Here is a 144,179-nt window from a genome sequence, read left to right on the forward strand (position 1 = left end):
GGGCAAATTCTGGCCGCCATACCCTGCCATCTGTATACAGTGACATCATCTGTGCATAGTAATAGATTTATGTCAACGGGCTAAAAATAACACATTTTTAATGAATATTAGTGAAATTCATCCTCATGGCAACGGTCAGAGCTGCAGCATAGACTTGCCATGTTTCCCATCCTAAGGCCCCATTCACATGACCGTGTATTGGTCGGTGTACTAGCCACATTTGTCATGGCTTCTATTGACACATACACGGGCCCATGTATGATCTCTAGAGGAACCAAGCTGTGGACACTCATGGTTGGCACAATTTTAAGGATACCTTTGTGTCCCAGGCCCTTTTGTATGGGCCGTTCTCTGTAGTAAGGGCATTTAGCCATCATTGTGTCTCGCAATAGGCATTTCCTCCGTCATCTCTGTCTACCGCCCAACCAGTGTTCTCCGCTCACTCAATGACCTAACACTTACATCCTCTATTATCAGAACCTCCCACGCTCGTATACAAGACTTCTCCTGAGCTGCACCACTTCTCTGGAATGCTCTACCCCGGACAATCAGATTAACTCCCAATTTCTACAGTTTCAAACGCAAACTAAAGACGCATCTTTTCAGACAGGCCTATCACAATTTCTAACGTAAACCCTTGCGTACTATAATTAGAATTCCCCAAAATCTAACCCTCCTCTGTCCCCGCTCCCACATGATATGATGCCATTTCAGGCTAGCTCTATATGTCCAAGCTCCATCCACATTGTTAAAGGACACGACTGTCGACGGCTCATAAAGTTTTATGTTTGTGTAATGACAGTCACCTCTATTACAACATTGTCTGAATACTGTATAAGCAATGCCGCCCCTGCTACCTCTTGTGTCACCCCCTCTACCTCATAGATTGTAAGCTCTTGCGAGCAGGGCCCTCAGTCCCATTGTGTGAAATGACGTTCTTTGTAATGTATCTTTGTCTGTATTTGAACCCTACAAATTGTACAGCGCTGCGGAATATGTTGGCGCTATATAAATAAAAATTAATTATAAAAGTGGTCTAAGCCCATGTTCACATCTGCATTAGGGATAAATTGGTTGTGCTTGCAGGACCCCATTATAGTAAATGGGGTCCCTCGGGATCCTTTCTCAGTCATTGGATGGATCAGTATTCCATGTAAGTGTAACTCTGACGCCTCTTATCTTATAAATTCTGTGTTGTGCTGTTCCTCTGTTATTCCTCCTAGAAACATAATATTGGCAACTGGGTGTTACCATTTCACTTGTCAAAAGGAGCATGTTCCTACAAAGATTGTACTGTCAGCTTTGATTGGACAGTGCAAGTGTCAAACACAACCCCTACTGGTAACACCCGATTATCAATTTATTCATACATTTCCTGGAGGAATAACAGAGGAACAGGACCATGCAGAGATCTTCGGCCGGGTTCAGACGGGGTTTTTGGTCCGGAATTTGACGCGGAGGCCGCCTCATATTCTGGACCAAAAAACGGCTAGCCGTGCCTGGATTCTGGTGCAGTGTGCGGCATTTCGCTCCAGATTAGGCCTAGTCGGGAGGTGGCACGAGGCGAATGTCCGCCTGGAGAAATGGCAGGTCGCTTCATTTATCCACGAGCGGGAACAAACCACTTATGGGAAAAGGAAATGGCCGGCTCCCATTGATTTCAACGGGAGGCTGGTTTTTTTACGCAGATTCTGCTTTAAAATCCTGACCAAAAAACCCGGTCTGAACCCAGCCTAAAGGAGAAAAAAAAAAAATGCTCAAAAAAAAGAACTGCATTTGCTAAAACAGACATGGTGGATAGGTTCTCTTTCATCTTAATAAGGGTCTGTTCACATATCTGCTAAGCTTTGAGTTTTTAGAAGATTTTTTTAAAATTATCTTTACTGGAAACCATGCTTGACACGTATATCGTTCAGTGTTAAAAAAAAAATAAAATTATAGATCAGTTAAAGTTATGACAGACACTAATGGATGCAAAAAGATACCATTCAAGTCGATGGTGGTGGGGAAAAAATAAATAAAAAAGGAGCAGTCAATTTCCTTAACACACACAAAAGACTAGTTCACACGTAAAAAGCTCCTGGCTTATTTTGGTCCTGAAAAAAAACGCTTCCTAATTAGGAAGCTTTTTTTTTTTTTTTTTTTTTTACACCTTGCCAAGCTTTTTTTGGAGCTTTTTTTTGTAAAAACCACTTCCAAAAAAAGCCAGGCTGTTTTCCCCTCCCATAAAGAGAATGGGCTGGAAAAAAAAACGCACGGTTTTCGCCTCCCATTCACTTCTATTGCTTTCTTCAGGCGGAAAACGCCTGAAGAAAGGTCATGTCGCTTCTTTTTTCTGCTGGCTGAAAAAAAGCTAGCAGGAAAAAAAAAAAAAAAAGCTAGCTGTTCACATAGGGCTCCATTGTAAAGGGGCTGATTTTGGAGCGAAATCCGCTGTCAAAAACCTCCCCTTTGCCCACGTGTGAACTAGCCCTAAGCTTGCCAGATATGTGAACTCAGCACCATATTCTTAAAATTCACAAAAAAACTTTTTTTCAACAAAGAAAAAGCAAAAAAAGAATATTTCAATGACTACATTATTTTCTTTTTATTGAATTAGGCACTTTACATGAAGAATTCTGTACCAGTATATTTACAAAGTATAAAGCTACATGTTTTTTTTGTTTTTTTTTTATAAATTTTATTATTTCTTAAAAAAAGACATTATGTCAAGAGTAATAAAATATACATATTGTTGATTAATAAAAAATATCTACCGTTCTATTTATTAAAATGAAAAAAAAAATCTGTGTATAAAAAAACCCTCAGAAAGAATGTTTCTCCATTATTTTTTTTTAAAAAATGCATATTTTTTTTGGTCATGAAATATTTAAGACTGAGTGGCTTTCTTTAAAAATAAAAAAAAAGTTTTAATATTTAGTACACCTACAGTTGCTCTGTAGCCTATGGCTTATTGGCAGTGCCCAGGATAGTTAGCTGTGAAATTTTTTTTTTTATACATTTTTTTTCTTAAATAAATAATTTTGTGATTGTGACTTGACTCACAGTTCACATAGAAGGTTCGCCTAGGTATCATACGGCGACACTCTTTATTCAGATTTTAATAAAATTGATGGGCATAATACATGGAAAAAAAATAAAAATCTAAAAAAAATTCAAAAAATATATAATTTTTTTTTTTTGAAGAGGAAGAAACCCCCCCCAGCGTCTCATGGTGCAGGCAGTTAGAGTGTAATGTATGAAAAAAAAAAAAAAAAAAATCTAGCATATTTGTAAGGCAGTGAAAAAAAAATAGAAATTATACACAAATCATGATCTAGATATGTGCACATATATATGTATTTATACCACAGTATAAATAAAAGTACAATTTATTTTGTATATTAATATCCTCCGTGCTTGGTTCAACAGATTCCTTTACTGTGTCTCTCACATTTGCAAAAATAGAAAAAAAATAAAAAATAAAAGAGAAGGTTAATTTCTTCTATGTATACCCAGTACACAAAAAATATATATATATTAAAAAATATATATATATAGACATATAGGTGGCCTACAGCCTAGCATTATACAATTTAAGTATTACAATCTTGGTAACACCAAAAGGTCTTCCCCTATTAACCACAGGGCATTGTATGCAGATTTAAAAAAAAAAAAAAAAATTGAAAAAATAAAATTGAAAATTTGAAGCAATTCTTAAAATTTTCACCCACCCCCAATTTTTTTTGTAACTTTATTCTCACATGAGAAATACTACTTGCAAATTAGCAAGATTAAATAAGCCCAATGTAAAATAAATGCCAAGTCGACATAATATGCAGCTTTCACGCCGTGATATTGAGTATGAAATTGTCAAAAATTTGCAAAATTTATATGAAATTTTAAAAATTTTAAAAAGAGCCCAATGCTAAAGTAAAAAGTTGGAGAATAACTCAAGTTATGCATGGCAATTAATCATGCTGTGACAATTTCCAATACGTGGTGTAAAAACCTTAAATTGGCGATTTTACTACACGACCGGTGACAAGATTCTTGCTAAATTCTGTACCGCTTCTTTCAGACACCGTTCTTAAGGAATTTTTAAAAAAAAAAAAAAAAAAAAAAAAATGAACAAGAGGAATTAAAAATAAAAATATTGTATATTAAAAGTCCATCTAAAGTCATAATTAACCCCCAAAAGTGGAGCAGCATAGGGCAGTGACAATAGCTTTTTTTTTTTTCTAAAAAGGCAGGGAACCAACCCCTTTAAAATTGTAACATTTTTTTTTCTTTGCACATAATACATTTTATATCTGCAGACAGAAAATAAAAAAAAAATTGCAGTCTTTTCTCCTTCCGAAACCCCCCCAAAAAGTTATTGTTATGAAAAAGGTCTTTACAAAAAATACAAATATATATAATGGTCCCCTTGGAGAGAAGTTTTTTTTCTTCATGGTCCCGTCATAAAACATTCTTACAGAATCACTTTGAGACTTCATTTTTTTTTTTTTCCTTTTCTTTTTGCTTTGTAGCGCAAGAACGAGCAAACTGGCAGGAGAGCCACCAGCCAAGGGCGGCCTATCGAGAGCGGAGAGGGTCGAAGTGAAGGCAGCTACAAAACAATTTGGAAGTCTTGTGAGGGTCAGGCGAACACCTGCATATTGGTGGCCTGCTCTGGTAGGTGGGACGTCTGGCCTTGTGTACCGCCAACTACCACGGGGCTTGGGGTGGCGTCAGACCACTCAGATACTGAGTGAGGTGATGGGCTGGACCACTGCTCGGGCGACTCCGGAGAGGGTGTCAGATAAGGGTGCTCACTTGGAATGTGCAGGTAGTGTTTAGGGGTTTCTTCTTGAGAAGGTGCGAAGGTCTGCTGAGACGGGGCGGGCACCGTTGGTGGCGTCTGTATGCTGCCTTCATTAGGAACACTTTGCTGCTTAAAGAAGTTTCCTTCATTGGGGGTAAGAGGCTGAGTAGACCGGTCGGCGACATGTGGCATGCTCTGCTGCCTTAGATGAGTCGTGTTTGGGGGCATCTGGCACTGCTCCATAGGAATCTTCACAGGACTTTGCATCGCCATCTGGCTCTGTAACATCAAGACCTGCTGAGCGTGAAGCTGATGCAAGTTGGGGACAGATCCTGCAGGAGCCCCTGCCATTACATTGCGTGCCTGATGTGAAGGATTCACTGGACCTTGCCAAGCAAAGGGCATGTTCCCTGGGTTTATCATGCCAAGGTTTAACCCATTGACAACACAGCTTGGTGCTCTTTGCAGCGGCACTCTTCCTTGCAGAGCCAGCATTGCGTTCCCTTGAGATTCTCCAATCTCATTTAACCGTGCCAGCGACACAGCAAAAGGCCCATCCATGAGCCCATTCACAAGAGGGGTGGAGGGCACCGACATGGAGCTAAGGTGAAATGTGCCAGGGGCCTGCATTGCTGGGGATGTGGGATTGGCACTGTAAGCGCGGGGTGAATCGAGGGAATCTACCGGCGAGAGGGTAACTGAGCTCTCCATCAGTCCTCCACTCCCTGAAGGGCAGTCAAGAGAAAGCTTTTTATTTCGATTTTTTGCTTCCTTGGCCTCTCCCCGATTCAGGCTGGCTCCTCCAGATTTAGCGCCTGAGCGGCGATTCTTTTTTCCTTGTGGGGTTTGCTTGATGTTGCCCATGAAGCCATTAGGAGGGCAGAGGAGTGGTGACATGGTGTGCCCTCCCATTGTTCCCTGTGACCCCCTCACAGTATTGTGCTCCTCCAGGAGCTGAACGATATCGTGGTGTAGTCTCTCCTGTGCTATGTCACGTGGGAGTCGGTCCATGTGGTCTGTAATCTCACGGTTGGCATAGTGGTCAAGAAGAACTTTTGCCGCTTCGTAACTTCCCTCTCTGGCAGCCAGGAATAATGGAGTTTCCTCCTGCAGGGTAAAGCAGTTATTTAGAGATGGGAATACATAATATACTAAGGCCGACTGCTACCATCCAAGATATGGAGGGATATTAAAGTGAAGGCAAAATTAAAAAATAGAAAAAAAAAAATGTCAACATTTTGTTTATACCCTAAGTCAGGGGTGGGCAATTAATTTTCCCATCGGTTCGCAAAAGAAATTGAAATTATTCTAGAGGGCCATGTGCGCCGCAGCAAATTTAGCTCCACCCACTTCTATGTTGACTCCGCCCAATCATCTTTCCATGTGTCCCCACAAAGCATAATCCTCCTACAGTCACCCGTACATTATATGTCCCCACATTATAATGTCCCCTTCCAACTGCCCCACAGTATTAGGTCCCTCTCCTGGTGCCCCAGTTTAAACTGGTGTAAACTAGAGGGGACATTAAACTCGAGCAGTTGGAAGCAACAATTATACCGTAGGGGTAGCTGGAGGGTGACATTAAACTGGGGGCAACTAGAGGCAGACAGGTCCTCCTCCAGCTACCTGCACGGTTTAATGCCCCCTCCAGTTGCTCCCAGTTTAAAGTGCCCCCTTCATCTACCCCCAGTTTCATGTTCCCCCTCCATTTCTCTACCAGTTTCATATCCCCCTTCATCTGCCCCATTTCATGTCCACCCTCCATCTCTCACCCAGTTTCATGTGTCCCCCCCCCCAATATAACATTCCCCCCCGCTCCATATCTGCCTCTAAGTTACTGAGACACAGACACACACACTCCCCACCCTGCATCTCACATACCCCCTCCCTCCCAGTATCTTAAAACACACACCACGTCTCCATCTTCTTGCACTGTCCTGCCGGCACTAACATACGCCTCCCTAGTCAAGCTATGCGGGCCGGACTGAATCAGTCAAGTGGCCGGATATGGCCCAGGTCTGCCCTAAGGGATACCCAGTCAAGTAAATGTGGCTGAGCTTGGGCTTGGCTTTACCACCAGACAATTACATCTACCAATGCACCATGAGCAAGTGCTCCGTCTAGTGAACTTTACGGCGAAAATTTTTTGGAAGACCCCTTTAACCCCATTAGCCATATATGTACTCCTACACACCTTGCTGTCCTGCATGTCTTTATTGGCCCCATTCTTCAGCAGAGCCACGGCAGCTTCAATATTGTTGACAGCCGCTGCCCAGTGTAGAGCGGACTTGCCTGTCGGAAGATACAAGAATAATTGTTTTACACTGAGGAATGAAACTAAAATAGCGACATATCGATGAAAAGCCAATACTAACCAAGTTCATCCACGGCATTGACATCAGCGTGGCAGGCTATCAGCTCTTCCACCATACCCTCCACAGCCAGTCGGGCAGCCAAAATGAGCGCTGTGGAACCATCACCCATACGAGCATCCAGGTCTGTGGAGCGGTTTCTGATCAGGATCTGTATAACATTAGTAAATATTAGAACATTAAAACACTGCCTTGTAATATGCCAGGCTAAACTCAATCAGTCCATTGCATCCAAGATATGGACTTGCCTGGAAGACTCCTTGAGCGTCAGCGGCCACGGCAGCATGCAGTGGTGTGCGACCCGTGTTATCTTGTGCATTAGGATCTGCTCCGGCATCCAACAACCTCTTGGCAGCATCTGCTCGAGCATATCTAGCGGCGAGGTGTAGCGCCGTCTCCCCGGTCCGATCTGTCTGTGCGCCAAGAGATGCCCCTTGGCAGATTAAGTCGGCAATAGCCGAAACCTCTCCTTCCTCTTCCTCCTCCTGTGATTCCGGCTCCAGACCACCCCCCAGGAAGGAAGCCAGCATAAGTGGGGTGAATCCATCTAGAGAAGCGGAAACAGTCAGTCCGTATCCTATCAAGCCCAACTACACAATATATGTAGAACTGTAGTACAAATATTACATGCCCTGTCAGAATTTATGGCCATATCTATTCCTATAGTCCCTCTATGTATTCAGTAAGGATGTGCTCTGGTTACTAGTCAACCATTAACTTACTGCCTGTGTGACCATCATTAAATTAATTTCTCAAAAATTATTAAAATTTTTCCTAGGTGAAGTTCTAAATGAGTAAATTAATTGATCAAATGCATCCTGTCATAGCAAGTGAAAGCCATGTCCTCACCTGGCCCTCTCACATTGACATCCATCCCATCGCTCTCATAGTCACCCTGAGGTGGTGTCAAAGCCGTCGCTGGAGGGAGTCGAATATCTGCAGCTGCCAAGTGGTGCTGGGTCCAAGGACGGGGGTCAACAGGATCCTGACGACATGGTGAAAGCTCTTCAGTCTTAAAAGATAAAACCAGAATGAGGTCAACCTACGTGTTCGCAAGTGAATGTATAGGGTTCAGCATAAGGTCCAAACCTTGAATCTTACCTTGAGTCTCTTGGTCTCGGGACAGTCTGTCTCTGTCCAGTCTTCAGATGGATCTTCCATGAGACGTTCTGCTTTGGCAATGTTCCTAGAAACACGAGCAAGATGAGTATGCCGACAGTAATGACCATGGACATAGTCAACAAGAGGTCATGGTCTATCCTTACTTGAGTCCAAGAGCATCTTGACCAACAGGCTCCCTGCGGTCTCTCTCTTTCTTCAAGATGAATCCTTCAGGAAACCACAGAGTGCTATGGGCTCTCTTTCTGCGAGACACCAAGACACCCAACACGGCCACCACCAACACCAGCAGTCCAGCTATGGCTATTAATGGCAGCAGATTGCCAGTAGTCTTGTCGTCTGTATTTTTATCACCTGAGAAGAGATATGTACGATTTCACGATAAGGTCTATGTGACCACCCTCAACCCAGTAATGTACCTCGAGAAGTCACCTCATGTCTGCCCCCCCCCCCCCCATCCCTTATTACACGACTTACTGATCACAGATTTCAGAGGGTATGGAAAACGTAGCATGTCCACTGCATTAAGTGCCGCCAAGTAGTCAGCCGCGCTCTCGGCATCAGGGAAGCATTCAGACATCTCCTTATCGTCCACTTGTTTCTTACATAAGCGATTATCGATCTCCAGTGTTACCTCAGACCTGAGTAGAAGACATAACAAAAACGACTCTCAAAATGGGTTTGCTGCTTCATTTTCCATGTCATAGCAAGACCACCACACACCAGCCTAGTTCACACAACATCGAACTTACCCTATGATGTCGTGATCCAGCTCTCTCCTCACACGTCGGTCTGGCGCTTGGCTTTTTCGGTAAGGTTTAATCATTTTCTGCCCGTTTTTGTCCAGACGGAATCGTAGACTGGTCCTCAGGATGGCGCTGAGCTTTTGCAGGAATGACTTGCTCTCTTTCTTCAGCTGCTCAGGTGGAAGCAAAACCACTATGATAAGCACGCCATCGGCTAGTTGTTCTCCATCCCGACCACCGGCGCAGTCAAGGCCATCCCATCCACATTCCTCAAAGTTGCATCCTTGATCACACTGGCCGTCTCCATAATGGTCTATGCAGTACTTGGCATAGACTGGGCTAAAAGCAAAAAGAAAATAAAGGTTTTATGTACACCTTCTAAGCATTAAGAGGAGAGTGTAGAAATCTGCACTTTAGTTGGATAGTGTCCCCAATTTCACAATTTTCATCCAACTGTCCACCACACCCAAGCGTTCATGTCCAAGACTTACTTGCAGGTGCGTTCGCCTCCGCCTCGACAGTCAAAGTTGTCATAGAGGCACTCCGCCGTGGCACACTGAAGATCACACTGTGAGTTGTTGAAGCGGGCCCGGCAGTCTGGTCGAGGACAGTTCTTCCATGGGTCTTCTCTTTTGAAGATGCAGTCTCCACCATCGTATTGGCATTCCTTAGAGCTGCATTCCTTATCACAATGGCCGTCACCAATTTTATTACGGCACTGAGGTGGGCTACATACTGGATCCTGGGGTGGGAAAGTCACTATAGGAGCTTTTATATCACACCTGGGTCCTAAGAAGCCAGGTGGACAAATGCAGTTGAAGTGAGGAAACTTGGGAGAATGTACGCATGGGGCATTGTTATGACAAGGAGAAGGGGAACAAGAGGATAGACGTGGTGTCATCATGGTGCTATTGAGAAGACGACAATCAATTCCTGGTGGGCAGACGCAACGAGGGCCCTGCGGTGAAGGGACACATGTATAGCCAGACGGACAGGTAAGGTCTCTGCAGGACTTCACTGTGTGCTCACATGAGGGTCCAGAAAAACCCTATAGAACAAGGGGACATACAAAAGGGAAAAGTCAGTGGACTAAGCTTTAGTTTTGCACAGATAGAGTTTGAAGGGGACACTTCACCACCCCCACCAACTCTTTGCATTCTTCAATACTTGCCACTGCATTGATTTTGGGATGGTTGGAATTTTTTCACTATCCCTCACTGTTCCTGAGTAATAGGTGCTGTTAGTTTCAGAACCCAATATACTAACTAGGTTCTCTACTGTCAAGTGGGTGGTCCTTGGCTGAAGAGGAGAGTCTGGAACCACCCACCTGAGAGAGTTCAATTAGCATATTGGGTGCTTAAACTATCAGCACAAGCTTCTCCAGAATGGTACGGGCTAGAGAAAAAATTCCAACTTAGCCAGAATCAGCGGAACCATGTTGAAAAGAGGAGGTTCACCAATTTCAATGGAAGTCCAGAGATGCATTACTATACAGGTAGAAACCCCCAAATTCCTTATGTTAAAATGGCAGTTCTTGTATTGCGTTCATGAGAAGGATGAGCACATAAAAAAGAAGCGCTTACCGAGGGGCAGCGACAAGTGTACCCAAGAGGGGTATTAACCGTCACACGGCAAACTCCGCCATTGTGACACGGTCGTGATTCGCAAGTGTTCACTACGCTCTGGCATCGTCGACCTGAAAGAAGACATAGGTGTTATTATAGTAGGTATACCAATATGGCTACTTCTAAAAATTATCAGCCCTTGTAAGACTTCCATATTTCATTCTCCTTACCTGTATACCCGTTCTTGCATATACACTGATAGTCATTGGCCATCTGGACACAGTCCCGGGTGTTATGAGCAACACAAGGCCCAGACAAGCACTCATTGATGTCACCCTCACATCGCTCTCCAGTGTAACCGGGAGGACAATTGCAGCGGTAACCACCAACTTTATCCACACATGTCCCGTTGTTCAGGCACTTGTGCTGTCCCGTGGTCGTGAAAGTGGAACAGTCGTCCTCATTGATCTCACAAAGTACTCCTGTAATAGGGCAAGATGGGGAAGACGTTAGGAAAGAAATCATGGGGATATTAATGGGCCACATTGTACTCCACTATCTCTCTCCATCCCGTAACATGTCCCTTATTTCATTGGGAAGTCTCCTAACCAGAGGCTTGGGGTCCGCCTTCTAGTGATAGGTGGGGGTCCCTATACAATTTATCACTCACGCTTACCCCTTTCAATCAGTTAGCCCTGTAGGTCACGGGTTTCTTACCGAGAGTGCCAGGAGGACAAGAGCAGATATAGCGTCCAATCAAGTCAATACAGGACCCTCCATTTTGGCAGGGATGGGACTGGCATTCGTCTATTTCAATCTCACAGTTCTTTCCTTCAAATCCAGCTGGGCACTACGTAGCAAGAGAAGTTTTGGTAAGTCAGTGCCATATAAAAAAAATAAAATAAAAATGTATACATGTATAAGGCATGTGTGTTATCTGCACTCACCTCACATACATATCCACCCAGGTAACTGTGACAGGAGCCGCTATTCTGACAAGGGTCTGGGTCACACTGATTAATGGGGGTCTCACAGTAGCTGCCGGTGTAGCCCCCTCTGCAGTAACACTTGTGAGAGTTGCCAGTAGTTATACAGGTTCCCCCTGAGAGACAGAGCTGATCTACACGGACACCTAAGACAAATGCAGAGAAGGTTACATGGAGGACCTGGATGCATGATGCCATTCTCATCCGGCGGCACTGCTGACATCTCAAGTCTTACCTTTCTTATTGGCTGCCGCTTCACAAGAGACACGGGGCACATCACAGTAGATCCCTACCCATCCCGTAGGGCAGTCACAGTGGATAGAGGGGCCCTTCTGTGTACACCGACCGCCGTTTTTGCAGGGATAGCTCTGGCACAGATCCACCAGACTCTGGATCAGTAAAATAAAATGAATAAAGGGTTAACCTGAGTACTTAATCTATAGGACGCAGTATGACAGTGCTTGGTAGATTATAGCTCCCCCACACCCAAAAATAAAGTGTTCTTAGATCCTCAGTGCTTTGGAGGAGCCTTAGAAAGTTCATTTGTGCTGCAGACCTCTCCTTCTGGATTCAATCGCAAGCCGGTGTCATAGTCCGCCATATTCGCAGATATGGTAAAAATCGATTTACACTGATTTTTTTCCTCCTAATCTATTAGTACACACTGCTTGACTAGATGATGTCCTGGGATCACAGCAGCCTCTGCATTAGGTAAAAGTTGTGATTTAGAGTAAACCTGCCCATTCCCTGTCTGCGTAGAATATTTTACGTTATATAATTAAATCCTTCTTTCTCAGCCTTTGTCTGCACCAGACATGAATTACAGGAGCCCTTTACCTTCTCCCTGCTCAGTGAATACGGTATGTGTCCTGTAAGTGAGAGACGCTACTATACAGCACAGTAAACTCATTTACATCGCATTTCTCCAGCCAATACCAGACAATTGCAGGGAACCATAGAAAATTTAGTAGCCCAGTTTCTAAACCAGGATGCACAATGCTCTGCACACACAGAGCGGACCTCACCTGACATTGTGTTCCCGTGTATCCATTAGGACAGATACAGCGATACGACTCCACCTTATCCACACACGTGGCTCCATTCTGGCAGGGATGGGAGTCGCACTCGTTCACTTCATGCTGGCAATGAGATCCGGTGAAGCCTGATCGGCATTTACAGGTGTAGGTGTTGACGCCGTCTACACAGGTACCGCCATTGAAGCATGAACTGTGGGGAGAAAGAATGGTAATGAGAAACAGATTGGCGCTATTGGCAAAAGGGGGCAAGAAAGATTTAGTCACCGTGAGCGCTAATGAATCATTTTCATCCAAACTATAAACAGATTCAAAAAATAGACCAAGAGAACTAGAAATATTTATATGGACTAAGCTACTTCCATAATTTGTGCGTCATGTTGGATCTAGTTGCTCATCTAACATAGTCTTAAAGGATCTAAATAAGATTTTAAAAATAAATAAATGCAAAGCTTACTTCTCCCCAGGAAACAGCACCACCCTTGCTCATAGGCAGGATCCGGTAATGCATCTCAGATCCATTCAGTGAGTTGCAATACCAAACAATTCCCATGGACAAGAGTAATGCTGTTAATAGACCTCTTAAAGGGATTGCTGCATCTCCAGGTATTGGTTATAATTGTTGCATGCAATACTACACTGCCTCTGGAGTGACCGCAGGGGAAAAATGAGGGGCTGGTGGCAATTTCAGCCCAGCCTGTGAGGAGTTCCTTTGGCTGATCCCATAATGCAGTGATGGTGAACCTTTTAGAGTCTGAGTGCCCAAACTGCAACCCAAAACCCACTAATTTATCAAAGTGCCAACACTGCAACTTAACCTTAATAATGTGCAGATCCACAATTGCACACAATTACAGACCTGCACACAGTATAGTCTATTCCATGGATGGGTGCCCAAAGAGAGGGCCCAGAGTGCCACCTCTGGCACCCATGCCATAGGTTCGCCATCACGGCCATAGTGGCTTCTATATCAAAATCTTTTCTATGACAGAACATCCCCTTTACAGAGGTCCTTCCAACCCCGTCCATGGCTGCATCTGAACTGAAGTGAATAGAGCCAAGCTGGATATTTAAGTGACACCGATAAAGACAACGATGAGAGAAACAATTACCTATCGGTGCAGTCCTGTACATTGGTCTCACAGAACACCCCCGTGTACCCGGGCGCACAACTACACACGTAGCTGTTCACATAGTCCAAGCAGGTAGCTCCGTTACGACAGGGGTTGCTAAGACATTCGTTAATTTCGTTCATGCATCTTGATCCCGTGAATCCAGGCAGACAGGTGCAGGAGAAGGAGTTGATCCCGTCTCTGCAGGAGCCGCCATTAAGGCAAGGATCTAGTAGAAAGATATAGACAAAAAGAGTTTAATGTCTGCAGGGACTCAATGCTGCGGTCTAGTTTTGCAGCAGCACGTAATAGTGACTTACTTGGTGCACAGTCATTGATATCCGTCTCGCAGTCTACTCCGGTGTATCCCGCCCTGCACGCACAGTTATAGGATCCGGGGTGGTTAGTGCACTGGCCGCCATTTTGGCAAGGGTTGCGGCTGCATTCATTCACGTCAATGTCACATGAATCACCTGTAAGAGGAGAGATATTAGGACTCTTTGTTTTACTGTGGAGTGGGGGGAGTTGCTGCCAAGAGAGGTATGATGCACACCAGGGCACTGAAGATGAATAGTTTGATTGTTCGCCAACCTGCACGGTTTGGTCAGTCCATTGGGTGAGGGGAGATCTACCTGACATTTCTTCCATATGGTTGCTGGGAGAATATGAAATTCCACTGAGGTCATCACTATAATAGAAAGTCTGTCTATGGGCCTCATCTCCCCCCCTTCCACAAAAATCAGAAACCAAACGTTAAAGGGGTTCAATGTACCAAGCATCATAAACGGGCCCCATTGACTTCAATAAGAGCAGAGCGGCAGTAGTGGAGTCAGGTCACTATACAATGTATGGACCTATCCATACTTCCCACTTGTGCACTGTATAGTAAAGAGACCTCTGAACAGCTGATCCGTGAAGGGACCAGCTGTCAGCCCCCCACCGATCAGATATTTATGGCCTAACCTAAGGATAGGTCATAAATGAAAAATCCTATTCTTGGTTGAACCACTCAATGGAGCAAGGGTTTAAATATATTTATATATACACACTATCAAACTTGCAACTTAAACAGCATATATCCCCCCTCCATATCCATCTTTCACTTACCATTCCAGCCTGAGGGGCATTTGCAGGTGTAACTCTCGTAATCTGAGGTAGGTGTGCAGATTCCACCATTATGGCAGGGCTCATGGCTGCAGGGGGCGAGCAGGGTTTCGCAGGTATGACCTTTAATGAAAAGATGTGACATGATCACAAAGGCTCCCTATTTGTGAATTTGCAGAAATCCAAACCATATTCTATCATTAGCTGCGACCGATCGTGCCAAACACGCTTGTGCTTAAAGTTGCCCCTACTGCGAAAGGCAAACCTCGAAAAAAACAAAATTAAAAAAATACTGTACATAACCTATCCATAATAACAGGTCCGATCTGGTCAATGAAGGAAGTCCCTGTCATAGCTGGCAGCACATCAATATATAACGTTTTCCCCATTAGTTTCAACAGTGCTGTAATGCTTCATTTCTCCTGCGGGGGCGCTGCTGGACAAATTAACACCTGACGTTCCCATAAATAACTAATCACAGGGGTGCAGGAAGTGGTAGAGCCACCCCTTCTTGTCATCAGTGGGTGTTAGATCTCACTCAATCTGCAATCACAAAATTAACCCCTTAACATCCCACCTACCCCCAGTTGACACCTACCTGTGTATGGCAGAGAGCACAAACAGCTGTATCCTGCAATGCCATCCACACACGTCCCTCCGTTCAGGCATGGTGCGGGGGCACACTCATTAATATTGGTCTCGCACAAGTTACCTAGAAAGTAAGAACGGCCCATTATACAACTAAGCCAATACTATTGTAGAATATTTCACAAGCTGACTGATTTTTAATAAAAATATCTGGTCCGAGAATCCGTATTCCCCATAGTGTAATATTCTTCATGTGTTTTCACCATGTCCAGAAGTCCTAATAATCTGCACGATAGGTAGTTTACAGTATATGCGGCCACATTACCTATAAACCCATCTCTGCAGCGGCAGACGGGTATTCCGCTGTGGTCCACCATGCAGGTTCCACCATTTTGGCAAAAAGTGCCAGAACAGCTGTCGGTGCTCCCTCTGTCACATGCCCTGCCATGCCAGCCTGGATGACACTCACAGGCATACCTGAGATGTAATAGGAAGATCACATATTACAGGGGAAGGTATACTTGGAATACTTGCATTATAAAGCTTTGCGCTTCGATTCCTTCAAGCTTCATACCACATAGAAGTAATTTATGTAAAACACGGGATTCAATGCATGCTCAGAGGTCTATGCTGAACCGAGTGTGCATGTGTATGAGGGCTAGGGGAGAAATGAGCTTAGTGTACATTGTACGTAGCTGGGAAGATGGATAAGCCAAGTGTGCATGTGTAGGGAAGCTTGGGAATGGTGTACCAAGTACGCACGTGTATGCAGGTTTTGGTAAGACAACAGCTACAGTAAAGTCATATCATTACTTACCCATCATTGGATTTGCGACAGGTCCCCATAACGCACCCGGGCACACAGAGCTGAGCGGGGTTGCAAAGAGAGTCACGAGGCCCGCCATCTTCTGGGCAGACACATCGGAAGCCACTATCGACAACCTGGCAGGTACCTCCTGCTTGGCAAGGGTTAGATGCACAGGGGGACACCTTTACATTACAAAGGAGGCCTGGAAGGGAAAATTGGGACATCAGAAATTGGGTCTCAAAAACCTAAAATATTTCTGTATCTATGGAAGAGATCAGAAAAAAAAAATCCCAAAAACCTGAATATAATGTCAATGAACACGTGGGCCAACATAGGCAACAGTATTGGTGCAATGTTGGGTCTACTAAATAGGTCTGCATGTGCTGAATCTGATTTTTCAAAACCACTTGAATGGGACTGAACTGCAATACCAGAAACTGCCACTAACAAAAGTGGCGCTGTCATTTTGATCAGGTCTTCAATGAAACTAGAATATAAGTTATATTAGTTAAAGATGGGTGAAAAACCAATATTCCAGCACAACACAACTTTACCAAGCTCCTAAAAGCCAAATCTGTATACATTTCCCCTCCACTCTTTCCAATATAAAATTGAACAAATTTGCGGATCAGAGTTATAGGAAAGCCGGTCGAGAATTGGGTACAAATTTGACAGATCTATCCTCCGTCCTCTATGTTCTTGTCGTACCCCTCACTATCTCAGCTTCCTAAAATGTTCCCAAATACCATGGCCATCTGCTCTTCATTAGGACCGGCCACTTTGCTGACCATTTATGGTCCCAACCGAAGGCTATGACCATGGGAGGAGAAAAACAAAGAAATCCTCCTCCACGCACCCGAAAATAGATGGAAAAAAAACAAATCAATTTAGTAAAGTCCAGAAAAAACAAATACCAAGACATCTCGGAAGATGTACGCATTGTACGAAAATAACCAACGTGGGTCAGAAGTGCCAGCTGTCTGCGTGTGAACCATCCTGTAAGTCCTCCTAGTCACTCGGGCACCTGGTAACTATTTAAGGAGTCCGCCCATAAAACTGCAGGGGGTCGGCAGACTTTACAGTGCAGATAATGACTGTAATTAGCCATGGGGGGGCGCTCTGTATGAAAACTGGCTCCCAACTGGATCTTACTAACGGAGCTTTTGTACTTTCTACTACAAAAATGACATTTTGGAAACGGCTGTGAGTTATTCTGGGCACCATGCTATTTAGTGTACAACCACAGAGACAGGACACACCAAGACGCAGAAACAATACTAAGGCACTGTTCACATTGTGATATTTGTATAGTCAGACATGCACACTGGGAAGAAGACACATCAAATCCTTAAAGTTCCACAATGTACTCATCTCAGACAAGTATGGTATATCCACAGGATGTACTATAGGGGCAAACGTCACCCGTCTGCAAAACAGGGATCGAGGAGCCCCAATTTCGAGGTCACTGTGAATGGAAGGCATCTGCACATGCACGACTCTCTACATGCCCTTCCTAAGGGCACTCCGGAAACAGAGTGTGCTTACTCAGTTTCCATAACTCACAGAAATTAAAGGAGATGCACATGCGCGTTCACCTCTCCATTTGCAGTGATGATACAACAGTGGTCCCAGACCCCCTTCAAGAGGCAGAACCTCCATCTAAGGCTGGTCTAACACGACCGTATTAAATGTACGTTCCGCAAGTTGCTGATCGGCAACATAGACACCGCAGACGTCCGTGTCCTGCCGCACTCGCCCATAGAGTTCTATGGGCGAGTCCGTGCAGAGATAAGCGGCTGCCAGTTACTGCTTCTCTAGGTGAAAATAGGATTGAGTATGATGACATACAACAGATCTGATGCCAGAAGACAGACCAAGTTATGTTAACACATGGGACTTGCAGTAGATCCTTCTGTAATGGTGGAATCTTACAGCAATCTGAAATCTGTGGCCGGCTCTAAAGTGTGTGTCTATGGCAGATCTCTACAGTAGTCTTCACTATAAGAGGACATTTACAATCCAGACCCCTGTAATCATCCTACAAAGTGAGCCTGGAGAAATCCCTGCTGTATGAACGTGGCTGTAAATGTCTTTGTTGCCATCTGTTTCCAGCTGGACAAAGATGTCCGGGCTCCACCTCTACAAAGGTCTTATTGTATTCCGGAGGCCGTAAAATCACATTAGTCTACGCCGAACATTCCTTACATGTTTCTGCCAGCTCCAAAGTCTATTCCTAGGCATCTACAGGACTGGCCATACTGAGGCCTCCGACTAACACCAACCACAAAAACGCATTTCTGACCTGTAAGGCGGACAGAACTGAAAATCATGCCCAAGATAAAATGGCTGATTTCTTAAGGACTGCAATTAGGTTTCTCATAAGAGATGCAACCCCGCTTTCCCAGGGCAAACAGATGCCACATTAACTAGCTATGTAAACCTTAAAAAGGTTGTACAGGATGGGAACATCATGGTCTTTTTTATTTTTATTATTTTGAACAGCGCTACACTTGTCCACAGGTTGTATGTGGTAACACAACTCGCCTATTCGTGGGTTGTGTCCAGTAAGGAATGAGACCAAGCTCAACTTCTGGATCAAAGCAGGTTTTTTCTGACCTTGTACAACCTCTGTACACCAGGGCCTGGGAAAGCTGGGTGTGCTCTAAAAGCAGGACTCAGTCTCCCACATACATATATATATATATATATATATATATATATATATATATATATATATATATATATATATATATATATATATATATAGATATATATATATAGATATATATATATATATGTAACTACATTTAATATTATATACATACTTTTATGTATTTATTTAGATACCTGGGCATTAACCTCATGACATCTGTCCTAAATCCTAAGAGCAAGATAATTGGCCTTTAGATTAAATATAAATCCACAACAATGTACAAGTCTCCGAATCTGGGTCAAGAAGCTTCTGGAGAAGTCATGTGACCATTAACAATGCTAAATCCAATAGGGCTCATTGTATAACTTAAAGGGGTGGTCCAGTCCACTTGTCATTCCCTTCTTTAGATAGCTGCGGATGATCTATTTTGCATTAAGCTGCCATCGATTGCTTTGAATAGGTTGTGTGTAATGCTTCATTCTGCCTGCGGAGGCGCTGCAGTAAAACCGAACACTTATTGTCAGGTTTCCACACTGATGTGGATACAGATCAGCTTATTGTGCCCCTCCATTGCAATTTCTGGTATTTCCGAATTCACTTAAGTGGCTCTGAACTGGAATACCAGATAAAGCTCATGAACAATCGTGGGGCAGTTTGAGGACTACAGATCCTTTTTTCTGATCTCACAAGACCTGCCACTTTTCCCCAGAACATCAGAATATTTTACCTGTAAATCCTGGCTTGCACACACAGTCATATCTGTTGATGCCATCTTTGCATTCGCCGTATTCGCATGGGTTGCTGGCACAGTCATCGTAATTGTATTCGCAGTTGACACCTACGAAGCCAGACAAAAGACTATTTACAAGGTGAACCTGTCTTAGCCGACTCCCCGCTGACCTGGATATGGCCTTGCCTCATAGTTGCGCCATGTCACGTGAAAAGATGTTATTATAGACTATAAAGCACCGCTCCTGCCAAATAAGATTATAGTGACCAGGTGTTTGAAGAGGTTAAAGTGACAGCACCAAGGTCAGCTCTGATGCAACCTGTGCGGAGCGAAGGATACGGCTGATAGGACAATATTAAACTAAGGGCAAGTAGGGTCATCGTGACGTTCTTAACAATGACAGGAGGCAACCACAAGATATTGGTGACTAGACGGTGTCAGCCAACCCAAGCCCGGGCCACCTAAGCTCTCTTACCTGAGGTTCCTGCCTGACAATAGCACAAGTACTTGTTGACCAGGTCGATGCATTTTCCTCCATGGAGACAAGGGTTACTCTGGCATTCATTAATCTGGTTCTCACAGCGATAGCCGGTGTATCCAGGATCACAAGTGCAGGTGAAGCTAGCGATGCCATCGCGGCACTTTCCATGGTGACACGGGTCAGGAGAGCACTCATTAATGTTACGTTCACAGAGAGGACCTTCAAAGCCTAAAAACAGGAATGAGACTAGTGAAAAATGGGGTCACGGAGGGAGAGGAGCTGGATGCAGGCAAGGGTCGGGTGGGAGGAAGCACATGCCAGTATGGTAGAGCCAAAAGCATTGGATGGCTTTCATGAGCCAAAAAGCAGATGACGACTCGTGAAAGAGTCAAAAACTGAGCAAGGCCACGGGAAAAGCCAGAAGTCAAGCACGGCCACTGGCGAAGCACAAGATGAAGAAGCATGAAACACAGCAAGTCGGGTCCAGCTAGGTCAAAGGGATTGGAGAGGTGAGTAGAGCAGGCAGATGAGAAAAGATGGAAATCTAGAGACAGTTGGAGACTTACCTCCCTGAACATATAAAGAGACATCCAGAGAGCGTGAGAGAGAACAGGATACTGCATCAGAGACAGACCCCAGGAGTAAGGTTACCCTCAGTCAGTTAACCTGGACCGAAGAACTCACCCTCCGCACAACGACATTCGTAACCGTTGGGTCTATCCACACATTTGGCTCCGTTCTTGCAGGGTGTACTGGCGCATTCGTCAATGTCAATCTGACACATGGAGCCCGTAAAACCTAAGAGGACAATAGCGCCATTACTACAACCGCTACAGCAAACCAACACAGATTTTTGTGCCTAATCCTCCCCCCCTGGGATCCTAATAAGTATGCAATGTGAGGTCATCAGCTTTGTCAGCCTAGGGTTCATTGTAGCGCTCTTTTTGGTGCTGTCCCAACTTCTACGGGCCATCTGTTTGTGCTGCAGATAAAACACTTAGGAATGTAGCGTGGTTTATTTGTTCATAAATGGAAGTCCAAAAGGGATGGACGGAAACCAGCAGATCCTGTCCAGTAACATAAAACCATATTGCTTAGTTCTTCCAGTACAAGGAAGAAATTTGCTCCGTAAAAAGATTTTACCAAAAACATATGGACCAGGGTGTTATGACTGTACAGAACAGTGACGGATAGGTCCAACAAGTTTCCAACCTTGTGTCCAGGCGGTTGGCAACTATGGCGGTCTTGTAGGTCTCATCTACTCTCCTCCTCACTACACTCACTGTATGTATAGACAACGTACTTCCATGTCAGAAACAGAGTCAGGGTCAACCTGGAACTTGGATACGGATTTAAGGATGAAGAATAAATGTAGATAACTAGGAAGTGCCGCTCTACCATGTGATAGGATCAGATTAACCCAGGACATGAGGGAACCAATTTTTGATGATGGCGGTCTACAATTTTGTAAACTGAACAAGTGATGTCATATGTCTGATCTAAACACATGACATCACATTTTCTGTTTGCAAAATAGTAGGATTCTGTTATCAGACATGGTTCTCTGGGTTATCTAATATACTATCCCTTGTTAGTCATTAGCATCTGACTAACGGACCTCCAACTGATTACCATGGTGGTCATACCTATTAGATGAACGTCAGGCAACCCACTGATTTTGCCAGGAATGGCCAAACATCTAATACATGTGGGGGCCTCTACTGATAGCAGATGTTGGAGAAACAACGGGTCCTGCATGTGCCTGGCAATGGTTTACGCTCCTCATCGATATCAGATCTGTGGAGTCTGACACCCAGCACCCTCACCAGTCGATGTACAGAGAATGGAGCAGGAAGCAGATAGCACTGTTCTTCATTTTGTGGCTGAACCGAGCCACTGTAGCTTAGCTCCTATGCAAGTGAAAGGTAGTTGATGTAAAATATCCTAGTCTGGCCTCTACACAGAGAACAGCACTACCCACTTTCTGCTTCTTTCTCTGTGTACCACCTACTGAAACCAGCTGATCGGTGGAGGTGCCAGGCGTCAGCCCTATTAGGACAGGTCGGCAATATTTTTAGCAAGATTACATAAGAGTATTGCTTAGAAGAAGGAGGCGAACCTGAACTTTTAGTATTCATATCCAATGTATGTTAATACAGATGTGAATGCAACATGATATGTAAAAAGGAACACTAACAAATAATACTTACCAGCCGGACAACTACAAGTGAATCCATTCACCACGTCTTTACAGACTCCGCCGTTCACACAAGGACTGCTGTCACACTCATTGATGTTGAGTTCACAGAACGTCCCAGTAAATCCTGACAGAGGACAAGATAACAGGATTTACAGATCCAATAAAACGCACAATGTCCTGTCTCTACACGTGGTCAAGAACGCTAGACAATAACCCACCAGCCATGCAGATACAGGTGAACTCTCCTATACGGTCCAAGCAGGTGGCATCGTTCTGGCAAGGGGTGGACAAACACTCATTGACGTCTGTTTCACAGCGAGGACCGGTGTATCCCCGACCACACTGACACTGGAAGGAACCCTGAGTGTTCACGCAGCGCCCAAAATGTTCACAGGGGTTGGCACCTTGAAGAAGGGGGAAGAAACTTCAATGTTAGATGGGTGCAATATACCAGTCTATATATCCCTCACCCCCAACTACATCTGTGATCAACACTCCAATAGCCAAAATTATTCATTACCTATTGAACATTCGTCAACATCTTGGTCACAGGCTCCACCTGTAAAACCAGGGGGGCATGTACAGATGGCACGTCCATTCACTGGGTTAGTGTCACACATGGCATCCTTATGGCAGGGGTTACTTACACACGCGTCCTCCAAATGACATAGGAGACCTGAAACAAAATTGAGACCAACCGTAAATAAAAAAAAAAAAAAGCCATCAAATGGTTAATCAATAAAAGTTACCAACCTAGACTGGACCTATAATGGTCACCAGCATATGAATCACTAACTAAAGTGGACCGGGCTGTACAAGTGTCTCTTACTGAAGAAGAATAACTCCTTTCATTGTAATTCACTGACATAAAATTATTCAGCTGGAGCACCATCATCACTTTTTAGGCATGCACCCCTTACATAGACTGGATCCATACTCGGCACTTACCGGTCTTGCCCATGGGACATTCACAGTAGAAGGAAGCCACTCTATCATGGCAAGTGGCTCCATTGAAACAGACAGCAGTGGCGCAGTCGTCAATGTTCTCGCTGCAGCTTTCTCCCGTCCAGCCATTGACGCAAACGCACGTGTGCCCACCCTGGGTGTTGAAACAGGTTCCTCCATTGTGACAGGCGTTCGGCTGGAGCTGACATTCGTCCACGTCTTCTGTGCAGAACTGACCTGTAATGAGGAAGTCACAAGTCTAAGATATTCAATACTACTGTAATACACGAGGCCTAATCTTTGGGCAGAATCTGGCCGGACCTCCCATTGAGTTCCAGCAACCAGAAGATTTTGCATGGTGGCCATACACTTTAAACTTCGGCCAGCTGAACCCACCGATTTTAGCGGGACTGGCCAAGGTGTATAAACTGCTTAAAGGGATTCTACCATTAAACTACTTTTTTCTTCTAATTACCACGTCGGAATAGCCTTAAGAAAGGCTATTCGTCTCCTACCTTTAGACGTGGTTTCCGCCGCGCCGTTCCGTAGAAGTACCGGTTTTAACCGGTATGCAAATGAGCTCTCCGCAGCAATGAGGGCAGGCCCCAGCGCTGAAACACCGATGAGCGCGTCCCCATTGCTGCCCAGAGCTCTTTCCTGCGCCGCCTCCTTCTTCTGCAGCAACTCCACCTCTTCTGGCTTCTCTTGCAGTTCTATACTGGAGCATAGAGCGGCTACCCCAAAATGGCCGCCGGCCGGCTCCTGTATTGAACTGCAAGAGCGGCTACCCAAAAATGGCTGGCGGCCATTTTTGGGTAGCCGCTCTTGCAGTTCAATACAGGAGCTGGCGGCCATTTTGGGGTGGCCTCTCTATGCTCCTGTATAGAACTACAAGAGCAAGAGAAGCCAGAAGAGGCGGAGTTGCTGCAGAAGAAGGAGGCGGCGCAGGAAAGAGCTCTGGGCAGCAATGGGGATGTGCTCATCGGCCTTTCAGCGCTGGGGCCCGCCCTCATTGCTGCGGAGAGCTCATTTGCATACCGGTTAAAACCGGTATTTCTACGGAACGGCGCGGCGGAGACCACGTCTAAAGGTAGTAGACGAATAGCCTTTCTAAAGACTATGCCGACGTGATAATTAGAAAAAAAAAACAAAAAAAAAAACTAGTTTAATGGTAGAATCCCTTTAAGTGATATTTGGCTACGCTGAATTTCAACACCCCTGATCCGTTGTACTCAATAGAAGTGTCTGACAGTGACGAACTTCTCCGCCCCCCACTGAGAACGCGTGCATCCTCGGCCAACCCAAAGGCATGCATATGGTGGGAGCTGGATGGATGGCTTCTGGCCAAACAAGGTAAGTGCCCTATGGCAGAATTCTCCCCTGTACAGGTGGTCGGGGTGTGAAGATCCTTAATGGACATGGCTAATCCAATAATAGGATTTAGGAGAGGAATGGATGCCTCTTTTTCAGGATAAGGTGTCTACATTTAATTGGAAAGTGGATAAGATGAGAGCCCAGAGAGTCGTCCATTAGCAATTACTACAAAGGAATTTGACCCCGAGGTAGAATCCACAATCGCTATACGTAACCTTTCACCATGTCTGCATGAAGGACAAAGCCAGACTGTAACATCTACATTGATCCAGTTTAAATTCTATACTAATCTGACTGGTTTCTGAATAGAATACTAGACCTGCAGTACAGACTGACACTTCTAGCAGCACTACAGAAAAACTTTTTCTGCCATTTATACAATGAATTCAGCTGTGAAAAGTAGTTTTTGGAGCTAAAATGCAGCTGGTGACGAAATGGGATAGGACAGGCATGTAGCTCCTCACCTGTCCACTCTGGAGGACACTGGCAGTTATAGGTGTTCACGCCGTCCACACACGTGCCACCATTCATACATCTGTGATCGGGGCAGTCATCTACATTAATCTCACAGTTGGCTCCTTCGAAACCTGTAGGACAGAGGACGACAATGGTGAACGTTGGCCAAAGTTCAATGACTACCTTGCTTGGCATACTGGTCTTGAACCACTCTCTTACCTGGCAGACAGACACACTGGTACGTGAGGTCCCCAGTTGGTCTGCACGTGCCTCCATTTAGGCACTGTGAAGGTGAACATGGCACGTAGGGGACTTCACATAACTGTCCCGTAAAGCTGCTTGGGCAGCGGCATTTGAAGGAACCAGCAGTGTTAACACATTGGCCTCCATTTTGACACAAACCAGGTGTCCGACATTCGTCAATATCCACTCTGCAGCTTCGGCCTTGGTATCCTGGGGGGCATGTACAGTTGAATCGCCCATTCCAGTTGGTGCATCGCGCCCCGTTCTCACATGGGTTGGAAGCGCAGGCATCAATAAGAGAGCAATCTTGTCCTGTTTAGGGAAAACACATTTAAGATTAAAAATGGATTAACAGATTGATTCACAGCCAAAAATTCCCCATGTATCCAAAAAGTCTCACCTCTGAAGCCCTTGGGGCAGCTACACTCATACTGTATAGTTCCTCCTTTGATGGAGCTCTGGCAGGCGCCACCATTAACACAAGGAGTTGGCACACATGGATCTTTAAATTGGCAATAATCTCCAATCCAACCAGTCGGACATCTAGAAAGCAAAAATCAGAAATGGGTAAACCTTTTTAACATAGACTTGGTACAGAAAAACAAACACAAAAAAAAGAGTAAACTTTAGCTGATGTCGACTTCCCAAAAACTACAGCAGACATGCACACAGTTTCATGCAGATTGGACACGTCCGAATTGGAACAGCTATTATACTCTGGGGTCTCTGAATCGGAACGGCTATTATATTCTGGGGTCTCTGAATCGCAACGGCTATTATATTCTAGGGTCTCTTTAGACCTCAGAGTATAATAAGCAGAGGCCCAGGGAAGTGCAGTAACGTAAAAAGTGTTACTCACCTCTCCCGGGTTCTGATGCGACTCCCTGCTATGTTCGGCACATCTGTCTCAAGTTAGGGACCAATGAAATTGGGGCTCAGCTGGTTATGCTAGCGTTGAGACGCAAGTGTCAATGCTGACTGACCTATGTAACCCCTAAGACCCCAACCACGGGCCTCAGCAGTCCCCGACATCAGTCAGAAGCACGGAACACAGCAGGGATTTGCACCGGAGCCCAGGAGAGGAGAGTACCCCTATTTTTTATATTACTACACCTCCACTTATTCTTCTTAAGGGGTCTTTTCAACCCCAAAGCAAAATAGTTTCGTTATGGCCTTGTTCGGTCCGAATGAAACCGCTGGGCAAACTTTGTGAGACGAATCACCATGCATCGTAAAATCGAGGTAAAATCCCCAATTGAATCACAATTTTGAATTAGGTCATAATGGCCCAGCCCTAACGTCAATGATTTTATTCTTCAGAACAGTTTACTTCAGGTCACATCTTGCACTTGAGACGTCCACACTTCTAAAAAGCATCTGCCGCAAACAAAACCAACGTGACAAAAATGTGCGAACCCTAGATCAATGACCAAAGGTGCACAGATCACAACCCGGCAAAGGTGAAGAGGTTATTTTCTGTAGGAGTTTCTATGCCCAAAGCAAACAAAGTGAGCAAACAGGGAAATACATGGGAAAAACCGAAAGACAAAAAGAAAAGAAAAACTACAGAAGGAAAATTCATAAAACGCAGAAGTGAAAAATGTGTGAAAAAAGACAGATTTGAGTAAACAGGAAAGAAGGAGACGAAGGGGGGGGGGGGGGGGGATTCGAGAACCAGACATTAAACAGCTGGGATACGTTAGCGCGAGCACTGTAACCCTTTCCAGGCTTGGATGATCCTTTACAGAAGCAGCCCAGGAGGACAATCGTACGGGTGTGTCCATAAAAGAAGATTAAGACGACCTCAATAGTTCCCCATGTAGGAAACTAAGATCACAAAAATGTTACCCGTATTGAAAATGTAACCTGCAACTTTTTACATTGAGGCTGCAACCCAGGGCAAGTCTATGGAGAAGAATTTTAGGTATGACCTTAAGTACGTAACCACAAACACCAATTTAGTGATATTGACAAAAAAATTTTTTTGACAGACAACTTCATTGTCTACAACCATGGGAACACCCATCAGTCTGAAAACAAATCCAACTGTGACCAAAGGGGCAACGATGGTTCTCACCGATGGGTCTGTTGACAAACTGCAACAGCTGTAATCTGTGAGGAAATTTTAAGTGTTCAATCTACCTGCAGTGCCTCCGCAGTTTAAGCTGAACATTACACAGGTGGGGTCCTCCAGAATGAGGCTACTGTGTGGGTCAGTAAAAACAGCACGGATGACACATGGATTGTTATCCATGACCTATACATTGAAAACGAACTAATGAGTACAAACAGGTACTCCATATTTTGTGGCCCGGGCGCACATGGCTAGGTGTATAGGCCCATACTCCGAATAAGAAGACAGACATTCATGGCAACTGTTGACTTTAGGAATGGGACCCCGCCACCACCAATGAAATGCGAAATCCCAAACGGGGTTTATTATAATGGGTTTTCTAAATTAGACATCCCCTTTAAGTTCAGTCAACATAACATCAAAAACGGGCAATAAAAAGTTAACACATAAAAACGACATAATACCAAAAGAATGTGCTGCAGCCCTCTTATAGGAGAAGAGGCTTCTAATTTAAAACTAGAGAAACTGGGTAGAAGAACGCCAAGAAAAACTGCTGCCAAAACCTCAAAAAATGAAGAAAAAAAAAAAAAAATGGACAAAGAGTCCCCAGAATCCCTTGCAAGCCTGGAACTACAGAGATTGGGTTTCTTAGCTCGAGGCCTGGGTTGGCAATGAGTTTAACGGTTGACTGCGAGATCGAAAATACACAGCTAGAGACTGGCAAGGACAGGTGGATATATTAATCCAGATGAAAACCAGATGTTCCAGCTCTGTCCCAATTTCCCACGATCCCCCTGCTTGCCCCCCTTCGTGAGACAGCTGGATTCGAACAGAATTGTACAAGAGGGGGATAAATATTTTAGTTTCTCCCCGCTCTCTGCTCTTCCTCCTTCCAGGAGACTACACACATCCGGTAAAATTTTTTTTTTTTTTTTAATAAATCATAAGTTGTCCCAGCTGCCTTAAGACGCTTAAGTCGGTGCCTAGGGCCAAGCATGGCATCATCAGCGCTAAGTGTGGGCTGCTGAAACATGACCCAACCACGATAGGACTCCAAAAACATCGAAGAAAAGCAAATCTTGCCGAATAAAGCCATGAAGGTATCAGAGCATATCCAGGGCCATGGTTTCGTTTTTTCTATAGGAAGAGGCCCGGGTGGTAATATGGGTCTAAGGTGTCCCAATTAATCTGGCATATAAGATGAGTATATCAGCGCTGGCATGTGTACAGCACTCCGCCCCACGCTCTCATTCTCCCGCACCCCTCAGCTACTAACCAGACCCGTTCGGCAAGTTCTGCCTCACGCTCGTTTCCCACGATAAGCTGTGTTTTTTTTCGGGCCAGTCTCATACGGGTCTTTAAACTGAGAGATTTGTGAGTGAGCGTTTGCAAACATTGACAGTGTTTTAAGATCATAGGGTCTTTGGCGAACTTAGTCGTAGGGACAAAAGAACGTAACGCCTCGACATATAGATAGACATGAATGGGCCCCCGCTCCCACGCTCTTTTCCATGTACTGTGTGGAAAAAACAACAACTGATTAGGGGCAAAAAAAAATAAATAAATCACTTTCAAAAATGTAATAGGTCACACCGTAAACTGAACTCCCAATTTTTAATTTTTTTAAAAAAAACTTTAGGGCCTTAGAAGTTGTACAGCTTCTGTTTTTAGCACAATGTCCGAACTGAAAGGGTTGTATTAAGAAAACATGTCTTCCAGAAACAGCGCCTCCCTTGTCCATAGGCTGTGGATGGTATTACACCTTTAACAAATTGGTGCTAAGCTTCAATAATTGGTCACGGCCTATGGTCAGGAGAGGAAGTTTCTGGTAGTAAGTAGCTGTATTCACAATATCATCCCACTCATTGTGGGGTCCCATGGCATAGCCCATCAATGGCAAAACGTTCTCGGTGAAAAGTTAAAAAAAAAAAAAAAAAATCCAAAATGAAAAAAAAAAAAAAAAAAAAAAAAAAAGGGGGGGGCGTGGGAGATTGTGGCAGAGGCTTACCACCCCTCTCCTTATACATATATTCTTGGTAAATCTGAGTGTGCATGTGATTGGAGTAAGAAGGTAGGAAACCTGTTAAATATATAGCACCTTAAAATCTTGACCCCCGTCATGTTTCGCCCTCCGACTCCTTCACTACGGTTAGTGAATGGAGTCACACAGTGTTCCTTAGTTTGCCACAACTGCAACTTCTAATTACAAAAAAAGACGAGCAATTTTTGACTAAGCCACGATCTCTGCACACTAGGGGCCGCAACGCAACTCCACAGTTACGTCTACATTTGCACGAGGTGCGCATCCAGTGCAGAATCCATTAGTAATCGTTAGGCCAAAAAGCAACGCAAGTCCGACAGACCGACCAGCAATCTTTGGGCATGCAACGGGAGTTGCGTCCAAAGTCGCCATGTAGCCCTAGCCCATGTGCTCCAATTCCATCAATCTGATAACCAAGAAAATCTGGCACAGAACTGCCCCACAATCCAGAATACAGGCAAGCCCCATGTCTGACTGTGATAGAAATCAGGAGAGACAAGACATCCAATAGTCCGACAATTTCAGACTATCAAAACTATAAGACTGTAACACCTCACGGTTCCAGAAAAGGTTAACCTGGAAGCCAAAGGGTGATTCACTGAAGAAAAAAAAAAATATGGCGAAGAACACATGCCAGACATTGCTTAATGCAGCTTGTGTTACAGAGGTGGAGTCCTATTGTCAGGTCAGGGCTGAAACCAGGGCACATTGTGCTAGTTCTCACTATTGTAAAAAAACATGACACCGGCTATTGCGTGTAAGGCCGCGGGGGTCCCGAAGCATGCCCGCCATTTTTAGTATGGGTTCGTGGACACAGAAATGTCTACAGAAGAAAGACTACAGCTCGCTGCAAAACCCCAGGCTGTGGACATACAAATCCAATAGGCCAACAGAACGGGGAAGCCTGGACTATGGAAAGAGTCCACTCCTATGGCTTCCCCAGCTGTATACCCAGCACCTTCATCTACACAGCTTCTTACAGGCTTTGTTCGGTGCACCTGTCAGGCACTCCCTGGTACTTAGCCTTCTTCCCCGCGCACACACCCTGAGAATACAACCTGTTCTACTCCTTCTGCAGAGGTTTGCCCTGCGGTGTGTGAGCGAGATCCATCACTTCTCAACAGGAATACAGAGAACAATCCGCGTCTGTGCCAGCCACAGGGCCAACCGTCCCCTTATGCACCGCATGTAAACATCATACACGAGGATATCCACAATGTGTACACAGTATACCGCCACATCTTATATACACAGTATACCGCACAGACTATAGAATATGTATGCCAACACTCTGCAAACAGTATAACTCATCTATACCTATATCTATATATCATGTCCATGCACCCTATACTATCCTCCTCATGTATAGCTATATATGATGTACATGTATCAGTCACCAGCCTCCTTATAGCGCTATATATATATATATATATATATATATATATATATATATATATATATATATATATACACACACACACACACAGTATACCTCATCCATCCTCCTCACATATAGCTATGCCTCATCTAACCTCATACAACATGTACATACACCGTACTGCTATTCTTCTTACACAGCGTCCACCAACCTGCTCATATATATCTATATAGTACATACACCATAATGCTACCCTCCTTATACCGATATACAGAATACCTCATCCAACCTCCTCATATATGACTGCTATACCATACCACTGCCATCCTTATACATTCATACTTCATCTACAGCTATACCACCACCCTCTTTAAACCGTTATAGAGCTAAAAAAGTGCAGGTAATAAGCGGGGTCCCTTATTTTTGGTGCAAAGTGCTGACCAATAGGGGGTGTAACGTTAGATAGAAGTCTTTAAAGATGTACCCAATGTATCATACAGAGGGAGCCATGTTAATAAATCTGGTACGTCTTTAGATTGTCCAAGCTTATGCTGTATCAATATTAGGATTAGTGACTATCCCATAATATACTGCCATCCTACTCCCACACCACTACCTCCTACTACCCCTCATATACTGCAACACAATGGGGGAGATTTATGAAACTGTCCCAAATAAAAACTGTCCATTGCCCTTCGCAACCAATCACCACGCAGCTTCGATTTTTAGTCAGCAGAATATGGAATGAAAGCTGCGCTGTGATTGGTTGCTACATGCTTACAAACACGTTTCTTCCAGAAATAGCGCCACATTTATCCATGGGTTGCGTCCGGTATTGCAGCTCAAATACATGGATGTGAATATGGGTAAACTGCAATATCATACGCTACCTGTGGACGAGTATGACAGCGTTTTTGGCATCAAGCAACCATTTTTTTTTTTTTTTTTTTTTTTTTTTTTTTAAATCCAAGACAATCCTTTGTCCGTCCCCAAATCGAATTCTGATATAGTTGATCTATCCACAGGATAGGTCAACAATACGCGATCTGTCGGGATCTGGCACCCGGACCATGCACAGATCATATGTTCTAGAACGGGGTAGGGAACCTTCGGCTCTCCAGCTGCTGTGAAACTACAACTCCCAGCATTCTCCATTCACTTCCATGGGAGTTCCAATAACAGCAGAGCCAGTAGGCATGCTGGGAGTTGAAGTTTTGCAACAGCTGGAGAGCCGTACATTCCCTATCCCTGTTCTAGAAGCTGCTAGTAAACAGGCAGCACAGCAGCCCCCTCTTGTGCATAGTGGTGGTTCTGGTGAACTGCAGCACCAGTCCTATTCCTTGTACAGCAGTGATGCTGCAGGCACCGCCTTTCAACTAGTGGCCTCCGGGACCCAGAGTATGAGCTCTGGTTGTCAGACACAGTCAGGTCACATACTGTTGATCTATCCTATTACCTTGCCCATATGAAAATTTGATATGGCGCTGGAAAAATTTTTTGGTGCATTCACAGCAAGCCCTACACAAGGCGTACACCCAGCCAACAGCATAGGGTCTGGTCCAAAGTACCAACTCATTGGGGCGGGGGGGTTGGTCACAAAACAAGAAACAAGGACAGATTTATCTCTATGGTACATAAGATGTCCTACAACTCCAGCCTTAGTCTCACACTTCTACACCACCGTCAATTGGTGGGGTTACTACTTACATGCAGGAGGCTTCTCCATTAGAATACATTGTACATTTGGCTCCATTCGTACATGGTCGGTAGGTATCAATACACTGGAAACCTGTGGAAAACAAAAAAAAAAAAATTATGAGGTGAGTGTCTTTGGCAAAAAAAAAAAAAGTTGTCATACAAGTGTCAAATAAAATAAAAATAAAAAAAAAAAAAAAAGTGTAAAATCACCCAAAAATTTCTATAACTTTTTAAAATATTGGACACTTTATGGCCATAAAGCGAGAGATTACCCCAGGACTTAACACACCCATCTGCCAAACATCGCTGCATATAAATGATGAATTGAGATTGCTCTCCATTGACAATAACTCCCGTCATTGTGACTGAAAATGACTGGGCATGCCTAAAGTTGGTTTTGATGGACAGCCCCTAATGTGGTGATCACCGTGTCTAAATAGGGGGTATTCAGCTGTCAGACAGATTGTTCTCAACCCCCCCACCAAAAAATCCATCATAATAGTTTCAAGTCCAATAAGTATACAGATAACGGCAGTCTATACACCCTGCGAAAAGTGACGGCCTCATATATACACAGAATTGAAGTCTATATACCCAGCGCAACGCAAATGCCCAACGATTCATGAATTTTGCCCAAATCCTTAATATAGTATTATAATAATATTAACATAATAATTGCCAGTATAACCAATGAGTTGGCCATTCACATGGTTGAATGGTGGTCGCAACGAGCCATATGCCATCGGGATTGGCGGACTACCTAATGTGTCTTGACTCTCCATCAAAGGCAGATGCGCATGAAGGAAAGGATCGGATAGGCTGGATTTTAGTAAGGTTTAGAAATAGAAAAATATTCTAGTAATAACGGGTATCAGAAGAGGACGACGTAAGAGCATCCAAAACCTTACTAGGCCGAACATATGGACAAATTTTTGTCCAGAGAAGAAGTGATGTAGGAACAGACCCTGGATAGAGTTATACAAGCATATGGGGTAAGAGACCTTTAGGTCACTCCATCTAATTATTTCTGAATTTCCTAAATTTCTTTGGCCGAGGACGGTGAGACTCTGGTCATAAGTTGGGATAGGAAACGAAGGGGGAGGGGGGGGGGAGGTAGCCCTTATCCAATATAAACCAACTAATCCGACCCCAGTCCTACAGATCAGCAGCCGGTGACATAAAACACACACTGGAAGCTGAAATCCTGACAACCGATATATTTCAAGCGGTAGTCAACACTAATAAAACTGCAGTGAGTCGTGCCGGGACAGGGTTAATGGGACAATACAGTAATAATTTTTTCTCTGTTTTGTTTTCGGGTGGGGAACCGTGGGAATGTTACACCTCCTCGGATTATTTACGGGGATACAAAAATTACGGGTGGGGTTTCGTTTTGTGGTTTGTGTTAACCTGAAATCTTAGACACATACCTACTATTGAGACGGGACAAAGGCTGCGTCAAGCCTATTGTGATCCTATTAGACAGGGGTGGTGTTACTCTTTCCATAGGGTTTTTCTGACATAGGGTTGTGCTTTTAGGACTGGCCTCTAGCACATGCAAGACACAACCTTACTACACGGGACATCCAACACCAGCGCCTACTTAATAGCAAGACAACCCGCCAGTAATACAAAACGTCAACACAATAAAACGGTGCGCCACACGACACGGAGGCAAAGTAAACAACTTTCCCACAAAAATTTTTGTAACATTGGGTGAAGATTCGTTTTATTGTTTTTGATTTTTTTGAGTCATAAAATAGAAAAAAAAATTGTTTCTTAGACTATTACGTCGAGAATACAAACAAACCCAAAAACCGCCACAGTAAAAAAAACGAGGAATGTTGCGAAGTTGTAAAAGTAAGCAAGGAAACAAGATAAAAGGAAAGAAGTATAGGTGTGAACACGTTTCTGGGCACTGATGTGTGACAAGAAGTTGATGGGGTAAATCTAAGGTAAACCCGTATGCGAAGAAGTTTTTAAGCATCCAAGAATGTATACAAAAAATTTAAAGGGGTTATCCCCTTATAAGCATCCCTGTCCGACCATAAACCACTTATTCAATGGGGTACCCATGTAATCCATAGGCGAGTCCTCCAGAGCAAGATGGTCTTTGTAATACAGGAGCGTCGTAAACCAAACACCCGGAGATCACGTTGATCCTTATGCATCACAACTGTGTAGGGCTGGGTTAACCTATGTAGGTTGTGTCCGGCCAGTTGTCTTACACCGAGCCAGAGACAACCAATGCCCCATAGTCTGAAATGGAACCAGTCAACAAACCAGATGCCAAAACAGTTTAGAGAAAGTTTTTAGGATCTATTGCAACCATCCCTGATGGACATATTTATACCTACCCCAACCATCTACTCCAGAGTGATGGACATATTTATACATAGCCCAAGGGGAGCCCATAGTCAGGCTAGGTTCACACCTGTGCCCGGTTTCCACTAGGGTAGACCTTTCCCCATTCTGCTTTAAAAATGCGAGAGGTAAGTCCCACAAGCAGCACTTTTCTCTCCACATTTTTCTGGCCTTTTCGGGCAGAAACTCAGTGGGCCCCATTTTAGTCTATGAGGTCCGTGGGTTTCCGAGGATAATCGCTTTTTTAAGTGGATTAGGTTTCCGTTCGGGAAGTCCACAAGCAGATCCCCAAATCGAAACCCGAAAGCAGGTGTGAAACCAAGAGTAACCAATAAGATCCAGATTAAATTTTTTCTAAATGATTAAAAGGCCCATTAGATTTTTGGAGACACCGCACTTTACTGTCCCTATAGAGACCTGAAAGTCAAGAGACTATACTTCTAAGATTATGCATGATGATGGTATGAGCAGCTGAATGGTCAAAGAACTTTTTCTTTTTAAAAACTTCCCTACTGGTTTAGTTATTGATGGTTTTATGGTGCATCCAAACAATATATGTGGCGGCAAGCCCAAGACTATAGTCCACGTGGTCCCTCATTATTAGAGATTCTTTATAAGACCATATGAGGGAAACTAAACTGGGAAAAAACTCATGGCTGAAATAAAAGCATGTAGAAATGTTTGAAGATGAAGAACAGAAAGAAGGATAAAAATTCTGCAAGCTAGACTGGTGAAGGAGAATACAAAGACTCGAGTGATCATAGAGGCCAAAAGGACTCAGGCGGAGGACGCGAGAGTGCAGGTGGAGCGAAAAGCAAGCAAAGACCGGGTGGGCAATAAAAAAAGAACCAACATCAAGGGAACGTTTGGGGAGACAACACAATGATGAAAGGCTTAAAAGGAATAACTCAACATAAAAGAAAATCATCAACTATAGTGAAGGGCGAAAACTGGGAAAATATTCAAACACGTTATATCTGTACACTATATATATTTATTGAGTTTTTTTGTTTTTGTTTTTAAGAAAAAAAAAAAAATTGGGTTCTGATGGCCCAGAAAAAAAAAAAAAAAAAAAAAAAAAATGAATTGACAATTTTCTTTCTACAAAAAGTTTTGTAGACATGTTAGTCACAAATTTAATTAATTTGGCTTTAATACAAAAATTCAAAACTGCTTCAATTTTTACTTTACAAATTAATTTGGCAAACGATATTCAGAGACCGCTACTCGCTATTGCTAACATTACAGAACTGCAATATTTGGATCAGCACCAAAGTTGCCATCTTGGTTTGGGTTAGGTTTCTAGAAGTTTTCAAGGAACTATATATGGACTCTATAGACCCAAGGAAGGCAGTGCCTTTACCATGAATGCCCATGTTACCCCCAATGTTATCCACCTTAACTTTCTGAGGACATTGTATGTCACCAATTGTTGTCCTCTTGAACCAGATGGATTAGGCCAAACGTCCATGATCGTTCTTTGAGGTTTGTAAGACCAGAACTACACAGAGAAAAAGGTTTACCAAGTTATTCCACACAGATCACGTCTAGATTTACAGAACTAGGGGAAAGAAGTCCCCATATTCTAGGAAGATATGGTGGAACGGGAGGTTTCTCATTCAATACACTAGAAAACTAGTGTGCCACATCCCTACCGAGAATGGAATCCTCTTACTATGGACAGGGTGAGTTCCTAATGGTCTAAAGGTGGCCTCATCCCTTAGGATCTGCTGACCAGCTAGTGTCCATAAGTGTTACTAGATTGTACTCTTCTGGCAAATATGGAAAGGGTGTCTTGGGCATGCTGCATTTTAGAGGGGTCTGGCTTCAGCTAGTCTCCCCCCTACCCCATGAAAAAACGTGCACATTCAGAAAACTCAACTAAGATTTATGAGAGCTGGTAGAAGTAGGTGTCAGCTGAATAAGCACCCAAACGGTCAGACCCCAGGGTCTTTCAGGCCGAACAACTGATGACCTATCTTTAGGATAGACCATCAATCTAAGATCGGATACCCATGACCCCTACCGATCAGCTGTTTGAGGAAACCATAACAATCAGGTGAGCAATGCAGCCTCTTTATACAAAACCAAGCACAACTCTGTCCTTTAACCCCTTCCCGCCGATGGCATTTTTTGATTTTCGCTTTTCGTTTTTGACTCCCCTCCTTCTAAACCCCATAACTTTATTTCTCCGCTCCCAGAGTCATATGAGGTCTTAATTTTTGCGGGACAATTTTTTCTTCATGATGCCACCATTAATTATTCTATATAATGTACTGGGAAGCAGGAAAAAAAATTCAGAATGGGGTGGATTTGAAGAAAAAATGCATTTCTGCGACTTTCTTACGGGCTTTGGTTTTACGGCGTTCACTGTGCAGCCAAAATGACATGTCCCCTATATTCTGTGTTTCAGTACGGTTCCAGGGATACCAAATGTATATGGTTTTATTTACATTTTGATCCCTAAAAAAAAATTCCAAAACGGTGTTAAAAAATTTTTTTTCTAAAAGTCGCCACATTCCGACGGCCGTAACTTTTTTATACATAGGTGTACGGGGATGCATAGGGCGTCTTTTTTTGCGGGGCCGGGTGTACTTTTTAGTTCTACCATTTTCGGGAAATGTTATTGCTTTGATCACTTTTTATTCAAATTTTTATCAGAATTAAAACAATGAAAAAACGGCGGTTTGGCACTTTTGACTATTTTTCCTGCTACGGCGTTTACCAAACAGGAAAAATATTTTTAAAGATTTGTAGAGCGGGCGATTTCGGACGCGGGGATACCTAACATGTATATGTTTCACAGTTTTTAACTACTTTTATATTTGTTCTAGGGAAAGGGGGGTGATTTGAACTTTTAATACTTTTTATATATTTTTATATTTTTTTCACTTTTTTTATTTTTTTTTTGCATTTATTAGACCCCCTAGGGGTGTTGAACCCCAGGGGGTCTGATCACTAATGCAATGCATTACAATGCTAATGCATTGCAATGCATTGCAAAAAAGCATCATCTCTTTTGCAGGCTGTATACACCAGCCTGCAAAAGAGAGAATTTGCAGACCGGCTGGGAGCCTTTAACAAGGCTCCCGGCTGTCACTGCAACATGACGTCGGCCCTGGAGCATGCTCCAGGAGCCGGCGATCCTTGCCAAAATGGCGGCGCCCAAGCGCCGGCGCCTTTGACAGCAGCGCCGGAGGGGTTAATGCCTCCGATCGGTCCGGGGACCGATCGGAGGCATGAGAGCCGGTTGTCTACTGCTTAAAGCAGTAGACACCCGGCGGCTATGACGGCCGCCCGGCTCCCGGGCGGTCGCCATAGTTACAGACCCGACACGCGCCGTACTATTACGGCGCATGTCGGGAAGGGGTTAAACAGCAGCTTGGCATTGCAACTCCGGCCCATTCACTTAAGTGGGAATAGACTGAAAACAGATAATTGTGTTGTCACATGGCCTGTGAAGCGCAACCGGCATTCACGGAGCTCTATTTCTATTTCAACCGGCTGGTTCAAGGCGGTCCTATGTGTCTGATCTTTAAATCAATGACCTCTTATTAGACGCGCTGACGTTGGTGCTTGGGCCCTTTGAGTATTTTGTGTCAGAACTACCCGCCACTGAATGGTTGCATTACCAGCAGATTGTCCATTTTGTTTTTACCTGGTTCGGCTCTCTGAAGGTGTCCCCACCGACTGTCTTTGAAAAACTGTCCTACGGGCACAGTTACTGCAGGCCTTATCTCTGGTATTTATGGTATTCTCTCCTCCTCTGGACGGCAGGGCCCCATATCACATAAATATATGGAGAGGTGGTCTGGGGGATTGAACAGGCAGATCTCCCCGAACCAATGGCAAATTATCTGGTCCCGTGTAGCTAAATCCTCCACCTGTGTTACGTTCCGGGAGACTCAGTACAAGCTACTTATGCACTGGTACCATACCCCAGCCTTGCTCCACTCCCTTAATCCTAATATCTCTTCCCAGTGTTGGCGTTGCCGGGCAGGAGTGGGTACTCTATCATATTTTTTGGGACTGTCCAGGGATCCACCCTGTCTGGCTGGAGGTCAAGTCCCTTACAGACGCTCTATTTATCCAAGGTGCTCCTTTAGACCCCCTCACCCATCTTCTCAATCTCCCCCCTGCTCATCTGGGTAAGCACACCTCTAAATTGCCAAAACTCTCATCCCTCTCCGATGGAAGAGTGCCTCTCCTCCCTCTGGCTCTGATCTTTTAGCCCGAGTTAAGGATGTCTGTAGCATGGAGAACTTGACAGCCACACTTAACCATACTGTTGAGGCGTTTCAGGCTATATGGTCATCTTGGGACGCATACTGTATTTTGAATGGTCTCTGACTCCTTCCCCTTCCCTTCCTCCCCCACCCCCTCATTTCTACTCAGGTTTTTGTGATGTGTATACATTCCCAGTCTATTTGACGGTACGTGCATTGCTTCACGTTCATGTTTTTTTATGTTTTCAACTCTTGTGTTGTGTTGTATTGTATTTTACAAAAATCCTTTCAATAAAAATTACAGCTAAAAAAAATAAATAAAAATCCATTGACCTATTCTAAGGATTGGTCATCAATTAATAAAGTCTAGAAAACTCCTTTAAGTATATGGAGGGGGGACCCCTGAATCCTGGGCATTCAAAATGTCAAAATGGAGTCAGGCCTAGCTGTCTCCCAAGTGAAAGACATCTCGAGTGAATGGCCAGTTTAATCTCCCGCAACATAAAACCCATCAATGACAGAAGCCTCCAATAAATCAAATTAAAAACAATTAAAAAAAAAAAAGTAAAAAAAAGTTAGTAGAAATCTTTCTAGGCGTATCTGTATCGGCCATGTGTCAGACTTGACTAAGCATGAACCTGCAAGTTAAGTCATCCAGCAGGGAGAGATGTGCTTCTATATACCATACCTAACACCCCCACTTGTAGGATACAACCTACCCAAATCCACGTCCTCCCATGACACCAAGGTCTGTCGGATAGCAGATGTCAATTTTTATTTTTATTTTTATTTAAACACATTGTCCCTGGTGGTCAACCATTTTGGGTTGAAACAAGACCTTCTACTGTGAACATGAACCTCCAAAAATATTCACGTGTCCGTTTTTGTAGCCGTTTTACTGCCGTTTCTCTGTTTTTGGTTCAATGTTCCTTTAAGGAAACTAACGTGTGCAATTTTTTTTCTACACTTTTACAAACCCACAATTCTACAGGGATTTCCACCCTCAAGATTCAAAGACTAACCTTCACCGCTTGAACTTCTCGCAGTCTCAATTTTTTTTTTCCCCCGGTCATGGATCACATTACACACCCCTATGTAACATACCCTTAGTTCTTTGGAATAATTGTTTTTTAACTATGAAAGTCATGAAGATGAATGTAAAGATCGAGAGGAACGGTGGAGAGTGAAGGGTGGCGTCTGGAAAGAAAGGGAAGTGAAGCTTGTGTGAAAGTGGAGGAGGGTGATTATGGAACAGAAAAAATAAATAAGAAATTACCAAGAAAAAAGCTGAAGGGAAATTTAAAAAAAAAAAAAAAAAAAAAAAAAAAAAAAAGTGAAACATGTAAAATGAGTCATTTTTGTTATTTTTCTAAAAGTCTAAAATTAGAGGAAATTCCAGCTATTTTACTCACAAATTTGTTTTATTTTTATTTTTTTTTATAAAAATATATAATTTCCCCCAATATAGCTGGCAGCCATTTTAGAGGGTGGTATAATTATGGTCAGAAACTCTGAGATGGCCTCAGGGGGGGGGGAAAAAAAAAAAAAAAAAAAAAAAAAAAAAAGCTGAGTTTAGCAAGTTTCTTTGTCTTCTGCTGCAATAAAGCCAGAGCAGAAGGGAAACCGAAGAAAAAAAAAAAATCTAACGCCCTCAATATGTTTAAGTTCCGTTTCACTTTCTATTGCATATTAATATAAAAAAAAAAAAATAAAAAATTTAAATTTCAAAAAAGTTGGTCAGAGGGAGGGGGGAGGGCTTCCGAACCAAAAACCATAACGAGATGGTAAAAATGAAAGTCCCCTTCGCTTCTCCCGTGCAACAAGAAGCCCTGCGGTTTTAAGCAACTCTGGTTCTGCCTTTCTAATAAGATTTTGTGGGTTTCAGGCCAGCCATGTAAGCCATACAAAAAGTTTCTCTTCTACAGAATTAACCGTGTACGTCGAGGCTTTTCGTCTCCGTGAAGAAAACTCAACTACATCGCCCATGCGTTGGGGTAAGGAGGAAAAAAAAGTCACGTCCTATTCCCGCAGTCTAAGATTCATTACCTCAGAAGATTATACTAGTCTCAGCTATAGGATTTAGCTTTTACGGGGTTTTTTTTTCCCCCCTCTTCAACCTTTGCCGCCTCATCTTGTAGATGCAGCTTGCTGCAAAGCTCCTATTCCATCTTGAAGGTTTTTTTTTTCCCCTCCTCTCTCCCACATTTCTTTCAATAGGGTCTTTTCTTTCCCCCCTATACCCAAGGTCCTCATTAAAATGCCAGAAGGGGAGAAAGGGAAAAAAAAAAAAAGCCATATATAAAAACCATCCACTACTCCATGAGAAATTTGAGTCCCGCTCTCCCCTCCTCCTGCTTTCCCAGACAGGCTTTTATAGGGGAGGGAAACATTCCCATAGAAGACGGACGTGTGTATTGTTCCCTATCAGACTATAGAGGGGGGTTGGAATTAATAAGGGAATACAGCTCGGAATTATTTAACTCCATGTCTGCCAGACATATCCCATCAGGAATTTAAAGGAATGCGTTACTAGCGTGAAGCGAGGGGGGAAACCTAATTTTGGAAGAACTTGATCTTCTCTGCCGTACAAGACCCAAAAAATAAAATAAAAAAAAAATGGCAAAAAAAAAAAAAATATATATAAAATTTCAATGGAGAAAAATATTTGCAAATTTTTAAAGTGTATTTGTGTGGAATAAGTTTATTATAATTGTTGGCTGATGAGAGCGCAGAATTAAAATAAGATTCTTACCGTGGTCGAGTCACATGGACCAAAAGGCCTTATTCACACAACAATGCCATTTTGGATGGATCTATTGCCCAATAGCCGTCAACGTCCTTTTTTGATGGCCTTTTTGCAGCCGTTCTAATGTTTTTACTCGGTCGTTAAAGTGGGTGAATTTCATTGGTCTGTTTTGAGCCAACCCACTGGTCCGTTTTTACCCGACATAACTAGAACGTTGATCTGTTGGACATCCGTTAAAGATAGATATTGATTTCTATTGGGTCACTTTAAAAGGGGCTCTATCACTAGATTTTCCCGCTTTTAGATAAAGATATGCCTGACTAAGGCTATTCAGGTCCTGCTAATCGTTTGTAGACACCCCCCCCCTGTTTTTGTTAATTACCGCGGAAATCAATATGCAAATCAGCTCCACCGTGCATGTTCTGTGCACCCCCTTCCGTCATACGTTTGACGCCCACCGCTGCCTCTAAGCCATCCTTTTCCTGCTTATTCACCGCCTCCAGCGTTGGTGGTTTCTTTTGAAATCACGCGCGTGCGCAGTAGCGCTCCCTTCGGCACACGCTCCAGCGCCATTATCCTGTGGAGAACATTGCAAGCTGGCGCGTGTGAAGTAGTGCATTGGAGCACGCACAGTAGCGCGCCAGAGAGAGCGCAACTGCGCACACGCGTGACTTCAATAGAAACCACCGACGATGGAGGCGGTGAATAAGCAGGAAAAGGAGGGCTTGGAGACAGCAGTGGGCGTCCAGAACGTATGACGCAAGGGAGTGCATGAAACGCCCACTGTGGTACACGTGTCCATTTTTTTTTTTTTTTTTTTTTTTTTTTTTTTTTTTAATATTAACGATATTGCGCCATTTTCCAGCCTCATGGACAATACAGTTCCATGGATGGGCTAACGAAAAAAAAAAAGTTAAATTCATTTTTTTCTGTTAAAAACTGATACAAACCAGATGTTAAAGACTGACAAGTGAATAGCAAACCGATGAGAAACAGGTGACAAGGATGAAACTGTCAGTTTATAACATCCATTCCTCCTGTGTGTAAGTAGACTGCCCCCCATCCACACTGTCCTGACTACAAAAATGAAACTTTTTAGAGCGGTTCTAGCCCAGAATGTCAGCAACTCCATAAGCAATTTCCAATTCTTTCAAAAATACTGCCACATATGTCCACTGGTTGTGTCCGGTACTACAACTCAACTCCATCAACGTGAGCAGTGTTGACCTGAAATACCACACCGGACATGTAGAAAGATTTGAAAGAAAATTCAAAGGATGAAGTGGATGTAGGAACCTCTGCCTGATAAGGACACCACATTGTAGGAGATGAAGGACTAATAGGGGTAATCATGAAGCAAAAGGTCACAAGGGTGCAGGGGTAAGGTGAGGGGCGGCACTAAAAGAAAGGGCCGAGGTGTAATAAGGGTCAGGGGCAGGATGGAATTTATTTATTGTTAATTAACACAACAATGGTGACAAAGTGACCGAAGACTAATGACAAACAGGCCAACAAAAACACAAGGACAAAGTGAGATGGAGAAGATATAGCAGTCCATTTATAGGGGAAAGGAGACAGCTCCTTGGCTATCCATGGAGCTCCATTAACCTAAGAGGGGGCAACCGAGTAGAACCTCTGGCTGGGGTACACTGTACATCAATAGGTCTAAGAATCTCTCATACACTAAAGTCCATGGACTGATCTTTGAGATCGGACACCCCTCCACCCCCCAAAAAAACAAAAAAAAAAAAACAGGACTCATTTCTCGATGAACGACCCATTGAAATCAATGTGAGGGGTTTCATCATTCCCTTTACACTAGAATAATGGCAGAGGGGTAATTGCGCCATAGCAGGCCAACTCGATGGTCCGCATTGGACCATTTCCAAAAACCCCTAAAACAATGATGTACCGTGTACAGAGTAGGTCAGGTCTGCACCGATTATCATACAATGGGTGCTAAGAACAGGAACTCTCAAGCAATATCCAATTCCATTGTTCACTAGCCTATAAAGAGAGGGTTTATTAATTGAGGACCTCTTCCTAGGATAGGGGTTTTGGGTGTCATCTGTATGGAGAGATCATAGCATACCGGCAAAAACTGCAGCCCCTTTACAAAAATCCAAGCACAGCTCCACAGATTGCATAGTGGTTGTGGTTGGTATTGCAGATGAACCAATCCACTTGAATGGGACTGAACTGTAATCAATCCATAACATGATTAAGCTGATGGGTACCATAGGTGCAGAGATTTTCTTCCCAAGGTTTTATCTGTAACATAGCCACGTGTATGAGGTCCTAGAGTGACCGCTCCTTGGGATCTTTTTTTCTTTGTTCCAGTCTCATTGATGAATTTATGTTGTAATAAAACAATACAGGGAGGTGACCGCTTTAATAAGCTTCTACCGGTGACAACTCAACAGCTGACTCACCGCTCTACCAAACTATAAAAGTACCAGCTTTAAAGTACAGAACTATGAAAAACTAGGCTGAACTGTCGCCTACACAAGATGGGAGCCAACACTTCGAGGGATATATCTATATACACGACTGTAGAGTAGCCATTTTTTCCATAGTTTGCAAAATTACCACAAAATCTCATTAATATGGCCAAATGGGATGAAGAAAAGTGTGGAAACGGTCTGGTTTATAGGGACTTGCTGCCGAAAAGACCGACTGTATAGAGAACGCTGTACTTGTCATGTGTTATAGCCATAGCTAACAAAAAACAGGACTATCACCGAACAGCAGCAAGGGGCAAAGCAGAAAGCCATCTCAGTCTGCTGTATTAATCAGATTTTTTTTTAAAGAGGCCAAACATTTATGGCTGAGTTTTCCCCATGAGGCAGGCCCTGGTTTTCAATATTGACCATTGTAAAGTCTAAAGGACGTTCCATACCCAAAATGTGCAGCGCGATACACTTTTTTTTTTTTTTTTTGGGGGGGGGGGGGGGATTTGGAGATTTATTATTCCTTGTACACCCATGTTCAGGTATAGAAGACATGAAAAGTCAAAGTTTTCAGCAAAAAAGTTCAACTTAACACCACCCTTGACGCGTTGGGTAGCAAGGAGCGTGGAATGAGTGGGCCCACCCGAATTATTAGGAAGTGTGAGTTACATTATAAATGATCCACACCCTGCACCGCAGCAGGTGATACGAAGACCACCAATGAAATCCCCCCCCCCCATATGTCCTGCAGGTTTTACACGTAGAAGATGGATGAGATTTGTTCAAGTACGCCACATGTCTGTCTCCGGCCTAAAATATGGCCTTAGAAATCATAGGCCTCATGTACATTATGCTCAATATCTGTGAAATATATATATATTTTTTATTTTTTTTTTAAGTTTTTACATTCCTATACATACTGGATCATCCTACAACATGGCTGCCCAAAAAGGTGTGTAGCTGATGAGTGTTCTTTATAGTGATCCACCCCGAGAATAACAGAGCTGAATCATCGGCAAAAATGATGATGTGCATAATAAAAGGTGTATAAGGTCTCCAAAGAACAAAACCAGAGACAAATAAGATAATAGCAAAATTCAGATTTAGGGGCGACCATTAAAGTCTATATAAACTGCGTATTTTTTCACATTTTTAGTTTGCCTTTACATGACTTTTTCATTGTCCAGATACTGGGGCACCGCTTGATAATCCAGAATTAATTTGGAGTAAACATCTGTAGTTTTCTCCGTTCTCTTCTCCATATGAAAAGTACACGTTTTGCATTCTTGTAGTGTGCATGGACTCGAAGATGGGGGGGGGGAGGCCTGTGTCTCTAATTCAATGCGAATTGTTCTTTTCTGCTCAGCTGTAAAACACCAGTCTGGCATCATCCTCACCCCCGTATCCGCCCTCCATCTCCAGGCTGCCGGCAAGTGGCCCTGACTGCTTAAGAGGACCGTAGCTGCCCTGACCCCAGAGACTAAGAACCTATGCCCAGGGAATGTCAGAGTCATAGTCAATAAGCGGATAATAAACACGATGTCGTGTAATAAATTGCACGTAGTGTTATTACACAATGAGGACAGACTGTAACAGGAAGGCAGCTGTTACTCAATTTTCAAGGGCCGCCCCCCTCTCGGTGACAGCCGCTTGTCATGTACTGATGGGGAGCGATTAGAATTAAATATGATGACTGGATTTCCTGAAACGCCGGCTCAGAGCTATTAAAACTCAATGTCGGCCTATTTCCTCTGCAGGCATCGAGCGGGGTGCTAGGTATGTAGGAAGTGGTGATAAGCAGAATGCAGGCCCCAGGCAACTCGCTCGTCTCCTCTACGAGAAGATTTTACACAAGGCCATAAGTAACCTGATCTATAGTCAAAAATCTTTGATAGGACCACCTAAAATCAATGTGAAAAATGGTCGGCTCCAATGTTCAAATCACCCCAAAAAGGCCAAGACTTGAGGATATCCCATAGACCTCTGAAGAAATGCTGTATAGTCTGTGCAATTCAAGGAAATCCTTACATGACCTGTCGGTGGTAATCGAGGACTGACGTTGAGAAACACTATTTCAGAGACGTAGTAGAAGAGGTGGTCAGTAGAGGACGTAAAAGGAACCGAAACCATAACAGGAAAACCTGGTCTCCATCAAAGTTAGTCTTATCAAAGAGGTGGTCTTTGGGAGGTCCCTTACATTCCACTGCCATATCAAGCAAGTCATTTTGTCCTTTGTCCTCTGCTAAAGCCTAACTAACCAAAGATCTCTCCAAAGGCCACCTCTTTTGGAAGAAGACAACCCCTAATCCATCTTCTGTGATAGATCTTTGAGAGGAATCCCACTTGAGAAGACTTTCAATGCCATTCGTGGTGGTCTTCACACAGTTTTTACAGTAGTAAGAAGTAAAAATTTAAATCGGGACTAGAGTTAGGGGATCTATGCATACCCACACACTGATTTTCAATAGGCAAGGCATTAAAAGGACTTCTAAGAATTTACTAGTGCCCTGTTAAGGGCAACTCTTCTGTCCATGCTTAGGACTGGTAACAGATCAAAGATCCTGAACCTAAGGTTTTCCCAAAACTTTATTGGGCAACAGCAAGCATTCTAATCACAATTAATGGACACCCATTTGTATCTTCTCGGGGATCTACTTGGACCTTGAACACAACATGGTACGGTAATACCAGTGAATAAACTAAATAATGGCAGACTTCAGGGTCCCAAACCCAGACTGATCATGCTGGATATTTTTGCTGGAACGCCGTACAAAAATATCAATGACTGTAATGATCAATGGTCAGTTCTGATCCATCAGCTAACTTGCACAGACTCACTGGCCATGATCTGGTAGCTTGGTTGTTACTGTAGATGGTTGGATAGCCTATATGGACAATACAGTCTATGACTGGATGGTTGCAAGATGGCTATCTATAGTCTAATGTGTATGACAAGCCTAAATCTAACGCTAGGGCTAGAAAGCAAAAAGGATTGTCAACATTCAAAGAAAAAACAAGTTCCAAAAAGACTACTATTCTTTTCTGCTAAGTTGTAGAAAAGTAGGTGACAACCACAGACATTATAACAACTTTCACCAAGGAGGTCACCAAGACGGTAAAGGCTAAACACTCAGTTGGGGAGGACTCAAAGGCGACTTTGAAGTACTGAAATGAAGAAGTATGGAAAGGCCATGATCAACAAGATGGACAATAGATCCTTTAAGAAAGCCGGTACAATTTTTGTGATCTAGATTTAGCAGAGGGGACCAATTCAAAACTTTTGGACCAATGGAAAGACGCTCAACTGTTCTCAAAAACTTCTGAAAAAGCTTGGTCAAGGTGAAAACGTATTTCAGGAGAGAAAGAATTCCACTGGTGACCACCTGGTTTTCTTCATGCCTCAAGTACAAAGACAACCATGAGGTCTACAGTGTCAAGGAACCCAACAAAAAACTTCTCAACTTCCAGAGTCCCAGTGAGTACAACATGGAAGAAGAGAGATTTAGGAGTTAACTGTAGTCACAGCATTTTTTTTAGATTCTAAGTGAAGTTAGCCTTCAAGAACGGCCGAGATATAGATCCAAGAAGGAGTCAGTCAATTAATACGTTTATTCATGCATGTTATTGGTGTTTTCAGAATGACTAGCGGGAAGTAAGATTGAGTTGCCCTAGCCAAGGCCAAGAAGTGTAGCCATGACAACTAATGCTTAACGGAGCGCTCACTAAACAAAATGAAAACGTGGGGCGCCCATGCTACATCAGATGAGCTGGCACCGGGCAACAATATGGATCCCAGCCAAGATGGTCGAATACATTACTATTATGCTCTCAAAAGAAAGGGTGGGGGGTGGGGGAGAGGTTTCACAAAAAACTCATCCTCTGGCACATTCTGATCAATGCCTGAGACGGCAGCCCATAGGGCGCTTTTTTGGGGGCCCCACCATACGCCTACAGAAATTAGTAGCCAGAACGTCAAAACCGATCCTCTCACAAAATAAGCCAGCTGCTCCTTGGCATGAAAGATCTGCTTTACAGAGCATGTGCATATAAAAATGCTGAACATTTCCCCAAAGGGGGGGGGGGGGGTACTCATTATTACTAGTAAATAGGTCCTTAAAGGGATTGTCTCAGAATAGACAATGGCAGCATATCTCTAAGACAACTAAACGCTGACTGGCCAAAGTCCGACTGCTAGAACTCCCATTGATGCCACCAACTTTTATTGGCTTCACCTAGTTCTCTCCAGGCAATTGTAAGGTTGACCATTGACAAGAATCGGCTGACTAAGGAACCTTCAAAGAAATTCAAGCAGATCTGACCAAAGATTTGGCACATAATGTTGCCATTTCTGTTCTGAGGGTTACAATGGTCTAAGGTACAAAAATCAGATATAAAAGGATTATCTAAGGAATAGGCCACCAATGTCTACCCTCCATTTGGTCATTTCTGGTTATGCATCTTTCTGGGGAGGTTGGACAAATATGGCTGCCACTACAACCTCCAAAAAGTGTTGGGACAGTTTTCTGCGAGTCCCATCAAGTCTACCTAGTTAAAGGGGTTTCCAATACCTAGAAAAACTCCTTAAGGATAAGGCCACACCGTGGAAATGCAGTGTTTTTTGTTGCCGATTCTGCTGTGTATTTTTGAGCCAAATTCAAGAATGGCTATAAAAGGAATGGAAAATATTGAGGAATCTCTTTAAAGGGATTCTACCACTAAATATGTATTTTTTGTGCTTTAGACATTGGAATAGGCTATTCGTCTCTTACCTGCCACTAGTAGAGCCGACTGCGCAGGCGTCTGAGCTGACCCAGACGAAAGACTACGAGAGAAGGGGAGGCGTCGCTGGAGAGAGTTCTCTGGCAGCAGTGGGGACACCCCCTATCGCCGTTTGAGCGCTGGGACCCGCCCCCATTGCTGCGAGAGAACTCATTTGCATACCGGTAAAAACGGTATTTCTAAGGAACCGCGGCGCGGAGACCACGTCTAAAGGTAAGAGACGAATAGCCTTTCTAAAGGCTATTCCGATGTCTAAAGCACAAAAAATACATATTTAGTGGTAGAATCCCTTTAAGGTCTCCTTTCTCTTAACTCCACCCATAAGTTAGGCAAAAAAAAACACAGCAAAAAAACGCTGCGTTACTGGGATGTGTGACCTTAGCCTAAGAAGGAACAGATAAAGCAATTTGCAATTTGAAATCCGGGAAATGGCATTAGGCCTTGTGAATTAAAATTCTATTTATAATGGCCGTCATCCAACTTTAATAGAAACCTAAACTCCTTAAATTAAAAAAAGAAAAAAGTTACATAGGTTAAATAATGTCAAACCATTTTCGTCCAACGTCCAAGTCCCTATTAGATATTAAACCTCTTGAGGACACGAAAAAAACCAGCAGCAGTTTTATTAGCTGAGTTAATTTAAGGTAGTTCTGCTTTTTTTTAATATACCTGTTATATATCCATCAGTCAGGAGCCAGCAAAACACATGTATAAAAAGCCAAAATAAAATATTACCCCTTTATTGTATTTACCAACCAAAAGGGGAAGTACCATTGCCCAACCGTGTGTTTTTTTTCCCTTTCCTGTACGATAATTACAATATCCGTACATAGCAAGGTTTTATTTTTAGAGACGCAACCCAAGTGTTATCTAGGTCGGAGAAATAGTCGTCACATTAGGGGTCATCTCTGCTCGGTCTTCGCTCTAATCTTGAGTGATTTCCAAACTTCTGGATTGTACTTTTAGGAATGGTCCTGCTTTTTTTACTATGCAGTATGGACGTAAGGCGATCACTAGTACACACAGTAATACAACCTACAACATGGCACCAACGTGGCCAACAATAAGAACCTCACTAGAAAACCAGAACGTCAATACTGAGGCACAACAACAAGCTCGGAGAAGAATACCAATGTCCTTCAGCAACCCATTAGTATTCTGTGCCAGTCAACAAGAAAGTAGGACAGCATCTGCCAGCTACCAGGCAGGAAACGTGTCGAAGTTTGGCATCGATTTAGACAACAACGCTTGCATGGGACGCTGGTTTCGATTATTCTCATGAAGTGGGTGATCCCATGTACCAACACATCAATTATTGTATGGGGCTGTCCATGAGCTCTAGTGGGGCATTATAGAAGGAGAAGGAGCCAACCATCCACTAGACGCCCTAGAGGATAATCGCAGAGTGCCTGGTTCCGGAGGGCAAGTCGCAAGGAGTATCGCTCAACTTGGGCAAAGTAATACCACATGTCGATAGTATTAGTGAAGGTCCTGCTCAAAACTTTGAGGCCTGGCATCACACAAGTGAATTTCATCAGTGAAATATGGGTCATATGTTGGCCGTATTACCCGGACAATACGTTGTATTTCTCAAAGATAACACCGAGCAGGGACCGGACCTCAGGTCATTCATGACGTTCAGAGTGCCATGTTGTAACCACATTTTCAGTTCGGGAAAGAAGTCCCTTTGGTAAGCGGGAACTCCTAACATCACAGATGACCACAATGCTTGGATTCCAAGATAAAGCTAAAAGGTTCAAACTAGGAAAGTCGGCCAACGTACCGTCCCTATTTCAAAGGCCGAACATGTCCATGTGAACCCAGCCTTAAACTATGGTCAGCACAAAATTACCAAGTTTACCCTATAGGATACCAAGCTGATCATCTTGGCACCAACTACATTTTATTACGATGGTCATAAGGTAGTAACCTGAGATTATTGAAACACAAGGGGGATGGGGATTTGGACCAGATTTTGGCCCCACGTTGCGGAAACGCAGCTTTTTTTGTTGCGTTTTTTTTAAAAAAAAAACAAAGCCAACAATGGCTACAAAAGGAATGGGAAACCTATAGGAAGCTTCTTATATGTCTACATTCTGCTCAATCCACTCTTGACTTTAGCCCAAACAATGCAGCAAAATCTTGAAGAATAAACAAAAACTGCCTTTCCGCAATGAAGGGCCTTAGACAGCATCTGTAAATCTGTTCCAATATAATCTATATAGACACTAATTCAGATTTAACAAGCCGGCCTACTAGTTTATGACTGCTGCAAAAATATTGCATGTCACTCTGACACAATAACAAAAAATACTGCAAGTAACAAAAAAAAAAGAAGAACGTTTTACAACATACATAAAATTCCCTACTGCTGACCTTCCTTTTTCCCCCTCCGTTTCAAAGCTCCTCCCAAAACCAGATCAATATAGCACCACTTTAGACCGGTTCTCACAAACAAAAAGTGAACTTTTACTTCTTATCTTGTATTCTCATTTATGAGACATTTCCCCTGGTTTACACTTCTAAAGCTAAAGAGCTAGAGAGACCATGGTCCAGATTTACCATCGCAGAACGGACGTAAACATGGTGAATCTTTGGAGTCTCTAGTTTGGGCAAAAACTTAAAAATTCTGCCTCAAAGTAAGACAACAGAGTTGACAAATGTAGACTAAAAAGAAGATGTACCAGAGTTATCATTCAGCATCAGTCACTGTGATAAATCTGGTGTAGTATCAGACTCCTTGTCTAACCACTAGTGAATCAGAGCCTACATTTGGTCACTTAATGGGGGCAACTTATGCTCCATTCCTTAACGTAGTAAATATTACCAAGCAGGTGAGCCAAAATTGAGAGTCCACCTCCCGATTTTGGCGTACTATGGGAGGTCCCATGTGCCAGACGTGAAGTGTACATAATAGATATAACTCACCCTAGTTTGTTGGAAAAATTTTTTTGCAAATCTGTCTGGTCAAGGTGTCTAACTTTATCTCTGCTCTGCTTCATCTACTTTTCAGGAGGGAAAATAGGGAAGGTAACAGGTATGCAAGGCACCACTTTTGGGTCAGAAAACAGGTGTGACCAAATTAGTAAATCCCCCCAATGTGTACTAGGTGTTTGGCCTCTTTCGAAATGAAGTCAGGATGTTTTGGGCAGATTCCTCCACCAAAAAATTCCAAATCCAGAATTCTACAAAATGACGTAAAAACGTAAAATCTGCAGAGACAATCAATAAGGATTTACAAAGTCTATTAACCTTTTACGTACTAATACAAATATCAATAATAGAGGCGGTGTAAGCAAAAGAGACGACCTGACAAGCGCCATTAGTCTTCCCTAAAGTCAATAGAAGATCTGCAAACATCCAAGGGTTAGAAGGTTATGGCCGGCCATACGAGTTACTGTATATACTCGAGTATAAGCCGACCTGAATATAAGCCGAGGCCCCTAATTTTACCACAAAAAAAAAAAACTGGGAAAACTTATTGACTCGAGTATAAGCCAAGGGGGGAAATACAGCAGCTACTGGAAAATTTCAAAAATTAAAATGGTCGGAGTTTTTGGGTGCAGTAGTTGCTGGGGAAGGGGAGGGTGTGTTTTGGTTGTCTGTCTGCCCCTTCCCTGAGCTTGAGGACTGTTTCCCCCCCCCCCCCCCCACTTGGAATTCAGCCTGGCTGACTATAGGGGATCTGCCGTGCTCCTATTAACCCCTTCCTGACGGAAGAGGAGCACTGCAGATCCCCTATATTCCCACCAATAACCATATCTGGCAGCGGCTTACTCCCCTCTAAGGATACATGCACAGAATCCCAGTGTCAATCTCTAGGGTAAGAGTAGACATTCCATAGAGGAGGTGCAGCTCTGGAGAAGTTTTTGAAGTTATATTAGGAAAAGGTCACTTCTGGAATGTAGACTAGATACAGAAGCTTATCTGGCTTCGAGTTCAGATGTAAGGGAGCAGCAGAATAATAAGAGGATCTGAAGGCAATTGAGGGAGTGTGTCTGAAATAAGGCTAAAGTTCGAGTTCCTCAAATAGTAAACAAAACAAAAAAAAACAAAACAAAAAAAAACTTTATAGCAAATAACCTATCGCCCAGGCAATGTGATAAGACAATGGAACAATTTTTTGCAGGAAAAGAAAAAAATTGTTCCAATCATTAAATGGAAATGACTCATTTTTTAATATGCAAAGTACAAAAGATTATTTTTAACTGAGATCTTTTTATGAAGTGATAACAGGTAAAGGTCACCATAACCATCATGGCAAAGTCAGCTCAACCCACTAATCTATCATACGTGAATGGGGGGCTTCAGATCCCCCCCCCCAACCCAACAGATGATATCGTCGGAAAAGAATGTAGCATGTTAAATTTCAACACCAATTTAGAACACATGCACACTTTGCTGGGCCGAGCATGCATGTGTAGGCAGCGGAGTAGGGGCAAGAGTAACAACTGTTGGCTAGCAGCAACTGAATATGTATGGACACCTTCATTTCAAGATAGTCAACCTGTGGTACATGTACCCAAAGGCCACGTCTAAAGAGGGTGCTCACACAACTCTATTGTTGTAAATTTAGTGGCCGCATTGTGTAAATTCAAATTATTGGGGTTCTTTGGTGTTTTTTGCCTATTCTGTTCATTCCCAGTATTAAACAGATTTCATGCTAAAATATTGATACCCCATAATAATAGAGGCACTATTGAGGCACCATGAAAAAGTCAACCACGGAACAAGTGTTGGGGTTTCCTTCTACTGCTTCCACCCTGGTTAATATTCTAGATCCATTGATTGTAGGGATGTCGGACCAGTGGCGTAACTAGGAATGGCGGGACCCCGTAGCGAACTTTTGACATGCCCCCCGACCGACACTGAAGACCTCGACCGACGCCCTCCTACACACTCTATTATACCCCATAGTGGCCCCTGAACACAGTATTATCCCCCATAGTGGCCCCTGCACACAGTATTATGCCCCACTGTGGACACCCATAAACTATTATACTCTGTGGTCTTTTCACACCCCAGTGTATAATAATCTGAGACCCAGGGGTAGAAAAACATTAAAAAAAAACCAAAAAAAACCTGTTACTCACCTATCTCCCGGCTCCTACGCTGTCGGCCTCCGAAGTAGTCCATCTTCAATGACGTCAGATGACCTGGGACGCAGGCCGGGGTCATGAGAAGTCAGATGACTAGGCCGAAGCCTGGCCGGATCGTGGAGAGGTAAGTAAGTATTTATGTTTCTTACCTCTCCCGGGCCACTGATCATTATACTTGGGGGTCTGAAGAGACCCCCCACCAACTATAATGATAGTAGTAGTAGCGGCAGTCACCGGGCCCCTAATGTCCTGGGCCCTGTGGCAGCTGCCTCTGCTGCTACGGCGGTAGTTACGCCACTGTGTCGAACTCCACTATATAAATAGTTTTTGGGTACGTGATTGTTTGGTAACATATACATGAATTATGTAAACTATTATATGCATGTAAATGAACAGGTTACCCAACCCAGTATTTACTATCTATATATAGTAGGGAGTCTGGATTGTCCTGCATGTAAGAACTTTTTCTGGATACATTTTTGGCTCTTCACCTGAGATTTTATTATTTTTGAAAGATACGGGGTGTTCAGTACTGGATATGTATATGGTATATCCATAGGGTAGTCATTGGTTCAGGTGCATAAAATAAGGCTAGGGGCAGCAGAGATCACGAGATACCAAAAGGGAACCCGTCAGGTCGATTTGGGACACTAAACCACCCACAGTTTAGTGTCCCAAATAGCCCTATTGTAAAGCTGTTCATGGCCCTACATATGGAAGGGGGAAGGGGTTTCGGTAAGACCCTTTACATTTACACAGAAGGGGGTCAAACCAATTAGGTCACCCAAACTCAACCATTATGGCAAGACTTTCTGACCCTTTAATGTGTATGATATACACTGTATATCATACAGGATATTATATCATACAGGTTGTATATCATACAGGTTGTATATTATACAGGATATAAACCTATAGCGGATGGTATAATCAGAGAAAGAATTGATCAATCATACCAAAAGTTCAACATGCCTGATCCTTTATGTCAAAGATAAGCTGCCATGTCTGGCATTGGCATATCTCTCTTTTCCCATTGATATGAGAGGAACGTTGGAAGGAATAGTTACTTGAAGATGGTCAAAGGGTTGAACTTAACCCCTTGAAGCTGAGGGTAGACATTGGCTTCAAAAGTAATGGGAAATCTAAAGGAAGTGCCTAGATTTGTTCTACTAAATCCACCCCTGGTTTTGGCTCAAAAACCACAGGTTATCTGCAACACATGGCCCCAGCCTAAGAGTGTTCCTAAAATGCCATAACGGGAGTCCTCGGTTGGCCAACTCTAGCCAAGTTCTACAAGACTCGGTAGTGGACAGGAGTTTCCATAGAGGAAATGCCTAATTTTTGACAATCATTGAGGACTCAAAATTAAAGATTGCTGCTCGGAACAAAGAAATTCTGCTTTGGGAACGGCTCCTCTTTGCCGCGTGACAAGATGTGACACTCCTCGGATGGGGGGGGGGAATATAGGAAAATATAGGAATGGAAGCTTACTAGATTTTCAGGTTGAATCTAAGGGTCGAGTCATTGGGTCCTCGAATGAAAAGTCTGAAGGCCACTTTACCAAGTGAACAAATCCCAAGTATAACGCTGGCCATACACTAACACTGGTTTGCCAACAGCCATTACTTCAGACACTTTATACACGTGCACACTCCGTTCAGCGTGTGATTGTCTTCTGAATGGGTAAGGGGTAGGTTCACATCTGCGTTGGATTCTCCATTGGAGAACTTTGCTCTCCACCACTTTCAGTTTCCAAATGACGGACACCCGATGGGCCCCATTACAGTCAATGAGGTTGGCAAGGCTCTGTGTGTACCCGCTGTTTTAGAGGTCGGCCACTCCAACGTTACGGGTCACCAGAGGAAGTAAACACTGGTGGCAGCTTATGGTGAAACCATTGGTCATACAGAAATCTAACTGCCCGACAACTATTTTTGGAGGAAGACGCAAATCCACAAACACACTAGAAGGTAGGTTGCTCCCGTGTTAATGTAATGCCCATGACCAGCTTGAGGCACAACTATCCTCTCTTTTGGAAATTCACCGGAACATAAAAAATTGCTGATGATATTTGCCACCGCCATACAATGCACCGTCAATTCAGTCAACCATGATGGCAGAACCACAGGGTATGTGGGCACCTGCAGACCAGACTTTCCACAAAGTAGAAGAACAAGCAAAGATCAAACATGCTTTTTTCCAAGATTACAAATGACCATTTCAGCCTTGTCTGCCTATGCAAACCCATGGGTGATAAGTTTAATGTATGCGGTCATTTAAGCAAACAGACAAACACAAGATAAGAAACTCTGGGAAAAGAAAAAGCAGCAGCGAACAGAGTCACACCGAGGATCTGCTCCGTGATTTATCAGTCCTTTAAGAAACTTATTAGGAAAATCACTAATGGCTGCACAAACAGCGACAGGAAGTGCCACGGGAGCAACACGCAGAGAAGAACAGACCAAAGCTAAAACCGTCGTAGGAATCAATGGTCTAATTGTTTCATCCTGGTTAATTTAGAATTAGAAATAGAGTTAGCCGCGTAGGAAATGACGGAACGGCATAATTTTGCATTACACACTTCGAAAGGGAGAAATGGTCTCGTGCAGAAGGACAAGGGGGCGATTGATACAACCTACGTAAACATGAAACATTGGAGTCACCCATCCAAGAACCGATCAGGCAGAAGGTTGTCCAATTTCATAAAAGGTGCGGGTTAAGGATTGTTCTGGCCTAAGACGATGAGCGAAATCTTGGAAATTTTACTGTTGATGACTTGGTCCTTTCCTCAAAGACAAGGTGGGATTAGGTCAATATGAGGTGGGAACATGAGGATGAGGAGATGGTTCTTCAACTAAGAAACATCTAAAGGTGACCACACAGCTGTGGGCCAAAGACTTATTTTTGGCCCAAAAGTGCCCCCATGTACGCTCAGGTCAATGGAACACGTCTTGACAAGGGGGAAGAAGAAGTAGGCCGCATCTAGACACTTCTAATATCAGCTGGTCCATTGGAAACAGAGGACAAGAGACACCTAATCAACACAACAACTACCAAACGAACATTGGTCGAACAGGTCCTACAATTGGCCAAACAGGTCCTACACGTTACATTGTTGGCCAGTCTTGTCAAAAATTGATGGATTCAGGCAGAGGCACAAGTTGATCTGCTTGGGCCCCAACGCAAAATCTGTAATGTGGCCCCTACTTCTCTTGTGCCATTTGGAATAAAGGTATATTTTATGTGGCAAGGGAACCATTGGGGCCCACTCTAGATCTAGGGCCTGGTAGCTACTTCTACGACTATACCCTCCATTGCTATGACCCTGGGTTCAGGCGAAGCAAGTCTACTTTTTCAATGGTATGGCCATTTTGAAGAAGTCACCAGACTAGGTCCATGGACCACATCTTCAAATATTCCTCCAGGATCCCAAATACAAACCCATCTAACTCTCAATGAAAATTGTTGTCTAAGAGATGACGACGACCAAAAGAAATCAGGAAAGAGAATCAAGAAGGGAAGGAAAAATGTCACGTAATGGGACGAGACAAAAAGAAGTCCGAGAAGGACGTGAAAGGAAAACAGAAGCGTAGTGTAGGTGGATTTCGCAAAATAGGCACACATACGAGAAGGGCGAAAGAGTTCACGAATAAAACAGAGTGGGCACGGCCAGATCAGAATGGTGGAGGGGGTTGGAGGGGTTCAGGGAAAGCGAGAAGAGACCAAGAGGGTACGGAATAATGAGGAGCCCAAAGAACAGACAAGAAAGGGACGGAGTCAGAATAAGGAGGGAGGAGAGAAAGGGAAAGTGTGAGAGGAGAGAGAATAGACAAGAGGAGGCCAGCAAGGGTGAGACAAGAGGGGGAGCTACGGGGTGCATACTGATAGATGCAGACAGTGGCGGAGGAAGGGGGGTAATGAAGATAAGAAGGGAGTCTCAGTGGGAGTGGGCAACTTTAAAAGGCCAAAGGGCAAGACGACAGAGGCGGCCATAGGCAACTAAATAGTTAAAGGCAGCAGCAAAGTAACCTGACGGAATGGGGGAGGGAGATGGAAAGGGCAACAAGGAGAAGTAGACAGATTGATGTGAAGGAGTTAAGGCCCGGTGACAATACAAAGTGGTTGTGGATAAGGGTGGAAGAGTGATCTGCTCAAGACACAGCGGGGGTTTTGGAGCGGCCATAGACCCTCGAATGTGTCCGATAACCGGATCATTCCCAAACTATGGTGGAAACCTTAGAAAGTTCTGAACAAAGTCTAAAAAAAAAAAAAAGTTTGGAACCAAGATTTTCTTTTTCCGCGATCTGATTTTTTTTCTTGATTTGGCAAATGGTGGAGGAGACAATTACGACCGGCTTAAGACAAAGTTGGCACAGGAGATAAGAACTGCGGCTGTGGAGAGCAGCTGGGTAGCGGGGAAAGTGGGGGTACGGTGATAAAAATGCCAAGGGAGGGTGGTGGAGGGGAACCAAAGAGGAAAACTCGGCAAAGAAAAATGGGGTCAGAAAGGAGGCAGAGACACACAAGATAGACAGGCAGGCAGACAAGTACCGAGCAGCTGAGAGAGAACAAATAGGTGAGAGATGTGGACAAGAGAGGGGGAGAAGAGAGCGGCAGGAGGTAGCAGACAGATTTGTGGGGGCAGTTTGGGAAGCGTCTACCCCCCTCCCCCTTCTCCCTTATCCCAATTGTTATCACACAAGAAAAGTCCCTTCTCTCCCTGACTACGCTCTGCCCTCCTCCCCCTCTCCTTCCCTCTGCCCTGAGGGAGAAAGAGAGGAGGGAGAGAGGACGAGAGGGGGATGGGTGGGAAAATTTGGAAAATGGGATTGAAGAGGGAAAGAAAAAAAAAAAAGTCAGTACGGACTGGAGGAGCAGCCTCATGTATAGAGCACAAAGGATCACACACATCCAGCTGCATCCAACCCCAGAGAAAAACCCAAAATCAAAAATACACTGAAGACAGGAACGGAGGGATCCCCTGACCCCCCAATACCCGCACCAGTCCCGAATACTCAACAGAATGTAAACTCTTTAGTGGACGGTAGGGATTGATCCTAGAGCTGCTCCATTGTCTAAGTAGGGATTCTCAACTATAGCCCGAGACGGTCCGATGTAGCAGAGCCCAGTGACTCACGCCAATAGCCTTGGTTGTGTCTACACAGTACTGCAAGTAAACAAAGCCGCTTCAGCTCTGCTACATCCGGACATCAACTCCGCTTGACAGGATCGACCAAAATTCCTCCACAGCCCCATCTGTGAGGTGTTAGATGTGGCCATTGACCCAAAATTATGAGCGTGAACCGTTCTCGGGACAATTGCAGAGCAAAGGATGGATTCTTGTGTCGCCAAAGATGCCATGCCAGAGTCAACCGTTACATGGCAGGTCTATGGCCACTCTTTTTGGGTACCCTACATACAAGTTATGGTCCCCTGAATGGGGGTAAAGGGTCCTATATTCTGCAAAATAAATGGTGTCAAAGTCTCAACATTCAGATTATGTATCAAAAATAAAAAAGATACATATATATTGTATTATACACACACATACACTTTAGAGATAGATCTCTATCGCACGGGATTATACAAATAAACCACCACACTAGTAGTTACCCCGACTCCCCAAACGTTGCCCAACTACAACTCCCAGCATGCCCTGACAGCCAAACGCTGGGAGTTGTAGTTTCGCAACAGCTGGATAGCCAAAGGTTATTGACGGTTCTCCCTGCGCCAAAACAAATACCAAGATTAACACCTCGAAACTTAAACAAGAGACCCCCAACCCTACGTCTAATCCCCCCCATAACACAGCAGAGATGATAATAGAGGTTTGATCAGACGCAGGCAGCGGACCCTCTGACACATGGGATATACACAGCCCTCCTATATACAGCACTTAATGACTTCCTGCCCATAGGCTCCTGCACAATCTCTGCGCCCTGTCATGTGTGGGAAACTTAAAACCTTGGATACACCGGGGAAGGTCCCCCGCATCGCAACGTAGGGGGGCGCACTGCAAGGAGAGAGGGACATTGTGCAAAATCTGGATACATGCAATAACACATACATACATATATATATATATATATATATATATATATATATATATATATATATACACATTTAAAAAAAAAAATAGAATTTTTGTGCAGCTGTTCGCCACCATGACAGAATTCATAACAAATTTGGAAAAAATATAAATATTAAAAAAAAAATATAAATATTGCAAAGCAGCAATACATATTCATACAGATGAATGACAGACTACCCACTGTACCGTATGCACACAGTACAATATACGGAGCAGCAGGCATACCAACACATAACGCTGCTGACTACGTGGATACGGACACACTCCCCCCTCCCCTTCACCAGTGGCCAGCCCGGGCACCATACTCACCATAGACGCCTCCGTCTCGGCTCAGCAGTACAGCAGTGACCCACATGAATCCGTATATCCCCGGCCGCCCCATGCTGCTATCCTCCCCGGGGGAGCCCTCCACACCCGGAGCTCTGCTTTCGTCCGGTGACTGAGCCACACTAACGTGTGGGAGTGCAAGAAGCGAACGAGCGGAGACTAAACCACGCCCTGTTAAGATTCAAAACCAATCAGAGAACACTAGGAGAAGCCATTGACCCAATCGTGGGATAGACCACGCCTTTAACAGCAGAGGAGGCCCCGCCCTCTTTGTTTATAACCCTTCTATCATTTTACGCATACATTCCCAGTAACTACAATCCGGGAGGGGCGGAGTTACAAATCACGGCTTAGTCACGCCCCCTAGACTAGTCTGTCCAATGGGAGCGTAGGGTCTACTCCGGAATGTAGAGGCGGGGATAGCGTCTCCTAGCAACATAGGAGGAGGGAGCTGAGATTCCAGCACAGCACCACGTGGGGTGGCTAGCCTTGCTATGGATCGGTCCGGGCTCCATTGTCCGTGATGTTACCGGCCTGTGCTCGGTCTCTAAGGCTTTCCCGCCATAGCTGCTGGCAGCTGCGGATCCGTTACAGTGTACTGTAGTAGCTGCATATGGTTCTAAGGTGCCCAGCACTGGGTTATTATCACTGGTATCAGTGGGTTAAATATTAACCCATTGATCCTCTGATCATTGCTGTCATCCCTCCCTGACCTGGATTTACCATTATAACTAAAGGACAAGCTGGAGAGAAGTTTATTATTATCACTATAGCTTAACCCCTTCACCACCAGACCATTTTTAATCATAATAATTGCGGTTTTCTTCCAGAAATAGCGCCACACCTGTCCCCAGGTAGTGTCCGGTATTGCAGTTAAAATATTAAACTCTGCCGCAATACCAGGCACGAGCTGTAGACAGGTGTGGCGCTGTGACTTCCAGGTCACCGTGTACAAGCCCCTGGATCGGGCACATTTTATGCTCTTTCATAGACGGTGAAAAATGTTATTTTATTATTGAGTCAATCATATTAAATGGGTGTCTGGTACTATTTGGGCAGCTTAGGATATATGCCCGTGAACTGCAATACCAAGTGCAGCCACTATGCAAAAACCAAACATAATGCACCCACATAGATATGTTGGATTGCTGCAAAACGTGTTGTGAAGTTACGTCTCGGGCAAATATGTAAATGTTTACAGATGTGGTCTGGTTAGATACAAAGTCTTGCGTAAAAAAGTGCCCTATAAAAAGGCTCTCAGAGGCTGCTTTTGGGTAGTGTACCTCTTGGTGACTGTAGACTGATAGATATGCCAGTTGAAAGACTTTAGGAGGGGGGACATTACTGGAATGAGAGAAGCTGGATGGTTGCTTCAATAAATTGTCCGCCATCTAGCTGTTAGGAGGTATTTGGAGCAGTGGTTACATGAGGGCGCACACAGTGAGCAGGCTCTGATGGCCCAGGCAGACCAATATTAGAGAAGATGGTTTGATCCACCAACACAAGTACAAGGGTCTCCCATAGTTTCCTTGTCCATCATCCAGACACGGGTGTCACCATCATTACAAACCTTTGTGTCTTATTGGACCTTTTCCAGGCACCTAGCAGAAAGAAATGTGGTGTCCTGGTGAGCATTAGGTGTCTTGCTATTGACAATGTTAACTTCATTTGCAGTGTTGTCGTGAACAAGAAACTTGGACTACCATAGACTGGAACTGTATCGTCTTTAATGACAAATCCAAGCTATGTTTGGCATATGATGGTCAGATTTGCGTATGGAGCCCTCATGGAGAGACCTTCAACCCTGCCTTTGCTGTGGAGCGACACACTGCCCCCTGATGGTGTGATGATCTGGGGAGACGTTGTATATGACAGTCAACCAACCCTAGTATGGATACAAGGGACACTAACATTCAGTGATGTGTACAGGACATCCTGTGACCACGTGTCGCCTCTCATGTCAGGGCTTCCAACTAGCACTTTTCAGTAGGATAATGCTCACCCACACACAGCCAAGGGTTTCCAGGAATATCTCCACCAGATAACATTTCCTTGGCCTACACGGCCACCAGATTTGTCACCAATTGACTATTTATGGGACCAGTATGGATATCAGCTTCAGCAACCTACGAGGATGCACTGCAGGATCTACAGGCCCAGCTGCAAAATCTGCGGGCAAATGTGCAGCAGGATACCATACAGAACCTGTATACCTCCATGTCCCACCATATCTCATCTTGTATCTAGGCTAAAGGCTCAGTGGGGTTCTAGGAGCCTCCCTTCAACTGTACATTTTTTCCCAATAATCTGCTCTTTTCGCTCTAATATTGTAATGTCTTACATATATCATCATTACAGTCTCACAGTTTTATTCCACTCCAGCAACTCCTTAGTGCAGGATATTTTTTGTCAGAGATACACTAACAAATCTACTAGTTTATCTCCACCTACATTTCAGAGATGGGCACATTATCCTGTATGGAGGTGCAAATCCTCTACCTTTTAATAGGAACAAGGGCCCCTGTCTATTATGATTTCTCTCTCTCTCTCTCTCTGAAGGTGCAATTTAATAATGGTGATATTATTCTCCAGTTTGCAATATTCTATAGGGAGACCTTGAACTATCCTCTCCTCTTCAGTTTATGGCGTCTTCTCCCTCCTCCGCACATCCTGCACTATTCTACCTGCCTATTTCCTACTTGACTTGTTCTACAGTCTCATGGCTCAATGCTTTTCCTATCCAATGTCATTGCACCTTCTATTCTCCTCCTCCATATACACTCTCCTATTAACAATACTCCAGTACAGTCATGGCCAAAAGTTTTGAGAATGACACAAATCTTCTATTGTCACATGATCTGCTGCCCTCTGGTTTATGTGTGTTTGTCAGATGTTTTTATCACATACAGAAATAGAATTGCAATCATATTATGAGTAACAAAAGCTTATATTGACAGTTAGAATGAGTTAATGCAGCAAGTCAATATTTGCAGTGTTGACCCTTCTTCTTCAGGACCTCTGTAATTCTCCCTGGCATGCTCTCAATCAACTTCTGGACCAAATCCTGACTGATAGCAGTCCATTCTTGCACAATCAATGCTTGCATTTTGTCAGAATTTGTAGGTTTTTGTTTGTCCACCCGTCTCTTGATGATTGACCACAAGTTCTCAATGGGATTAAGATCTGGGGAGTTTCCAGGCCATGGACCCAAAATCTCTCTGTTTTGTTCCCTGAGCCATTTAGTTATCACCTTTGCTTTATGGCAAGGTGCTCCATCATGCTGGGAAAGGCATTGTTGATCGCCAAACTGCTCTTGGACGGTTGGGAGAAGTTGATCTTGGAGGACATTCTGGTACCATTCTTTATTCATGGCTGTGTTTTTAGGCAAGACTGTGAGAGAGCCGATTCCCTTGGCTGAGAAGCAACCCCACACATGAATGGTTTCAGGATGCTTTACAGTTGGCATGAGACAAGACTGGTGGTAGCGCTCATCTCGTCTTCTCCAAATAAGCTTTTTTCCAGATGTCCCAAACAATCGAAAAGGGGATTCATCAGAGAAAATGACTTTACCCCAGTCCTCAGCAGTCCACTCCCTGTACCTTTTGCAGAATATCAGTCTGTCCCTGATGTTTTTTCTGGAGAGAAGTGCCTTCTTTGCTGCCCTCGAGACCAGGCCTTGCTCCAAGAGTCTCCGCCTCACAGTGCGTGCAGATGCACTCACACCTGCCTGCTGCCATTCCTGAGCAAGCTCTGCACTGCTGGTAGCCCGATCCCGCTGCTGAAACACTTTTAAGAGACGGTCCTGGCGCTTGCTGGTCTTTCTTGGGCGCCCTGGACCCTTTTTGCCAACAATGGAACCTCTCTCCTTGAAGTTCTTGATGATGCGATAGATTGTTGACTGAGGTGCAATCTTTCTAGCTGCGATACTCTTCCCTGTTAGGCCATTTTTGTGCAGTGCAATAATGACTGCACGTGTTTCTTTAGAGATAATCATGGTGAACAGAAGAGAAACAATGATGCCAAGCACCAGCCTCCTTTTAAAGTGTCCAGTGCCCTGTCCTCATCAACACCCACACCTGTGTTAATGGAGCAATCACTGAAACGATGTTAGCTGGTCCTTTTAAGGCAGGGCTGCAATGATGTTGAAATAAAGTTCATTTTCTAGGCAAAAATTGACTTTGCAAGTAATTGCTGTTAAGCTGATCACTCTTTATAACATTCTGGAGTATATGCAAATTGCCATTAGAAAAACTGAAGCAGTAGACTTTGTAAAAATTAATAGTATAATAGTACTTGTACTAGTACAATAGTATAATTGTATCATTCTCAAAACTTTTGGCCATGACTGTACAGTAGTTTTTAACCAGGGTTCGATCGAACCCTAGGCCCTATGCACGGTTCATTTTGTGTACCAGTAAAAAAAACATATACCTATGTCTTGAATTTGGAAATAAATCATATTTGATTTATCACTAAAGAAGGGTTTGCTGAATGTGCATATGAAACTGGTGGATTCGGTACCTCAAACAAGGTTAAGAAGCACTGCTCCAGTGTCACTGCACCTCCTATTCTCCTCCTCCTCCTCCTCCTCCTCCTCCATATACACTATCCTATTATCAATACTCCAGTGTCACTGCACCTTCTATTCTCCTCCTCCTCCATATACAATCTCCTATTATCAATACTTATTCTTCTCTGTACATTCATATCAATTCCACAGTTTCTTTGCACCACCTGCCATCTCCCTAGGTCTCCATACACACTGCACTGTTCCCTTCCCTCCAGAGTCACTGCACCTTCTCTTCTACTTACATTCATGATATACATTGGCTCAGATTTACTATTGTGGGCACAATTAGGCATCGCTGTAAATCTGGCACATCTAGTTTGAGCTAAAATTATTTCTGACTTGCTAGACATGTGGGTGTGGCTTTTGTGGCTTTTCAGAAAAGTGCAACAAAATTGTGTAATAAAATTCTGTCTCAAAGTAAGCCTTCTAAAAGGTGGTGTCAACTGAGACTAGACAGTGTAAGCATACAGCAGATTTATGGTCCAGTCCAGCATCAGTCACTGTGATAAATCGGGTGCATTTCCTTACTAAGTTATACTGTCTAACTATTAGTAAATCTGGGCCATTGTCTATTAGCACTGCTTGAAATCTCCAAGATCATGCTGTCCAGTGTCACTGCATCAGCCGTCATCTTCCTCCTTCATTCTCCAGTGTCATGTCCTCTTAGGCCTCATGCACACAACCAAGTGTGCAGCTCAGGGCTCTTCTGATGGGGGGGTCCGATGCTCTGTTCTGATGATTATAAAGCAGGTCCTATCCTTTGTGACACTGGAATAGAACCCCGCACTGAGCTAAATGGGGTGCGAGGCATTCTGGTACCCCCTCGTCCTGCACACTTAGTTGTGTCCTAACCTAAGTCCTTTTCTTCCTTATTGCTGTCCATACTCCAGTGTCACTGCACCACCTGTCAACTTCCTCCTTCTCCATACGAGCCCCCTTCCTTTTTTTGTCAGCAGCATCGCAACACTTCTTATTTCATCTTGCAGTGCAGTGTTATACATTCACTGGTGTCACTGCACTGCATAAATTTCATGGTTGCACTGCACTTCTTCGTTACAGTGCCTATTGTCCGGTGTCACTGCTGCTCCAGTCCGCTCCCTCTCCAGAATATATTGCTATCCATTCTCCATTGTCACTGCACTACTTCATCATCTTCCCTTCTCTTGTGTTACTGTATTCCCTCTCAATACAAACTGCCCTATTCACGTATGTTCACATGCGTCAGAATCTGTTGCAGAAATTACAGTTTACAATTACACAGCCATTGTGTTGAGTATTGCGGATCAGCATATTAACTTGAATGGAACTGAGTTGTGATCAGACCAATGAATGTGTCATCATATGGCCAGTGAAGTGAAAGTAGCGCTCAGGCCATGCAGTGCTTCAAACAGCTGATCCGTGGGGTCCTGGGACCCCCATAGATCTTTAGTGTATAACCTATGCCTATGATAGGTTATCAAGTAAAAATAATTCCTAAATCCTCATATATCAGGACCACCCTTCACCTCTGCTGCCTATTCAACACCTATTTCCTTCTAGGAAGGTGGACGGTGCACAAAAACGTTATTTGCCTAAAAATGTACAACTTTTTCGTGATTTGTACGCCAGAAAAGGGAAACACAAGGCATGATAAGTATGGTGTTAATATATAACATCACTAGCTTCTGCCTGCAACTTCGTCTGCGGGTTGTTGTTGGCAATGAGCCGCTTATATTTAGCGAAATGCGGTTGGCGATGATCCGCCTGCGTCCGCTTCTCGGCTCTGCTACATCTGTGCATATGCTTAGCAGTCACATCTGTATGTACATCCTGTACAGCTGTATGTACATCCCTATGGAGAGCAGAGCAAGCTATGCTACCGCGCTGCCTCAGCTCTGTTACATCTGGCAATTTGGATCAGAGGGGTTGTCTTGTGTGAGTGTCCTAGCAGCCTCTGTGTTAGACGTGGCAGAACGGCTGTTGCTGAACTTTAACACAGTTCGCCCTTCCCCCCAACAAAGCCCGAACAGTGCATGGCCTCGTGTTACGCACACAAACTGCTACCGCGCTGTCTCAGCTCTGCTACATGTGGCAATTTGGATTACAGGGGTTGTCTTGTGTGAGAGTGTCTGAGCAGCTTCTGTGTTACATACGGCTGAACGGATGTTGCTGAAATGTGCCACAGTTCTCCACCCTCCCCCATCAGAGACAGAACAACACATTCCCTGTCGTACTCACTGAAACTCTACACCCGATATACTCCTCTTGTCCAGACACAGCCTGCATATTCTGTAGTCTCCTGATCTTCCATGGGACTCCATTTTCTTCAGCTTTCACACTGTCCAGCTTCATCCAATATAGCTCCACCCACAAATTAGCATGTAGCTCCACCCACCACCTAGCCTGATCCTATCAGAGAACAGCTCAAGGACCTGTGATGACATCATCTCAGGTCCTTTAGTGTTGTGTGAACCTAAATTCCTTCACTGTGATCGTGTAGTTATGTCATTTACTGGGATAAAAAGTAGACTTTGTTTTAATCAGGGTTCCTATCTATGCATGTGGCTAATTTCAGGCAAATCCATTCAGCTGTTTTTGAGTGATTGAGGAACAAACATCCAAATACACAAACTTTCACATTTACCATTCTCAGTATCATGTATGTTTTTTTTGTCACATTTTTATTTATTTTTTGTTTTTGACAATTTTCACTGACTTGGGTGGCAACGCAATTTTTTTTTTCCCCTATCAGTATGTCTTTTTAGAATGGGAGGAAATCCACGCAAACAAGGGGAGAACATACAAACTCCTTACAGATGCTGTTCCTGGTGGGATTTGAACCCCAGACTCCAGTGCTGCAAAGCTACAGTGCTAACCACTGAGCCACCGTGCTGCCCACAAAATTTTGAAAAGGGTGAAAGTCAAGAAAATTCCATCTCTAGGATCAAAAAAATAACGTTTGGTGAGCAAAAGAGTCTAAAAATGACCCTGACCACACAGGATGGGGCCGGAGGTCTGTGACAGGTTTGGGACTGAGCGACTCCACATTGACACATAGTTGTCCAAAATAATCAGCAGATGATCAGGAATGACCATACCGGTAGGACAGGTGAGGACGGCAAGTCTGGACACCAATCCAGTCCTAGGACGTATAACGCAGGTATGTGGTCATGGATGCTTTTGGCTTTGGAATTTTTTTACATTTCTGCATATGGTATATAAGGCATATGACCAAACCTTACCGTATTCAACCCAGACCACCCCACAGTCCGCATCCCAGCTCCCATTCACTTGAGCAGAGCTGTTTCTGGCTGTATACAAAGTCTTGCAGTTAATTCCCCTCTCTCCATTTAGAACACATGCATGCTCAGAAGAGTGTGCAGGTATATGGGGAGGTTGGAAGGAATTACTGTCAGTCATATGATCACTATACAATGTGTGTGGCCGGCTCTACACAGTGTACATGAGCGTCATGTCTCACGTTATTGTTATTTTTTCCTCCGTTCATCACTTTTTTCCAAGACTTTCTTAATGTTTACCAGAAGTCCTCAGACAATCTTCATCTCCCATGCCTGCACATTGCTCTACAGTCTCCCATGGAGTCCTGAGTGCTGACTAAAGAGGGTTTCTCAATCCGGAGTATGTGTACTCAGCCACACGAGTTATTTTCGTCAAATTCAACAGATTCTTCACACCGCTGTTCTCATTCCTGAGCGTCCTTGTGATAAAAACAACAAAGGGAAGAAGATCCGAGAGACAGACATAGAACAAGTTGTAGATAATGGAGACTTTGACCTAGCAAGGACTTCTGGGAGATTTCAGCTGTGTAACCTGCAGAATCATGAATGGCGGACTGGAGGATAACACAGGCTGTAACCAAGGATCAACACAAGGAAAGTAACACAATGCATTGACAAAGATACTCAAAGTGTTACATAAAATAGACATCCCCTTTAAGCCCAGGCCTAGTACGACGACTACGCATATATACAATACATGAAGGTTCCTACCATCGGCACTATAATTTGAGCTTTGATGTTCTTCTTATAGGATGAAGATATTAATTTGAAAGGATTGTATACTATAAAAAAGATCATTCCAAAACAGCACCACCCTTGTCAATGGCCGTGTCTGGTATTGCAGCTCAGCCTCATTCCTTTAAATAGGCCTCAATTACAAATCCAGCGAAGCCTAAGGATACAAGTGGCGATTTTTCCAATAGTAAGCAGCCATATTTTTCTAATCTTGTACTATTAGAAAGTTATAGTGTTTTTGTGATGGAAAAATCCCTTGTAGCGGTAGCCTGGAGATAAAAATACTAGTGCCATGGCTTCCCGCTCACATGACCCAATTCCTCGTAAGGTTTTCCGTCAGTATGCCAGTGCCTTATTGCTCTCTGCCCGGTTCACACACTCCGCTCACATTAGCAGACTCGGTTCCCAGACATCTGATGTTCATGTTCCCAAAACAGAATTTTCCATTCCCAAAACATACTCCAAGTGCCTTGCTATGGTTTCCTGCGAGTTGTGCAAGCCGTTCCCACTACAGTTCTGATATATACATAAAAGTATTTGCCCCCTCCTCATTGTCCTTTAGTATTACATACCTATTACTCTGAACACTTTCTTTCTTATGTTATTGGATATCTAAAGGTTACACAACTTTCCAATATACAATCAATATATTAGTTTTCATATTTAAGATCTCTGCTGATGTCACAGTACAGGGATAATACACACAGTGATGTCACAGTACAGAGATAATACACACAGTGATGTCACAGTACAGGGATAATACACACAGTGATGTCACAGTACAGGGATAATACACACAGTGATGTCACAGTACAGAGATAATACACACAGTGATGTCACAATACAGGGATAATACACACAGTGATGTCACAGTACAGAGATAATACACACAGTGATGTCACAGTACAGGGATAATACACACAGTGATGTCACAGTACAGGGGTAATACACAGTGATGTCAAAGTACAGGGATAATACACACAGTGATGTCACAGTACAGGGATAAAACACACAGTGATGTCACAGTACAGGGATAATACACACAGTGATATCACAGTACAGGGATAATACACACAGTGATGTCACAGTACAGAGATAATACACACAGTGATGTCACAGTACAGAGATAATACACACAGTGATGTCACAGTACAGAGATAATACACACAGTGATGTCACAGTATAGGGATAATACACACAGTGATGTCACAGTACAGGGATAATACACACAGTGATGTCACAGTACAGGGATAATACACACAGTGATGTCACAGTACAGGGATAATACACACAGTGATGTCACAGTACAGGGATAATACACACAGTGATGTCACAGTACAGAGATAATACACACAGTGATGTCACAGTACAGGGATAATACACACAGTGATGTCACAGTACAGGGATAATCTACACAGTGATGTCACATTACAGGGATAATACACACAGTGATGTCACAGTACAGGGATAATATACACAGTGATGTCACAGTACAGAGATAATACACACAGTGATGTCACAGTACAGGGATAATACACACAGTGATGTCACAGTACAGGGATAATACACACAGTGATGTCACAGTACAGAGATAATACACACAGTGATGTCACAGTACAGGGATAATACACACAGTGATGTCACAGTACAGAGATAATACACACAGTGATGTCACAGTACAGGGATAATACACACAGTGATGTCACAGTACAGGGATAATACACACAGTGATGTCACAGTACAGGGGTAATACACAGTGATGTCAAAGTACAGGGATAATACACACAGTGATGTCACAGTACAGGGATAAAACACACAGTGATGTCACAGTACAGGGATAATACACACAGTGATATCACAGTACAGGGATAATACACACAGTGATGTCACAGTACAGAGATAATACACACAGTGATGTCACAGTACAGAGATAATACACACAGTGATGTCACAGTACAGAGATAATATACACAGTGATGTCACAGTACAGAGATAATACACACAGTGATGTCACAGTATAGGGATAATACACACAGTGATGTCACAGTACAGAGATAATACACACAGTGATGTCACAGTATAGGGATAATACACACAGTGATGTCACAGTACAGGGATAATACACACAGTGATGTCACAGTACAGGGATAATACACACAGTGATGTCACAGTACAGGGATAATACACACAGTGATGTCACAGTACAGGGATAATACACACAGTGATGTCACAGTACAGAGATAATACACACAGTGATGTCACAGTACAGGGATAATACACACAGTGATGTCACAGTACAGGGATAATCTACACAGTGATGTCACAGTACAGGGATAATACACACAGTGATGTCACAGTACAGGGATAATATACACAGTGATGTCACAGTACAGAGATAATACACACAGTGATGTCACAGTACAGGGATAATACACACAGTGATGTCACAGTACAGGGATAATACACACAGTGATGTCACAGTACAGGATAATACACACAGTGATGTCACAGTACAGGGATAGTACACACAGTGATGTCACAGTACAGGGATAATACACACAGTGATGTCACAGTACAGGGATAATACATACAGTGATGTCACAATATAGAGATAATAAACACAGTGATGTCACAGTAAAGACATACCTCCCAACTTTCAAAGGGCAGAAAGAAGGACAGTACATGTGGCGCGCCACGCACACCGTGGCAAATTTAGCTTCACCCACTTCTATGTTGACTCTGCCCACTCTGATCCATTTTTCTATGTGCCCCCACACAGTTTAATGCTCCTACAGTCACCCATTATATGCCCCCACATCATAATGTTCATCTCCAATTACCCCACAGTATGAAGTCCCTCTCCTGATGCCCCAGTTTAAACTGGGGAAACTAGAGGGGGACATTAAACTGTGGGAGTAGTGGATGGGGATATTAAACTGTGGGCTACTGGAGAAGGACATTAAACTAGAGGCAACTAGAAGGGGACATTAAACTATGGGGGTAACTCGAGGGTGACATTAAACTGGGGGCAACTAGAGGCAGACATGTCCCCCTCCAGCTACCCCCACTGATTAATGTCCCCCTCCAGTTGCCCCCAGTTTAATGTCCCCTTCCAAATTGCCCCCAGTTTAATGTCAAGCTCTATCTGCCCCCCCTTCATCTGTCCCTAGTTTAATGCCCCCTCCATCTGCTCTCAGTTTAATGTCCCCCTCATCTTCCCCCAGTTTAATGCTCCTTCCATCTGCCTCAAGTTTAATGTCCCCCTTCACCTGCCCCCAGTTTAATATTCCTTCCATCTGCCCCCAGTTTAATGTCCCCTTTTCATCTGCCCTCAGTTTATTGTTCTCCCTCCATTTGCCCCCACAGTTTAACATAATAAAACACTAATACTTACCTCTCCTCCTTTCCTGCTCTCTCTGAGGTCTGCTTCTCTGGACTGTTGAGTGACATCATCACATTGCGTCTACAGCTCTCAGGGCCAGTGAAAACAGGAGCACAGTGATGAAGCAGAGGCTGTCCGCGGACGGCTCCTGCTTCAGCGCTGTATTCAACTCATCTGAGTCCTCTCTGGACGCAAATGAGTTGAATCCGGAACATACCTCCTGCCAACTGGGACCGTGGGACAGGACCCACAATCCGGGGCTGTCCTGCCGAATCTGGAACGGTTGGGAGGTATGGTAAAGAAATAATGCACACAATGAGGTCACAATACACAAATAATGGTGCCACAATGCACATAGTGATGTACAAAAATAATGCCTTCTGCAATGTCACGGTACAAGGATAATATATACAGCAATGTCACAGTACAGAGATAATAAACAAAGTGATGTCACAGTACAGGAATACAAATCTAGGGTGGGACATTAAAATGGGGGCAGATGAAGGATGAATATTAAATTACAGGCAGATGAAGGGGGGCATTAAACTGGGGCAGATGGAGGAGGACATTAAACTGGGGCAGAAGGTGGGGGACATTAAACTGGGGCAGATGGAGGAGGACACTAAACTGGGGGCAGATGGAGGAGGACATGTCTGTCTCTAGTTGCCCTTAGTTTAATGTCACCCGCTAGCTACCCCCATGGTTTAATGTCCCCCTCTAGTTGCCTCCAGTTTAAACTATGATACCAGGAGAGGGACTTCATACTGCGTAGAAATTGGAAAGTAACATTATAATGTGGGGTCGTATACTGTTAGGGTGACTGTAGGAGCATTATACTGTATGGGGGCACATAGAAAAAGGGATGAGAATGGGCGGGGTCAACATAGAAGTGGGTAGAGCTAAATTTGCAGCGGCCCGCATACTGTTCCTCTTTCTATCCTTTGAAAGTTGAGAGTTATGCATATAAAGATAGGCTATTAAAAATACGTAAATAAATCCTGGCCAATCCCTTTAATAATTGTGCCCCGAAGTGTATAAGTAAGTTGTAGGAATGTTATGGATCCCGTATAATCTTTTGAGGTTTTTCATGCCTAAGGCCTTATACTACCATTCAGTTTTTTTACATGTTAAACATCTGCAACAGCAGACCAGTCCAAACAGATTGTTGTCGGAGTGCAGCCATTAAAAACTGACCCAATGGGGAAGATTTATGACACCCGGCGTTCTGTACACTGGTCCTTATATCTCCCGCTCCTTTAATAAATCTCCTCATTGACTTGAGTCTAAGTGGCCGTCGAAACAGACAAATATGGGACATGTCACGGAATAGACGCCGTTTTCATGGTTCATAAAACTATACAGTCGTGTGAATACGCCCATAGACTTTCATGGTTTTAAAAATGGCTGTTCAAAAAACGGATGTCAATTGGCCATTTTTCACTGTCGTGTGAATAGGGCCTTATGATTTACTGCCTATTTACTAAGGAGTCGGCTGAATATATTCCAGTCACTGCTTAGCAACAGGGGGCACGGCCAAGACATGACTATGATGGATCTTCACGTTCTTCCGCGGATCCATTGTTGTCACTCACACCGAATAAAAGGGATGTTGATACGTATTCATACACACCACCGTCAGCCACGGTAATGGCTGCCAAGAAGGGGAGGACGATGGGGGGTCATGGATTCCTGGGTGAGTAGGCATAAACATTCACATCTGTACCAGGTGTCTGTCCGGTGTGGGTCCAACACAAATTGCCAACCTACGCTTTTAGTTAAAAGAAGAGACCGTGACAAGACCCCATTATAGTCAATGGGTCCCTCAGGCTCCATTTGGGTCCACCATTGTCGGGATACGTTTTCTCTATTTTTCGGTTCTCTGGTCCTCTGATGCAATAGAAAATAAAGCACAGATGTGAAAGTAGTTTCGGGGTCATTTTGGAGGCTTGCACATGGACACATTTTTTAGTTTTTTTGTACATGCGGTTTTGGGTAATTTCATACAGGGTTTTTTGGTCTGGAAGCAAAAACTGGGTAGCCGCGACTGAAAGCTGGTGCATTGCACCGCGCACTCTGCCCTGGATTAGGCCCAATGAATGGGCCCAGTCCGGAGGAGAAAGGCTGAATCGTGAGGCGAAACGGCCTGAAGAATGAGCATCTCGCCTCTTTTTCCGGGAGCCCGAACAAATTGGCTCCTGGAAAAAAAGACCTGAGCGGCTCCCATTGATTTCAATGGGAGCCATCTTTTTGCTCAAGATTTTGAGGTGGATACAGCCTCAAAATCCTGACCAAAATACTCCATGTGAACTTACCCTTTGAGGGCTATAAAAAATTTTCATTTAGGTTGTTTAAAAAATTTTTGGATTTTTTTTTTTTAGTTGACACATCGGACCTCATTTTTATTTTTGCATGTTTTTCTTTCTATATATAAACAGGAAACTTAACAAAAAAGAAGGGAAATTGGTCTCTTTTTCACATTTTTTTTTATAGCAAAAAATGCCATTAAAAATCTTTTTAAAATAGTTTTCCCTCTCCATTAGGGCTCATTCACACGTGAACAAAGGGGTGGATTTCACTTCAAAATCCGCCCCTTTACAATGGTGGTCTATGCAGACCGCGGGGCTTCTTTTTTCCGCTAGCGGCGGACTGCTGCTAGCGGAGAAAAGAAGCGACATGTCCTATCTTCAGGCGGAAACCGCGGCGCGCTGGACCGCGGCTTCCGCCTAGCGGCAGCACCCTCCTATGTCTGCTCATTCATTTGAGCCGGCTACGGAGGGGAAAGCCGCGTCTCTCTCTGTGTCAAAACCCGCGCGGGACTCCCAACGTGTGAACTAACCCTTACAGTAATTTTTATGTAGTGTTGTGTCCCTGGGGGTGGCACTAGGACCTCTGAAGTGGGTTTGATTTTAAGGTTTTTTTTGCCTTTTTATTTTTGTATATTTTTTCCCCTGATAAGGTCATAATAGACTTTAGGGGGATTTTAACAGTCCTTTTTTTGGGCTGATTACTCCTGTAACGGGCTGAAACATATAACTCCAGTTACAGGAGGAATGCGGCTTCCTAACCTGAACTGCGTTGCTGGTACAGACAGCACTTAGGGCTACTTCACACGGAACGAAATGGCGCTGATTTTGATGCACAATCCGCCTCCTCACAATAGAGTCCTATGTAATCTGCTAGCGCTCTTTTTTCCGCTTGCGTTTTTTTCAAGGCCCATACACTGTGCTGGAGGAAAAAAAACAAAACTAAAAACGCCTCCAAAAAACGCTTCAAAAAACGCCTCATGTCAAAAAACGCTTCAAAAAACCATATCCTAATTCCTGAAGCGGATTTTTTCCTGACCAAATTCCTCGACACCTAACTATGTGTGAACTAGCTCTTACAGTTCCCGGGCACCTAGCGGTCATGTGACTGCTTTCTTAGGCTAGGTTGACATCTGCAATCGGTGACCGTTCTCTCTGCATTTTTTTGGCGGAAGCTCAGCGGATCCCATTACAGTCTATGGGGGTTCGTGTGTTTCCGCAGGTTACTGAATCTTAAGCGGATTTGGTTACCGTTTTTCAAGGCCCCAAGAGGCCCCAAAAAACAGAAACCCCAACACAGGTTTGAACCTAGCGTCAGAGAGTTGCCGCATCATGGAGACTCCCATAGCTGTGTAAAGAGTGCTCATTGAGCACTGTGTACGTAGACATTGGGAAGGCAGGGACGGTAATTCTGCAGCTGCATGTTATTGTATGGACATATGGGTATTCCCTTGCAGGGTTAAAGGGATTCTACCATTAAGATAAAATTTCTTGTCTGTGACACGTAGGAATAGCCTTAAGAAAGGCTATTCTTCTCCTACCTTTAGATGTCTTCTCTGCGCCGCCGTTTGGAAGAAATCCACAGTACACAGTAAGTAAGTGGCCATTTTCTTGTGGCCTGGGGCATGCGCAGTCGGCTCTGCCCGAGGCCTAGAAGTTTGAACCCAGCGCCAGAAGAAGACGCGTGAAGAGGCCGTTCCTGAAGAAGATGGAGGCAGCACTGGAGAGTTCTCTCGCAGCATTGGGGACGCCCCCAGTGCTGCGGGATAACTCATTTGCATACCGATGAAAACCAGAATTTCTAGGCTATTGCTATGTGTGACCGACAAAAAAATTTGATTTTAATGGTAAAATCCCTTTAAGAGTGTACCGGCCGGATGTATATAGACTATGGACATGTCCCATAGCCTATATTATGGTGATGCACATTTTCACATGGCTGCATATTTTCACTCTATGTGAATGAGACTATTCATTCGACCAATATTTTGATGGTCCATTGTTATGACCCGTTTTCACGTGCTGTCAAAATATAGGTCATGTCCTATTTGTACCTATTTTCACGGATCCCTCAATACACTCAGATATATGAGGGGGTCTGTGAAAATGGGCGATCCTCTGGTGCAAAACGTCTATTATTCACAGTTGTTGTGTGAATGTAACCTTTGTTAGAAATTTCTGCAACAAAATCTGCCGTGTGTGAACCTACCCTTACTGGAACAGATTTTACAGTGACCATTCTTTGATTGTCCAATAATTTAGAATATTCATCTGGTTGCCATCAGATCTAGATTGATGGAATTTTATTGTATTCTTCGTCTTCCTTGTTAATCTTGCATTGTAAACCCATGGGGCATCTGGAGGGCGCACATATTTTATTACACAGCCCTGTGTATAGAACTACATCTGTGATAGTATCTCCCAGCTCGGTACAGGTGCAGGTTCTCCGGCTCTGTGTAATTTACCTTGTCACACCTTTATTACAGGTTCCTGGTCTTTGGAGAACTTCCAGGATGTTTGAGGTTACTTGTATGTAAAGACATTGACAAGGAAATTAATACCGGGGTGTACATTGCATTGTTTACTCTCCTGGAAGCCAGCATGAAGATCTAAGTGTTAAGGTGGCAAAGCATGGCACGAGGCTGACGTCTGTACTGAGGGTTGTATGGAGACCGGTCCCATAGTATTAATATTACTGGAATACAATTTCTGCCTAAAATCTGAAATATCCTTAATCATTTGTAGTAAAGCAGTAATATGGCTTCTGATACAGGATGGCACTCATCTTTCCTATGCTCCTGAATGACAAACCTGACTAGGCTTGTAGTAATACAAGAAAATATAGATGTGCACAAGCAGGAGCTATAATAGTAGCGGCACTGGTTGTCACCTAGCTTTCCCAGGAACTGATAAATTGTCCAGGTTCAGGTTTGAGAAGGGTTCCGGTCCGTAAACTGAAACGTTGCATCTGGGAATAAATCAGTGACTTTTTTGCCACTATTGGAGTGCTGCCGGCTTCTGCTTTGTTGTATATACAGTCATGGCCAAAAGTTTTGAGAATGATACAAATATTAATTTTTACAAAGTCTACTGCTTCAGTTTTTCTAATGGTAATTTGCATATACTCCAGAATGTTATAAAGAGTGATCAGCTTAACAGCAATTACTTGCAAAGTCAATATTTGCCTAGAAAATGAACTTTATCCCCCAAAACACATTTCAACATCATTGCAGCCCTGCCTTAAAAGGACCAGCTAACATCGTTTCAGTGATTGCTCCATTAACACAGGTGTGGGTGTTGATGAGGACAGGGCTGGAGATCAATCTGTCATGATTAAGTAAGAATGACACCACTGGACACTTTAAAAGGAGGCTGGTGCTTGGCATCATTGTTTCTCTTCTGTTAACCATGGTTATCTCTAAAGAAACACGTGTAGTCATCATTGCACTGCACAAAAATGGCCTAACAGGGAAGAGTATCGCAGCTAGAAAGATTGCATCTCAGTCAACAATCTATCGCATCATCAAGAACTTCAAGGAGAGAGGTTCCATTGTTGGCAAAAAGGGTCCAGGGCGCCCAAGAAAGACCAGCAAGCGCCAGGACCGTCTCTTAAAAGTGTTTCAGCAGCGGGATCGGGCTACCAGCAGTGCAGAGCTTGCTCAGGAATGGCAGCAGGCAGGTGTGAGTGCATCTGCACGCACTGTGAGGCGGAGACTCTTGGAGCAAGGCCTGGTCTCAAGGAGGACAGCAAAGAAGGCACTTCTCTCCAGAAAAAACATCAGGGACAGACTGATATTCTGCAAAAGGTACAGGGAGTGGACTGCTGAGGACTGGGGTAAAGTCATTTTCTCTGATGAATCCCCTTTTCGATTGTTTGGGACATCTGGAAAACAGCTTATTCGGAGAAGACGAGGTGAGCGCTACCACCAGTCTTGTCTCATGCCAACTGTAAAGCATCCTGAAACCATTCATGTGTGGGGTTGCTTCTCAGCCAAGGGAATCAGCTCTCTCACAGTCTTGCCTAAAAACACAGCCATGAATAAAGAATGGTACCAGAATGTCCTCCAAGATCAACTTCTCCCAACCGTCCAAGAGCAGTTTGGCCATCAACAATGCCTTTTCCAGCATGATGGAGCACCTTGCCATAAAGCAAAGGTGATAACTAAATGGCTCAGGGAACAAAACATAGAGATTTTGGGTCCATGGCCTGGAAACTCCCCAGATCTTAATCCCATTGAGAACTTGTGGTCAATCGTCAAGAGACGGGTGGACAAACAAAAACCTACAAATTCTGACAAAATGCAAGCATTGATTGTGCAAGAATGGACGGCTATCAGTCAGGATTTGGTCCAGAAGCTGATTGAGAGCATGCCAGGGAGAATTGCAGAGGTCCTGAAGAAGAAGGGTCAACACTGCAAATATTGACTTGCTGCATTAACTCATTCTAACTGTCAATATAAGCTTTTGTTACTCATAATATGATTGCAATTATATTTCTGTATGTGATAAAAACATCTGACAAACACACAGAAAAACCAGAGGGCAGCAGATCATGTGACAATAGAAGATTTGTGTCATTCTCAAAACTTTTGGCCATGACTGTACATTGGGACATGGCCACATCCCTGCTGGACCTGCAACCACACGGTATTACTGTGTTGCTTTGAAGATATATTTTTCTAGATAGATGATAGATCAACAAAAAGATAGACATGAGATAGACAGATCAACAAGAGGATAGACAGATAGATAGATCGATGATAGGAGATAGATAGATAGATGATAGATAGATAGATAGATAGATAGATAGATAGATAGATAGATAGATAGATAGATAGATAGATAGATAGAGCAGATAGATAGATAGATAGATAGATAGATAGATAGATAGATAGATAGATAGATATGTGATAGATAGATAGATAGATAGATAGATAGATAGGAAACCTGAAAGTAGAGACCCCAGGCACAGATGTGAACGAGCCCTTATACTTACAATGTGGAATCCATGTTTGATCTCGTACTTACTTTTTTCACGTTTCACTCTGAGGAGAATCCAGCGATGTTAATATCCTGTATTAGGGGGTGACTACAATACCTGTCTGTTTAGGTAAAGGAACAGCAAACACCCTACAGTAGGAAACTAGAGGCGAAGTCTGGCTGAGACTGGATCCAGGCCCGAGGCCTATCACATGAGACATCAATCTTTGTTTCTCTCATTTTCCTGAAGAGATTGGAAGTGCGCCAGATCATTACTCACCTCCGATACAGATTTTTTCACCTTGAAAACGCCATTCCATACAAATAACACATTCCAAAAAGTCTAAAAATACATGAACATTCAATCCCAAGTCATTTGTCAGTATCCTGGATAACCCCATACAGCTCCTGTATTAGAAAAGTTAGATGTACCCGCCAATTTGGCAGGACCGGCCAACTACCTAAGAGCTTATTCATGGTCACACATACCTCCCAACTTTTGAAGAACCGAAAGAGGGAAAAAATGTGTGCGCCGCGGCAAATTTAGCCCCACCCACTTTTGTGTTGACTCCGCCCGTTCTCATTAATTTTTCATGTGCCCGCACACAGTATAATCCTCCTACAGTCACCCGTAAATTATATGTCCCCCCTCTATCTCTCCCCCAGTTTCATATACACCCTTCATCTGCCCCCCAGTTTCATGTCCCTCCATCTCTGCCCCCAGTTTCATGTCCCCTTCATCTCTGTCCCAGATTCATGTCCCCCCATCTCTGCCCAGATTCATGTCCCTCCATCTCTGTCCCCAGATTCATGTCCCCATATCTCTGCCCCCAGATTCATGTCCCCCATCTCTTCCCCCAGATTCATGTCCCCCCATCTCTGCCCAGATTCATGTCCCTCCATCTCTGTCCCCAGATTCATGTCCCTCCATCTCTGTCCCCAGATTCATGTCCCCATATCTCTGCCCCCAGATTCATGTCCCCATATCTCTGCCCCCAGATTCATGTCCCCCATCTCTGCCCAGATTCATGTCCCTCCATCTCTGTCCCCAGATTCATGTCCCCATATCTCTGCCCCCAGATTCATGTCCCCCCATCTCTGCCCCAGATTCATGTCCCCTCCATCTCTGCCCCAGATTCATGTCCCCTCCATCTCTGCCCTCAGATTCATGTCCCCCCCAATCTCTGGCACCAGATTCATGTCCCTCCATCTCTGCCCACAGATTCATGTCCCTCCATCTCTGCCCCCAGTGTCATGCCGTCTTCATCTGCCCCCAGTTTCACGTTCCACCTCAGTGTACACATTAAACTTACCTTCTCGCTCCCCCGCTGCTCTCTCCGTGCCTCTCTCTCTCACACACAGTTGTAGGCGCGATGTGACATCATCACATCGCGTCTACACAGCCACTAGCCGGTGTGCAGCGGCGAAGCAAGGAGCTGAGCTGTGACAGCTCCTTGCTTTAGCCGCGTATGTGTTCAACTCAGATCTGCGTCCTTCGGACGCAGATCTGAGTTGAAATCAGGACGTACCTCCCTCCAACCGGGACCGCGGGACACGTCACCGAAATCGTGAATGTCCCGTGGAAATCGGGCCGGTTGGGAGGTATGGGTCATGTGCTAGCCTTCCTATTAAAGGGGTTGACCAAGATAAACCGTTTTTGGCAAGGAGGTTGGGGGAGGTTAAAAAAAAACCAAAAACATATTTATATTGTCTGTTGATCTCAGGGTCTTGTTCCGGTGTAAGAACCGCTGAGAGTGCATGTGTATGTTAGGATTGAAAGGAATAGCTGTCAGCTGAATCAGAGTCTAAGTGACAGCCAGACTATAGAGACAAGAAGTGTTATCATGGGGACATAATAGTAGACATAGAATTTTATAGGCCGTAACACAGGAATATGATAAGAGAATTGAACTCTTGACTCTTAGATGTTTTGGGAGCACTAAAATCTCCTCGGGGACATTATTGTACTTGTGTATTTTGTAAGAACTTACAGGAACAAAATAAGCATTTCTATCCCATGTGCTACGTGATACTTGCATAAAGCGCAGTGTAAACCTCGCCCTACAATCCAGGCAATGCACAGTGTTTTTTCCTATAATTTATGTCATCCAATTACTTTTGTTTTTGGTCGCTCAGCTTTATGGTCCTGTCATTAGCGGGGAATAGGGATAATGAAGGTCCCATTGTGTTTAAGCTGAGAGGTTTAGATTTACATTTTGGTCTTGTTGCTCCCCACCCCCCTGTCCCCTTTGTCCTGTTTTCGACATTCAAATTGAGTCCAGCCACTTGTGAATGAGGGGTGGTCTTCTCGGGGCCTAATAAAGACTTCTATGGCTTTGCAGTTGCCAACTGATGGTGATTTCCAGCGACAGCGCGAGGTTTTGAAGATTTGCCTATTGACAGTTTTACTCCTGACAAGGTCGCCATTGTTGCATTGACAAGGTCCACACTGGTGTCTTAACGGGGTCGCAGGATGCTTTTCTCACTATCTCTGTTGGTTTTAATGCTACGCAGTCAATGAGTTTTCCCACCATAAAGCCATCAATGTCTGATCACTGTGACGCCCCACTGATGCCTGAGGGGGGATTTGTACACGGCAGAGGCTTTTTTTTTATTCTGAAAGAGCGCCACCCTGACTCACAGCTGCATTGGGTATTGCAACACAAGTTCATTGAATATTGCTCATTTAAGGTTAAAGATCCTGGGCTCCAATGTAAAATATGAAATGGGGCCCCGCTTACTATGTGCTATCTATAATACTGGTGTCTTCTTGTGTGTTACTGAGTCCTTTGGGTCCCCTCAAACTCCAGGGCACGGTGATGATTTCTACCTATGCACCCCCTATAGCTATGCCCTTGATAGTAGCACATGTAGATAAGTGCCTATATGTCTGCCTCCATACTGTTTTCATGTGTTAAGCCTTAAAGGGGTTGTCCAGAAATTACCAATTCTGCTAGGAGGCTGGGGAAGGTGAAAAATAATAATAATAATAATAGAAAATACTCACCTTTCCCGGCACTCCAATTTACTCCATTGCTGTCTGGTCAAGCGACACTTAGAGGCTAGTTCCGGTGGAAGTCCTTGCCAAACATGTGCCCTGAAACCAACCATTGGCCTCAGCAGTCACAGGAAAGGACAAGAGACGTCACCAGTGACGTATGTGAGTGACATTTCATATCCTTTCCCGTGACTGCTGAGTAAGGTTGAGCCGATCTTGAGATTTCAAGATCGATTTTAAAATCCGATTTCCGATCATTTTCCAGCCGATCTCGATCGTGAAATTTGCTCGATCGCCGATCGGAATCCGATCTTTTCCGATCCCGATCCTCAACCCTAGTCAATGCTTTTCTATGGGAAAAGTCACTTTTAGGGTTGAGCCGATCTTCAGATAACCTCCGATCTCGATCCCACTGGAAAAGATCGGGTCGGAATTCCGATCTCGATCGTGAAATTTACTCGATCGCTGATCGGAATCTGATCTTTTTCGATCCCGATCGCTCAACCCTACTGCTGAGGTCAGTGATTGGTCTCATCAGCCGTGCGGTGTGGGCCCTGGACCCCCAGGCCCTGGACCAGACAGCAATGGAGGACACTGTTTTTTTGGTTTGTTTGTTGTTTTTTTTTACCTTTCCCGCCTCCTGGCAAAGATCGATAATTCCTGGACAACTCCTTTAAGGTTTTACGCAGAGGGGAACCGTATGGAGGCATAAACATAGGCACTCATCTACATGTACTACCCTATGGTGCTCCATACAAACTGTGCCACGTACAGTGGCGTATCAGACCGCAGTGCAAAATTTGACCACTGTGTGCGATTTATAATACTGGTATCTTAGACTCCATGCGAACAACCCTAGCTTTTATCCACAATTGCGGCCCAACAATTGCAGATTAAAATAGGGACTATTTCATTTCTCTGGGCCGTGGTAAATCCAGTGGTGCTGGTGGCCCTTCTCCCTTGCATACCTACACCACAACCCTATTTTGGGAAATTGGCAAGGGCCATGCAGATTTTAGATTTTAGTTTTTTGAGCAAAACCACTGACTTTTTATGAAACTTGGGGTACAAGGCATAATAAATCTGGGCGTAAATTAAAACATCACTTGGGGCCGGGGAAGGGGTTAAATAATTAAAGAAATAATACTCGCCTATCCCTAGTCCTCGATTTGGGCATCACATTTTCTATTTTTTATCACATCTAATTTATGGTATTTTTGGTAAATCTTTCTAATCTCACCCCAATTATTAGATTTTTTTTCTTCATCTGTCCCTAGCTTAATACCCCCACTCCTCTCTGCTGCTACCCATCTTTTTCGCTCTTGTGTACACTTTCCATCACTTCTTGTTATTTAGGCCACACTTTTCAGCATAGGCTGTCATTAGAGGAGAGGGGAAGCAGGAGGGGTCGGAGCGCAGCAACCAAACCTCTACAGCAGCTGCCAGCCATGTCTGGGCCAGTGGAAAAAGCACTCATGTGAAAAGTTATTTCATCTGCTCTTGTCCCATAGAGCAAAACAAACAAACAAGTGAAGTGTCTGCTGAATAACGGCAAGACCACTACATGTAGTATATAGTCACCGACTACGACTGGCTGGATCTCATAACTCCCAACTCCTAGGTGGATACACTTTTTATACTAAATATCTATTACCAGTGGCGTAACTAGGAACGGCGGGGCACCATGGCGAACTTTTGACATGGCCCAGCCAGACCGACGCCTACCGAAGACCCCGACCGAATTCCCCCCCCCCACACACACATTCATACACTCTCTATTATGCCCCATAGTGGCCCCTGCACAAACTATTATGCCCCATAGTGGCCCCTACACACAGTATTATGCCCCATAGTGGCCCCTGTACACAGTATTATGCCCCCTAGTGGCCCCTGCACACAGTATTATGCCCCATAGTGGCACCTGCACACACTATTATGCCCCATAGTGGCCCCTGTACACAGTATTATGTCCCATAGTGACCCCTGTACACAGTATTATGCCCCATAGTGGCCCCTGTACACAGTATTATGCCCCATAGTGGCACCTGCACACAGTATTATGCCCCATAGTGGCACCTGCACACACTATTATGCCCCATTGTGGCCCCTGCACACAGTATTATGCCCCATAGTGGCCCCTGCACACAGTATTGTGCCCCATAGTGGCCCCTGCACACAATATGATGCCCCATAGTGGCCCCTGCACACAGTATTATGCCCCATAGTGGCCCCTACACACAGTATTATGCCCCATAGTGGCCCCTACACACAGTATTATGCCCCATAGTGGCCCCTGTACACAGTATTATGCCCCATAGTGGCCCCTACACACAGTATTATGCCCCATAGTGGCCCCTGTACACAGTATTATGTCCCATAGTGGCCCTTGTACACAGTATTATGCCCCATAGTGGCACCTGCACACAGTATTATGCCCCATAGTGGCCCCTGTACACAGTATTATGCCCCATAGTGGCCCCTACACACAGTATTATGCCCCATAGTGGCCCCTGTACACAGTATTATGACCCATAGTGGCCCCTGTACACAGTATTATGTCCCATAGTGGCCCCTGTACACAGTATTATGCCCCATAGTGGCCCCTGCACACAGTATTATGCCCCATAGTGTCCCCTGTACACAGTATTATGCCCCATAGTGGCCCCTACACACAGTATTATGCCCCATAGTGGCCCCTGTACACAGTATTATGACCCATAGTGGCCCCTGTACACAGTATTATGCCCCATAGTGGCCCCTGCACACAGTATTATGCCCCATAGTGGCCCCTGCACACAGTATTATGCCCCATAGTGGCCCCTGTACACAGTATTATGTCCCACTGTGGACACCCATAAACAATTATTATACTCTGGGGTCTTTTCAGAGTGCAGAGTATAATAATCGGAGACCGAAGGGGGGATACCAACATAAAAAACACTGTTACTCACCTATCCCTGGCTCCTCTGCAGTCCTCGGTGGTGTCGGCCATCAATGATGTCACATGACCCAGGACGTCACATGACCCGGGACGCAGGCGCGGGTCATGTGACTTCAGGGACAGAAGTAGGCCCAAACCTGCCCAGAGAGGTAAGTAACACTGTTTTTTATGTTACATTACAGAGTACAGCAATCGGCCAATCAACGCTGGTTCTGCCGGAGGAGGCGGAGTCTACGATTGGTCCACAGCAGTCTCCATTCTGGTCCGATCTTAGACTCCGCCTCCTCACAGACGAGCCTCCGGCAGAACCAGCGTTGATTGGCCGAATGCTGTACTCTGTATGACATTTGGCCAATCAACGCTGGTCAATTCATTCCCTATGGAAAAAAGTCAGCTCCCGCATATCACAAGCTGACAGGGATCCCGATATAATACAGTGACTTGAGCATGTTAGATGCCCCCAGACATGCTTCCCCTGCTGTCCTAGTTGCATTCCAGGGTGTTGGCATCATTTCCTGGGGTGTCATAGTGGACTTGGGACTCTCCTGAGTCGAAGAGTGGGATCCCCTGAAACGAGCATTTTTTCTCCATAGACTATAAAGGGGTTCGATATTCGTTCAAATATTGAGGGGCTATTCGAAACGAATATCGAATATTTTACTGTTCGCTCATCTCTAGTAATGATCTATGTATATAGTATATTAGTATTGTATTATGGTCATGTCCAGTGGTCGGCCATGTTGGGAGGTGTAGTGATCTATGTATATAGTATATTAGTATTGTATTATGGTCATGTCCAGTGGTCGGCCATGTTGGGAGGTGTAGTGGTCTATGTATATAGTATAATAGTATTATATTATGGTCATGTCCAGTGGTCGGCCATGTTGGGAGGTGCAGTGATCTATGTATATAGTATAATAGTATTGTATTATGGCCATGTCCAGTGGTCGGCCATGTTGGGAGGTGTAGTGATCTATGTATATAGCATAATAGTATTGTATTATGGCCGTGTCCAGTGGTCAGACATGTTGGGAGGTGTAGGGATCTATGTATATAGCATAATAGTATTGTATTATGGCCATGTCCAGTGGTCGGCCATGTTGGGAGGTGTAGTGATCTATGTATATAGTATAATAGTATTGTATTATGGTCATGTCCAGTGGTCGGCCATGTTGGGAGGTGTAGTGATCTATGTATATAGTATAATAGTATTGTATTATGGCCATGTCTAGTGGTCGGCCATGTTGGGAGGTGTAGTGATCTATGTATATAGTATAATAGTATTGTATTATGGTCATGTCCAGTGATCGGCCATGTTGGGAGGTGTAGTGGTCTATGTATATAGTATAATAGTATTGTATTATGGTCATGTCCAGTGGTCGGCCATGTTGGGAGGTGCAGTGATCTATGTATATAGTATAATAGTATTGTATTATGGCCATGTCCAGTGGTCGGCCATGTTGGGAGGTGTAGTGATCTATGTATATAGTATAATAGTATTGTATTATGGTCATGTCCAGTGGTCGGCCATGTTGGGAGGTGTAGTGATCTATGTATATAGTATAATAGTATTGTATTATGGCCGTGTCCAGTGGTCAGACATGTTGGGAGGTGTAGGGATCTATGTATATAGCATAATAGTATTGTATGATGGTCATGTCCAGTGGTCGGCCATGTTGGGAGGTGTAGTGATCTATGTATATAGTATAATAGTATTGTATTATGTCATGTCCAGTGGTCAGCCATGTTGGGAGGTGTAGTGATCTATGTATATAGTATAATAGTATTGTATGATGGTCATGTCCAGTGGTCGGCCATGTTGGGAGGTGTAGTGATCTATGTATATAGTATAATAGTATTGTATTATGGCCATGTCTAGTGGTCAGACATGTTGGGAGGTGTAGGGATCTATGTATATAGTATAATAGTATTGTATTATGGTCATGTCCAGTGATCGGCCATGTTGGGAGGTGTAGTGATCTATGTATATAGTATAATAGTATTGTATTATGGTCATGTCCAGTGGTCGGCCATGTTGTGAGGTGTAGTGATCTATGTATATAGTATAATAGTATTGTATTATGATCTTGTCCAGTGGTTGGCCATGTTGGGAGGTGTAGTGATCTATGTATATAGTATAATAGTATTGTATTATGGTCATGTCCAGTGGTCGGCCATGTTGTGAGGTGTAGTGATCTATGTATATAGTATAATAGTATTGTATTATGGCCGTGTCCAGTGGTCAGACATGTTGGGAGGTGTAGGGATCTATGTATATAGCATAATAGTATTGTATGATGGTCGTGTCCAGTGGTCGGCCATGTTGGGAGGTGTAGTGATCTATGTATATAGTATAATAGTATTGTATTATGGCCATGTCCAGTGGTCGGCCATGTTGGGAGGTGTAGTGATCTATGTATATAGTATAATAGTATTGTATTATGGCCATGTCTAGTGGTCGGCCATGTTGGGAGGTGTAGTGATCTATGTATATAGTATAATAGTATTGTATTATGGCCATGTCTAGTGGTCGGCCATGTTGGGAGGTGTAGTGATCTATGTATATAGTATAATAGTATTGTATTATGGTCATGTCCAGTGATCGGCCATGTTGGGAGGTGTAGTGATCTATGTATATATAGTATAATAGTATTGTATTATGGTCATGTCCAGTGGTCGGCCATGTTGTGAGGTGTAGTGATCTATGTATATAGTATAATAGTATTGTATTATGGTCTTGTCCAGTGGTTGGCCACGTTGGGAGGTGTAGTGATCTATGTATATAGTATAATAGTATTGTATTATGGTCATGTCCAGTGGTCGGCCATGTTGTGAGGTGTAGTGATCTATGTATATAGTATAATAGTATTGTATTATGGTCTTGTCCAGTGGTTGGCCATGTTGGGAGGTGTAGTGATCTATGTATATAGTATAATAGTATTGTATTATGGTCATGTCCAGTGGTCGGCCATGTTGTGAGGTGTAGTGATCTATGTATATAGTATAATAGTATTGTATTATGGTCTTGTCCAGTGGTTGGCCATGTTGGGAGGTGTAGTGATCTATGTATATAGTGTAATAGTATTGTATTATAGTATAATAGTATTGTATTATGGCCATGTCCAGTGGTCGGCCATGTTGGGAGGTGTAGTGATCTATGTATATAGTATAATAGTATTGTATTATGGTCTTGTCCAGTGGTTGGCCATGTTGGGAGGTGTAGTGATCTATGTATATAGTGTAATAGTATTGTATTATGGCCATGTCCAGTGGTCGGCCATGTTGGGAGGTGTAGTGATCTATGTATATAGTATAATAGTATTGTATTATGGTCTTGTCCAGTGGTTGGCCATGTTGGGAGGTGTAGTGATCTATGTATATAGTGTAATAGTATTGTATTATGGCCATGTCCAGTGGTCGGCCATGTTGGGAGGTGTAGTGATCTATGTATCCTATTAATATTATAAATGTGAAAGTTTGTGAGTTTGTAGGTTTGTGGGTTTGTGTGTTTGGATGTTTGCATGTTCGAATGTTTGTTCCTCAATCACGGAAAAACCGCTCCACTGATTTGGCTCAAATTTTCCAAAAACATAGTTAATACACCCCATTAAATAATAGGCTACTTTTCGTCACAATAGCGCACATACGTTTTTCCCAGGACCCCCACAAACCCCAAACTCACACCACCATCTCTGCAATCTCACACACTTTGGACCATAGCAAGCCACAAAATTCATATTACCCTCTACAGCCTTGCCCCTAACCCCACACAATCACATATACATATACGTTACCACTTTGCCCCTCACCTTAACGATACTCCAGGAGGTTCTCTTTAACGCTCCGGATCAGCCATGTTTGCCGACCCCCACCGCTCTGACAATCCGCGACACCGTCCACCCATGTCAATACCCCTAGGCGGTCTAATAAATGCAAAAAAAAAGTTTTAAAAAAAGTAAAAAAAATATAAAAAAAAAAAAAAAAAAAAGGATTAAAAATTCAACTCTCCCCCCTTTCCCTAGAACACATATAAAAGTAGTTAAAAACTGTGAAACACATACATGTTAGGTATCCCCGCGTCCGAAATCGCCCGCTCTACAAAGCTATACAAATATTTTTCCTGTTAGGTAAACGCCGTAGCGGGAAAAATGGTCAAAAGTGCCAAACCGCCATTTTTTCACTGTTTTGATTCTGATAAAAATTTGAATAAAAAGTGATCAAAGCAATAACATTTCCCGAAAATGGTAGAACTACAAAGTACACATGGTCCCGCAAAAAAAGACGCCCTATACATCCCCGTATGGCGTCTTTTCAAAAATTAATTTTTTAACACAGTTTTGGATTTTTTTTAAGGGGTCAAAATGTAAATAAAACCATATAAATTTGGTATCCCCGGAATCGTAACGAAACACAGAATACAGGGGACATTTCATTTTGGTTGCACAGTGAACTCCGTAAAACCACAGCCCGTAAGAAAGTCGCAGAAATGCGTTTTTTCGTCAAATCCACCCCATTCTGAATTTTTTCCCTGCTTCCCAGTACATTATATAGAATAAATAATGGCGGCATCAGGAAGAAAAATTTGTCCCGCAAAAATTACGACCTCATAGGGCTCTGGGAGCGGAGAAATAAAAAAGTTATGGGGTTTAGAAGGAGGGGAGTCAAAAACGAAAATCAAAAAATGCCATCGGCGGGAAAGGGTTAACTTCAAATACTTCTGTCTCAAAGTTACTATGTAAAGTTTCTCACAACACCGTATATATAGCAGCTCAAATACAAAGTAACTTCAACACAAAAGTCTCACGTATTCTCTGAATTACAGCAACAACAAGATACAAAGTTACATTTCATATCCCATACCTTATACACAGTACGAAAACCTTACCCGCACCTGTATATACCCACTGCTACAATCACCGCAGACGAAGTCGCGGGTACCAGCTAGTATAGTATAATAGTATTGTATTATGGACATGTCCAGTGGTCGGCCATGTTGGGAGGTGTAGTGATCTATGTATATAGTATAATAGTATTGTATTATGGTCAACAGGAAATTATAGAGTTTCTGAAATGTACTTACTGGTTTATCTTCTATAGACAGACTGATGAGTATAGTCTGAGAAGATTCTTTAGGCCTAGGGCAGTAAATTCCAAAAGAAAACCGTACAATTTTTTAGAATTGAGCAGTATGGACACACAGTTTTTGGTGTAGATCGGTACAATCTGACCAGCTTCCCTCCAGCTGTTTCCAAAATGGACAACCCCCAGCCGGCTGCGATGGCACTGATATAGATCAATACAGCTGTCGGCAGAACACACTCCAACAATATCATTCATAACTCTAAAAAATGGCCTTGTCAGTAATGCTCCCTGCCCCTCGGCACTGTCTCTGTACGGGATGAAGTGCATTGTGGGTACATGTGACCCCACTTTATAGACACGCTTAGGGGCACAAAGTCGGAGGCTGTTTCAGATTGTTCTATGGCCTCTAGAAGTTTCCATGTACTGCTCACAAGTCTGTGTCACCTGCATGGAAGAGAAATAGTCAGCAGAGCTGTGAAAAGACGAGATTCTGAGGGAGGGCCTGGGGGTACAAAACAGAGAGGTCAGGGAGCAAAAACGAAATCCGCCATCAGAAGAAAATCCTGATAATGTAAGAGAACAGGTGAGGGTCTGTACTATGGACTGACTAATATGGACTCACACCATTTTTATGGAAATTACAAAAGTAAAATTGATTCTTATGATCAGTGAAGACTGCCGGCAAGGAACACCCATCCCGAGGACAGACCAGTCCTATTGTCAAAGAACACAGAAGAAATGGCCACCACTACATGGCTCCAGGACTAGGGATCTATCGGTGTCAGAACTGCAGAATTTCAGACTTTTATGACATTATTTCGGATAGATGTATGTAATAAAAGGGAGAACCTCATGTATCATTTACCTGAAACAGAGACCGCTGCCAAGGACCTAGAACATGGGTGCCCAGATGTGTCCCTGTACAGGTCATATTTGGAGGGAACATAGGGTTAAATCTGTGTTGCAGGGTTTGAATTCTCAGGACCTGTGGAGTTGGACTTAAAATGATGGTATATTCTAACAATATACATTATAAGGCTGAGGCCACACATTGCTGAAAAGCTCAGGGGTCTATTCACTTGTCCATTTATTTAATAAGATAAGATAATGCTTTAATAGTCCCACAGTGGGGAAATTTCAGTACATTACAGCAGCATAGTAATACAGATACAGGATAATACACAGTAATATATTACAGACGTAGACACTCATATGCTGAGAAGAGAAGATGTACTAGGAGTCCATAGCAGCTAAGGAACAGAAGAAGAAAGAAGGAAGACTTCAGGGTCATTTAGTTCTTTGTGCGGAGTGATCTTCGCTTGGTCTGATGTAGATTATACAGCCTGGTCACGGTTGGAAGGAAGCACCTGTGATAGCTCCTTCTCACACTTGGGGTGAAGCAGACGGTCACTTACAGTGCTGCCAAGTGCCATCAAGGTCCCATACATGGGGTGGGATTTGTTCTCCCGCATGGAGGTCACCACAGACAGTATCCTTCTGTCACCCACCACCTCTACTGGGTCCAAGGGGCTCCCCAGGACAGAGCTGGCCCTCCTGATCAGCCTGTCAAGTCTATTTCTATTTAATGGGCAGTTTGTCACAGCTGACAAGCTCTATCTTTTACAATTTGACAGACATTAAACTAGACATATGAACAGACCCATAGATATTCATGGGTCACGTGAACAAGGCTTGAAACGGATCCACACATCATGGTTGTGTAAATCCAGCGCTAGTTGAACACTTTTTTCCCAAGATATTACTTTCTATGCTACATTCTTTCTGGAGTCAGATTGTGACAATTTTTTTTAGATTTTATTAGCAAAAATTTGATGTACAGGCAGCTGACTACGACAACTATCTAACCCATTTCTAAAAAGTAGAGGGACTGGTGTGAAAATACAAAACGTCACCCATTTTTGCACAAGCAACTTCATCACCACAAGGTATCGTTACTTTATTTACTGGAACCAAAAAGGTTGTAAAGAGAACACCTACCGAAGCGTATGGCTTGCTTTTAGGCTTAGTGGACAGAGTAAAAATTGCCACTTTTGGTGACACATTCCCTTTAAAGTTTACCTTTTTGGTGAGAAAATAATATTCAATGTATTGATTCTATAGGATACAAATAACGAATCACTTCATGGCTTTGATGACCTCCAGTTGCAATGTTTATGCTCCCAAATATAAAAAAAAATCCCGCTACCCTGGCCTCCTAATAAACTTCTTAAGATAAGGATTTACCACCATCCTATCCTTGGGTAATGAAGCTATAGTAATCACAGTCTTCTTCTGGTTCTGATAAGAACATCCATCTTGCGGTTTTCTCGGGCGTCTGTATGTTCTCCCCCGTCCTTACTAATATTTAGATATTTGAGTAATTTGCGTTGGCTCGGCCTAGAAGAGGAGTTAGTAGTCCGCTGCCAGTTATGTTGCCAGGCAGCATTGAATGTAAACCAGTATATTGTTGTGCCGTCTGAAAGACATCGCTGTTCCCCGTGGCCTGAGACGTCAGTCACTAGTAGGCTCTGGGCAAAGATCAAGTTAGTGGGCCCCAATTCTTTTAGGAAAACAAGAGGGTTAACATGCAGTGGTCAAGCTTTCCCCAGAGAACAGAAGACAAAAATATCTAGCAGACGTATTTACTGGTTCACATGTTCCAGGGATTATGTCCCGTAAACATAAGGTCTTCTAAAAGTCACTTCTGTCGCTACGAAATATTGGTATGGCCACATGACAGCTTCTCCTGACCTACAGTACCGTCTTCTATATCACAGGACACAGAAGACCTCACAGAAGCCCGAAATACGTAGTTTGTCCGGATGCATCTCCTCTTAGGTTCTCCTGGTGGTTCCTACACATCCATGAACAGTAGATGACTACTTGGTTAGATGATGCACAGATTGATTTTAGGGTTTTTTCTGCCATTCGTTGTCATCTGGAGAAACTTGAGGATTACAAATGAAGAGGCGAGGCCATGGGGAATCTTTGGTATAATGTACGATAATACACCACCATGGCAACACATGAATGTGGAACTTGACGTGACAGTGTGATATTTACAGGTAAACAGGGTTATACAATGGACAAACATCTGTAGGGCCTGGAAGTGATCTCATGATGGGTTATCTACAGACACCAATGAACTACGCTGTGAATAGTGCAGGAACCTCCTGGCACCAGCAGAAGATCCAAGCGATATAACAATGACTACTACTATTATTGTATTATAATCAATTGTCCCGATGGGATTTTCTTCTTGATTTCATGTATTAACGTTGGTTTGTTCTTATGTTCTGATTCTGCTCCTGAATTTGGGGTGTTCCTTATACCCAAGTGTTGCCATGTGTCCTTCCTATGATCCAGTTCATATGTGTTGGTCACGATAACATAGATGAAAATTTTTCAGGGCAACACAGTGGCTCAGTGGTTAGCACTGCAGCCTTGCAGCGCTGGAGTCCTGGGTTTGAATCCCGCCAGGAACAACATCTATAAGGTGTTTGTATGTTCTCCCTGTGTTTGCGTGGATTTCCTCCCATTCTACAAAGACGTACTGATAGGAAAGAAAAAAAATTTACAATGTGGTCCTTATATGGGGCTCACAATCTACAAAAAAAGAAATATAAAATGTCCTGTTTTCCAAAGCATACTTGCCAACTTTCCAGGAGACTCTCAAAATATGAGGTGTCCTACAAGACCTAATATAAGCTTTAGGAGAATACTTCTGCATCCCACATGCGCTCCGTCATCCATCATATACGTGTCCATCTCAAAAAGTGGAATAATCAACACAATTTTTTTATGTCCATGCCACAAAGAGGGGTGTGGCACAACAAAAAAGGGATGAAGTTGTTATGACACGGTCTCTGCGGTCTCAGCCTGTTAGGTTCAGGCGTAGAGTGTCTGAACGGCATTCACTGCATGAAACATCTGATGCACTGCAGGGAAATGTTCACACTGGGCATGCTGTTTCTGCAGTAGCACTCAAGCATGGATCACGTGATGAGTTACCTTGTGGATCAGTGCTTGGTGTGTCTTGGCCTCAGAAGGGGTTAAAGGGGTATTCCCATGACGCTTGTTCACTAACCTGCAGGCTGTTGTGCTCTCTTCACTTCCTGCTTTTCTCGGCACATTGGTGGGCGGGGTTTCACTTGCACGGGATTGGTTGTAAATGAATTACCACAGTGTGAAACTGATGTAGCAGAGCTAGATTTGAGTCAGTTTGCATTACATACAGAGGTAATGGACTCCCTATCTCAGCCCTTATCAGCCAAATTCAATTAAACTGACTGATAAGAGCTCAGAAATCCCGGAGCACTCACTTCCCCCTCCGCTATCTGAGAAGCTCCGCTACTTATGAGACACAAACAGCTCAGAGCTTCTCCCAGACCCTCCCTCCCCCCTGAGAGCAGGCAGCTACATCACTTGACAAATGAGCAGATAATCCCAAGGGCCATAGAAACGGAGTGTAAACAATGAAGTGAATAAATTAAGATAGCGGCCAAACAAAGCAGTTTTGATAAAGCAATGTATTTAGGAAAAGTCTTAAAGCCACATAAACTAGCAGTATAGATAGGATCCTTGTGATGGGACAACCCCTTTAAGTCCTTTGCAGTGCTGAGGGATTACAGGTTGTGAGCGGTCCTGCTCTTTCCTATTTATATCCGCTGTCTGATGCCGGTCTTAAACGTCAGTTCCTGTGATACCTGAAATTGTCTGTTTGCCTGAAAACTGCTATTCATCTGCGTCTGAGTCCTGGCCCATTCAGCTTCCTTAGCTACCTGTTCACACTATCCTGATATTTTGTTAAGTATTGAGCTCCCTTATCCAAACATAGTTGTTCTGGGTGCAATGAACCCTTGTCTTATTTTCTGTTGTTGCTGACTTGTTGTAGGGTTTTTGGTGTGTGATACTAGTTCTATTTTTCCTATCCCCTTGCATAGTGTCAGTATTTCTGTGTTTCACGTTTATTTTCTCCTCTATACCAGGGGTCCTCAAACTGCGGCCCGCCAAGCACTTCTGTCTGGTCCCACCGGCAGGTGTGCATTTATAATGAAGCTCCTGGGGAGCTCGGGCCAGGCCATGGAGCGCACTTCACTTTACCTATTGGAGGTCACCGCTCCCGATGTCTGTGCAACCTGCTCTGCCTCCGGCCCACTGTTTGAAAAGTTTGAGGACCCCTGCTCTATACATTTGTGTTCCTCATATTCACCATTAGTCCAGTCGGACACGTGGGCGAGGCTTTTCTGTATCTGCCTCTCCTTCATAAATGTGAAATTAGTCAGGGGTTTCTGTATCACTTGTAGGCTAGTTATTTCTCCGGCTGTGTCTGCGCCCACTCAGGTTATCTAGTCGGGCCCACGGCTACTTCTAGTGTGCAAGGCAGGGATAGGAGAATCACACACTAGCTATTCCAAACTGCTCATTACTCTTGTATATATATTTTTTGTTCTTTTATGTTTTTTATTTAACTTGACTGAGAAGTTATCAGTCAGGGGCCAGTCCATGGCCAGAGATCCCCAGACCATAACAGAAGTCTTATCAAAAGGGAGCATGTCATTCAAAGTTGACTTGAAGTATACTAACTTTGGAAAATTCGTACTTGCACTTTTTTCATAGGTGATTTAGGGGATATAGATATCATCCATGGGAGTCAAGACAGGCTTTGTGGCTAATATCTGGTGGTCTTGGGTGATGAAGGGGGTCATATTGATATCTGTTTTCTGTCTGGGTAGCATGGCGGCTCACTAGCTAGCAGTACTGGGGTCCTCACTTCAAATCCAACCAAGGACATCTAGATGGACTTTGTAAGTTCTCCCATGTTCATGTAGGTTTGTTCCAATTTCCTCCCATACTCCAAAAATAGATCGATAATCTTGGTTCCATCTCATTACTACCATGCTGAGTTATGGTATACACTTTAAGAGTAGCTATAGGTACACTTTAACCATTGACTCTCTGAAAATCTTCCATAAGTTTTCCCATAATAAACCAGATAAGAGTCTGATCATCGGGGGTCTGACTGGTGCCCAACCAAACATGAGAGCAGGAGTCCCAGGTCCTGTGTCCGTCTGTCGAGCATGCACACTGCATATATCCTAGGGATAGCAGATAAGTTTTGAGTATGGAAAGGCCCCTTTAAGCAGAACACAAAGTATACAGAAATATAATATCACAATTCTATCAGCAAATGATGAAATGGATTTTTGTTTTCCATCCCCTCGATAGAGCAGCCTTCATAATTTCCAGTTATGGCCAAGTCCTATAGATCCGAGGTGACGGCTCTCACTAGAGTCCTTGAGTCATCTACTAGCAAAGCCAACAAACAAGATCTGACTCATCTGAGTCATCGTCTGATATCCTGGTTGGCACATGGTTTACATCACATTACTTGTATCTGAGAAATATCTCACATTGACTCCTTTGTATCTCAAGAAACCTGTAAAATGATCCAATGATGAAGGTGAATTCCAGGACACCATAGACAAATCAGAGCCCAAAACCCATTGAGAGGTCCCATTGACATGGAGCTCAAGCCCTAATATCACCCTTGCAAAATCAGCTGCTTGCTAAGGGTGCTTGGAACAGGACCTAGGCTGATCAGCTGAGTGATCCATGGGTCGTGTTCTGAAAGGGGTTGTCTCCAATGACACCGACTCACAAGTGGAAAACACCATTTGAGTCAGGTGACTCTAACCTATCTTCAGGGTTTGATTCAGACTCTCTTTAAGAATAGAGAGAAATGGTGATGCCTGTCCAATATTCTGGATTTTTCAGACCAAAACACACAGTGGAATGGAAGATACATCCAAGGTTACATCACAGAAAATACGGAAGTAAACATTTTAGATTATCTCTGGTGGTCTAAAGGGTTGGTGCTACCAACCAGAGGTGTATGTACATTGTTTGTCATTTATACTAGAGGGCGCTGTTGATAGTTTGTAATTTCAGATATTAGGCTCCATGAGCCGGAATGTGGCCTTGTCTTAGTTTTTTATGACTCACACACTGACCCATTATTTTCTATGGCCCCATAGACACACCGTGTATGTGTCCGTGTATGGGGCTCGGGCTCACTGAAGGATATCAATGAGTCTGTGGAGAACACGGATGGCACAATGTTATCATCCAAGTGCAGTCTGTGACATTTTCCATGACTGTACACCTTTGTGTGCATTTAACCTTACGATTCACACCTGCACATGGGTGTCCGTTTTTTGTGTCTGCTTTTCCCAGCACTACTTCCTTTTCCATGCCCTTGCAACCTGAGGACTATCCGAGTACCATCACCTCTGAAGACTCCCAATAAGAGGTATAACCTGAAGCTCCCGGGCCCCAATGCAGGATCTGTGATGGGGCCCTTACTTAAATTGTGCCATTTAGAATAGCTGTATATTATATGTTTTAGAACAACTTTTAGGGTCCATAGCCTGGTACCTCTGCACCCTTTATACCTACGCACCCGCCATCGGACTCCCAAGAGATACCCTGGTCTACATCACTACAGATTCCTGCCATCCAACCATGGGTGCCCTCTGATGTAGAACCTACAGCACCCAGAGGGACCCCAAGTTGGCACCAGATTTGCTGCGAGTTAGTGAGTAGCCCTTGCTGGAGCTTGTTGTACTATTATTAAAAAGTTAGGAACTGTTGCTAAAAGATCTTGCAATGTCTAAAAGATTAAAGAGCACCTATGGTTCCTGAAAGAGTGCCAAGATGGGTGGTAACTGGGCCCAACACTTGCACTGTTTGCATTGCATTGCTGCAGCCATTATTTGCTTTCTAGTGTGTGCACCAGGCTCTATGACAGTGAGGGGCCCTTTAGTCAATCCAGGTTGTGCGGAACAGTCCCACATTTTAGTTGCTGTTCCAGGCAACAAGTGCCACCGATCAAGTCTGCTGTAGGGAGGTGCAAGGGGTGCTGAGCCGCAAACATCACTAGTTCTGGAACTCGGTAGTTAGGTGACTATATATATATATATATATATATATATATATATATATATATATTTCTACATGTATGTACTAGTAACTGGGGCGCGGGGCTGCCTTTCACCTCCTCCATCAATTCAAGTTCTGAGCATCTGTTAATAGGCGCCGCTCCACTGATGCTAGTACAGTTGGAATTTTCTCTCTAGCCCCCACCATTCCTGAGCAACAAGCACTGGTAGTTTTGGTGCCTGATGTACTATTTAAATGGGTTGTGCAGGAATTACACTGCTTGAGCAGAAGACTGGGTCAGGTGACATAAAAAAAAAACACACACTCACCTGTCTGGTCCATCGCGCCATGGGGCTTGTTCCAGCGGAAATCCTCGCTGCACATGACCAGTGAGACCAGTTAGTGGCTTCACGGAAAAGAACTTCAATGGTTCCTTTCTTGTGACAACTAAGGCTAATTGATTGTCCTCCGCGGTCACATGCAGGAAGGACTTCTACCAGAACTAGCCCTGACACGTGGTTCACTGGACAGCAGTGGGGTACAACAGAGTATCAGGGACAGGTGAGTATGTTGTTCTGGTTTGTTTTTGTTTTTTTTGTTTTACCTGACCCAGCCTCCTGCTCAATTAAATTAATTCATGGTCAACCCCTTTAAGCTCTGTAAAGTCAAGTGGGCGGTGTCAGACAGGGGGTGTGATTCAGAGCTCCAATCAGAGGCAGCCAGTGTCAGAGCTCAGAATCACACCCCTTGTCTACTCCTGCCTAACACCGCCCACCTGACAGTACAGAGACAACATAGCATATCAGGCATGCTGTATCTATCAGCCCCAGTTACAGGAGATATCATCATAGTAAAAATAATGGAGGGGGGAAAGTTTGCACTGGACCCACTGATGTATTATAGCGGCCCTGTTGTGATAGCTCTCACCTCCATTATAGTTACGTGTGTGACCGCTATCATCTGTGAGTCATTGTTATATGTTTGATGAAGACGGTTTCTTAAGTATTTGTTCCTATACTGTTGTACTAGCCAGGACTGGCATGTAGCCTGTTCCTACAACTAAGGGTTCAATCCTACAGGGCTGTACCTGTGTACTGCTATGTGAATTGCTGCACCATTTCTCTGTTTGCATTATCCTTACTCAGTTAACCATTGTTTACCCTTCCCCAAATAAACCTGTTAAGTAGCTTTATCCTTACGCTGGGTTCACACTAGCGCCCGGACTCTGTTTTTAGGTTTCCGTCTTCTGCATGCAGAAGACGGAAACCTGTCAGATCGGGTTCGAATGGGTTCGAAAGCGTCCTGCAGCTTTCCGTCTCCTGCTCAGTTTTGTGCAGGAAACGGAAACCTGCAGAATGGAGACCGGTTAGTGGTCTAGGGTAATAAAAGAGTGACCCCTCATTTGGAGACCTTTGATAATGGTGATACTAGATATCTTTCCTTGTGGTCTAGAGTGAGAGATTACCAAAGAAGGGACTGCTTATTTAGCCTGGACCATCACGGAAGCAAATACACATATCCAATACAAGGAAACAACCATGGGAGCAGGAATGAACCCTTTAAATGTAGTGGAAATATGTGATTCTTTAGTGGTCTGGGGTAATGCCCCATTTTTTGCTGGTGATGGGTCCTGTCTCCAACAAGAAGCTGGATGCATTGTACTCATGTTATTTAGTCTCTCCTTTTGCCCTGAATCAATCACACAAAGAGAACTGTGCAGCTATAGACAGCTCCACAGTTCTCCCTATGATGGGCAGAGTAAATCATGCCAAATCATTAAGGAGAGTCTGAGGCCTCCGCACCCCTTGGTCTCTTGACTGTAAGGCACAAACACTTATACTTTTTTTTGGTAAAGTGTGTGTCTTTTAGTCCAAAACATACAGTTCTGACCAATACAACAGAATTTTAGTTCAGTACAACTGTTTATTAGTGGTGAAATCAGCTGAATAATTTGTGCATCCATGTCTAACCTAATGCATAACTTGTTAATCTCCATCCAACAATGGAATAAAGCTGCCCATAGACATCAGATGAACAGTGAACAGCACACGGATGGTGAACAATTAGCCAAGTGAATTGCACTCCACTGAACATATCAGATGGTATCATCGCTTACAGTACGACAATAGCCAGAGAATATAGTTGTTTCCAGAAATTCATTCTATACCCCGGCCCCCCATGACCTGTTCATATTAAAGCGTAACTAAAATTTGGATAACTTTTGATTTTCTGGTAGCATTTCTGTTATTTATAACTTTTTTAATATACTCTATTAACACATTTTGGCTCCTTTGTGTGAAATCCTGCATTTTTTCATTCTTTTACTAACTTCTCTATTGAGAGCTGTCCCCTGCTTCTCATTCTGTATGGAGTAGGGGGGCTGTGTGAGGAGAAGTGAAGAGAAAATGAGGGAGGGGAGGGTCACTTCAAATGCCTATATCTCAGGCATTATAAAACATAGAAACTTGATTTTAGTGTCATATGAAAGCGGAGGTTCTACCTCTATGATTAACAGAGGCGTCACTTAAAATGCAGATGGGATTGAGATATTTGTACGTGGATGCATATGGAAAGGTGAAAATCTCCTCTTTCATATGACCCCAAAATCAAGTTTCTACGATTTGTTGTGTCTGAGATATTGCTGTTTGAAGTGACCCTCCCCCACCCTAATTTTCTTTTCTTTAGCTAGAACCTTGATTTTGGTGTCATATGAAAGAAGAGATTCTCACCTTTTCAAATCAAATCAAAGCAAACAAGCTTTATTGGCACGTCCGAATAGATATTTGGCATTGCCAAAGCTAGTAAAGTGTGTGTGTGTGTGGGGGAGTTAGATTCGGGTGGGTGAGTGGTGAGTATGGGGGGTGGTGGTTTGGGGTATAACAGTCCGTGGAGTCTCGTCTTCCTCTTAGTTGGTGACTGCTATATGGGGAGGTGGGGTGGGGCGGGTGTATTGGGATAAATATAACAGTCCATGGAGTCTCATCTTCCTCTTGTTTGGTGACAGCTGGACACGTTTTGGGCAGTGATCTCCACAGTGGCCTCTTCTTCTCCCAGTAGGATGTAGAGTTTCCTCTTCTCGTCTGCAGATATGAAGTCTGGGATGTGGGCAGAGAGTCTTTGGTAGTAGATGGCCCTCACAGCTGAGTATTTGGTGCAGTGTAGCAGGAAGTGGGTCTTGTCTTCTAGGGCCGACTGATCAAAGTGCTGGCACATTCTGTTCTCCCGTGGCTTGTACGTCTGCCTGTATCGCCCCGTCTCCATCTCCAGGTTGTGGGCGCTCAGTCTGTACCAGCTCAGGATCTGTCTGTGTTTGGGGTGGCGTATTCTCTCCAGGTAGGTGGCCATGGTGTAGTCCCTTTGTAGGGATTGATACACGGATGGTTTCTTGGAGTTTTCATATACAGCCACATACGAATATGGCAACCCGACTGTCTTCAAACAGTGATGTCCCTGTAAATCATAAAGGTAGAACTGATGAGAATTTCCTCTTTAATATGACACTAAAAGCAAGTTTCTACGATTTATAGGGCCTGAGATATAGCCATTTGAAATGACCCTCCGTTACCCTCATTTTCTCTTCACTTCACACAGCCCCAGGGGTGAACCTGTACTTTTCGCCTCCCGAGGCGGCCGACAGAAAGCCCCCCCCCCCCGGGAGGAGAGGGCGGAGCAGAGGGGACGTGGCGGAACGAAGGGGCGGGGCAAAGCGAAGGGGGCAGGGTTTAGCGGCATTCGCAGGCAGAGAGCAGGCAGGGAGAGAACCTGCTCCCTGCCTAAGCGTGAGGGGAGGCCGCTGGAGCAGCGCTGCTCCAGTGGCCTCCCCAATCCACCGCTCGGTGCTAAGCCAGTCCAGGACAGCTTGTCCTGGACTGGCTTAGGTATGCAAAAATGCCGCCCTCCCTGGTGCCCTGACATAGCGCCACCACCTGAAGCGGTCGCTTCAGGTCGCCTTATGGGAGGTGCGGCACTGCGGTGACAGCCCCCTACTCTATACACAATGAGAAGAAGGAGACGGTTCTCAAAAGAGAAGCAAGGGAAAGAGTGAAAAAATACAGGATTTCACATAAAGGAGCCAAAAATTTGTTAATAAAGTAAATTATAAAATGAGTTAATTCCAGAAAATCCAAACTTGTCCCAAAGTCTAGCGATGCTTTAAATGCCACATATCTAATATATGCCTGGTGGTTGTCTATTGTAAGCAAAGAGATCGAGGTCATGGGTAATGACAAGGAGATGAATAATTCTTTACCTGTCCTAAAGGTGAGACCCCCAGCGATCACACAAACACTACAATACAACAATACAGCTATTACTACAGCAGAGAATATGTATTCTGTTAGATACCTAAGCGCATTATGTAATATAGCCCTGCACCTGGCCACGCACTGTCTGAAGGGTTAACAGCCACCTGCGCTATGTTTATTCCCAGAGCCGCTCCTGTCTAACCGGATAAAAAATACATGAAACACTTAATAGTAAGTAAATAGTCCTGAAGGTATGAACCGACTGAGATTCCGGCACTGGGGGGAGGTATTGTAAACTGCAGTGTGTACTAGTGCCAAGTATCAGAATGCACTGATGATTTATATACTGCACTGTGTGTACACCGTATAATGAAACCTAGTATGTTTATACATGGGAAATGTACCCGGTGTATAATAATGAGGATTATCTCTATATATACTGATAATGTACAGGGTGTATATGATGAGGACTATCTCTATATATACTGATAATGTACAGGGTGTATAATGATGAGGACTATCTCTATATATACTGATAATGTACATGGTGTATAATGATGAGGACTATCTCTATATATACTGATAATGTACATGGTGTATAATGATGAGGACTATCTCTATATATACTGATAATGTACATGGTGTATAATGATGAGGACCATCTCTATATATACTGATAATGTACATGGTGTATAATGATGAGGACCATCTCTATATATACTGATAATGTACATGATGTATAATGATGAGGACTATCTCTATATATATACTGATAATGTACATGGTGTATAATGATGAGGACTATCTCTATATATACTGATAATGTACAGGGTGTATAATAATGAGGATTATCTATATATATACTGATAATGTACATGATGTATAATGATGAGGACTATCTCTATATATACTGATAATGTACATGGTGTATAATGATGAGGACTATCTCTATATATACTGATAATGTACATGATGTATAATGATGAGGACTATCTCTATATATACTGATAATGTACATGGTGTATAATGATGAGGACTATCTCTATATATACTGATAATGTACATGGTGTATAATGATGAGGACTATCTCTATATATACTGATAATGTACATGGTGTATAATGATGAGGACCATCTCTATATACACTGATAATGTACAGGGTGTATAATGATGAGGACTATCTCTATATACTGATAATGTACATGGTGTATAATGATGAGGACTATCTCTATATACTGATAATGTACATGGTGTATAATGATGAGGACTATCTCTATATACTGATAATGTACATGGTGTATAATGATGAGGACTATCTCTATATACACTGATAATGTACATGGTGTATAATGATGAGGACTATCTCTATATATACTGATAATATACAGGGTGTATAATGATGAGGACTATCTCTATATATACTGATAATGTACATGGTGTATAATGATGAGGACTATCTCTATATATACTGATAATGTACATGGTGTATAATGATGAGGACTATCTCTATATATACTGATAATGTACAGAGTATATAATGATGAGGACTATCTCTATATATACTGATAATGTACATGGTGTATAATGATGAGGACTATCTCTATATATACTGATAATGTACATGGTGTATAATGATGAGGACTATCTCTATATATACTGATAATGTACATGGTATATAATGATGAGGACTATCTCTATATACTGATAATGTACAGGGTGTATAATGATGAGGACTATCTATATATACTGTTAATGTACAGGGTGTATAATGATGAGGACTATCTCTATATATACTGATAATGTACATGGTGTATAATGATGAGGACTATCTCTATACAGTATATACTGATAATGTACATAGTGTATAATGATGAGGATTATCTCTATATATACTGATAATGTACATGGTGTATAATGATGAGGACTATCTCTATATATACTGATAATATACAGGGTGTATAATGATGAGGACTATCTCTATTATATACTGATAATGTACATGGTGTATAATGATGAGGACTATCTCTATATATACTGATAATGTACAGGGTGTATAATGATGAGGACTATCTCTATATATACTGATAATGTACAGGGTGTATAATGATGAGGACTATCTCTATATATACAGATAATGTACCCGGTGTATAATGATGAGGACTATCTCTATATATACTGCTAATGTACAGGGTGTATAATGATGAGGACCATCTCTATATATACTGATAATGTACATGGTGTATAATGATGAGGACTATCTCTATACAGTATATACTGATAATGTGCATAGTGTATAATGATGAGGATTATCTCTATATATACTGATAATGTACAGGGTGTATAATGATGAGGACTATCTCTATATATACTGATAATGTACATGGTGTATAATGATGAGGACTATCTCTATATATACTGATAATGTACATGGTGTATAATGATGAGGACTATCTCTATATATACTGATAATGTACATGGTGTATAATGATGAGGACTATCTCTATATATACTGATAATGTACAGAGTATATAATGATGAGGACTATCTCTATATATACTGATAATGTACATGGTGTATAATGATGAGGACTATCTCTATATATACTGATAATGTACATGGTGTATAATGATGAGGACTATCTCTATATATACTGATAATGTACATGGTATATAATGATGAGGACTATCTCTATATATACTGATAATGTACATGGTGTATAATGATGAGGACTATCTATATATACTGTTAATGTACAGGGTGTATAATGATGAGGACTATCTCTATATATACTGATAATGTACATGGTGTATAATGATGAGGACTATCTCTATATATACTGATAATGTACATGGTATATAATGATGAGGACTATCTCTATATACTGATAATGTACATGGTGTATAATGATGAGGACTATCTCTATATACTGATAATGTACAGGGTGTATAATGATGAGGACTATCTATATATACTGTTAATGTACAGGGTGTATAATGATGAGGACTATCTCTATATATACTGATAATGTACATGGTGTATAATGATGAGGACTATCTCTATATATACTGATAATGTACATGGTATATAATGATGAGGACTATCTCTATATACTGATAATGTACATGGTGTATAATGATGAGGACTATCTCTATATATACTGATAATGTACATGGTGTATAATGATGAGGACTATCTATATATATACTGATAATGTACATGGTGTATAATGATGAGGACCATCTCTATATATACTGATAATGTACATGGTGTATAATGATGAGGACTATTTCTATACAGTATATACTGATAATGTACATAGTGTATAATGATGAGGATTATCTCTATATATACTGATAATGTACATGGTGTATAATGATGAGGACTATCTCTATATATACTGATAATGTACATGGTGTATAATGATGAGGACTATCTCTATATATACTGATAATATACAGGGTGTATAATGATGAGGACTATCTCTATTATATACTGATAATGTACATGGTGTATAATGATGAGGACTATCTCTATATATACTGATAATATACAGGGTGTATAATGATGAGGACTATCTCTATATATACTGATAATGTACAGGGTGTATAATGATGAGGACTATCTCTATATATACTGATAATGTACAGGGTGTATAATGATGAGGACCATCTCTATATATACTGATAATGTACATGGTGTATAATGATGAGGACTATCTCTATACAGTATATACTGATAATGTACATAGTGTATAATGATGAGGATTATCTCTATATATACTGATAATGTACAGGTTGTATAATGATGAGGACTATCTCTATATATACTGATAATGTACATGGTGTATAATGATGAGGACTATCTCTATATATACTGATAATGTACATGGTGTATAATGATGAGGACTATCTCTATTATATACTGATAATGTACATGGTGTATAATGATGAGGACTATCTCTATACAGTATATACTGATAATGTACATAGTGTATAATGATGAGGATTATCTCTATATATACTGATACTCTATATATACTGATAATGTACATGGTGTATAATGATGAGGATTATCTCTATATATACTGATAATGTACAGGGTGTATAATGATGAGGACTATCTCTATATATACTGATAATGTACAGGGTGTATAATGATGAGGACTATCTATCTATATATTTAGTCAGATTAAATTTGACTAAACTTTGTTCTACTTCTCTTACTCCTAGGATTCTCCTGCTGTAGAGAGACTGGAGTAATTGCTTTGGATCATACAGTGATGAATAACACATCCATCCCCTACTTCAACCATCACTGAAATGCCTTGTGTTCGTGCCCACAGCACCTTATATACAGTATGTGCCATCAGCCCTATAATATATCCACCTATTACTGACTACTGTCTGAGAGGCTGTGAGGTGATGTCAGATGTGTCTTCTGTACAGGGGCGAACCTGCCCCTTTTGCCGCCCGAGGCGAACTACAGAAAGCCACACCCCCCCCCCCCCTGCCGGGAGGAGGGGGCGGAGCAGAAGGGGCGTGGCGGAGCAGCGTGGTGAAGTGAAGGGGCGGGGCTTAGCGCTGTTCGCCGGCAGAGAGCAGGCACGGAGAAGACCTGCTCTCTGCCTGAGCGTGAGAGGAGGCTGCTGGAGCAGCGCTGCTCCAGTGGCCTCCCCAAACCACCGCAGCTTGTCCAGTCCAGGACACAGCTTGTCCTGGACTGGCTTAGGTAACCAAAAATGCCGCCCTCCCTGAGGCCCTGGCATAGCGCTGCCTGAAGCGGTCGCTTCAGGTCGCCTCATGGGAGGTGCGGTGCTGCTTCTGTATACTCACTGCACAATGCACGGTGCACGGTGGCCAATTTGCTTAATCCGAGACAAATTTCCATTTATTTAATTTTGTTAAAAACCAAACAATCTTGAATATTCGGGTCAAAACCAACTTGGAACTAAATAGTTCGCCCATCTCTAGCCGTCAGAGATTTCCCTGATTTCAAAATCAGCGCCAAATTCTTTCATGTGAACATGCCCTTACTGTTAGGGTCCTGTCTAGCCCTGGGGTTTCTGTAGACATGTTGATCACGTGTAGCTTGTACACTACGGGCTTTGTCCTGCTCTGTAATATCACTCTTGATACGCTGCACTCTCGTATTTGCTTTCTCTATTTGTTGATATAACACGGTGTATTTTCTTTACGCTCGCGGCGGTCCACCTCTCCATCTCGCTTCTTTGCATCAGACGAATCTGATTATTTCCTTCTTTGTTGTCTTATCCATATCATGGCTAGCTGTACATGTCTCCCAGTATGTGACCCCTTCCCTCCTTCTGCCATTGTGCCTCTCCCCGTCTCACCATTGCTCTGTATCATTAATCACACGGCTTTAGCTCCAACAGTGGGAAAAATAAACAGCTCAATATATTAATCCACTCAATCAACAGGGATGACAGTCCCTGCCGAGAGGAAAACCGAGGGGAAAGGAAAGGAGTACCTCATTACACCTGTGTACTACATGTAGTATACAGTATATCATATCCTCATTACACCTGTGGACTCCATGTAGTACACAGTATATCATATCCTCATTACACCTGTGTACTCCATGTAGTACACAGTATATCATATCCTCATTACACCTGTGTACTTCATGTAGTATACAGTATATCATATTCTCATTACACCTGTGTACTCCATGTTATATACAGTATGTAATATCCTCATTACACCTGTGTACTCCATGTAGTACACAGTATATCATATCCTCATTACACCTGTGTACTCCATGTAGTATACGGTATGTCATATCCTCATTACACCTGTGTACTCCATGTAGTATACAGTATATCATATCCTCATTACACCTGTGTACTCCATGTAGTATACAGTATATCATATCCTCATTACACCTGTGTACTCCATGTAGTATACAGTATATCATATCCTCATTACACCTGTGTACTCCATGTAGTATACAGTATATCATATCCTCATTACACCTGTGTACTCCATGTAGTACACAGTATATCATATCCTCATTACACCTGTGTACTACATGTAGTATACAGTATATCATATCCTCATTACACCTGTGGACTCCATGTAGTATACAGTATATCATATCCTCATTACACCTGTGTACTCCATGTAGTATACAGTATATCATATCCTCATTACACCTGTGTACTCCATGTAGTATACAGTATATCATATCCTCATTACACCTGTGTACTCCATGTAGTATACAGTATATCATATCCTCATTACACCTGTGTACTCCATGTAGTATACAGTATATCATATCCTCATTATACCTGTGTACTCCATGTAGTATACAGTATATCATATCCTCATTACACCTGTGTACTCCATGTAGTATACAGTATATCATATCCTCATTACACCTGTGTACTCCATGTAGTACACAGTATATCATATCCTCATTACACCTGTGTACTACATGTAGTATACAGTATATCATATCCTCATTACACCTGTGGACTCCATGTAGTATACAGTATATCATATCCTCATTACACCTGTGTACTCCATGTAGTATACAGTATATCATATCCTCATTACACCTGTGTACTCCATGTAGTATACAGTATATCATATCCTCATTACACCTGTGTACTCCATGTAGTATACAGTATATCATATCCTCATTACACCTGTGTACTCCATGTAGTATACAGTATATCATATCCTCATTACACCTGTGTACTCCATGTAGTATACAGTATATCATATCCTCATTACACCTGTGTACTCCATGTTATATACAGTATATCATATCCTCATTACACCTGTGTACTCCATGTAGTATATAGTATATCATATCCTCATTACACCTGTGTACTCCATGTAGTATACAGTATATCATATCCTCATTACACCTGTGTACTCCATGTAGTACACAGTATATCATATCCTCATTACACCTGTGTACTCCATGTAGTATACAGTATATCATATCCTCATTACACCTGTGTACTCCATGTTATATACAGTATGTAATATCCTCATTACACCTGTGTACTCCATGTAGTACACAGTATATCATATCCTCATTACACCTGTGTACTCCATGTAGTATACGGTATGTCATATCCTCATTACACCTGTGTACTCCATGTAGTATATAGTATATCATATCCTCATTACACCTGTATACTCCATGTAGTACACAGTATATCATATCCTCATTACACCTGTGTACTCCATGTAGTACATAGTATATCATATCCTCATTACACCTGTATACTCCATGTAGTACACAGTATATCATATCCTCATTACACCTGTGTACTCCATGTAGTACACAGTATATCATATCCTCATTACACCTGTGTACTCCATGTAGTATACAGTATATCATATCCTCATTACACCTGTGTACTCCATGTAGTATACAGTATATCATATCCTCATTACACCTGTGTACTCCATGTAGTATACAGTATATCATATCCTCATTACACCTGTGTACTCCATGTTATATACAGTATGTAATATCCTCATTACACCTGTGGACTCCATGTAGTATACAGTATATCATATCCTCATTACACCTGTGTACTCCATGTAGTATACAGTATATCATATCCTCATTACACCTGTATACTCCATGTTATATACAGTATATCATATCCTCATTACACCTGTGTACTCAATGTAGTATATAGTATATCATATCCTCATTACACCTGTGTACTCCATGTAGTATACAGTATATCATATCCTCATTACACCTGTGTACTCCATGTAGTACACAGTATATCATATCCTCATTACACCTGTGTACTTCATGTAGTATACAGTATATCATATCCTCATTACACCTGTGTACTCCATGTTATATACAGTATGTAATATCCTCATTACACCTGTGTACTCCATGTAGTACACAGTATATCATATCCTCATTACACCTGTGTACTCCATGTAGTATACGGTATGTCATATCCTCATTACACCTGTGTACTCCATGTAGTATACAGTATATCATATCCTCATTACACCTGTATACTCCATGTAGTACACAGTATATCATATCCTCATTACACCTGTGTACTCCATGTAGTACATAGTATATCATATCCTCATTACACCTGTATACTCCATGTAGTACACAGTATATCATATCCTCATTACACCTGTGTACTCCATGTAGTACACAGTATATCATATCCTCATTACACCTGTGTACTCCATGTAGTATACAGTATATCATATCCTCATTACACCTGTGTACTCCATGTAGTATACAGTATATCATATCCTCATTACACCTGTGTACTCCATGTAGTATACAGTATATCATATCCTCATTACACCTGTGTACTCCATGTTATATACAGTATGTAATATCCTCATTACACCTGTGTACTCCATGTAGTATACAGTATATAATATCCTCATTACACCTGTGTACTCCATGTAGTACATAGTATATCATATCCTCATTACACCTGTGTACTCCATGTAGTATACAGTATATCATATCCTCATTACACCTGTGTACTCCATGTAGTATACAGTATATCATATCCTCATTACACCTGTGTACTCCATGTAGTACACAGTATATCATATCCTCATTACACCTGTGTACTCCATGTAGTATACAGTATATCATATCCTCATTACACCTGTGTACTCCATGTTATATACAGTATGTAATATCCTCATTACACCTGTGTACTCCATGTAGTACACAGTATATCATATCCTCATTACACCTGTGTACTCCATGTAGTATACGGTATGTCATATCCTCATTACACCTGTGTACTCCATGTAGTATACAGTATATCATATCCTCATTACACCTGTGTACTCCATGTAGTATACAGTATATCATATCCTCATTACACCTGTGTACTCCATGTAGTATACAGTATATCATATCCTCATTACACCTGTGTACTCCATGTTATATACAGTATATCATATCCTCATTACACCTGTGTACTCCATGTAGTATATAGTATATCATATCCTCATTACACCTGTGTACTCCATGTAGTATACAGTATATCATATCCTCATTACACCTGTGTACTCCATGTAGTACACAGTATATGATATCCTCATTACACCTGTGTACTCCATGTAGTATACAGTATATCATATCCTCATTACACCTGTGTACTCCATGTTATATACAGTATGTAATATCCTCATTACACCTGTGTACTCCATGTAGTACACAGTATATCATATCCTCATTACACCTGTGTACTCCATGTAGTATACGGTATGTCATATCCTCATTACACCTGTGTACTCCATGTAGTATACAGTATATCATATCCTCATTACACCTGTATACTCCATGTAGTATACAGTATATCATATCCTCATTACACCTGTATACTCCATGTAGTACACAGTATATCATATCCTCATTACACCTGTGTACTCCATGTAGTACACAGTATATCATATCCTCATTACACCTGTGTACTCCATGTAGTATACAGTATATCATATCCTCATTACACCTGTGTACTCCATGTAGTATACAGTATATCATATCCTCATTACACCTGTGTACTCCATGTAGTATACAGTATATAATATCCTCATTACACCTGTGTACTCCATGTAGTACATAGTATATCATATCCTCATTACACCTGTGTACTCCATGTAGTATACAGTATATCATATCCTCATTACACCTGTGTACTCCATGTAGTATACAGTATATCATATCCTCATTACACCTGTGTACTCCATGTTATATACAGTATGTAATATCCTCATTACACCTGTGTACTCCATGTAGTATACAGTATATCATATCCTCATTACACCTGTGTACTCCATGTAGTATACAGTATATCATATCCTCATTACACCTGTGTACTCCATGTAGTACACAGTATATCATATCCTCATTACACCTGTGTACTCCATGTAGTATACAGTATATCATATCCTCATTACACCTGTGTACTCCATGTTATATACAGTATGTAATATCCTCATTACACCTGTGTACTCCATGTAGTATACAGTATATCATATCCTCATTACACCTGTGTACTCCATGTAGTACACAGTATATCATATCCTCATTACACCTGTGTACTCCATATAGTACACAGTATATCATATCCTCATTACACCTGTGTACTCCATGTTATATACAGTATGTAATATCCTCATTACACCTGTGTACTCCATGTAGTATACAGTATATCATATCCTCATTATACCTGTGTACTCCATGTAGTACATAGTATATCATATCCTCATTACACCTGTGTACTCCATGTAGTATACAGTATATCATATCCTCATTATACCTGTGTACTCCATGTAGTATACAGTATATCATATCCTCATTACACCTGTGTACTCCATGTAGTATACAGTATATCATATCCTCATTACACCTGTGTACTCCATGTAGTATACAGTATATCATATCCTCATTACACCTGTGTACTCCATGTAGTATACAGTATATCATATCCTCATTACACCTGTGTACTCCATGTAGAATGCTATAGCCTAATTATTATTATTTTTGTATGTAGATTGTGAGCCCCATATAGGGATCACAATGTACATTTTTTTTTACACTTAAGTATGTTTGTAGAAGTATTTTGTAGAATGGGAGAAAATGCATGCAAACACGGGGAGAACATACAAACTCCTTGCAGGTGTCGTTCCTGGCAGGATTCAAACCCAGGACTCCAGCTAAGCAAGGCTGCAGTGCTAACCACTGAGCCACCATGTTGCCCCCGCTATAGCCTCATTATACCTGTGTACACCATGTAGTCAGAGGCATAGATAAAGGGGATGCAGTGGTAGAAGTCAAAGGTCACTCTCAGGCAGTGAGTGTATATAAATATATATTTGTTTTCTCAGGGCCCCTTTAACTGTGTGGGGCACCAAGTGGGCACTTTAATTTTGCATGGGCAGTGAAAATACTCTATAGCACTTGATAGAATCGATGTTGAGACATACCGTTCGCCATGTGGGACTTCAGGCCATCACCCAAAATCCAGAACTGACCTGCTGAATTCACAGAAGTTGGGAGGTATGGGATAACACATTTACAAAGTTTCTCAACAAGATGTTGTGCGAAGGGGAACAATTCAACATGTGATTTCAAAAAGTAAATATAGTATATTGTAGTAAAATATCACAAGGCAGTTCTATGAATTCACTGTGAGGTTTTGTAAACTATCATTATAATCACCAATATGTACCCAGGAAACATAGTGACAGAAGAAGGACTGGAAGACAAGGACCTGGTAGAGATCTAAAGAATCCAGCACTCAAGAAAGAAAACTCATGTTAGCACTAGTTATATGGAGGACCTCGAAATGTAACGACCTTCATGTAAGGACCTTCAAAGGAACTGATGTGTCTCTAAAAACAAGGATATAAAATGTATGGTTTAGTATCTGGTTGTATATATGTTATTATCAATGTCTTCACCTTGTGGTGACACATAGCAGGTCCCAGGCTGGGTACAGTTCTCACCAACTGATCAGAAATGTAACCTGAAGCTTCTGGGCTCCAATGCAAGATCCACAGGGTTGGTGTCCATGTATGTGGTGGAGGAGCCTTTGGGTATGAGGGCCTGGTGGTAACTGCACTCTCTGAACCCTCTATATTCTTGTAACCTAATTCTTCACCAATGGAAACAGTGGCAAAACCTAAAAAAAAACCCAGAAGGACTGGAGCTTTAAAGTGAAGCTTTTGAGTCCTAGAGCAAAATCTGTAGAGCGCCCCCTTGATATAATGTATTGTGAATAGTATTGGTCTCCTCATATTGGCAAGATCTTTTATAGACCCCTGGACCTGGTTGTTTGCACCCTCTGCATCCCCTCACATTCCGGCCTTGAAGGACCTTTAGGTCTTCTCCTCAATAATAAGCTGATCACAAGGTGTTCCCAGGCGATCGGCTGTAATCTGCAGTAAGTGCTCAATTTCCCTACAGCGCCACACAGTGTCCATTACTGTCTGTGCAATGCAGGACAGGACAAGTCCTCCAGAGCTGAAGACACTCTTTGTAACCATATCCCAGTCTGACAAAGAGATAATAAACCTGATCAAAAGATCTCCTTCTATTAATTCAGAATTCCCTAATATGGTGCATGTGTTTTATAGACTAGACAATTCCTTTAAGGGCAGCCTGTCATGGTAGACTGATTTGACTACATGGGAAAGTCTTCCTTCTCATGTTCCACATCCTTTAGCCTTCAACTCTGGAGAAGATCCAAGCATATAACATCCAGATGTTTCTACTTAAATGACCAGATCTTTAAGTCATTTGGGTAGAGTATGTTTCCGTCTGCACTGACTTTCATATGGAGTCTTTACGCCGTAGCACAGATCTTAAAAGGATTAACTTTCAGAGTACCCCTCCTCAAATGCTCCAGACATCTTCGGAGCTGTGAGAATAAATGGTTGGTATAGGAGTGGCACGTCTACTTACAGTACATGTACTTAGAAAACGTATAGGGAGTGGTTTTTATGGGAGTATTTCAGGAGATTTTATAGGTTTTGAAGTCTATGATGAACTGTGATGAACCTAATGGTGAGCTAGCAAGTACTTAAAGGGGTTGTCCAAAGAGTCCTGGTATTCGTAGTAAGTGTCTGGTTAGTGGGGTCTAAACACTAGGAACTCCTTTGGTATGGTGCCTAGCAGGGGTGAACCTACCCCTTTTGCCGCCCGAGGCGAACTACAGAAAGCCCCCCCCCCGGAGGGGGCGGATCGAAGGGGCGTGGCCGAGTGAAGGGGCGGGGCTTTGCGCCGTTCGCAGGCACAGAGATGACCTGCTCTCTGCCTGAGCGTGAGGGGAGGCTGCTGGAGCAGCGCTGCTCCAGTGGCCTCCCCAAACCACCGCTCGGTGCTAAGCCAGTCCAGGACAGCTTGTTCTGGACTGGCTTAGGTAATCAAAAATGCCGCCCTCCCTGGGGTCCTGACATAGCGCCGCCTGAAGCGGTCACTTCAAGTCGCCTCATGGGAGGTGCGGTGCTGGTGCATAGTCTAGTATATACGTTGCTGCTCCATGTAACTCTAAGGGAAAACCAAAGTACAGTACTTGGCTATCTCAGACAACCCCATAAGGTTGAATAAAATGGCGGTATGCATGCTCGTCCGGCTCGCTATTCAAACAGGGGGACACAGAACCCCCATTTTATTATTAGCAGGCGTGGGAACCTTACTAAGCAGACCCTTTTCTTATGGAAAGGTTATATTGTAGTCTTGGGACATCCCCTTTAACATTGATGTCCTCTTCTTAGGAAAAGCTATAAATATTAGCTTGGAAGGACTCCGATTCTCAACTCCATCTCCAATCAAGTAACCAAAGGAATTTGGTGGTGCTTGAGCCCAAATAACATCTAAAGAACTTCTGGGCCACTTCTTGTCACCATCATAGGCACTTAAAGGGATTGTCCAGTTCTTTTACATTGATAACCTATCCTCAGTATAGGTTATCAATACAAGATCAATGGAGATTTGACTCCAGCACCCCCACAGATCAGTTGTTTGGATGGGAAGCGGTATTTGTGCAAGTGCCATGACCCCTTCACTGTTTACATTGCACATAGTATGTTTCATAGAGGCTGAGATGAGATTCGACTCCAGGACTTGGATGGGCAGCGGCATTTGTGCAAGTGCCATGACCCCTTCACTGTTTACATTGCACATCATATTTTTCATATGTTTCATAGAGGCTGAGGTGAGATTTGACTCCAGCACCCCCACAGATCAGCTGTTTGCATGGGAAGCGGTATTTGTGCAAGTGCCATGACCCCTTCACTGTTTACATTGCACATCGTATGTTTCATAGAGGCTGAGATGAGATTTGACACCAGGACCCCCACTGATCAGCAGTTTGAAGGGGCAGTGGCATTTGTGCAAGTGCCATGACCCCTTCACTGTTTACATTGCACGTTGTTTGTTTTATAGAGGCTGTAAAATGTAACTAGAGCCTTGTCCCATTAGCTTCTGTGGGACAGGCACACCACAGTCCCTTGAAAACAGCTGATCAGCAGGGGTTCTGGGTGCCATCAATAAGTCATCTTTAAAAAAAAAAAAAAGGAATTGGATCCTTTAAGGATCTTATTTGGCTGGTGACCACATGTTGGAGACCTTATTGATTTAAAGGTGTTGTCCAGAATTAGAAAATCAAGGCTAATATTTTACAAAAACCACACCTCCTTTACGTCCAGTGTAGAAAGCAACCATGTTCTTATGATTACTAAAGGAGTTGTGCAGGATCAGGATTAGTATTCAAGTCTTTGCCCTTCTCATTACTTTCAGAGGTCCTCATAATAAATTATGACCACCACACCAATAACCAACTGGTCCTGAAGAACATATCGCCTGCTTGACCCCAGTTCTTCCAAAGGATTTTTGGATCCCACAACTCATATTGTAGAGCCCTACAAACTATATGGGAGTCAGCCAACATGGAGGGTCCGCTCTCTCCAGGGATCACGAGCTGCCTCTATACCCAACCCAACTTGTTTGCAGAGTGGATCACCTTTGTAGGACTATGATGTCAGATCACACCTTGGTCTCTGTTTTTCTTGGTCTCCTCTGATGTCTCGTAGACTCCAGTCTGTGATTTAGTCTTGTGTATATGTTGGCAGGACTATTAGTCCGCGGCTTTGGTGCTTCGAGAGTTCAGCTTTCATTAACATTCATAAAATGCGTTGTGTATTTTTCTTGCTCATTCTTTGCTTTTACTGCCATCATTTATATTCGTTTTTGCTCTTCTGAGTTTGGTTCTTTTTCCTCTCTGGTTTATTTGCCTTTAGAAGTCAATGAGTTAGAGGGTTTTATGTGGCCCTCATTAAGATGACATTGGGAGATAGACGCGCCATCCACTTAGTCTTGACTTAGAAGTTTTCATAAAAATCCCTCTCCACCCCGGTAATAAAACTTCCATGTGACATAGAGAACCAGTTTGTACTTCAGAGCGGAATTCTCTGTAACTTGGGACTGGATGGTACATCTGTAGGCAGACACTTCTGAAATTCGAAGAGGTGAGGATTCTGGTCATATAGTCACCCACCTGAAGACAACCACACAGACCCTTCCCTGTTCAGCCTTCTCCACAGCCTGTCTGAATATTGACTGAACCCCCTGACTTCAACCATCTCAAGTCTAGAGTGAAACAAGTTCACTGCTCCTTATATAAGGAGGGACCTCCAGGATTCCTAGAAAAGCTGGCAAATGTCCTTGACCTGGTGGAATGCGCCTACATGCACTGGATTCGTGGTCATACTATGTGGCCACATTATGTGGAATCAAGACACATCCTAACAGTGGCGGATCCAGGCTTTGCGGGGCCCTGGGCAATTGACTTTGGCAGGCCCCTACTTACAGGGGGGCCTGGGGGGTAAATGTGTTGTTAAGGCGTTTTTTTAACTAGTTAGCTGTGTTTGAGCAACTTATAAAACTGACCTTATTTGTGTACTATTAGCTGCATCGGTAGGCCAGCGGCATAGAAGCGACGTCGTCTCGCTGCTGGCTTTGCATATGAAATCCCGGCCACCAATTGACGCAAGAAAACCAGAAAGAAAGAAGAGTTTACAGCAGCGAAGACTGGTGAGTAAGGGACATGGGAATACCCCTTTAACCCCTTAGAGACACAGCCCAAAAGTGACTTAAGGACCAGGCCTCTTTTTTCAAAACTGACATGTGTCACTTTAAATGGCAATAGCTTTGAGACGCTTTAACTTACACAAGTGATTCTGAGATTGTTTTTTTGTGACATATTGTACTTCATGTCAGTAGAAAACTTTTGTCGATATTTTTTGCCTTTGATTATGAAAAAATAGGAAATTTGATGAAAATTTGGAAAAAAGTGCAGTTTTCAAACTTTGAAATTGCAAGCCTTTCAAATGGAAAGCCATACTACCCAAATTTTTTGATAAATATAATTAACCATGTCTCTGATTTATGTAGAAGTCAAATTTTAATCACCCTTTCATTTTTTTCAGATATTATAAGGCTTACAAGTCAAGCAGTGATTTTCCAAATTTTCAAGAAAATTTCCAAAACACATTTTTCAAGGGACCAGTTCAGTTTTGAAGGGAACTTGAGAGGCCTCTCTTGTAAAAACCCCCATAAGTCACCCCATTCTCAAAACTGCACTCCTGAAAGAATCCAAAACAGCAGTTAGAAAGTTTCTTAACCCTTTCAGCATTTCACAGCAATTAAAACAAAATGGAGGTCAAATTTACATTTTTCAATTTCTATCACTAATATATTCATTTAGCCCTAGAATTTACACATTTACTAAGGGTTAAAGGAGAAATTGCACCCCACATTTTGTTACACAATTTCTCCCGAACACGACAATACCCCATATGTGCTGGTACCCTAATGTACGGGCACACGGTCGCTCTCAGAACGGATGGAGCGCTAATTGGATTTTGTAGGCCAGATTTTGCTAAAATAGATTGCAGGCACCATGTTCCTTTTGCAGAGCCCCCAAGGTGCCAAAACAGTGGAAACCCCCAAAATGTGACCCCATTTTGGAAACTAGACCCCTCAAGGAATTTATCAAGGGGTATAGTGAGCACTTTGACCCTACAGGAGTGTAACAGAATTGGCCCAACAAAAGGAAAAGTGACATTTTTTGCTATAAAATGTAACTTTAACCCCAAATTATGCATTTCCACAAGGGGTTAAAAGAGAAAATGCACCCCACAAGTTGTCAAGCATTTTCTCCCAAAAACAGGAATGCCCCACATGTGGATGTAAAGTGATCTATGGGCACGCTGTGAGGTCCAGAGCGGAAGGAGCGCTATTGGGATTTTGGAGGGCAAATTTAGCTTGAGTTTGTACAAGGCACCATGTTGCATTTGGAGAGCCCCTGAAGTGCCAGAACAGTAGAAACCCCCCCAAATGACCCCATTTTGGAAACTAGACCCCTCAAGGAATTTATCAAGGGGTATAGTGAGCACTTGAACCCTACAGGTGCTTCACAGATTTTTATTACCATTGAGAAGTGAAAATGAAAAATTACTTTTTTATAATAAAATGTCACTGTAGCCCCAAATTTTTCATCTTCACGAGGGGTTAAAGGAGAAATTGCACCCCACATTTTGTTACGCAATTTCTCCCGAACACGGAAATACCCCATATGTGCTGGTACCCTAATGTACGGGCACACGGTCGCTCTCAGAACGGATAGAGCGCTAATTGGATTTTGTAGGCCAGATTTTGCTAAAATAGATTGCAGGCACCATGTTCCTTTTGCAGAGCCCCCAAGGTGCCAAAACAGTGGAAACCCCCAAAATGTGACCCCATTTTGGAAACTAGACCCCTCAAGGAATTTATCAAGGGGTATAGTGAGCACTTTGACCCTACAGGAGTGTAACAGAATTGGCCCAACAAAAGGAAAAGTGACATTTTTTGCTATAAAATGTAGCTTTAACCCCAAATTATGCATTTCCACAAGGGGTTAAAAGAGAAAATGCACCCCACAAATTGTCAAGCATTTTCTCCCAACTACAGAAATGCCCCACATGTGGATGTAAAGTGATGTATGGTCACACAGTGGGATAGAACAATAGTTGGAGGGTAGATTTGGCTGAAATTGGTTTTAGTTACCATGTCACATTTGTAGAGGCCTTGAAGTGCCAAAACAGTGAAAGCCCCCAAAATGTGACCCCATTTTGGAAACTAGACCCCTTGACTTCAGTGACGTTAGTGTTAAATTACACCTCTTAAAAAATTTACCAAGAAGTATAGCAAACATTTGGATGCAGCTTGTATGGCAATAATTTATTATCCAGAAATTACTGCATAACCGGATGAAAGTAATTGTGTGCAGAGTACGTGATGGTATAAGGAGGCGATATTCCATGGAAAATAAATTCTAAAATTAATATTCCATGGAAGTGTGGTACAATCTAAAGCACTCCTTCATGCACAGGCCAGGTTTATCAGGGCAGGTGTCACACTGATAAATGGTGTCTCTCCTTATTCCTCTTTTGTAACACACTCTGCATCTTTTCTGAGTTTTCCCTTTTTTAGCAGTTTGGGGGACTTCACCGGGAAAATGTTGCCCTGGTACAATACGGGAACCATGAGTTTCAGAAGTACTGGGGCCTGGCACTTCTAGGTCCCCAAATATCAGGGACTTGATAATTGCCTCCTGAAACTCAAGGAAAGTTCCTGTGTGGCCTGCACATCGTGATAGCACGTAAGAGTTATACAATGCCATCTGAACCATGTGCACGACCAGCTTTTTGTACCACACTCTTGTTTTTCGCATGGCACTGTAGGGCTTTAGGACTTGATCAGATAGATCAACCCCTCCCATGTACTTATTGTATGCCAGGATGCAGTCTGGCTTGGAGACAGTGGTACTGGTGCCACGCAGAGGGACAGAGGTGCTGCCGCTGCCATGAATTGTGGTCAGTACAAAAACATCCCTCTTGTCCTTATACTTGACCAGCAGCATATTTTCATTGCAGACGGCACTACTCTCACCCTTTCTGAGGTGCTGCTCAATATGTGCCCTAGGGAGGCCTCTTTGATTTCTGCGCACAGTCCCACAAGCTGCAGTTCCTCTAGAACTCAGGGACCTAAAGAGTGGGATGCTGGTGTAAAAGTTATCTACATAGAGGTGATAACCCTTGTCCAGCAGTGGGTGCATCAAATCCCACACAATTTTCCCTCTAACTCCTAGGATTGGGGGGCAGTCTGGGGGCTCAATCCTTGTGTCCCTTCCTTCATACACCCTAAATTTATAAGTGTATCCTGAACTGCTCTCACATAGCTTATACATTTTAATGCCATACCGTGCCCGCTTACTGGGCAAGTATTGGCGGAATTTTAGCCTCCCTTTGAAACTGATCAGAGACTCATCAATTGCAATGTTCTGATCAGGGATGTAGGACTCTGCAAATTTGGAACTAAAGTGGTCAATGACTGGCCTAACTTTGTATAAGCGGTCAAAATTTGGGGCATCTTGGGGCGGGCACTGGGAATTATCATTATAATGAATGAACTTTAGGATACTTTCAAACCGCTTCCTGGACATAGCCATTCGATAGATTGGAGTGTTGTGCAAGACATCTGTACTCCAATACTGACGAATTTTAGGTTTTTTCACGATGCCCATATGCAGAATAAGACCCCAGAAAATCTTCATTTCTGCTGCATTTACTGGGGTCCAGTTCTGTGGCCTGGCATAGGAAGAGGTGGCATTTTGTTCCAAAAATTGTTCAGCGTACAAATTCGTTTGGGCCACCATAAGATCTACAAACTCATCAGAGAAAAAGATTTTGAAAAAGTCATTTTCTCTGAAGCCCTCAGTCTCAATTTGTATTCCTGACCGGGCAACAAAGTCAGGAAGCTGAGGCGCATAATTTTCTGGGGGGTGGGGTCCACATGGGCTCTACAGGTGGGGCAACTAACTCAGCAATTGTTCTGGGGCGCCTCCTTTGGGGTTGCTCATCACTGGAGGAGGAGGAGGAGGAGGAGGAAGAAGAGGAAAAATAAAGGAATGGGGCATTTTCCTCTTCTCCCTCGCTGGCGGTATCAGTGTCAGAGGCCAGTATGGCGTACGCCTCTTCTACTGAAAACCTTCTTTGGGATGATTGGGACATTTTTGTGTGTGTGTGGTGTTTTACTTGAGTATATAAAACTTTATTTCTTGAAACTTTATTTCTTGAAACTTTATTTCTTTGAAACTTTATTTCTTTGAAACTTTTTCAGTGTGGGGTGTGTGTTGTGCTTTAACACGTGTATTTTATGTAAAAAACAAAACAAAAAAAAAACCTTCCCTTCTATCAAAAATGGAGCTATATATAGATTGAAAAAAAACTGAGCCAAAAATCACAAATGTGACCAATAACGTATATTTTATTACTGGTCAATTTGCGGTGGCGAGTTTTACAAAAAAAAAAAGCTTGTGCACAAACAAAATTCTCTTTTCTACCTACTAGAAAAAAAAACTGAGCCAAAAATCACAAATGTGACCAATAACGTATATTTTATTACTGGTCAATTTGCGGTGGCGAGTTTTACAAAAAAAAAAAAAGCTTGTGCACAAACAAAAAAAAAAGAAAAGGAAAAAAAAATGCAAAAATGCAAAAAAACCTAACAAAAAAATAAAATAAAATTTGGAGAAATGCCAAAAAGGGCTTTCTCAAAAAGGGGAGGGAAGTGAGTCTCTTTTCTGCACAGAATGCAGAGTTTAGGACCCAGAAGCTGGAGGAGCCAGACAGTCTCAGATGCCTCGGTCAGAAAAGGGTGGAGAGGAGATGGGAGGGGGGACGGGAGACGGCAGAGGGGAGAGATGGGCAGTAGAGGGCTGGCTGGGAGAGGACCTAGGACGTCTGGCAGAATCTGATCGAGGTATGACGCAGCGGTAACGCAGCAATCTCACGCACAGGGCAGCACGGGTTCTGCTCTGCTCGCAATTCCCAGAGGGAGTGATGTAAGCAGAGCAGTGCCCGAAGTTTACACTGCCCTGCACGCCATTGATTGGTCAATCTGCCATGATGCTGGCAGATTGACCAATTAAAACATCTGGAGGGGGTCGCACCACTGTACGCCCCCCAAACACTCGACAGGGATTGGTGCAAGGTGTAGCTCCAATCACTGTCACTTTTGTACCGATCTGTCGGCACAGATCATTGGATCTGTGCCGGCAAGCTGCAATTGGACATTGCGAAGCAATCGTCCAATTGCAGCGATCCACGTGGCAGGGAGGGGGTTAAATCTTCCAATTCATGTAAAGAAAGTTGTCTGCTGTCATGGACAGCAGCAACCTTCTTACAGTTTCCGTGTCTTGAGACACGGAGGCTGTTTATAACCATGACGTATTATTACTTCATGGTGCGCGAAGTACCTCGCGTCCATGACGTAATAGTACGTCAAAGGTCGCTAAGGGGTTAAGGGCCTCGTGCTTCTAACCCATACCTCCCAACTTTTGAAGATTAGAAAGAGGGACAAAATGTGCGTTGCGCGCAGCATGCCGCGGCAAACCTGGCTCCGCCCACTTTTATGTTGATCCATTCTCATTGATTTTTCATGTGATCCCACACAGTATAATCCTCCTACAGTCACCCATAAATTATATGTCCCCCCCTCCATCTCTCCCCCAGTTTCATATACACCCTTCATCTGCCCCTAGTTTCATGTCCCCCCCCCTCCATCGCTGTCCCCACTTTCATGTCCCCCCAGTTTGATGTCCCCCCGGTTGTCCGGCTCTTCCGGCCCTGGATCCGCCCCTGCATCCCAAAAATATGTGGTCATGCCAAAAGTAGGTGTGGACACCCCTAAAATGTTATGCGTTGTTATCAGATACCTGCCACCAAATGCAAAGTAGGACCAAGCTTAGAAGTAACACAGGGAGGGACTTCTACTTGTTGTGGGGGAAGAAAGTGACAACCCTTTTGGCCTCCATAGATATGGGAACCTGATATTGTCACTTTTTTTTCAACCCCTTGGAAAGTTAACAGGAAGAAACAACAGGGCCATGGGTGGGATGCAGCGAGTTCTTGATGGTTCTGATGATCTGGTTGTACTTCTACAACCGGGGAGAAGTGCAGCCCCGTCATAGTTCTACTACTGGTAGAGCAGGCTCCTTATTCGACCACTCTATGACTTGTAGGCCACAGGCTACATTAGGTGCTGGTACTTACCTGTCTGCTCCCTGACTCTTCCCAGTCCTTCCTGCTTCGGCACACATGATATCACAACAGTGCTCCCGGAGCAGAGAGACAGAGCGGGATCAGAGAGCAGACAGGTAAGTACCAGCACTCCATGCAGTCTGTAGGTGCACAGTACATTACAGCTAATACTGCTGTATAGGGGAACAGTGAAGGGGTCACTGCATGGTACATTGTTCCCAACATACAGTGGCCCCTTCACTAGTCCCCCATACTGTATGGGGACCAGAGATAGGGCCATTATATTGTATGGGGGGGCCAATATTCTATGGAAGATCATTAAAGTGTGTGGGATATTAGGAGGGTATATTAAAGAGGAATTGGTGCAACCCATGTGGGGGGGGAAAATGTAAAATTAAAAAAAAAGATACTCATCTGTCCCAAGCACTCTGTTGCCCACTGCCAGGGCCCATTCCGATTCATACCATCACTTTGTTGCTTGATGTCCTGCACCACATATGACCATTAAAACCGATCAGTGACCTCAGGGTTCAGTGGGTTTCCTTTTTGGTGACTGCTGGACTATTTGGTCCCAAGAGGTGCAGGATTTCCAGCAATATTATATCTGCATGATTTCATGGTAAAGGGGCGCAACTTGCAGATTTTTCAGGGTGCGCTGCACTTAAAGAAGATATCCTCGGCCGGCCTTGCGTGCTGCCAAGCTCCTAGGGACCTGTTGTTAAAAATCTGAGTCCCACCCCTGCATGGGGCATAATGTAAGGGGTTATCCGGCAGAATTTGTTACTCCCCCACCTTCCAGGTCCCTGGCTGCTCTTCACTTCCTAATCCCTCTAGACACGCAGGAAATCACTACTCAGCCAATCCGTGGTCCCATCGGTGGCCCGCATTAGCCAGTTATTGGCTAGGGTGACATTTCCTTTGTCGGAAGTTGAGAGAAGAGGGAGGACTCGGGAAGGACAGCGGCAAGCGATCCGTGGATGAGTAATGCTTCTGTTATTTGTTTTTTAACACATTGTAAAACGGTTCATTATCTCGGACGACCTTCATAATAACTTTTTACAGATTGTACAGTGTGAATTCCACTTAAGGGTGGAAGAGTTCTGTAAGCTCAGCTCATTTCCAGACGTTCCTGGCGGTCGGCCATAGACAGGTCATCATACGTAATTTGTGAGCTTTCTAGGTTTACTATGGGACCTTCACAGTTCTGCGTCTCAGCGTCAGGCTAGTACATAGTAAGAACAAAAGATTTTAATATTGGACAAAATCCAATTTTCTTGGCTCCTATATCGAAAGAACTGACCACCCAGAATGTATTATTCTTCATCCAAACTTGGACAGAGGGGCAGTTGATGATTTTCATGTGAGACCATAAAACTCCATACAAATATAATACATGTGTGTATATATATCTTGTACATGATGGGATTTTGGCTTATCATTTAGGTCATATGGAGATAATAGAATAGAATATTCCAATTGGGGCCTTATATTATTGACCAAGAGGGAAGAAACATGGAGTAAAATGATACCATACCTGTAGTGACCACTAGAGGGAGCTTATTACAGACTATTATTGTGGCGTTCAGTGTATGCACAGTAAGCTCCTAAGTGTCCTCTAGTGGTGACGGCAGGCAACCAGATATGTAACATTTAGGGTATGTGCACAGAGTTTTCTGCTGAAGAATTTTGAAGCGGAATCTGCTTTCAAAATCTGCCTCAAAAAACATCCCATTCATATCAATGTGAATGAGTAGCAGATTGTTTTCCCATAGCTGTTTTGTTTTTTTGTTTTTTTTAAAGAGGAAAAAAGTATCATGACCTAGCTTGAAAAAAATGTGACACTTTTTTGACACAGTTAGATACAGTTTTGCAGCACCATACAATGTGCAGGATTTAAAAAAAATGCATCAAAAACGGATTCCTAATTCCTGAAGCAGATTTGTTCAGTCTGAAAAACTCTGTGTGAACATACCCTTGGTCGGGCTACATTCACATGGAGTTTTTTGGTCAGGAATTTGGACAGGAAACTGACTCAAATTCCTCCTCCAAAAAAACGCCTCACTATATGGTGAGAATTTGTAGGAGGAGGAATTTGAGTCAGTTTCCTGACCAAAAAACTCTGTGTGAACACTTGCTTAGAGTACAAGTATCATTTCAAGTTTTTTTTTTCTTTTTACTGTTGTGTGGGAGATGTTTGGTGAATATTTTTGTGAAATACTTTTAGTAACCTATTTTAACCCATGTGTGTATTATCCCTGTACTGTGACATCACTGTGTGTATTATCTCTGTACTGTGACATCACTGTGTGTATTATCCCTGTACTGTGACATCACTGTGTGTATTATCTCTGTACTGTGACATCACTGTGTGTATTATCCCTGTACTGTGACATCACTGTGTGTATCATCCCTGTACTGTGACATCACTGTGTGTATTATCTCTGTACTGTGACATCACTGCGTGTATTATCCCTGTACTGTGACATCACTGTGTGTATTATCCCCGTACTGTGACATCACTGTGTGTATTATCCCTGTACTGTGACATCACTGTGTGTATTATCTCTGTACTGTGACATCACTGTGTGTATTATCCCTGTACTGTGACATCACTGTGTGTATTATCTCTGTACTGTGACATCACTGTGTGTATTATCCCTGTACTGTGACATCACTGTGTGTATTATCCCTGTACTGTGACATCACTGTGTGTATTATCCCTGTACTGTGACATCACTGTGTGTATTATCCCTGTACTGTGACATCACTGTGTGTATTATCTCTGTACTGTGACATCACTGTGTGTATTATCCCTGTACTGTGACATCACTGTGTGTATTATCCCTGTACTGTGACATCACTGTGTGTATTATCCCTGTACTGTGACATCACTGTGTGTATTATCCCTGTACTGTGACATCACTGTGTGTATTACCCTGTACTGTGACATCACTGTGTGTATTATCCCTGTACTGTGACATCACTGTGTGTATTATCTCTGTACTGTGACATCACTGTGTGTATTATCCCTGTACTGTGACATCACTGTGTGTATTATCCCTGTACTGTGACATCACTGTGTGTATTATCCATGTACTGTGACATCACTGTGTGTATTATCCCTGTACTGTGACATCACTGTGTGTATTATCACTATATTGTGACATCACTGTGTGTATTATCCCTGTACTGTGACATCACTGTGTGTATTATCCCTGTACTGTGACATCACTGTGTGTATTATCTCTGTACTGTGACATCACTGTGTGTATTATCTCTGTACTGTGACATCACTGTGTGTATTATCTCTGTACTGTGACATCACTGTGTGTATTATCCCTGTACTGTGACATCACTGTGTGTATTATCCCTGTACTGTGACATCACTGCGTGTATTATCCCTGTACTGTGACATCACTGTGTGTATTATCCCTGTACTGTGACATCACTGCGTGTATTATCCCTGTACTGTGACATCACTGTGTATATTATCCCTGTACTGTGACATCACTGTGTGTATTATCCCTGTACTGTGACATCACTGTGTGTATTATCCCTGTACTGTGACATCACTGCGTGTATTATCCCTGTACTGTGACATCACTGTGTGTATTATCCCTGTACTGTGACATCACTGTGTGTATTATCTCTGTACTGTGACATCACTGTGTGTATTATCTCTGTACTGTGACATCACTGTGTGTATTATACCTGTACTGTGACATCACTGTGTGTATTATCCCTGTACTGTGACATCACTGCGTGTATTATCCCTGCACTGTATCATTACAGTCCATTACCCACTGCTGAAGATAGTCATATTGATGCCCATTCCAAGTATTGCTATGGACCCCCATGGTACTTGTTAGACCCTGGCTGTACCTTGGTATTTATAAGGTAGAACCTCAGCCTAGTGTGAATATGTACTGAAATAAGGTAATGTAACTTCCAAGCGCCTCCTTAACTCTATGTAACCATAATAGATGAGTAAGCTTGAACAATCCCCTATTCTCCTTTGTACCCATGTGCCATCCCAGTTGGCGGTGTTATCCCTGTGTGCCCCTGACACTCCTATCATCCTACTGTCCTATCTCCACAGTTCTCCCTAATTTCTCTCCACCCCATCCTCTGTCCATATCTCATTCTGTGTCATCTCTCTCCCTCCTTCCCGTCCCCTCGCAGTGTTTGTAGAGGGGTGACGTTTGGCTCGTGGGATTTAAAACTTTCTCATCCTCTCAGGATCTATATCTGTCGGTTCTCTCAGGAACCAGGGGAAGAAGCAAAAATTCTGAAAGACACAGGGAGGGATCAGTGTGTATGGAGCACATACAGTAAGACGGAATATATTACTTCCAAGATTTAACCCCCAGACATGGAAGTATTGACACGTGACAAACATTTTTAAAGTCATTTCCCCAAAAAATTAAAACGTTTTTGACACATAGACATTGGTGACCCATTAAAAAGATGTGCCAATGTCTCTACGATCCGATAATATCCGGGGCCACAGTGGTTGGACGACCATTTGTCGGACATTGGTAGGTTATTCTAGTGATAGGACACCAATATCTGTGATACGACATTCCCTTTAAAGGGGTTGTGCCAATATATACACTTATCCCTTGTCCTGTGGATAATGTATAAGGGTCCGATCGCTGGGGGCCCGAATGCTGGGTCCCCTAAAGATCAGGAGGACAGCGGACCTAAAGTTCCCCTAAGGCCTCCTTGTGAACGACACATAAGTTCGATTGTATGGCCGAAACTCTATAGAAAGAAGCAAAGGGGGTGCCGGTCCCGCAAGTGCACTGGTGCTACTAACATGGAAGCTTTTGAGAGATATTTGGTTCCCCGTTCCCGATTTTTTTTTGTTTCCGAAACATTCGGCAAATTTGTGCATCGCATTGGTAGTAGAACCCGGCTACTTCTATGGGTTTGTGGGCACATTACAGTCCCGGCAGCCCTATAGAAGTGAATGCAGTGCCGGTCACACAAGTGCACTGGTGCTACTAACATGGAGGCTTTTGGAGGACATTTGGTTCCCCGTCCTCCTGATTTTTGTTTCCTAAACAATTTGCAAATTTGTGCATAGCATTGGTGGTAGCCCTGGCCAGTTTGTGTAATACATCCGACATGGACATGCACAGGTCCTGTACAGACAGAGTGGTCCAAGTGATGAGTCCAAGGTACCCCGATCCAACTTCCTTGGAATCTGACTAGTCTGGGAAACTTGTAGACAACTCCTATTTCCTGTTGACAATGGGATTGATTTCATTTTTTTGTCTCCCTCGTTTTATGTAAATAAAGCTCAACGTCAAATCAAAGTTCTGGAATATTCTATATATAATCTGTGTAGCAAAGATTCATCATGTTCTGCATCTCTGGTAGTTGTCAGTGAATGAAACCATTGACTTCTGCTTACACAGCTGAGGGTTTGTGACAATGTACGCTCGGGGCAGAGGTGTGACTTCAAACTCTGGGCCCTGATGCAAATTCTGTTATGGGGACCCTCTTAAAATAGTTGTATATTTAATGTGTTATGGGGCCCCTTAGGGTCTGGGGCCCAGTAGCGACTGCTACCGCTGCTCCCCCTATAGTTATGCCTATCTCCATGGGTGAAATTCATCGGCAACGCAGATTTCTCTCTTCTATCCTAGAGTCGAAGAGAACATCTTGTTCCTAGTTACAAATTTCAGCAGTTGCGCTGCTCCCTCATATACCTGTTTTAGTACATTTATACAATATGCCTGGGTATGGATACACAGAGTTCAAAAGGACCTTTAACTATCTCCACCAATTCAAGCTCCTTAAATAGTCAGCGCTCCACAGATTCTGGAAACGTTGGAATTTTTTCTCCAACCCCCACCATTCATGAGCAATAAGTGCTGTTAGTTTTGGTGCCTGATATCCTAACTAGACTCCCTAATGTCTAGTGGGTGGTGTCAGGAATGAGTAGGCAAGGGGGGCGTGACTCAGAGCTCCAATCAGAGATGGACAGCGTCAGAGCTCAGAGTCACACCCCCTGTCTGACACCACCCACTGTACTTTAGAGAGTCTAGTTAGCCTATCAGACACCAAAACTAACAGTACTTACTGCTCGGGAACGGTGGGGGCTAGAGACAAAATTCCAACTGTGCCAGAATCAGCAGGGCAACGCCTAATAAATGACGGAAACAGCTTGAGATGGTGGAGGTTGTAATGTCTTCTTTAAATAGTAGCAGAGATGTTATTTAAGGACATGAATGAGTTAATGTTGGACAGGTCAGTCTGTCAGTCTTTTCCTGATTGTCATGCATGGAGCCCTCTCTGTAGGGGGGGAGCTCAGGCCTGTGAGTGTATTGTGTGCAGCCTCCAGTCTTCTGGCAGGGGAGCAGCTGCGCAGAGCTCTGTAGGGGAGAGGTTAGTTGCCTCTGGGCCTCGGCCAATGCATTTATCTGTCCATCTAAACTTGGCGTTTACCCTCATACGCCGCACTGTGAGAACATTCCAGCCCAGCAGAAATGTTACTAAATGTGACTTAACCTCTCATCGTCCCCAACTTGTCATCCTCCTGCCATCTATCCCGGATTATTCTCTAACTACTTATTTTGCTCCCAGAACTTTTTCCCCATTTTTTCCTCTTTCTTTGTCTTGCTGTCCTCCATCACTTCTCCCTCCCCTGACAAACTTTAGTAAAGTGTATTCAGTTACCCTGCATGAACAAGCCATTGCATTGTCTACTACCTTCTAGGGACACCTAGTGGTCGCTGAGTACAGGTCACTTTGTTTTGTTTTTTAATTATAGTGACATCTAGTGGACATGTTTTTTTCTTCTTCAGGTTTTTTCTGATATGTGTACACGGCCATGTGCTTTTTCGTATTTATCTGTGGTTTTAATAGATCGCATACTGACCCATTCCGTTCTATGGCCCCTTGCACACGACCACGTAATATCACAGGTGGAGGGTTTGCACATGGAGCAGCTTTCCTCTGTTACTCCTGGAAATGTATGAAAAATTTGACAGCTAGGGGATACCAATTACTGTATAAGCAGGTTGCTAGTGTCAGACTGTGCAGGGACATACCCTTCTGACAAGGAGAAGCAACCCAGTTGTGAATTTATTCATAAATTTCCCAGAGGAATAACAGACGATCAGCACATTGCAGAGTTCTAAGAAAAGATGGTCCAGAATACTTATTTCATGGGGAATATACGTAAAAAAGACATGTCAGGAGTTTGCATAAGGTGATACGGTATATCGCCCATTGCATTGAACCCCATAGAGTTCTTATTTGTCCTTTACACAGTAAAGTGGCCCTCACAGAATAATACTTCATTTACTGGCCCCCAAATACAATATACCACCCTCTTCATTGAACCCCACACAGTATATTTCCTCTTCATTGGCCCCCACACATAATAATGCCTCTTTCACTAGCCCCCACACAGTGTATTTCCCCTTCACTAGACCCCACACAATATAATGCCCCCTTCATTGGTACCAACACTGTCTAACACCCCCTTCATTGGTTCCAACACTGTATAACGCCCCCTTCATTGGTCCCAACACTGTATAACGCCCCCTTCACTGGGCCCAACACTGTATAACGCCCCCTTCATTGGTCCCAACACTGTATAACGTCCCCTCCCCCTTCATTGGTCCCAACACTGTATAACGCCCCCTTCATTGGTCCCAACACTGTATAACGCCCCCTTCATTGGTCCCAACACTGTATAACGCCCCATTCATTGGTCCCAATACTGTATAACGCCCCCTTCATTGGTACCAACACTGTATAACGCCCCCTTCATTGGTCCCAACACTGTATAACACCCTCTTCATTTGTCCCAACAATGTATAACACTCCCTTCATTGGTCCCAATACTGTATAACGCCCCCTTCGTGGGTCCCAACACTGTATAACGCCCCCTTCACTGGGCCCAACACTGTATAAGGCCCCCTTCATTGGTCCCAACACTGTATAACACCCTCTTCATTTGTCCCAACAATGTATAACACCCCCTTCATTGGTCCCAATACTGTATAACGCCCCCTTCATTGGTCCCAATACTGTATAACGCCCCCTTCATTGGTCCCAATACTGTATAACGCCCCCTTCATTGGTACCAACACTGTCTAACACCCCCTTCATTGGTTCCAACACTGTATAACGCCCCCTTCATTGGTCCCAACACTGTATAACGCCCCATTCATTGGTCCCAACACTGTATAACGCCCCCTTCATTGGCCCCAACACTGTATAACACCCTCTTCATTTGTCCCAACAATGTATAACGCCCCCCTCATTGGTCCCAAAACTGTATAGCCACCCCCTCCCCCTTCATTGGTCCCAACACTGTATAACGCCCCCTTCATTGGTTCCAACACTGTATAACGCCCCCTTCATTGGTTCCAACACTGTATAACGCCCCCTTCACTGACCTCAAGGTTACCTATCCCTACAATAGGTAATGTCCTCTGCTTGGGCACCAGGTCATCTCATAAACCACCTATAGCAGAGGACCCCAATGTGCCCTGTGTACTGGACAGGTAAAGACTAAACCTGACTGATCACAATCTAGCTCTGCTCTGCGTAGACTCCTGCCCAAGGAATTTATATCTGCCCTCCAGGGGGCGTAGTAACACACTTTTGCCCTTTCTCAGCCATAATCTGCCCCTGAGATTCCTTCAGGCATCAGAGTAGAGGAGTAAATGTCTCCATGTATGACCTGTAGATCCGAAACTAGTTACTCAACCTCAACATGGCCAGGAGGCTCTGAATGACAGAAACTTCACTACTCATCATGTTCTGTACCGATGTGGCGTAAGAGAAGTGTCTCTCATTATACAGCGTTGGGGAGAAGGCATAAAGGATGATTCCGAAATAATGGTACCAGGGGGGCGTGGCCTGCGACTCGATGCAGTAGGACGCGTATCACCTCGGTCCTGCCCTGCCTATGCTCCCAGGACCTAAACCCAGCTTTCCCTGCAGCTCCATGGGGAAAAGAATGCCTAGTGTGACATCTCAGAGGCCCCCTGCTTTTTCACTCCGCCAAGCAGCCCGGAATTTCATCCTTTCTGCTCCCGCCGGCGCCTTCCTCCAGGCCTTCCACGCGGCAGCGGCCATCTTTGCAGGCCGCGCCGCTCTCCTCCACAACGAGGGCAGCTCTGCGATCCTCTGCCCGGCCACCTCCTACAAGGTCCTCTGCATCTCCTGCTCACCTGCCTGCAGCTGCCACACAACAGCCGACCCAGACTGCTTCTCTGCTCCAGCCCTCTCCGGTGCCCGATCCCAGCGCTTCTTCAGAGGCCCCTCTAGACTCCAAGATGGCATCTGTGGTGGCTCCCCAGCCATGCTGACGCCTCAATCCTGCACCCTGGCCCTCAGCACCACAGCATAACTCCCCAGCTATTATGGACTTCACGCAGCATCTGTGGAGCTGGTCTTGGGGTCCAGAATGCGAGTATTGCAGCTTATTCCTCCCCCCTTTCTGCTCCCCAGTTAGAAAGCAGGATCCTCATTCACCTGCACACTCCTGGGGACTTGAACCGGACATTAGTGCTATTCCTTCCCTGTCTCCTTATGCAGTCCTGTCCCCTCAGTCCTCTCCCTCAGTCCTGCCATCGTCCCAGCTGGAGAAGTCTGAACTATCCTCTGCACCTCCCCCACCGCAAAGGCTCCAATTCCTTTCTCACTCTTTAATTGCAGAAGTTACTGCGGTCTGCCGTAAGGAAATTTGCTCAGAAATCCGAGCTGAAATATCTGCGTTACGGCAGGATCTTCACCACATTGCGTCTAGGGTGGAGGTGCTGGAAGACGACCATGACCAGACCCGTAATTACGTCTCTCACCTTCAGCATTCGGTCCTTTCTCAGTTTCTGGATCTTCAGCGACATATAGAGGACCTAGATAATAGAGGCAGGAGGAATAACATACGTATTAAGGGACTACCTGAGGCTACGCGTGATGAGGACCTGCCCGCTATCCTAGAGGCGATCTTCAACTCCATTCTGCAAGAACCTCCTACTCACAAAATTAAATTTGACCGCCCAAAGGGCTCTGGGCCTTCCCCTTGAGACATTATCTGTTGCATTCATGATTTCCCTTTGAAGGAGGCGATCTTGTCTGAAGCCAGAGTTATAAAGGACATTGATTTTGATGGAGCGAAGGTTCAGCTCTACCAGGACCTCTCTTGGATTACTCAGCAGAAGCGCAGGCACCTCTGCCCTCTCCTTCGTACTCTCCAGGAGCGTCGGATCCCATATCTCTGGGGCTTCCCCTTTGCACTCACTGCTAGACTGAGTGGCCGTACGCTCATTTTCGAACCTTCAGCAGTTCTGCTCAATCCTGGATATTACTCCTCCGTCTGATTTGTCCGACTGGGAACTACCTGCTCCCCCTCCACCTCCAGTCTGGTCTCAGCAAAAGTCGAAGAGGAGACATCTACCTTCCCCGTACATGGTGCCTCCACGCCGTAGAGTAGAGCCTCCATCACCAGCACATTGACATCTGGAGCATGGAGTATCTGACGGCCTCCCTTATTCATTCCGTGGACGCTTTCCAGGCCGTGTGGTCATCATGGGACCACTACTGTGTTTCACGTGGTCTTTGACTCTCTTCTCCCTCTCCCCTTCCCCTTTTTGTTCTGTTAATATTTTACATTTGGTTGTTACTTGTATGTAACCTTTGAAAAATGTTCAATAAAAATTTAGTTTAAATAAAAACGGTACCAGAAACCTCTACCTCAAACTGAACTGCCTTTTCAATTTGGTGCATACTCATAGCGCCACCTTGCTGTCATCTCAGGAGAATACAGTTTTTGTGTCTCTGCCTCTTAATGATGCTTAGGGGGGGACAGGGTGACAATTGGTGGTAATATGGCAGCGCCCAAGTCACCTGCTGTGTATGGCGAGGGCTCGGCTCTGCTGAAGTCAGACAGGATCCCACAACGACCACTTTATGTACGGCTACCCAGGAACCTGTATGGGAAATAACTCTTAACTCTTTAAGGAATTGGAAAATCCCTTTAAGCAATATTTCCCCAAAAATAAGAAATCACCAGAAGATCTTGTGTCAATTGCAATCTCCCAAGTTGTAAATAATCCATTTAGCCGATTCTAAGATCTATTTCCCAGAAAGCTGGGTGACATCCAAAATGACATCCACTACAGCGAACACAGGGCTTGTCCTCCAGCCTTACTAGAAAATGGTGACCGCTCTTCCTGAACACTCTGCATTATTAATAAGATTTCGTAAGTGAAACTCGCCAAGTCGTACATTGATCTTGTGCAATAAGTGATTCACGGAGGAGACTTGAGATGATTCATTTTCCTTCTCTTACTCATTACTTGTCTATGCCGCCCACCCCATAAAGATAATTCACTGTCATACCCATCATGCATCAGACCTCTCAGCAGATAAGCAGGGACATGCAACCTTCTGACTCTTAAAGGGGTTGTCCACTTTGCACAGTCAATGAGGTCTACTCCTGAGACCCCAGTAATAAGCAGAACTAAACAGTCCAGACACAATGTCAAAATCCAGAATAACCCCCTTTGGCAGAGCGGACCGCTGCGAGACGTGCAGGAAGAGAGGGGATGTTGTGATGATGGTCACTGGGATGTTGAGCCATGCCGACTCCAGTGCTGTGGCCAGCTGCATTAGGTTACGCGGTTGAGCATCCATGGCGCGAACAACCCGATTGAGGTGGTCCCACAGATTCTCGATTGGGTTCAAGTCCGGGGAATTTGCTGGCCAAGGGAGTACGGTAAACTCATCCTGGTGCTCCACGAACCACGCACGTACACTGCGAGCTTTATGACACGTCGCATTGTCCTTGTGGTAGATGCCATCATCCTGAGGAAAAACAATTCGCATGTAGGGGTGAACATGGTCCGCAAGGATAGATGCATACTTCTGGTGATCCATCCAGCCTTCCACAATGATGAGTGCACCCAGATGGCTGATGACACGTGCCTTCTGTGATTGGTTATTTAACGGTGACGTCAAAAGCAGGCGGTGGTCACATTAATATGACTGGACTGGGTATAAGGGGGAACCCTGAAACAAGTATACCAGCACATAATACCGCCTAGTGATGAGGTGAAAGGTCCTCATTAAACGGGTTATGCCACAAAAATGATCTACCCTTAGGATAGAGTGTAAATTGCTGGTCAGCAAGGATCCTACTGCTGACATCCCCACCGATCCTAAGATCAGGGGTGTTTTGTTTTTTTTTTCACTCGCATTGAGAATGTAGCTGCGATAGCGTGTCCCCGTGCTGGATATAGCCAAAATACAGTTCTAGGTTATTTATACTGAAACGAATGGAGCAGCCCCTCATCCAACCAGCTATGGTTTCAAAAGGTGGACTTTAAAGGAGTTGTCCAGGATTACATTAAGCTACACTTTCTCAGCTCAGTGACATCATGACCATTGGTCCCACTACCATGATGCAGCTCAGTCCCATCCAAATGCATATGGCTGAGCTGAAGTACCAAGCACAGCGCCCTACATTGGCAGTAAGAAATATAGTGTCAGAATATACCTGCAGAGCTCGTGGTGGGTGGCAGGGTGTGTTCTGAGTTGTGGTATCGCACCCTATGATCTCTGTTGCCCACACCCAGTTATAGGTAAAGAAACACAGCACAAACCGTTTTTAATAAATTATTTTTATATTTTTTGTGTCCCGACAGACATGGAAGTGAGAGACACCATAATCCTGGAAATAAATAGTACTGCACTACAATGATCAGCACATACATACAGGTGTCAGTGTCAAGGCTGTATATCCTAAAGCGGCTTTCACACAAACTATCCGTTTAGCCTAGTAATGTATCTCGAGCGCATGGATGACGTCCGTGTGCGGTCATTTATTACTTTTTCACTGATCCCTAGGCAAGAATGGCCCGAGAAGGGAAAAGAAAAAACCCGTGGACAGAAGAGTAGTTGGTGTGAAAGGCCCTAACATGTATAATATAGTAGCTGTTCTTGTGCAATAAAACCGCCATCTGATAGTAGTCACTTGGTCAGTTTTCAAGATCTCTGCTTGCTGTGACTGTATGGAAAGTCTGACCATGTAGAGCTCATAAAGCTGCAGGGCTGGTTACAATGCAGCAGAACTCAATGGGTATGTTCACATGGAGGAAAAGGTGGCGGAAACCTTTTCCGCCATGTGAACTTTCCATGCGGCTATACGCGATGGGATGCTGATGCAGCGTAGGCATTCTGTCGCAGCATCCCGCACCTGAAAAAGGAGTGTGTCTCGAGCCGCGGAATCTGCTGCAAGATAGGGCTGTCTTCTGTGATAAGATATCGTGCAGCAACAGTTTAGCCAATTGCAGTAGTTCGGGATAACTCTGCTACATCTGTACATGCATTCTGTTTTAGTCACATGACTAATCAAGCTGGCAGCTTAAAAAAATAAAATAAAATCCTGCCTATATGAATCTACAATGGTACAATGTCGCGAAGTCTGCATACATTCAATATACTGAAGGTAGACTGCCTCTTCTTGGGCCTCGTGTACACACGCTCCCATAGAAGTCAATGGAGGGAAGAAAATTGCAATGGATGCAACACAAATGCAACATTTCAACCCATACTGTGTCAAGCTGCTACACAGTAGCTAATATCAGCAAGCAGTGCTGCAGTTGAAAGCATGGGGGTGGTCAAAACAGCAGCATAGACAAAGGACGATATACAGCTCTCGTGATATATATTTATTGTGAGCACCACCTACATGGATACTGTCAGGCTACGTATTTTCTTTAACCTGTAATCTGTACATGCACCGTAGACTTTCAGAAACAATCACATTAACACTAAGGCTCCACGTTACGAAAAAGCTGCCTTTTTTGTTGTAGATTTTGCTGGGGGGGGGGGGGGGGGGGTTGGAGCCAATCCCAGGAAGTAGCTACAAAACAAATGGGAAATATATAAGAAGCTCTTCTATTTCTATCTTCTGCTCAATCCACTCCTGTTACAAAATCTGCAACAAAAAAGCAGCTTTTCCGCAACGTGAGGCCTCAATTATCTTTGTGCCAATGATGTTACAACTCAGTCTCAATGAAGTGAATGGGGCTGAACTGCAATATCGAGCACAACGATTATACAATGTATGGCACTGTGAAGAGGCCACGTGGAATCTGCAGCACAGCTTTAACTTTCCACCATGGGTTTGCTTGCGGATCAGCCTCAAATATAATGGGGCTGAGCAGCCTGAGCCTTGCACTGTGGGTTCAGATGCTGAACCAGCAAGATAGACCTGGAGGCTTCATTTATTTTTAAAAAAGTGTCCGTAAGTGCCTCCCAATGGGAGTTTTATGGAATTGCTGCTCAAGCAAGGCAGGATAGACTTGGTGGCACGGGATCCAGGTTGTAACCCCAGAACATGGTGCCAGAAAGCAGATGAATTTGCAGGCTTAGGACACAACCTGAAACCCTACAGCAAGCAGAGAATGTAATGCACAAGCTGGGGTAAAAAAAAACTCATCAAACTACGGGTATAGCCAACGCAAAAGCAGAGGAACACCAGAAGTTCAAGCCACGGTCAAGTCCAAGAGGTCACAGATAAATCCAATGCAGTAAGAAAGGAGAGCAAACTAAAATCAGTGTATCAGCGTAAAATTGGGGAAAGGTATTGGGATGGAGTTCAGAGAACATAGAGCCTAGATAGAAACTGTAGAACAGGCACCTGAGCAAGGAAAAGGTCAGGTTATAATACCCACCTCCGCCTTTATATCTGGTATACATATATCTATATGTATAGAAGATTCTTTGGTTGTATATACGCATTAAAGTTATGTCCACGGATTTCTATAAACAAGTTATACTGAGAGATTGTATATAGATTGTAGTGTGATCACCTGTACTCTATATACAGGTTACACTGAGAGATTGTATATAGATTGTAGTGTGATCACCTGCACTCTATATACAGGTTATACTGAGAGATTGTATATACACTGTAGTGTGATCACCTGTACTCTATATACAGGTTACACTGAGAGATTGTATATACACTGTAGTGTGATCACCTGTACTCTATATACAGGTTATACTGAGAGATTGTATATACACTGTAGTGTGATCACCTGTACTCTATATACAGGTTACACTGAGAGATTGTATATAGATTGTAGTGTGATCACCTGCACTCTATATACAGGTTATACTGAGAGATTGTATATACACTGTAGTGTGATCACCTGTACTCTATATACAGGTTACACTGAGAGATTGTATATACACTGTAGTGTGATCACCTGTACTCTATATACAGGTTATACTGAGAGATTGTATATACACTGTAGTGTGATCACCTGTACTCTATATACAAGTTATACTGAGAGATTGTATATAGATTGTAGTGTGATCACCTGCACTCTATATACAGGTTATACTGAGAGATTGTATATAGATTGTAGTGTGATCACCTGCACTCTATATACAGGTTATACTGAGAGATTGTATATAGATTGTAGTGTGATCACCTGCACTCTATATACAGGTTATACTGAGAGATTGTATATACACTGTAGTGTGATCACCTGTACTCTATATACAAGTTATACTGAGAGATTGTATATAGATTGTAGTGTGATCACCTGCACTCTATATACAGGTTATACTGAGAGATTGTATATACACTGTAGTGTGATCATCTAATCCCTATATACAACTCATACTGAGAGATTGTATATACACTGTAGTGTGATCACCTGTACTCTATATACAAGTTATACTGAGAGATTGTATATAGATTGTAGTGTGATCACCTGTACTCTATATACAGGTTATACTGAGAGATTGTATATAGATTGTAGTGTGATCACCTGCACTCTATATACAGGTTATACTGAGAGATTGTATATAGATTGTAGTGTGATCACCTGCACTCTATATACAGGTTATACTGAGAGATTGTATATAGATTGTAGTGTGATCACCTGCACTCTATATACAGGTTATACTGAGAGATTGTATATAGATTGTAGTGTGATCACCTGCACTCTATATACAGGTTATACTGAGAGATTGTATATACACTGTAGTGTGATCACCTGTACTCTATATACAAGTTATACTGAGAGATTGTATATAGATTGTAGTGTGATCACCTGTACTCTATATACAGGTTATACTGAGAGATTGTATATAGGTTGTAGTGTGATCACCTGCACTCTATATACAGGTTATACTGAGAGATTGTATATAGATTGTAGTGTGATCACCTGTACTCTATATACAGGTTATACTGAGAGATTGTATATAGATTGTAGTGTGATCACCTGCACTCTATATACAGGTTATACTGAGAGATTGTATATACACTGTAGTGTGATCACCTGTACTCTATATACAAGTTATACTGAGAGATTGTATATAGATTGTAGTGTGATCACCTGTACTCTATATACAGGTTATACTGAGAGATTGTATATAGATTGTAGTGTGATCACCTGCACTCTATATACAGGTTATACTGAGAGATTGTATATACACTGTAGTGTGATCACCTGTACTCTATATACAAGTTATACTGAGAGATTGTATATAGATTGTAGTGTGATCACCTGTACTCTATATACAGGTTATACTGAGAGATTGTATATAGATTGTAGTGTGATCACCTGCACTCTATATACAGGTTATACTGAGAGATTGTATATACACTGTAGTGTGATCACCTGTACTCTATATACAAGTTATACTGAGAGATTGTATATAGATTGTAGTGTGATCACCTGCACTCTATATACAGGTTATACTGAGAGATTGTATATAGATTGTAGTGTGATCACCTGCACTCTATATACAGGTTATACTGAGAGATTGTATATAGATTGTAGTGTGATCACCTGCACTCTATATACAGGTTATACTGAGAGATTGTATATACACTGTAGTGTGATCACCTGTACTCTATATACAAGTTATACTGAGAGATTGTATATAGATTGTAGTGTGATCACCTGCACTCTATATACAGGTTATACTGAGAGATTGTATATACACTGTAGTGTGATCATCTAATCCCTATATACAACTCATACTGAGAGATTGTATATACACTGTAGTGTGATCACCTGTACTCTATATACAAGTTATACTGAGAGATTGTATATAGATTGTAGTGTGATCACCTGTACTCTATATACAGGTTATACTGAGAGATTGTATATAGATTGTAGTGTGATCACCTGCACTCTATATACAGGTTATACTGAGAGATTGTATATAGATTGTAGTGTGATCACCTGCACTCTATATACAGGTTATACTGAGAGATTGTATATAGATTGTAGTGTGATCACCTGCACTCTATATACAGGTTATACTGAGAGATTGTATATAGATTGTAGTGTGATCACCTGCACTCTATATACAGGTTATACTGAGAGATTGTATATACACTGTAGTGTGATCACCTGTACTCTATATACAAGTTATACTGAGAGATTGTATATAGATTGTAGTGTGATCACCTGTACTCTATATACAGGTTATACTGAGAGATTGTATATAGGTTGTAGTGTGATCACCTGCACTCTATATACAGGTTATACTGAGAGATTGTATATAGATTGTAGTGTGATCACCTGTACTCTATATACAGGTTATACTGAGAGATTGTATATAGATTGTAGTGTGATCACCTGCACTCTATATACAGGTTATACTGAGAGATTGTATATACACTGTAGTGTGATCACCTGTACTCTATATACAAGTTATACTGAGAGATTGTATATAGATTGTAGTGTGATCACCTGTACTCTATATACAGGTTATACTGAGAGATTGTATATAGATTGTAGTGTGATCACCTGCACTCTATATACAGGTTATACTGAGAGATTGTATATACACTGTAGTGTGATCACCTGTACTCTATATACAAGTTATACTGAGAGATTGTATATAGATTGTAGTGTGATCACCTGTACTCTATATACAGGTTATACTGAGAGATTGTATATAGATTGTAGTGTGATCACCTGCACTCTATATACAGGTTATACTGAGAGATTGTATATACACTGTAGTGTGATCACCTGTACTCTATATACAAGTTATACTGAGAGATTGTATATAGATTGTAGTGTGATCACCTGCACTCTATATACAGGTTATACTGAGAGATTGTATATAGATTGTAGTGTGATCACCTGTACTCTATATACAGGTTATACTGAGAGATTGTATATAGATTGTAGTGTGATCACCTGCACTCTATATACAGGTTACACTGAGAGATTGTATATAGATTGTAGTGTGATCACCTGCACTCTATATACAGGTTATACTGAGAGATTGTATATACACTGTAGTGTGATCACCTGTACTCTATATACAAGTTATACTGAGAGATTGTATATAGATTGTAGTGTGATCACCTGTACTCTATATACAGGTTATACTGAGAGATTGTATATAGATTGTAGTGTGATCACCTGCACTCTATATACAAGTTATACTGAGAGATTGTATATACACTGTAGTGTGATCACCTGTACTCTATACACAGGTTATACTGAGAGATTGTATATAGATTGTAGTGTGATCACCTGTACTCTATACACAGGTTATACTGAGAGATTGTATATAGATTGTAGTGTGATCACCTGCACTCTATATACAGGTTATACTGAGAGATTGTATATACACTGTAGTGTGATCACCTGTACTCTATATACAAGTTATACTGAGAGATTGTATATAGATTGTAGTGTGATCACCTGCACTCTATATACAGGTTATACTGAGAGATTGTATATAGATTGTAGTGTGATCACCTGCACTCTATATACAGGTTACACTGAGAGATTGTATATAGATTGTAGTGTGATCACCTGCACTCTATATACAGGTTATACTGAGAGATTGTATATAGGTTGTAGTGTGATCACCTGTACTCTATATACAGGTTACACTGAGAGATTGTATATAGATTGTAGTGTGATCACCTGCACTCTATATACAGGTTATACTGAGAGATTGTATATACACTGTAGTGTGATCACCTGCACTCTATATACAGGTTATACTGAGAGATTGTATATAGATTGTAGTGTGATCACCTGCACTCTATATACAGGTTATACTGAGAGATTGTATATAGATTGTAGTGTGATCACCTGCACTCTATATACAGGTTATACTGAGAGATTGTATATACACTGTAGTGTGATCACCTGTACTCTATATACAGGTTATACTGAGAGATTGTATATAGATTGTAGTGTGATCACCTGTACTCTATATACAGGTTATACTGAGAGATTGTATATAGATTGTAGTGTGATCACCTGTACTCTATATACAGGTTATACTGAGAGATTGTATATAGATTGTAGTGTGATCACCTGCACTCTATATACAGGTTACACTGAGAGATTGTATATACACTGTAGTGTGATCACCTGTACTCTATATACAGGTTATACTGAGAGATTGTATATACACTGTAGTGTGATCACCTGTACTCTATATACAAGTTATACTGAGAGATTGTATATAGATTGTAGT

The 144,179-nt window shown here is 43.1% G+C and overlaps 1 protein-coding gene across 1 annotated transcript; it reads right to left on the reverse strand.

The window, feature by feature from the left end:
• Window positions 1-4,145: 4,145 nt before the first annotated feature.
• NOTCH3 (notch receptor 3) lies at window positions 4,146-60,686 on the reverse strand. The gene is made up of 34 exons (XM_075272811.1): window positions 60,558-60,686; window positions 32,503-32,584; window positions 25,703-25,845; window positions 25,279-25,614; window positions 25,068-25,190; window positions 23,233-23,466; window positions 22,805-22,960; window positions 22,503-22,688; window positions 22,295-22,408; window positions 20,769-20,882; window positions 20,079-20,312; window positions 19,601-19,711; window positions 16,230-16,422; window positions 15,738-15,889; window positions 15,423-15,536; window positions 14,828-14,947; window positions 14,041-14,193; window positions 13,721-13,949; window positions 12,600-12,801; window positions 11,810-11,963; window positions 11,536-11,720; window positions 11,306-11,438; window positions 10,819-11,070; window positions 10,607-10,719; window positions 9,515-10,071; window positions 9,030-9,362; window positions 8,755-8,918; window positions 8,424-8,631; window positions 8,260-8,344; window positions 8,008-8,170; window positions 7,407-7,705; window positions 7,162-7,309; window positions 6,981-7,078; window positions 4,146-5,893 (listed from the first exon to the last, which is right to left on the reverse strand). The coding sequence occupies exons 1-34, from the start codon at window positions 60,628-60,630 to the stop codon at window positions 4,622-4,624; spliced, it is 7,233 nt and encodes a 2,410-aa protein (XP_075128912.1). The 5' UTR covers window positions 60,631-60,686; the 3' UTR covers window positions 4,146-4,621.
• Window positions 60,687-144,179: the final 83,493 nt, after the last annotated feature.

The sequence above is a fragment of the Leptodactylus fuscus genome, chromosome 5 (assembly GCF_031893055.1).
Source record: "Leptodactylus fuscus isolate aLepFus1 chromosome 5, aLepFus1.hap2, whole genome shotgun sequence".
Lineage (NCBI taxonomy): Eukaryota > Metazoa > Chordata > Amphibia > Anura > Leptodactylidae > Leptodactylus > Leptodactylus fuscus.

What these genes read in the sequence shown, in the direction of transcription:
- NOTCH3 (XM_075272811.1), bottom strand. Translation starts at nt 60,630, where the DNA reads ATGGGGCGGCCGGGGATATACGGATTCATGTGGGTCACTGCTGTACTG. An exon ending in ACACTTGTCGCTGCCCCTCG is followed by an intron (nt 10,072 to 10,606) that starts GTAAGCGCTTCT and finishes CTTGTTCTATAG; the next exon opens with GGTTTTTCTGGACCCTCATG. An exon ending in CTGGATCACGACATCATAGG is followed by an intron (nt 8,919 to 9,029) that starts GTAAGTTCGATG and finishes TCTTCTACTCAG; the next exon opens with GTCTGAGGTAACACTGGAGA.